The following is a 135,122-nucleotide window of genomic DNA, read 5'->3' on the forward strand; positions in this document are numbered from 1 at the left end:
ATATAGACATGTTTGGGATGTTCGCAAAGTTTTGAATTATCTGAAGACTTGTTCTCCAGTTGTAGATCTTTCGCTAAAGACTCTTACCTTAAAACTGGTAATGCTGTTAGCATTAGTAACAGCTGCTCGTAGTCAATCTTTACATCTATTAGACTTGTCCTGTATGACTACAGAAGAGAGTTCGTATACATTTATTTTCACCGGTTTACTTAAGCAGAGTCGACCAGGATATGTGAATCCTGTTGTAACTTTACGGCCTTACACGCCTGATAAACTCTTGTGTGTCTGTGATACTCTTAAAGAATATTTGTCTCGTACTGAGAATTTTCGTGACAATGAGACTAAACTTTTCATCAGTTATGTGAAACCACATAAGGCTGTTTCTAAAGCATCCATAAGTCGCTGGATTCGTGAGGTAATGACTAGATCTGGTATTGACACTGACAAGTTCAAGGCTCATAGTGTGAGAGCAGTTGCTACTTCAAGGGCAAAACAGAGTTTTGTTCCAATAGAACATATACTTGCCACTGCAGGCTGGTCTTCTCTTTGTACCTTTGCAAAATTTTATGATAAGCCCACCGCAACAGACAGTGATCTGTTTGCTCATAGTGTATTGAAGGCTTAGATATTTTTTTGGTGTTTTCGTTTCCAAGTATTTTGTGTTGTACGGACAATGTACTTGCCGTATTAAATACAGTTCGTATTTGAAACATTTATTCTGTTTCATTTCACACGTCTTTGCTTTAAAATCTCATGTGATTCCTAGAGTGTTGATGACGTAATAGAATCCCCCAATTAAACGAGACTTACCTGAAGTCGAAGTTTGATGGGTATTCTATGTAGTCATCTATAACACGAAAGGGATCACATGCCCGCCCTGGTTTTTTCTGGGACCCCTCCCATGGAATACATTTGGACGTGTTCATTCAACCTTTAAAATCTGAAGTTACGCATGCGCAGTGCATTATCATGTGATCCCTTTCGTGTTATAGATGACTACATAGAATACCCATCAAACTTCGACTTCAGGTAAGTCTCGTTTAATTGGGGGATTATTCACCATTCTGCAAAGTCATTCTCTTGTACACTTACTACATTGAGTACAGCGTACTTCAAATACCAGTTTGAAGGTTACTATTTCTTGAAAACGCCCGTGAGGAATGTTACAGGGAAGAACATTTTCTCACCATTGTGCAAGTAAAACAAATGGTGTCACATCTTCGTTATGGTTGCTAAGACTACATATGTCGGCAGCTGGGGCTGATAGGTAATGTGGAAATACTAGTTTGAAGGTTACTATTTCTTGAAAATGCCCGTGAGTAATGTTACAGGGAAGAACATTTTCTCACCATTGTGCCAAGTAAAACAAATGGTGTCAAATCTTCGTTATGGTTGCTAAGACTACATATGTTTCGGCAGCTGGGCTGATAGGTAATGTTGGAAATACTAGTTTGAAGGTTACTATTTCTTGAAAATGCCCGTGAGGAATGTTACAGGGAAGAACATTTTCTCACTATTGTGCCAAGTAAAACAAATGGTGTCACATCTGCTTTATGGTTGCTAAGACTACATATGTTTCGGCAGCTGGGGCTGATAGGTAATGTTGATGCTGCTATACAGCGGCTTGGTAATACAACTGTTGTAGTTTGCAAAAAGTCAACACATAAAGAATTTCAAATCTGACATTAGGAATAATTGCTGCCCTTTATCGAAAGGACGACATAAAACTAACGCTGAAGACTATAGAACTTTGCGAAAAATTACGAGCCCATAAATTTATGAGAAAAAGAGGTTTTATGTAATCACACTGTCACTACATCATTAAATAACAATTTAACTTGTAGCTAAAACAGAAACGCATGTGGATAAACAGATCGGATATTATATTATAATATTTGTCAATGTAATATTCACATCACTTCTAATCCTTTTCGTCTCATTATCTTAGAAACTTTCAGTCGGATTTTTCTTAATGGTTAATTATCCCTTTTCAATCATTTTAGCATTAAACGTCCCAGTTGTAATATAAAATATCTTCTTTATCTTCCAATTGAAGATTTCACAGTGACGACCTAATACTTGTAGTGTGCCTACATCATGCCACCTTTCGTATTACGGAGACGGAGAGGAGACGGGGAGACAATTACAGAGAGAGACATGGGGAAGGGGGTAGAGAAAGATAGATAAATTAAGCTCGGTCCACAACTCATTTAATTTCAGTCAAAGTTGACATCATATGCTTTGCTCTATAGCATTTTTGTGGCAATACGTGCGCCAGTTTCCCTTAGGCCATGGCCTACATATTGATTTGAACAAATGTGTGAAATAAATGATTTTTGTTCAAATTTTCAGCCAAAGTACAATTAACGTCGAAATTATCCATCAAAAATAGATACTGTAACTTCACTGTGCCACCTATGAATGACACGAGGTCGACTTATACCGTATACGCGTATGCTATATAGAATGAGACAAATCTATTTTTAGTATGCCAAAAAAGTCAGGACTATTGTTCTTATGTAAATTTACGAAAAAATTGTTACTTTTTTCTTTTGATTTGAACTCTTGACCCATTTTCTGTGTGATTGCAGCAGGTATTTTGACAAATATAGTCTTCGTGTTGCATGCGAAACGTAAAAACGTAAAACCGTTAGGCGAGTGGCAAAACCCGGACCGGGACGAGACGAGACGAGACCAAAATGACTCCTCAGGCCAGGCGTTGTATATACATCATAAATATACAACACAACAGAAAGCTTGCAGTTTGTTGAGAGTGTCAAAGATCGATGCACAAAGCAAGAGATAGCACAATCAACGATAGGAACAACTGAAAAAAGATTTGTTGAGGTTTTTCAACTAGAGTTCAAGGCAAGCTCGAAACATGCGAACTACGACGTCCGCAAATTGGCCAAAGCGATAAGCGCCAGATTCAGATTTTACGCTGATATCTACTGTGAATTCAAAATAGGTAACCTTGTATTAGAAACATACATACAGGAGATTTAAGTAATCATTTTTTAGAAATTAAATTCACCATTTATAAACACATTATAGGAAAGTAAACTGAGAGCTCATATGTTTACTTTTATTACAGTGGCTCTGCACCATTTTTCTACATTGCCGATAGTACATTCATGTTATGTGTGTGGAATCTGAGGCAGCCTCAGATTAAGATTCAGATTCGGAGAGCTATGTAACCACTGACTGAAACCAAAAGTTCGGACAATCGATTTAAATCCATAAAACAAACTAATCGTTGTCAGATTAGTACAACATTTACTGTTAACATAACGAGCACTGGCAACGCTCAAAATACGCCCTAAAACAAATATTCCTATAAGCGTCCAGAAACTCCGGTCGATGCTGGGTCATGTTAATTATAATATGACACCACACACCGGATCACTCACTATAGAGTCAGTCAATAGTGACTAACTCTCTCATTAACTAATCTTGCTTCTCCTCTTCGAGGACGAAGATGACATTATCCTACAACCAAGCAGAGGGGATACAAAACAAGAGAGCGACTGATGAAGGAACCCCATTTTTGGTTCCGAAACACCGTTAAGACGAATCACTTAATCAACAAACCGGTTTACCGGGGACCCAGATCACATGACTTGGGTCAAAGCACTATCGATTCACCACGCACCGGTCTCTCGCCATGTATTCCACACAAAATAAATGCAATGATCCTTTTATTCACCATATCGTAATATTAAGCAATCTTGGTAGAGCCGATGTGTGGAGTTGCCCTCATGTTCCTTTAAATTATGATAATGAAGAAAGTCAGCGTAGAACTTTGATGGTGAACATGAGCGTGGAAAGGTCAAAGTGTCCGCTTTACACATCCCTGCGCGCATTTATACCATCATTTTGAACAAAAAAGGTAACAAACAATATACGATGCGCACTGTACACTCACAAATATTTCTTTGACCTCAACTCTTTAGAATATTTAGAATTTCTGAAAATGAAAATGAGCGAGAACTTTATTTATTGAATAAAATGAAGGTTTATTTTTTTTCCCGTGGCATTGATACAGATGCTGCCTATGTGCAAAAAAAACCGTAACTTTTCTATCAGTAAGATAGGAGGTTTTTTGGTCTCATCTCGTCTCGTCTCGGTCCGGGTTTTGCGACTCGCCGAACCGTAATGCGTATTTTTTATCGTAGGATACTGTGTGCCTGTACGTCATCCAAACTTATAAAAATGCTCGGTCTCGGGCGCGGAATTTCCGACGTTCGATCTCTCAGACGTCCGTTTTCTGCATTTGGGGCTTAGAGTGATGAAAATACCCAAGTAAGACAACAAAGACACGCAAGTTGATATAATATAATAGCAATAACCCCCTTCGCAGTCGGGTATACACTCGATTTTGGTACAATTCGCTCCATATAGCACTCACCTATCGGCTCGTGCTATATGTCGCGCATTGTATCAAAATCTCGTGTATACCCTCCTGCGGCGGGGGTTATTGCTTAAATATTTCATCTCAATGGAATCCTATTCCGATTACAGACACAGAGCACCCTGTAATGAACTGTCCATTGGATCTTTCGACATCGACCTTCATGGATGTCCCTATTACGCCAGTGACGTGGCCTCTACCTGTTGCCACTGATAATTCTGGCACTGTACACATACGTGGAAGCCATGAGCCTGGGAGCTACTTTCCAATAGGCAGTACAGTTGTGTCTTGTGAGGCGTCGGACCCTTCTGACAATGTGGCACACTGTTCATTTACCGTAACTGTTGAAGGTAATTTGCATTACAAATATACGGAGACTTTTTCTTGCAATATTCTATCGTACCCTCGCCTTCCACTCAGTGGAAAATTAAGCGATTTCTACAACTACTGTTATAGAAATAAGTAAGAAGCATTAAACAATACAAACCATATATGTAAGTGTAACATTGTAGGGATTAGAAATATCATAAATATGTGATTGTGTTCAACATTTAATTAAGTAATTTGTTCATTGAAACATTCTGCTATAGGGCACACAACACTTTTGAGGAATTTGAAAAATATGAACATCTAATTATCCTTAATTAGTACTTATCGTATTTTCAATAAATGATACATCCATGACTAGAGAATTCAATTTGACCACTAACAATGGTGAATTATATACCCATGGTACTTTTTCAAAATCTTGGACAGAAATTGCGAGGTTTATGCCTTCTTGTTTCTAAATTTCTCCCAAATACATTTATATAGCAAAGATCAAGCCCTTTTTTGACACACTGAATGGGACAAACGAGACCTTGTCGACAAATGAGGTTAGTACACGTCCGTCACGACAATTCTTATTCACATTATCATGTAATGTTAGTACATCAACTGTACACACAGCTAAATAATGCTTTAGTAAACATATGTACTGAGAACAAAAGTCATTTGTTTGGGGCTAAAACTGCAGTGGATTTAAGTGTCGTTAGTTAAGAAAAATGTGTTACAGTTGGGATCATGTCACACATAACGACATTGGTATTTACTTTTCGCCTCGCCAACATTGGCGCTTTTTCCCACGATTTACCTTTGTTCTACTTTTGTTTTGCCTGTCTAACAAAGAACGAGTGATACATTGTAAAAACAGCATTTTCTAATATATTCAGACCCAAAGCAAGTACAAATAAAAAAATCACCACTAGTGAACTTCCCCCTTAATCAATCTGACGCACACTTTACAGAATGTCAAGTTAATGTTAAATATGTGACAATTAATTGCAGGAAGAGATCCAAAACCATGACATTGTTGTTCGTTGAACCGGACAAACTGCTTTTGAAAACTTTGTCCCAACAGATTATCAAACGTTTTGATGAATTGTCAAATTCTATACCTGGTCTTTATAATCTGAACATGTCACAGGAGCAGAGCGAAGACATAGCAAATGGTAAATAAATCAATAGACTCAGAGAATTTTAAGTTGAAAGCAATTCACCAGATGATTAGCGATAGGAAGTTCATGCAGTTTCATACAGGGCGTTTGAAATATATTACTCTAGACAGAACATAATTATACTAATTTAATACAGGTATGTTTATTAAATTGTTTTACAGGAATAACTATCACGGCAGTTGCACAGATGTTCGTCATGTTGAATGTTATAACACGGTTTACGAGTCTGTGCTTCATATGATATCAACCGAGTTGAATTAGTTGACCATAGTCGACAAGCAGCCTACTTTTCATGACACACAAAACTTAAATTTCATAGAAAAAGTAATTTTCATTCGAAGTCCGCGCCAACTTTTAACATGTTCCTCTTTTTAGATGTGTTAAATGCTATAGACGTCGTCGCTACAGCCATTTTCTGTTCATTCCCCGAAGTCGAGAGTAGCAGTGATGAGACTGTTACCTTCGTACAAGCCTTGCTGAATACTGTAGACAAACTTGCGACGTTGGTACTTCTGAACAAAGAACCAAGTTCTGGCCCCGTGCTACTTGAAACATCATCACTGCTGTTAAATTTGGATAGTGGCTCGGCAAGCAAGTTTGTTAACTCATCTGTAGAAGTAGGCCCCGGGTACGGGTTTATTCTAACAGGAGATGACAAGCTTGTTTTTGATCTTACAAAGGAAGCTGGGTCAGTGAACAGGATAGTGAGTACATTTTGTAAAGTCACAAACTGTAATACAAAATGTTATATTACATGCCTCGAGGTGAATGCAATCAGTGCATTAATTTGAATAGGAACATCCGGGATATTAGCGGGCCGGTGAACGATGTACTGACCGGTTTCCATGGTTACCCGGGCCAGTGAAGCCTTTCGATGTTTTCGACGTCAAAGTACGCGCACCGCTATTTTGACTTTCGTTAAAATCTGTTTGATGCTGGTCGAATATGGTAAAATTGTTTGAAAATGCCCTGCTTGTAACTAAATGTCATATAGCATAACTGTGAAGAGGCATGTAATAAAAAATATTATATCCTGAATACAAGGGTTTATGTACCCTCGCAGCAGGAGACAATTTGCCCTCCTTGCGTTGGGCAAATTGTCACCCTTCTGGCGTCGGGCAAATTGTCACCTGCTCTTGGGCACATACACCCATGTATTCAGGCAATAATCTTTCGAGCATCGCGGGCAACAGTGTTTATTCCTAAATGGTCATATCTCTCTGATGTCTTTTAAAGTTTAATGGCTGCAAAGTCAGTTTTTGATATACGATAAGTAATAGAAAAATTAAATAAAAAGCTTTTTATGATGAATTCCATCGGTATCAGTTTTTATTATGTCAACTGCAGTAGCAGCAATCTGTACGGAAGCTGATTAACATCATGATTTAAAGCTATCGCGGTGTTTAGTGTGATGATATCAATAGAGGTTGATAGAATATTACCACTTTGTGGTGTTGTTATTGACCTAGGGCATTACAATACAAACAGAAGCTAAGTTCGAACACACAATAATTATCTCACACAGGTGAAACGACTCAAAAGGAGATCTTTGCAGAGAGATAATGGTGGAAATGTATCTTTGGAAAATGACGTGCTGGCATTGTCGTTCACGGACAGAGAAGGCAATGAAATAGAAGGTATAAATAACAAATGAAATGCAACATTTTGTATTCTGTCACCCAGAAATGAGACATGAAGATCTTCTGTAGTTAAGTGCGGAACAACAGAAGTATATCACCCATATATACTGGCAAGTAATGCAAGAAACTGCAGACAAAAGTGTTGTCTTAGTTGCTGTGTATACAAGCAATAGGCAAAAATGTGTATGACAAATACATTACACAGCTACCGAGGTGGAACATCCTTGTTATCGGTATTTATTGCAAAAATAATGTTTAGTTTAATGAACTTTCCATATGCATGCATTCAAGTTAACTAAAAGAATTGATCCATAATATTGATAATTTCACGCTGCGAATTACAGCCAACACATTCAGCATTTTGTGATATTTATTATCGCATTATATTTTGTTACTTTTTCTATTTGTGGTATTTTCTCCTACATTTTATGCATATTTTTTTTTCTGTGTTCAAAGTGAATAACACAACGGAACAAATTCAAATTGTATTTGTGAGTGACTTCCCCGCCTATGAAAAACATGGAATAGTTGAAGGCCTCTATCTCGAAAAGAACGATGTCACATACTTTGGAATAATTATCAAGGTTGGTCTACCTTATGCATTGTATTGTATTGTATTGTATTGTATTGTACATGCTATGCCTGTATCGCCATTCTCCTATTGTTTAGATGATACTGATATGAACCCGTATTTTAACTAGTTAAAATACGAATTATATTTTCACCGTAACCGAACTACTTACAGCTTTGCTTATGCTCGACCTTCGCTGGTATGTTCATATACATGAAAAATTGCTAAGCGAATAATACTTGTGACACTCCGAAACGGCATTGTGATTATGGTCAAAATTTTCTTGTCTGCAGTCTGTTTACAGGCATTGCACTTGGGTACAAGTACAGTTGTACCAAAAGCATACAAACGAACGCATTGAAAATGTGTATGTTTTGCCGACACCTGTCATTATCGTCCACGGCTGGTCCCAGGTCGTCTACGCTGCTGAAGATTACGGTCCCGCTTACACAGTGCATTGACGATTTTAAGTATCTAGGTGGTGAATTACATCGTTTACAGCAATAAATGAGCCACAAATCTAACCGCACTGAAAATACTCGCGACAGACAAGGTGCGCATATTATATTTCAGATGTGTACCTGTCAGTGAGATTCACTGGTCATGATCGTGTCCGGTGCGGGTTTCGGATACAATGTGAGATACTAGGGAAAGCAAACGTTCGTTTACGTTGTTACAAGAAGTTTAGTTCTTTTTAGGCAAGCCAGTAACGAAAATATATAAGCAGACGATGTAAATACCTTTGAAATGTTTCATTCGTACAGCAACAAAATCACGAACGAGTTACGACGCTACAGCTTATAAAATATTCAGTGTACTCATTTCACGTTTTGCCTAATCCGCTCACAATTCCTTTCTAAGATGGTAAATTCGGCATATTTGACGCCTGACGATATGTAAAAATTTTCGAGATAAACTGACTGGTATGGGTATAATATCCAAGATGTCGCAAAGCTCCTTGCTCTCATCTGTTCATACTCGATCTAGTTCGAAATCGAACGCTGGCGCGGCGCGAGTATTTTGACCCGATTTTGGCGGGCCTCATATATTTCGCGAAAGGATGAGGTTTTGTTTCAAAACGCAAAAACACACTCAATTTACACACACCGTCCTACACTTTACGTCCACCGCCATTTCAAACTCAAAATAAACCTTCTTCAAATTGTAAAAACCTGCGTCGACATCTTAATATTCAAATTGTTCGCTTTAAAAGTGCGCAATAACCCCTCCATTGAAGTGGAATGGCCCAACAGCAGAATAATATCAAGAAGTGATACGGTTGTCATCACTTCTTAGCAACCAACTTTTATGAGTACAGCGATGAGCAAGCAAGGTCGATTTCAGTTGATTTCGTAGCTAATTTCGGAACACCCTCAGGAAAAAAGTCAAAACCAAAGCATGCATGTATGATAAAGGGGTTAGTTTACAAAGTTTTGACGATACTGCGTCGTATTCTCGTGATGTGTCCGTATTTTGACTCGTTGCTGCGCAACTCGTAAATACGGACACATCACTCGAATACGACGCGGTATCGCGCAAACTTTGTGTAATAACCCCTAGGTATTGTATTGTATTGTATTGCAGTATACCATACTGCACACTGGTATGCATGCATTAATGCATGTTTCTGTATGTGTGCATGTATGAATGAATGAATTTATGTATGTATGTATGTATGTATGTATGTATGTATGTATGTATGTATGTATGTATGTATGTATGTATGTATGTATGTATGTATGTATGTATGTATGTATGTATGTATGTATGTATGTATGTATGTATGTATGTATGTATGTATGTATGTATGTATGTATGTATGTATGCATCCGTGCGTGCATATCCATGTATCTATCTATGTATCTATGTATGGTTGGAAAGCTGTAGAGTAGTATGGTTTTATGGTTGTAGAGTTGTATAGTTGTATGTCTGTGTGTATGGGTAAATACATTCGACTTTCTGTCTGTGTGTCCGTCTGATGTTAGATAGATGGGTAGGTATGAATATATTGCTAAGTAGGAAGATACGTTGATAAACTGGTAGGTAGATATAATTAGCTGTCCTCAAGTTTTATTTTTTTATGCATTGCCTAAATCCGAAAGACATGAGCTCACTAACTTGATATAATTTTATGTTTACAGGGCATCAGCTAGACCCCCTGCTTGGCATTTTTAAACAAAAATCAGCTCCTTGTGTGTTGCACGTAGTAAAGGAAAAAGATATCTACAATATATAATTTTATATTTTCTATAAGAGTCATTCCTCCCATCCTTGCTGTGCATTTCGCTTTCCAGGTGTCGAAGTTGGATCATGCAGTTGTCATTATGTTTGAAAACTCTGAACCGCTGTATGGAAATGCCATGTCATATATATTCAATGACGTGGTCAAGTATTCGAATCAGTACCGTGGATACCAGTTCTCTGTTGTTGTCCAGTTCAGGGGAAACCATTCGAAAATTGTCATTCCCGAAGACTACTTTATGACAACTGGAGATTACTATTTGACCTTCACTATTCCAGGGAGTAAGTAACATACACGTTCAAATTATATTCCTGCCATCTTCATCACGATTTCGATTAAACTGGATATTTGAGACTTTATTAAATAATACAATCAAGTAGTCATGTAATGTTGTCTTTTGTTCATTCTTTTCATAATACTCTCGCTAAAATGTGTTTTTGTGAATTCAATTTGCAGGACAGGAAGTGAGGTTCTCGATGGCTGTTAAAGAGATCATTTGCACGTACATGGACAAACAAACTAGTACATGGGATAAACGTTGTTGCCAGGTAAACTTTGAAGAACATTCATTTTGAACATGGTGGGAACTAAATTGGGACAATTGGATTAGAGTAATTATAAGGCAGGTGTAACGAAATCGAAATTTTTAAAGCTGAAATTTTACAAAATGATAGTTTAGTGTAAAACTGAAATATTGCTTTCATCGAACAAAACAACAAAACCACAAAGGTTAAGACATACCTCTTTCATCGGATTCATATTTATTAAAAAAGCTTATTTTTGTGTAGATGTTATTAAGATACGAGGCAAAATGTATACATTTCTCTACTTCACGACTTTTGAGTTAAGGCACTTTTGAAATCACCCTTACTTTATCGTGAATTTGGGGCTTTATAAATGCTAAATTGAGTCAGGGCACATTTGAAAAGACCCTTACTGACTAATAGTAAATCGATCAAAAAACTTCATTTTGGTTGAGGCAAAGTAACAAACTGAGATTAGTAACAGTATTAGAAACGAAGAAATTACGGACAGGCTCACACATTTCCATTCAAATATAAATATTTTTAATATGTTTTGAACAATATTGTACTGGATACTGTCGTGCACTGATTCTTACTCATAATATTTCAAGAGCATCGTAAATTTTGAATAAAATTTTACAGATGGTAAGCTATGTTAAAGGTTTAAGATTAGGCTCTCGGTTTTAGCGCCCTTTGCAACAAGCGCTCTTTGCAACATAAAAAAATGTTACAATAAGTATCCCTTATGCACAATAAATCGTACACATTCTTTGCGGTTCCAGGTTTCTTCAATGTCTAACCTGACATCAACTGTGTGCCTGTGCAATCATCTGACCACATTCACGACTGCAAATGTGTAAAAACGGAGTTTCTATAAAAGGTGAGAGAGAGAGAGAGAGAGAGAGAGAGAGAGAGAGAGAGAGAGAGAGAGAGAGAGAGTTCAAAGAATACTTATACGCCAGTATGTCAGATACAAGTTATGTGCATGCAGTCAGTCAGTCAGTCAGTCAGTCAGTCAGTCGTCAGTCAGTCAGTCAGTCGATCAGTCAGTCAGTCAGTCAGTCAGTCAGTCAGTCAGTCAGTCAGTCAGTCAGTCAGTCAGTCAGTCTGTCAGTCAGTCGGTCAGTCAGTCATTTGGAAACCAGAACGAAGTGTCAAAGAAGGAGGGGAACAGAAAAGCACATGGGAGAACCGGGCACGGACGAACCGTAAATTAAACGGAGAGAACGCTCAGACATATATACATAAGAGGGACATTATTGACTTGTTTCAGGATAGTCCGTCTATTGCTTCGTCAATATAAAGATATGATGCAGAATTTCTGCATGAGGAGAAATCACAATACTCAGCACTCGCTGATATACGTCATAATTACAACCAAGTTATAAATTTTGAAGGAGTCAAAGTAACTTGTGTTTTAATTTGAGTCATTTTTACACTGTTTATAGCTTGTAATGTGGTCAAGACGACTTACGCTGTGGCAACTGGATACTGAGGAACAACATTTTCAAAGAGACTCCCAAAGACAGTTCATAGAACTGGTACTGCATGTACATGAGCTTCAATTCGAGACTTGATGGTCCGTCAATTTAGAGTGCTTTGGGTAGCCTGAAGTCATGTCATGTCAAATTAATTGTTAAGAAATGCTCTATTGTCAAGTCTTTTCTAACAAGTTTTGGCGAATGAATTAAACATTATATTTGAATCCACCGTTCGATCGAAGGCAGTTTTGCCTCGACTTCTTAATCATTGATAACATGTTTGTCAAGATACAGTTTTGAATTTTTTATCTTTAAATCCATTGATAACTTTGAAATTGTATTGCACATTTGAATGTATTATTAATCACAAACTACACCTTTTTCGTCCATTGTATATCGCATATTTACTAAGATTTGAGTGTTATATTTAAGCAATGGAAGCATTTTTTGCCAACCGTAATATTTAGAAAAAAAGTTATCGTTCTGATTATTTAATATCAGGCACTGAATGTTTTCTACGACAAAAGTTTCAAAACAATCAGCTTTCAAATGAGACTGAAACAGATATATGTATTCGAGATTAATAGATGTACGCCCATTTGAATTTACGGATTGCACACATGCTTGCCCAAACACATGTACACACAATAACATTTTTGTATTTTTATTGTATAATATCAGCCTAGATGTTTTAAATGTCTTGAGCCAGTGTGCTATAGTACATTCGTTTGTTTGTAGATTCAACTCAATGACATGATTTCTGATCGTTTAATTTCTTCTGTTATGTTTCTCTTTTAGATAATTATCTCCATTATAATTTTAATGAGATACGTTTTATTGAGATGCAATCTTAGGATAGGCTCAAAAAACTAATATAGTATATGTGTTATTAATGTCATTAAAATATATAGAATAATTCATCCAATTATGTAGCTATTTACGATTTATTTGCGCAATTAATGTCACATTTATACAATCGATCATTTTCGAATTCAACGAATGTTATAAAATATACTACTTTTAATGTCTCAAGGTAGTAGGTGCCTCGGAAGTGGCCTAAACTTTTGCTCAGACATTCCTTAATGAATTGTTTAGTTATTCTCTATCAAAATCAAGAATCAAATCCAGTCACAAGAGAAACAAATTACCAACTAACATTTAGCGAAATTGACATTCAAAATGGCAACCATTCCTGTGTTAGCTCAATGGAAAAAATGAAATGTTCGAATTTCGAAAAACTGAGTCTCCAGAATGTAGATCAGGACAGAATTGATAAAAATTTGAGCGTCCAAATATCTGTCCCCGAGGCGCTTTCTACCTAAGTACAGTAATTTACACATATGTTTTTTTCAGTGTTCACAATTAATGAGTTGTGTTTTTCTTGTTAAAGTCACCCATTTTGTGTTCCATAAATAAGAATTCATGGAAGTTATAGTCCTTACAAAATAAATACCTTGTGTTGAAAATCCATATTCATTTTCTCTTGATTCGACCAGACAAACGTGAACGAAAGAGGACGTCATCCATAACAGCAGCTTCGGCGTGCTGGAAGTCAACCTCGACAGCTATGCATCGGTGACCTAGCCAGACGGTAAAATACAAGCTCTGGAGTTCTTCTTTAATAGTCCTATCGTTCTTCCCAGCTTTAGTGTAAAAAAAAATCATACCTGAAATGTTTATCCATGTAAAGAGTAATGATATCTGTTACTTAAGTTTCATGCATCCTGCAATCTTCGGACTGAAGAAGTGAAATGATTCTTAGCTCGACAATCTCATTTATATGTTCGAAATATACGATTCTATTGCAGGTGATGTTGAAATTTGATAAATAATAGTCCAAAAGAGAAGGATACAAAGTCATACGGAGGTCTCTCTTGGATGTTCTCAGGTACTAAAATGTGATTAAAAATAATCGAATTTTATTTTAAAATACTTAAAAAAAAACAACAATCCTGGCTCAAGTTAGCTCTAGGAACATTATAAACCGTCTCTTCCCACATGTATACAATCATGGTGACGTGCGCCTTGAGAAGTGAAGAGTTCAGTGGCGAGTCTCGAAGCAGTCACTGTGTCGCTTTGCTCCTAGTCATGTATATACTTTCTGCTAGCATTTCACTTTCATCTTGGTTATTAAACTGTGTCGGAGAAGCGAAAAGATATTGAAAGCGAGACTAGTAACGATTCGGAAAACATCAAGGCCATAAAATGAACAGTTTTGAGGCATAATCGATAATGTAGATAGTAACCACAACTTTACTCTAAACCATTCAATAAAATTGAAAAACAAAAGTCCGGAGATATTTGAAAGTTACTAACTCATCAAGTTTAAGTAACTGTTATTCAACAGTTTCCATGATATGTAGAAGTTATGTAAGCCAGTAAATTAACCAATGACCGCATTATCAAGCCCTATTCATTAGTTGCACAAATAGGATTTTCAGAATTCGAGATAACCGTACGGCATATACCACATGCATAGGACATTGGAGTCCATCCAGAAGACAAGTCTCTCCCTACAATCGATTTCCTTTTGCAATATAGCTGGACGTTCCAGAGCGATTCGAAAAAGTGTGATGTTGCTAAATCTCATGAGCAAACTTGCATATGAAGTGTTCTTTCGGATGATATCATATGATAATGAGTATATATCACTGTCACATTAAAGGTATACAGTCACCTGTAATCTAAATATGCCCATATATAGTCAAAAGGGCGTTCGTTGGTATTCAAAATGCCCATGTGAGGGCGCTGTTTTAAAAAGCGGCCACCCGCTTAAAATCTGTGATTGGTTAGATTTTCTCTTCCATGGTAAGTGTGGCAAATGGGAACAGGTGACAGTACACCTTTGAGTCACCCAGATCACTAAGTACACAACTTAAAATCTTGCATATGGGCCAGAGGCCTTTAAAAGCAGTAAAGTTATTATTATTATTATTACACAACTTAAAAATCACCGTAAACCAAAGTTAAAATTATATTTCCCTTGTTTACATCTGACAATTGCATAATAATCTCCCCTATTAAACTGATTGAAACATAACATACTCAAAATGACGACAAATACTGGTTAAACGCACAATCGTTCGTACAATCTATTCATAAACAGATCTCTGGACACAAATGCACTTGATCGTCTTTTGTAGTATTGACCAAGGTTGCACTCGAAACGTCTGTATGTTTTAGTCTCTGCGATTTGCAAGTGTTTTATTTCCCGCTGGTCGGTCAGTATTTTACTGTATTTATTTTAACTATTGCAGTTTTTATCCTCTGCCTTTTAACAAGTATTGTATCTCCCGCTGGTCGGCCTATTTCTCTAGATAGTCTTGGTTTTCCGCAAAGTTGAACAGACACTTCGAAAGTGCACATATTGTGGTGTCGTGACCTTAAAAAGGTAAAAGGACCAACGTGATTCCTGATCCATTTGACCTCCGTCTTCATCATGAAGAAAGGGAAACCTTACAGGAGAAGAGGCATAGTCACACTGATCTTTTCTAATCGTTTGATGGAGGAAGTGTGTAGGGTCAATCACGACCTCAAGGTTCTCGACATCAAAAGTAGCAGTAGAAAGCCTGGTTACGTTTCAGCTATGGGCTATTGTAAGTATGGCTACCATTGGTCAATAGAACGAGCGCAGTGATTGCAGTGAATGTATTTCTAGCTTGGAGCTACCTTCAAATTAAGATTTTGTTTGTTCTTGGAGTAATTTTTACTTTTATGTTTCCCCGAGCCAGGCATCCCATGTCGACATTGAACGAAAAACGAAAATTCACCTATTTGTCAGTCACTAGCAGTATATGCGAAAGGAGGGACAGTTTTTCACGCCCGATAAAAAAGACATATACGATAATGGTAATTCCACCACAAAATGCGACCATAGAAATGCAAAGTCGGAGACTTAAAAGCAAAGCAATGCAAATAACTTCAACGCTTTATGTTTCGTTGTCAAATTTCCAAGCTTGCCACTATACAGATATGCTGATCAGAGGAGACTGTGCTCAATAATGTGCAGTCAAAGTTCTCACTAAAATAGTGGCCCACTCTTAGCCCTTACCTGACCCTATTATAGTGAGCAACGCAGCCAGCGGTAGAAATGGGTCAGGGAACTAGACTACATAAAAGTGTCACTGGGCATCATCTACCCAAACTCGTGACCGTGAGTTACGAAAAAACAACAACAAAAGAGTGAACGGAAAAGAAAAAAAAAACCATAAACAGATACGCCATGGGAAAAACCCAACATGCTAAGTGAATAATTAAAAACGTAATGGTTCGCTTTCGCGTACGTGATGTTCTTCAATTGAAGATTACCTTACAGCATGATACTCTGGTTTTGGACAAGATACATGTACTTGAAGTACTTCAGTAATAACTTTCATCTTGTATTCTTCATTATTATACATCTACCATCGAGAACAATAGAATCTTGCGTGCGCTAAAAAGCCGTACGGAACGCCCGTTCCGTAACACGTACGGTTTCAAGCGCCCCATTCCCTGCGGCTGTATCTGCGCGTTCACTGTAGAACGGTTTCAGGGACCCTTTGGACGAGTGCCAGAACAAGTCTCGCGCGTGCTCTGTACGTCTGTGTGTAGCATAGTCTGGTTCCCTGACCCATTTCCCCGGTAGAGGGCGTGGGGAAATATAGGGTCAGGAATCGGCTAATGTAAACATGGACGCTATCGGGTTAAAATAAAACAAGCTGTGATTGGATGAAAGTAACACTTGTAACTTTTTCTCATCTTTCTTGGGTTTCGCACTTTCAGGCTCACTTGACACCAACTTCTTGTTTGTACCACAAAACCGTGGAGGTAGAAAGAAAGACTTTCTACCTCCGTGATTTAGCCACGGTGATTTAGCACACCTCTTAATACTTTTAGAACGTCGACATGATGCCTGGCATTTTTCACGAAATTCGGACACCATTCTATCCATCGAAATCAATCTTCGTTCACAGTTCCAACAAAGTTTGCTTTCAATTAGCTGTGATATCACAGCAGTACTTGTGGCGTGTATCGAACGTGCTCGGGTCATTGGGGTCACGCCACAATCGGCGATGACCTCAATGACCCTAGCGCGTTCGATACACACCACAAGTACTGCTGCGATATCACAGCCAGCCTTCAATCACTTCTATTTCCCATACTTCTGGATTAATCCTTTCAGTTTATGTTTCCCGTCTCTTGTGCCAATGTTTTTGGTTCGGATACCAGTGTTCGAACATAATTCTGATCCAGTCGAATTTTGACCGGCATTTTCATGGTAGCAGCCATATTTGTTGTAGCATGTTCTGTCAGGATCCTAACCTCTGCCATCTTGAACAAAATTCTGTTCAAGATGGCTACCCGGTACCTGACCCTATATTCCCCACGCCCTCTACCGGGGAATGGGTCACGGAACCAGACTATGCGTAGCAGTCCGATCGATCAACCATATTAGGAGTTGTTCATTTGCATAAATAATCTACATAAATTAGTATTCAGAACGTACTCCAGCCAATCACGCAGCTGGATTTACGCGTCAATCGACGAATTTCCCGCCCTTTGTTGTGAAAATCATGACCTTTTCTTTTCAAATGTAGATTTCGGGGTCAAAATGTCTGTTTGGGGATACCCACACATATGAAAACATGAGATCACGGTACAAACTTACTTCCACGGCGAGAAGAAAAAATTTCACCAGTGCTTTTTTGAAATATTAAATTTCGATTTTCGCGCCTGCATCGCATATTGACGATATACGTACGACCAGGCGCGAATGGCACGAAGATACACGACAAGATTTGTCGAGTTAGTCTACATCGTTTATACAAAAAACATGTCGCGGGTGAATGAAAGATGGTCCGCGATGCTGGTGTCCTTATCACGATGAATGGACAGTTTTGTAGCCCGTTCTTCCAGTATGCGAAACTGCCGGCCTGCGTAAAAAATATCCCGTCCGGCTGCGGAGATATCTGGTTTGTGAAATCACCTCAAACAAAATGTAACCCTCTCCTTCGTCGTGATTGCATGGATGTTTTGTACACCGACGGCGATTGTATGTAGACACATTGTAAGCGACATGACCTCGTCACCATCACGGTATGTTTTGAAACGTTGCTCAATTACCCTGTATCTATATGACAGTGCCTGGTACTTACAGTTCGCTATGGGCCATGTACAAGTATGTTTTCTCTAATTTTGCCATGATCTCAATTTTTATGACAATCGTGTTTGAATACAGCTTTTTATAAACGTTTTCGCAGTGTTCGTAAAGTACATCCATGGTGTATAGTTAGCTGTGCACAGCGTGTCAAGGCTGGTCCTGCCATGCAGAGCTATGATATAGTATACTGCAGTACAGCTTCAAATTTTACAACTTCAAATACAGTCTGTGTACGTACTGCAGTCGCTTGTGATCTTTGACCTTTTACAACGGAGGCTGTGATTGTATCTATTTTGTTCAACAGGAAAAACAAGTAAAATAATTTCATGTCTCATGTTTAGTTGAAACCAAAAGGAAAAAAGTACCTTTCACATTATTTGAAAACTAGTGTTTGGTTCCCGACCGAGAATTCCAAGATTTGTGAGGTCAAATTGAAATGAAGTTTCATCAATGTGTGTAATAAATATACACTTCTCACTAGACTATCATTGATTATGAGACAGCCTTTCCAGAATTTCTTTGAAATATACATTCCATATACATGCCATTAACTGCATTAGAAATCCCTATGAAACTTTCGGTTTGACCTCTTTAAAATATAAATTAACTTACCAACAATCTCCAAACAGTTGAGTGTGTGTGTCTTTCGTTGATTAAAGGACATTTATTCAGTTGTTTCCTTTTATTCAATAAAACAAACTTCTTTTGAAAGTTTTGCATTTAAAATGTCTGTTTTATTTAATGTGAACCAAACTTGCTTTGCTACTGTATTCATTTGTGTTTGATGTTTGTAACCATCTTCTGCAGGTTCATAAATAATCATATTCAGTTTCACATATGTGGATGATAAAAAAATAATAGGCTAATTATGTTTATGATTGACAAGACTGTGTATTATTTGGGAGCCTCAGGTCAATAATTACCTCTGATGCAATTCTACTTTAAAATAACATATCATACAAGATAATCGCAACCATACTCTTCCATAATCCAATAACACATAATCACCTATTATAAACATAGACAAAGAACAACACAGAACAAACAGCAAAGCACCATTACACATAACAAAGTCCAATTCGCGAAAGAAAGATATATGGACCTCTTGCAAAAACCAAGAAGTCATGTCAGGTGTTTCAAAAATAAGTGCATCCTGCCCCACGTTTCACCCACTAATTCATAAGTAAAATAGGTAGTGATCACTGCATTAAAGGCCAATGCCACTGATGCCAAAACCACTTTCATACTACATTATAACATATATCTGCTTGTAATTATATATATATATATATATATATATATATATATATATATATATATATATTATAATGTAGTATGAAAGTGGTTTTGGCATCAGTGGTATATATATATATATATATATATATATATATACACACATATATATATATATATATATATATATATATATATATATATATATATATATATATATATACATATATACACACACACATATGTGTGTATACCAAGACACAGATTATTGCTATCACATGTAACGAACAAGTTTCACAATAAAATGCAGCAGGTTTTTGATTCTTTTTGTGAATCATATAACATCATGATAGTAAGTGATGAATTACTATCAATTATCAATAAAATTGTTTTTGAAGTGTGTGTGTGTGTGTGTGTTTAAGAGAGAGAGAGACAGACAGAGAGACAGACAGAGAGAGTCACTTTGTGTGAATGTATGCTTATTTTGTAGCCTTTCTCGACAATGATTACTTAAAGCTTGTATATTTTGATTGTGTTATGTGAAGTGTAAGTTTCAAATTAATATTGGTTGATATCACAATTTCTTTGATATGCATAATGAAAAATGATAGAAGTAAAATCATTCAATCTGTAAAGTTAGCTTTGTTTATTCAATCTAGTTGAATAAAATATTGAGGCATATAAGAATGCTGCTATTGCTAATAATTGTCACAGAATTTCATAACTCACAACTTCCATTTCTGAGTGCAACTGTTTTAAATCCATTTCCCTTATATCCCAAATCCCTGTGCCCTGCCTACATATAAATACAGCCATACATACCTTACCTTTATCCTTGGCCCTGCAATATTGCAAACATGATTCTGGTAGTTGAGCAGAGAGTACAAAGTTCAAAAGTTCATTTAAACTTGCTGTTTGCAAGCCTTAGAAATTTCGAGCTACTGACCCAGTGAACTCGATTGTACATTGTAATCCAACAAAGATCAAAAATAATTCTTCAAGCATTTTAAAAATCAGCGACTTCATGCAAAGTTCAAGATTCACATATCATGTTGGATTGATATTGCGTGGGACCAAGGGTATGAGTGTTGTTGCATGGGACCAAGGGTATGAGTGTTGTTTGTGAATTAAATAGTCACTTCAATTAACATGTCGTCATTTCATTTTGATATCACGACTGAACTAGACCGTATCCAAATACGTTGCCGACGAAATGAGAAGTAAGCAAAACATGAAATAAATCATGCAATAGATAAACAAATAGTGGAACGCATATTGTTGTTAATATAAAATTGTAAACGTAAAACAACGGCGTATCTCTTTTTGGAGGATGTGTAGCCATGAAAAGGTAGCTTGATCACACACATGTGAGCAGGGGATATAAAGCATGTACGTGACACGAAATTCTTGATGGAGAGACGTCGACTGTGGTGTCAAATATTGTCACGGGCTCAGGTCAACTTCGGCCTCCTTTACGTGATAGCGGGTCCGTGTTCAAGGGAAGCCATACATAGCACAACTGAACGCCGCTGTAGAAATACAGGGCGCTCTCAAGCTTTCACACAAACAAAGCGATCAGTGTGTCGATCACCCTTGCCTTGCAAACAATCCGTTCAGCACCTCTTTTAGTAGCTGCAGTACAGTAGCTCGAGGTTTTGCCTGGGTATTTGGGTCGGACGGCAATACCCAGGCAAAACCTCGAGCTACTGTACTGCAGCTACTCTCTTAGGCGCATGTATTCGTTAACAAGGGCGTCCCTTCCATTCTCAACGATAGCAACGGCATTCGGAGTGTTTATTTCTATCTGCGGAGGCGATACGTCCTGCCAACATTTACTAAGCGTTCTTCTACTGTCGAACTGCCTACTGCATGCTCGCATCTTTCCGCGATCTCAGGACGAAGACTCGAAGGGATCGATTCAAAGACACTGTCTTTCTTTGACTTCGTGCCATTCGCGCCTGGTCGTACGTATATCGTCAATATGCGATGCAGGCGCGAAAATCGAAATTTAAGGGACTGGACATAAATTACAGGGGCGTGGGGTGGGCCGGTGTTTTTCGAAAAACCGCTGCGTAAAAAATAGTGACCCTTCAAAAGTTCATGCACAAAATTAGTAACCCTCCCCCTTATCCGTGCATGAAAATAAGTGACCCTCCCCTGTTACTCAATACCCCCCCAAAAAAACCCCGCAATGTTCTGACTTGCTATACTTTTTAAGTCGCCCTCCCGAAAGGAAGGCAAAATGTGGCCGATATAACGGGTTGTCCAAGAAATATCAAATCATATGTGTGTGATAATTCATGTAATGTACTTTGCTTGAAGTGGCAGGTAAAAAGTGCATGCCTGTACAAAAATGTAATTTTTAGATTTTATCGATAATGTTGATTCACTATACATGTAGTCGACTATAAGAAAACTACGAACGTGTATTTTCCAGTATAAAACTAGCTATATCTGTTCATATACAGATGTTTAATAACTGATATAGATATACTTGATTAGCATGGGTTGTTTACAAGTGCACATGTGAACAAGATATTTGATTTTGGAATTTCTGTCAAAATGTTGATCCACTATACATGGGAGTCTATGACAAAACTATACATGGGAGTCTATGACAACACTGTCAAAAAATTTTCAGAATTAAAAATTTGCACTATTTGTGCATATATGGACCCTCAATAATTGACATAATTGTGCTTGATTAGAAGAGGGTGGTAACACGTGCATCTGTGTACAATAACTTTGTTTTTGGAATTTTCGCATGAAATGTGGATCCATTATACATTGTAGCGTATGAAGAAACTATGAATATTTTTAAATACAAAACTTGGCAAATCTGTGTATTTATGTATGCTTGATTATTGATATTTATGTTCTTGATTAGACTAGAGTGGTTACAAGTCCATGTGTGTGTAAGAAATTTGATTTTGGAATTTCACCGAAATGTTGATTCACTATACATGGCAGTCTATGGTGAAACCCTATGAATAATTTTTTTCCAATACAAAACTTGGTAAACCTGTGCATTTATGTACACCTAATTATTAGTATTAATATTCATGATTAGACTAGAGTGGTTTCAAGTCAATGGTTGTGCAAGAAATTTGATTTTGGAATTTCACCAAAATGTTGATTCACTATACATTGTAGGCTATGAGGAAACTACAAATAACTCATAGGTTATCTGATCCTAAATTGTTATTCAAAAGTTGTTCGACCTGAAGCTTCCAGTTGTTATTGATGACACTATGCTCTATTCTGAACAGTTTGTATTCTGTCAATGTCCTCAAAAAATAAAAAATGTATATACAGCGACATGGACGTTTGACACCGACCTATACCCAATGTATTGTCAATGGGAGAATGATGTCAAATAAGTAATCTCCCAAATTGTTATTGAAAGAGTTATTATAGGGGACAGTTATGCACAATAGTGTTGAATAAGTAGAAATCATGACAACTTAATCAATGTGGCTGCTTGGATCATCAATACATTGTTTATTATACCTGAAATTTGCGCCCGAAGGGCGCGCCGAAAATGGTAATGGCAGAAAATGAAAGTGCCAGGAGGTATTTTATCTTTTTTCAGTATTCTATAACGTGCACATGCAATTTCAGCTTTGCTGCATGAAAAAAGGTGACCCTCCCCCATAGGCTTGCACAAAATTTTATGACCCTTCAAAAATGCTTGCACGAAAAATGGCGACCCACCCTAAAAACACCGGCCCACCCCCCCCCCCTGTAATTTGTGTCCAGTCCCTAATATTTCAAAAAAGCACTGGTGAAATTTTTTTCTTCTCGCCGTGAAAGTAAGTTTGTACCGTGATCTCATGTTTTCATATGTGTGGGTATCCCCAAACAGACATTTTGATTTTGAAATCTGCATTTGAAAAGAAAAGGTCATGATTTTCACAACAAATGGCGGGAAATTCGTCGATTGACGCGTAAATCCAGCTGCGTGATTGGCTGGAGTACGTTCTGAATACTAATTTATGTAGATTTTTTATGCAAATGAACAACTCCTAATATGGTTGATCGATCGGACTGTGTAGTGCACACACTCCGAAACTTGCAGAAGCGCGTACGCGTCCGAGATAGCGTTCCACACTGGTGCGATAAAATCGGCAGAAAAATTGTTGACATTGCTCGAAAACTGTCACTAACTCTGACATTTTGATGCCCCACTCACAAATGTAAGATGTATAATAATAAGGTTATCACGAAAATACCGCAAAGGATGCACTCGGACATTGGCGCCGTGCATCGCCCTCCGCTTCGCGTCGGGCAATACGCTGCGCCAATGTCCTCGTGCATCCTTCGCGGTATTTTCGTAATAACCTCATATTATTTAGGGGTTATTACACGAAGTTTGGGCATATACCGCGTCGTATTCGAGTGATGTGTCCGTATTTTGACGAGTTGCGCAGCAACGAGTCAAGATGACGGTGACGTAAACCATAGGCTGGAGTTTGTAAAATGAGTTTGTTTTCGTGTTTTGATACATAACCTCATCCCTGCGTGAAAGTTATGAGGCCGCCAAAATCGGGTCAAAATATTCGCGCAATGCCGGTGTTCGATTTCAAAGTCGGTCGAGTACTACAGCTGAGGGCGTATAGCAAGCAGCTTTGCGACATCTATGAATGCACAGTGGATATAATACTCGTTACAGTTAGTTTATCTCGAAGAAAAATAAATGTACCCAGACGTCAAATATGCCGAATATACCATCTTAGAAAGGAATTTGTATGAGGATTAGGGAAAATATGAAGTGAGTATACTGTAAGCGGTAGCGTCGTAATTTGTTCGTGATTTTGTTGCTACACGAATAAAACATTTCAAAGGTATTTACGTCGTCTGCTTGTATATTTTCATTCCTTGCTTGCCTATAGAAATAGAACTAAACTTCCTTAAACAACCTAAACTAAAGTTTGACTTTCCCTAGTATCTTACACAGTTTCTGAAACCCGCACCGGTGCCACCGGACACGATCATGACCTATGAATCGGAAATATAACATGTGTACCTTGTCTGTCGCGAGTATGTTCAGTGCGGTTTGATTTCTGTGGCTCATTTATGGCTTTAAACGATGTAATTCATCACCTAGATATTTAGCTCACCAACAGGAAACTTGTCGTAAAGCGGTTCTATCATGATGCACTGTCAACCGGTATCTCAATCTTCAGCAGCGTAGACGACATGAAAATACTGCACCGTATGGGTCGACCGGCCGTGAACGGTGACAGGTGTCGGCAAATGATACAAATTTTCAATGCGTTCGTTTGTATGTTTTTGGTACAACTGTACTTGTGCCTAAGTGCAATGCCCATGAACTGACTGAAAACAACAAATCCGAATTGTCATTTGTCTTATTCGCTCAGCTGTTTTATATGTATTATACATGATATCTGTAAAACGGGGTCTCAGATTTTCGGTAAAATTTATGGAACAAGAGAAATTCTTGCCGAAGTGAACGAAACTCGGTAATTTATTCAAAAACCCAGAGTTGTTACTTTCACACCTTATTGTGCTGAAACAAAAGGGAATAGAAAAAATCTGGTACACCGTTTTTTCCCCGGAGTACTCGATTGCTGATGTCTGTTAAAAGATCTCAAATCGCCATAGTCCTTGAACACCTAAATTTTTTTAGGTAAAAAATCTCAATAACGCATATTTTTGAGAGAAATGGACACAGACACAATGATTTTGGAAAATAAACATATTTTTCATAATGTTGAGATGTAGGGCTAACAGAAAATATATAATGTGTAGTGTCCAAAAGTGAAATTTATTGAGAAAAAGTGAGTTTAAAATGAGTATCATCTAACGTGTGTCTCTACCTTAAATTCTTAAAGGAAAGTTTTATTTTTCAAGAGTAAAATTAATTTCTTTGTGGAAAAAAATTTCCTCAGAGCAGCAAATTGAAATACAGTGAATAAAACTTTTTTCTCAATGGAGAGAAATTATTTTCTGAAGTCAACAAAACTAATTCCTTCAAGATATATTTCTACACATGAGTGTGGTTTAAGAATTTGATAAAACTGAACTGAGAAAGAACGAAAAAGGAAGGATGAAAAAGTCAAACTTACTTTTCTTCAGAGCGAAATTTATTTCTGAGAGGAGAAATATTTCATGTGAGGGCGCAATTACCTATAATGCATAGCAAACTCTTTCTAGCGAGAGTAAACATATTTTGGGGAAGAGTAAAATATTTTTCCGACGAGCAAAACTTTATTTTAACGGCGGCGGAAGTTAAAGTATCCCACCATGCAACACCCAAGTTTGATGACCCAGAGTCTCCGAGTTGGTAGCCGGTATCAGACAGTTCGTGTTCGTGTCGGCTACATGGACGATCTGCCCTCCGAGACAACCATGACTGACTTCATCGGCGATACGGGCACGCTAGCCCGGCCCTACCCTGCCTGCGTACGATGCTGTGTGTTGGGGCCGTATAACGCCGGGAACTCACAACATCGTACGCAGGGCTACGGGCACGCAAACGGGTCAGTTGCCACTTGTCTGAGTCCCCGAAGAACGGTTTTATGTTTGAGTGATTCGTCCTGACGGCAGACGGTGTGCGACGGGACCGCATTGGGGTTCTTCATTAGCTCTGCATGGCAGGGCTGTGTGTTACCGGCGTTATACGGTCTCCCACCACATAACGCCGGTAACACACAGCCAATGTGTGTGATAGTCATCTTTTCTAAGAGGAGAAGCCAGATTCGTAATTTATAGAAACTGAAACTGAACCGAGCCAACATTCAACCATTAACTCAGAAACCCTACAGGGAAAGTAAACATTGTTTTCTTCCATGGCCAGGTGGTAGTAAGTGTGTATTTACAACCTTGATACTCTTCAACATTGAAAAAATGGCAGTGGTATTAGTGACGTCGCAGCAAGTCCGTTTAATAAAACCGACCAATTGATGTGCTCTTTTGATTGTGCAATTGATGTGATGTACAAAGCTTAGATTTTTGGAGAAATAAACACCAAGATCCTTGATGACATCAACACGTGTGTGATTGATTGCTTATGCAGCTTATAATTGGAATGAACCGGAATACGCTTGTTGGAGAATGAAATAACAACACATTTTTTAAGATTTAGTTTAACTTTCCATGCTTTGCACCAATTACCAACAAGAGACGACATCTGATTATTCATAACTTAAGTCTTTCAACAGCCATCTCTGCCACCCTCTTGCGCGAGATTTTCTCTCTCTCAGTAGTAGGAAAGCTATCAAAGAAAAGAATATGCTTTGGAACGCGAAGTTCATCTAGCTTTTCCTTCAAGATGCCCATTATTTCTTCTTCTGTACACACCATGTCTGGTCTCAGTACCACGCACAGACAAACCTCATTCACAAATTTCTCGTCTGGGACAGCTACTGCTTGGCACAGTTGCACCTTAGAGTGACCAACTAGATGCCTCTCTATTTCCATAGGATAGATTTTCAATATTTTTTTCTTAATACAATCATCTTTTCTCCCAAGATGCCTAATTCTGCCGTCATCGAGCATAACTCCAACATCTCCAGTCATAAACCATCCTGTTTGAGTTTTCACTCTCGAAGTCTTGTCTTCGTCACCATGGTAGTACTTGAATACGTTAGGGCCGCGGACGCAGATTTCTCCTTCCGTGTTGACTGCTACAGTTCTGAAGTTCTCGTTCACCAGTTTGATTTCTGAATGTGGAATTGGCCGTCCAACATTTTGGACTCTTCCATCGATGGGGTCGGTAGGAACGTGAGATGTCACAAGTAACGCTTCTGTCATCCCATATGAGTTTTGTATATTTGGAGTCAGAACTTTCTTTAATTTTTCTAGAACGGGCAAGAGTAGAATAATTCCTCCGATGAGTGCTAATTTCAAAGAGTAAAAGTCGTGCTTTTCAGTGAGGTTGATAATTTCAAGTGCATAAGTTGGATAAATAACTGTAGATGTACAACGTTCTTTCTGCAAAGTATAAAGAAATGTCTGCACATTAACTGATTCAGGCAAAACAAGCCTATCTCCAGCCGTTAACACTGGTGCAAACAAGGCTTCAGCTGAAACTGGATACATGTGCACAACACAAAGGTGGCAGCCAGGATGCCCCTCATTTATGTCTGCATGAATTTCGGATATAGAAATTGAACATTCGACGATGGCGCTGTGACTGTGAACTGCAGCTTTCCAAATTCCAGTACTGCCGGAAGTAAAAAAGATAACAGCAGGGTTATCTGGCTGAATTTCGTTTTCCAAACTTTGCAGTTCCGAGCCTCCGATTTCTCTTAAGGGATAGCAAGCCCCCTTCTTTTCCATGGAATCGATGTTGATGAAACAGCGAACACTTGGAAGAGGCTGAAGACAACATGGAACAAGGCCTTCTTCAACTCCTGGAACCGCATTACGGATAACGGCCAGAGCATCACCGTCGATGACCAAGGCCGCCGAGCCAACTTTGCTTATTTGCGCTACCAGTAGATCGGCCTTTAGTGAAGGAAAATGTCTGACAGCGACAAGACCTGCCTTTACGGCTCCCATGTAAGCCGCGATGTACTCATATCTTCTGCCAACCACTATTCCTAACTTTTCACCTTTCTGTAGACCAAGTTTTATCAGCCCCTTGGCGAACCCATCTACTTGTTGTCTCAGTTCCTTGAAGCTTATGCGTATGACGTCACCATTCTTTGGATAGTAAGTTATTGCTTCTCTTTCTGGATATTTGTCGCTGGTCATATCGAATACTTGACCAATGGTCTTGCCACAAAATCGTCGTTGACATGGTGTGTGACAATAACTGTACGTCAGTTTTGTGGTCGATGCTAGAACTTGAGCTGCCATTGTCTGTCTAAAATTGGTCCCTCAAGTGTTGATTGCTAAAAACGAGTCAAGAGGACATCGATCAACAAGGTATATTCTTATTAATGGTAAATATACATGGTAAAATATTGCAGACATTAATATTTTCTCTCTTAAAAAAAGTTAAATTCACTGTAATTTACTTTACATTTGATCTCAAGTATTGTGTATGCACATTTTAATATCGAGGAGCAGTTTTCATGATGAGATCAGATTATAAATGTTTGCACACGTATTCGCATTGTCGCAGGATTTCAAATCCATGTCATTCAACTGGAGCAAAGCCATATGGCTACCATAACAGTTAGAATCTGTCTATGAATGAACAAGAAAGCACAAAGACCAAGCTTCCTCATCAAGGTTTCAAAAACAAAAACAAAGGAACAATCCTAAATGAAACTATTTTCAACCGATAATTATTGTTGCAACGACGCTAAGTTTGAGGTAATAGTAAATAGTCCCTAAGACGACACTGTCAACTTGTTTTTAACTCGGAGATGGCATCCAGGGTTATTTTCATCAAAATGTGAGTGTGCTAAGCAAACAGTTATCGATGAGGGCGCTGTAAGATTCAACAGCAGCTGTGCATATTCTTGTGCTGCTGTCTGGCTATACTAGTATTTGGTATTCGAAACTTTTAAATGATTCTACTCCTGGTGTGAGGATGGCATCGCCCTGGGCAAAGCAAACGACTTTCTTCACCATGGCACCGATGATATGGAAACAATGAACTCAATATGAACTCTAGCTTCTTCAATGACGCAGCTTGTAACTAATAATTAAACCTTTGCTGTCCATTACCAATACATCAAAATCAATTTGTCTAAAATTCGTCGAATGTTACAGGCAAAGTTGGAATTAGGTCATTTTTGAGTTTGCCATGTACGTAGACTTCTCCTCGCGATTGCGTGCTGTTCCTGTTGCTACTACCATAGGAAACATAGACACGTAATGTCATGCGTTTTTAAGGGTTTCTTCCCATTAACCTTATATAGACTTTGGCCAAAATAGTCTTTTGACCTCAGATCTACGACCCGCTTTTACAACCTTGGTTGTGACGTGTTCTTCCAACCATATTAAGCGATACGTGGTACACGTGCACGCGTTTAGTTTGACTTGTAAAGTTGTCAAATGCTATGTACGCTGATAAGGGCAAACGTTCACATTCAACACAGCCTGAAACGTCGGCGGCTCATGGAAGTAAGATTGAAGACACATCTACTTATAGGCTAGTAGTAAGCTGTAATAGAAGAGTTGTAGATAGTCAGTTAAACGTTACTTGTTTCACTTTTGCGAGCTAAATCAGCGACACCGATCGGCGTCGTACTAAAACTGCGCGGAAAGTCTATGGCTTGATTAGAAGCGGCCTTGTATCGGCACAGCACCACTTGCGCATTCACAGCTATAGTCGACACTGATCCACTCAATATTTGAAGTTTGTACAAATCCTTAAGTGGGTGTAGGGACATTCAAGTACGATGTCATGAAAAGATACGCCAACACACAAGTAATAAATGTGGCCTATTATAGACATTTAAGATTTATATTTAGCTGTCGTGTACCCTGACAAAATGTCGACATGAAATACACCTCTGAGAACATTCACACCTGTTCGTACACTTACTGAAATCTTACAAAAATGGTAGCTCCAACGTGTAACAAGATGTAAATAAAGAGACGCCGAGGATAACACTGTCAATGTTTTTACTATATTTGGTCGATCTTTTTCACGAAAGTTTGTCGAAAGGACCTGGTTGCATGAGCAGGTGAACGTCACAGTTCACTCACTGAAGTGCTGGTGTGTGAAAAAAGCTAGTTGTTTCACAAGGTTAAATCATTTGAATAAAGCGCCACCAAGCTTTGAAATAGATGAACAGATAAACTTTTCACCTTAATTGCGATGTTTTTATTTAATTGTTTGTTGTTGTTTGTTGTTTGTTGTTTGCAGTTTTCTGAAAGCAGCTAATCCATAATCTCGCTTTCCAGACTGCCTTTCTTCGCTGACATAATTTACTATCATGACAGAGTGTGCCGTTGGAGGTAAACCTAAACAGGTCGCTTCGCTCCTCCCTCTCGTCGGTTCGTGTCCCTATTCAACGTCCTTCAATCCCAAACACTCGAATGAACTTGGATTATTTTGCATAAACCACCGACCACGTCTGGAGAGCAAGACATCAATTAATTTCAGTACCTTGATATTAAAACTCAACTCTCCATACTGTATCGGGGTGATTCTGCAATAAAAGCGTGCGATCAGTCCTAGGGATCAGTATGACCTGATATTTTAATAAAAGTCATTGTTTATGTTTCCTCTGAAGGTTTAAATGTGTCAATCAATGTTTCGGTTTCGCAGCTCTCTACTGACCCCTTTTCACTGCAGAGTCTGTATACGTAAGATTTTCCTGACAAGAATTCAAGGTCCATTCAAAACCAATACTCAATACAAAATTACACTTTGTTGGGGTACGCTGAGTCAGCTTGGCCACCTGCACACCCGGTTAGTGAGTTACGAACACTCTCAACATTGTGTGCATGTTAGAAATCAAATCTTTGAGCAAAAACAGTGAACCGTTCAGTTTCCATTGATGAGTAGACAGACCTGTTATATTAGATACCAAAGTCGTCTATCTAGGAAACCAATTTAGTCAAAACATTTTGTGAAGATTTCAAGTTCTTGTATTCGTTCGATTTATGCTTAGGCATACGTTAACCACAAATACCAAGGCCCTTTATCAAATAAGCAAATGTAGGCCAGAATCAAACATGTAAGTTGCTACCGCCTTGTAGGACACAGAGGTGTCCCATTACACTTTATTATTATTATTATTATTATTATTATTATTATTATTATTATTATTATTATTATTATTATTATTATTATTATACTTTATTTAACGAGGGTAGTCCGATTTACAAAATGAATTGTAATTTCCATCAGAGCCCTCTAAAATAAGTCCATTGTCATACAAAGAGAAAGCATACATGGAAAAATTATTGAATTGGGGACATTTCGATAAATAAACAGATTATAAATAAATTTGCGAGACTAAAATGTAACAAAGGTCCAACAAGACACAATCAATCCAAATCAGAGCCCTCGTCCATGAACTTAGCATACAGATAATTACGTAATGTGGATTTAAAGGATAACAAAGTTTCACAGCTACGAACGGACGGGGGAATAGCGTTCCAAATTTTAACTGCTCGATAAGCGAATGATCTTTGACCCATAGCCGTTCTAAATGACGGCGTGTATAAATTACCATGACTAGTGTTGCGCGTATTTAAATGATGCATTTCTGTGAGAGGACGGAATAGATTACATAAATAGGAAGGTGCAAGATTGTGCAGAGTACAGCAGTAAAATAAGTAATACGAAAGTCTATGGGTAACCAATGGAGACAAGTGAGAACAATTCGAGAGGAAACAGATGTATCGACACCTAAAATAACCCTGCCAGCTCTTTTCTGGAGTTTATACAATTTCTGGAGATTTGTTTTGGAAGTGCTACCCCAGACAGTGCAACAATAATCGACTACAGAAAGAAATATCGCATTGTAAACCAAGAGTAGTACATTTCTCTGAGTGAAAGGGCGCAGTTTTCGCAAAATTCCAATTCTCATAGACAAATTCTTACATAGCTTATTAATGTGATCATCCCAACTTAAGATGTTGTCAATTTGCACACCTAGAAGTGTGTGAGTAAAAACATTTACAATTGGAGTGTTGTTGATTTGAATAGTGAAAGGGGCATCAGAATCAGTAAAAAGCTTGATTTTAGGACGTGATGCAACAACCATACATTTTGTTTTAGTGGTATTAATTGACATAGCATTGTTGGAAACCCAGTTTGAAACCGGTATAAGATCCTCATTCAAACTGAAGTTGACATTTTCTATGGTAGCCCCGGAAACACACATGGTCTGGTCATCTGCAAACATTTCCAAATTGCTCCCATTGAGACACAGTGGAAGATCATTTATAAAAATTAAAAACAGAAGTGGACCCAGTATAGAGCCCTGTGGGACTCCACAAGTAACTGGTAACACGTCAGAGTTTTCAGACATATAACTGACAAGCTGGTTTCTACCGGTCATGTAGGAGCGGAACCAATTTAAAGATGACCCAGTTACACCATAAGTAAGAAGTTTCTTAAGCAACATGTCATGATCAACAAGATCGAAAGCTTTACACAAGTCTAAAAACATTAAGCCACTGTACAAACCCTGATCCATATTGCTTAGAAGTTGATCGGTTAACTTAAGCAGAGCAGTATGACATGAGTGTAACTTTCTAAAACCAGATTGAGAGTCAACAATTAAGTTATTACTATGCAGAAAATTGTACAAACTATTGTAAACATGTTTCTCTAAAATTTTTGATAGAATAGTAAAAAGAGAAATAGGCCTATAGTTGTTAATGTCACTTTTTGAACCACACTTATGTATAGGAACAATCTTGGCACTTTTGAAGCAATCAGGAAAGATGCCATTGAAAATAGACATGTTGAAAATACTTGTGACAGAATCTGCTATACAATTTGCACCAAGTTTCAAAAGTCTTGGAGATATATTGTCCCTTCCAGCAGATTTACTATCATCCAATAGAGAAAGCTGCTCTTTTACAAAATTAACTGAGACAGGGGGGATTTGAAAAGTAACAGGGGTTGAGCCAACTTTTGAATTAACCCATGCTGCAGTAATACTCAAATCATTTGAAACATTGATACAGTTACGATACTTATCAGTAATTCCAGTAAAATGAACATTAAATGCCTGGGCAATGTCCTTATGGTTTCTTAGTAATCTACCATCACTATGAATGCAAGGGTTTTGTGTACGAATATCACCCTGGGACAAAATTTCATTCACAGAGCGCCAAATAACGGACGGGTTGCTGGAATTGCTACTGAAAATATCTTTATAGTACCTGCGCTTTGCGAAGGTAATGGTGTGAACAACCCTGTTTCTGAGGGATCTATACAATGACCAATCGTTGGGAGAATTTGACCTTGTAGCTTTAACGAGATGATAGTCTCTTACATGAATGAGGTCAAGAATCTCAGGGCAAAACCATGGCGGCTGTCTGTACCAATTCACACGCCTATCGAAATAAGGAGCGTGTGCATCACAAACATTATTGAAAATACTAGTCCAACCATTAAAGACTGAGTTGACATCGTTTGACAGAGAAACTTGTGGCCATGAAGTCGCCATTAAATCACTAGTAAAATTAACAACACTGAAGTTACGAAACTGTCTTGATTTAACACAAATATGGGAGTCAGTATTGTTCTTGTTGCCATGGTTACGTCTCACTATACAAACGGGGTAGTGATCAGACAGACCAACTTTAGGAATACACACAGAGGAAATGTTCATCGGGCAATTTACATAAACATGGTCGAGGAGTGTACCAGAGACAGGCCGAGTCGGGGCAGTGACAAGTTGTTCTAAATTGCGAGAGACCATACATTTGTAGATGTAATGATTCATACCATTCGGAACAAGAAGATTAAAATTGAAGTCACCCAAGACAATCATTTCCTTGTTTTCGAGATAAACAGACTCAAAGACTGATTCAAGTTCCTTGTCAACAGATATTGTGGAACTTGGTGGTCTATAAACACCGATAACAATGAGTGGGCGACTTTTTTCAATGTGAATTTCAAGAATCATCATTTCAATTGCAGTTGGTTCTAAATCAAACCTACGACTCCATGAAATATCGGAACAAATGTACGTTAGAAGACCCCCACCAATACCAGCTTGTCTGTCTTTCCGACATAAATCAAAACCAGAAATGAAAAACTCAGAATCAGAGTGCGTGTCCCCAAGAAAAGTTTCACTAAGAATTAAAATGTCACATGGCTTAATATCATGATTTAAAATCAAACGTAACTCATCAATCTTGTTAGTGACGTGTTGAATGTTCCAGTGACCTATACGGAGTCCTTTGGCTTTGGAGAGTTCATGAAACGGATTCAGGACAGAGTTCGGAGCAAAGAGCGAAGCTGGATTGAGAGCAATGTTATCGTGTGTTGATGGATGAACGGCACTCTCTTCGTGGCCGGATACCTAGTCACGGGAACAGTTCTTGGCTTTGTGGCCGGAATTTCCGCAAGACCAGCAAGAAATAGCTTCCCCATGTCGACAAACTCTGAATGTGTGCCCTTGTTCTCCACAGTTGAAACATCTAATCGGGTTGGCGTTTGACTGCGCATTACGACGATCAATGGCCTGGCGTTGCGGACATCTTGTTCTCACATGCCCGACGACACCACAATTAAAGCATGTCGGATACGGCCGTCGATTCGACTGAGAGCGAACATCATATCTGGTAGGACGATTGCGTTGGTCACGGTTGCCGGGTTGGATTGCACCAGGAGCACCAAAGTTTGCATTGAAGGTAGATCGCATTCTTTCGGACACTGGTCGATTCGACAAGCTGTTGCTTCTTGGCTGCATACTACCACGGTTGTCAAATTTCCCAGCAGTGAACATCTGGTCGAGCCTTGCATACATCAACATTTTCCTCAAGCCTTTGACACTAAGATGAAGGCCATCACGATACAATGCTGATGTGTCAATGGTGTTATCGCGGAATTTAAATGCATTGTCATTGTCAATGAACGTAGCATGTTCACGTTGGCAGAGCATTGCAAGAGCCGTATTGACTTCATCAATATGTGCTTGTAAATCGGCATTATCAGTTCGAGGAGGAATACTGAGAACGGTGACGTGGTCATTTGATTTTGAGTTCGCGAGATTGATTAAATCATGATAGTCTGATATGACGTCATTAGTTGATTTACCACTGCTGATGTTATTTGTGCCGACCTGGAGGACAATTTCTCTATAGTCCCTGTTTTGGGTTGATAATTGCTGGCACCAGGTATAGATCTTACAGTAGCTTCACGACTTGATGCTGATATGAAACGGAGTAGCGAATCCCCAATCAGTAAAGTCTGGTTTTGCGAAGACTGCTGCTGCACTCCGATGTCATTAGTTTGTGTTGACGATGTTGTAGTTGTTGGAATCGTAGTTTCCGGCATATGTGTAGCAGCGTTTTCGTGACGGTTCGAAGAGTTAGTTTCAGCACGCAGCCGGAGTGTTAATTCTACATTCTGTTCCCGTACCATAGCTAGTTCGTCCTTAAGGACAGAGTTTTCTTGCATAGATGATGAGTATAACTTCATGAGATCTGCGTTCGCGTTTTCGAGTTCAGAAAGTTCACTTCTGAGGATAGCAATATTTTTTGTGATGAGTCTGCACTCTTTGCAAGGCCAGAAATAGCGATTCGTCTCCTCACTGCTCGCATCCACACATGGCAAATGATACCATTTGAGACAAAGACTGCATCTAATCATGTCACCATCGCCTGATCTATTGAACTTACAACTTTCAGTGCAGTGCGGTTCAAGGTCTGAGTGTTTACTTTGATCGGACAGTTTCTTCAAAGCGGCACGTTTCTTCTTAGATTTGCGTTGCTTTTTAACAGGATGAAGGACTTGAGTGTCGGAATCTGGTGAGCAAGAGTGTGTGGTTTCAGCTTCGTCACCAGAAACTTCAGGTTCTGAGTTACTAAAGCTCTTCATCAAAGATTGGATGGGAGAAGTGAACAAACCAATGATAGAGCTTGATGAGCTGTGTGATGACTTTCCCATACCATTTAAACGTGCTTGTACTCGGTTGTTCAAGGCATTACCAATGTAGTGACAAGCAGATTTGATTGCGTCAGCAGAAACATCTGGTAGAAGACTTCTCATTTCCTTGTTCATTTCATCGACGAAAGGCCATTTATTAAAGTCTCTGAGTTGGTTCAGAGACATCTTGTTGATCTTAGCTATGTACTTGCCTTTAATTTTCTTCTCCATGTCCGCCGGTACGGTGGATTCATCCGATTTTTTCGACTTTGACGAAAATAATCTTCCTGATCCGCCAGCCAGACAAACAGACAGACAGACTGACCAACATCGGGCAAATCAATAAGCGAGCGAGAACGCACGCTACATACATACATACATACATACATACATACATACATACATACATACATACATACATACATACATACATACATACATACATACATACATACATACATACATACATACATACATACATACATACATACATACAACATACATACATACATACATACATACATACATACATACATACATACATACATACATACATACATACATACATACATACATACATACATACATACATACATACATACATACATACATACATACATACATACATACATACATACATACATACATACATACATACATACATACATACATACATACATACATAAAGGTATACAAGCCAATTAATTCTGTGGCCAGAAAAAAAGATTGACACAATAACAACTACAGAAAAAGTTTGACACTAAGTTCGAATTCTTTTTCATTCGTGAAGGTCGGAAAAATGATTGGAATTTTGAAAATATCATGTTTTCCGTTATGTTGATACGTATAGGAGATGCTAATGACGACGACGGACATTAACCCCATCTGATACAAACCCTTCTCTTTTCCTCAATTCTCACGCGAAAGCAGGAGGAAAGGCATCTCCATATCCATCTGAACACTTTCTCGATGATCCATTTGAGGCACGAAGCTGAAAATGAAAAATGAAAATCTTTAACTACTAAATGTATGAATAGAATGAGCAGTTAAATGACCACGATGATTGCCAAGAAATGGGCAAGGGATAGAGAGGTGAACAGACCGAGAATCTGCCAAGCATTACCTGGAACAAGATCAACAATTCATCACGAAGATAGTCAGGGTGAAAAATGGTGCGGACCGTTAAGTTTTATACCTTCGTGGATGATTGCTTGATTTGTACTTTAATGTGACGTATTTTTATTAAGATGTTTGCATGCTTGAATCAAAATGCGGACTGTTGTGAATGATGGCTATAGCATTCTGTGGTAATATGAGGCGTTATAAGGCCCATCGCAATCATAGCAATGAGCCCGGATTTGGCAAAAAGCGCCACTGAGGGCGCTATTTTCATAACTGTCTCAAACTTTCCGTGGACTTGCCCACCCGGGAAAATTCATCAGTAGTCAAGATGGTATTGACCTAACACCTGTCAAGAGGATTCGTGCCGGTGAATGTTTAAAATAGGAAAATTGAGCTATACGCTAGTGTGGTGGCCCATGGGAAATTAATATTAACACGATTGGAACTGATTTGGTTTAACTAAGCTGGATAGTGAAGTTTGATAGTTAAATGCAAGTTTATCTGTTAAGTTATACAGTTGTTTTTATGAGTAACTGTAATATTGCAATATTCTGCTATTAGGCAACTAAAACCTGAACAATATGAAGATCCAATTCTCCCAAATTAGTTGTTCTATTTATCATATTTGCGTTTCCTTTCGTTTTAGTATGATCACGTTCAATCTACCCATCTTTGGTTTAGCAGCTATGGTCTGATGTGACACCTAAGTTAGAGCACTCAGCACGATTGCACAAACATTTAAGAACTGTTGTCGAACAAGACTTTGATTACTCACCATCATGCAAAAAGACAAACTCTATCCATTGTCTTCATTTCTTGTCAACATTTTCAACTAGAGACATTCAATAATTCTTTAACGTTCTCCTAAAAGTGCATTTAGTTCACTTGCAAGACAGCAGCTATATCTGTTATGCAAACGATTGAATGAGTGCTATTTCAGTTTACAAAAAGTAAGCCAACTTTATTTGTAGTCTGTCTACGTGATGAATAAATTCGTGCCATGATAAGCTGATATTGCCTCACAATCTCACGATCCAAAACAGCCGAAGTAGATTTATGAAACATAGCAGTTATCGGACATTAATTAATAATGTTGGCTATATTCATTATCACGGTGATAATGTAAAGTAATGTAAAGTAAACGTGATATTCCAACTAACCCTGGGCTTGAGTTTCTCCTAATTCGCACTGAGTGCCATCACAGGTCGTTTTCTCCTTTGTGACCACGGTCAAATAAGCTGTCTTGTCAGCACAGTGTGAACCAATCACAGACGAGACTGACAAAATGTCTTCGATTGGCTCTTCAATGATCTCAACTTCCTGCGTATTTACTATCTTGTCGTCATCAACTTTCTGACCCTGCCATTGAAGTTAAACATCAGAAAGGGAGTATGATGCCAAATATTTGCTATAGAGGCACTAAGGTTAAAATATGAAGCAAAGGTAAATTTTCACATTTCTTGCAATCCTTGCATGATTCTGGACACATGACTATTCCATATTGATAAAGAGTCATCAGCATAAAATTTCAATACCGAAATAATGCTCATTAATGTAGGCCTAATTTTCATAAAATCCACACTTTACATGCACTTTACGAAAGCGGTATGTTATGACACGAGCTTTGACTGGATAATAAACGGCCGTCCGCTCGGAGTGCAAAATTCTATTGCAATGTGGGCAGGTCACAGCTTGGTGACAGACGACTATTTAGGATAATGTTGTTTGTCGTTGCTGACAGACTCACAAAAGACGGTCGAATTTTCCAAATAACAAGTGAACATAGGTCACTTGGAACATATCACCTAACTTTCCTGACAGATATCTCGTCCGGAACAGAAGTTAAAATATCGGCAGTACAACTCACCATGGATCTCGTATTAGTGATGCGGAATAATAACATGGCCACAAAGTAGGATAGTCATTGATACACGTAAAATAATCATTCAATGTTTCCGGTATGAATTTAACGCATTTTATGGTCATGTGAGTAAAAGAATCTCACACCTTCAAGGACCAGGAATCAGATTTCTCACACTCGTTGGGGATATTTTGTCTCACGCTTGTCGCAGAGAAAATTCCCCTACTCGTGTGAGAAATCTAATCCCAGGTCCGTGTGGGATGTGAGATTCTAATGTTATAAGTCAAGCCCCTATGAGAACAATGAATATTAAATATTTAGTCTCTACTACTGAGTAGCATGCATAGGACTAGTAACTATAGTCGTAGATATTCCCCTTATTGGTGATAGTGAATCAATAGTTAAGAATTCGTAAGCCGTTATGGCGATATGTTTGACTTGTTTAACCATCATCAGGTGAATATCATCACAGATATTGATCATGATACAAGATGACAGGTAATTTAATCACGTAGAATTAATTTAGATCTCAATTGCTGCCGATACAGTGGTACAAAGTCTCGCTACAGAACATGAGAAGGGCGAGTCAGAGCTGTGGTCGCCATCCCCGCATGGTTATTAGTCCCCACGGACACCGTCCGGGGGGACTTATAGGTTTGGTCATGTCCGTGCGTGTGTGCGTGCGTGCGTGCGTGCGTGCGTGCGTGCGTGCGTGCGTGCGTGCGTCCGTCCGTTCACGCAGATATCTCAGAGATGCCTGGAGCGATTTCATTCAAACTTGGTACAAGGATTACGTCATATGTCATACAGATGCACGTCGATTTGTTTTGTGATACGATCCAATATGGCTGCCAGGCGGCCATTTTATTATGATTTTTTCATGTACAGAGCCATAACTCAGGCATATCTCAACCGATTTTATTCAAAGTTGGTACAAGGACATTGACCTATGTCATACATATGCATGTCAATTTGTTTTGTGATACGATCCAATATGGCCGCCAGGCGGCCATTTTATTACGATTTTTTCATGTACAGAGCCATTACTCAGGCATGTTTCAACCGATTTTATTCAAAGTTGGTACAAGGACATTGACCAATGTCATAGATATGCACGTCAATTTGTTTTGTGATACAATCCAATATAGCCGCCGTGCGGCCATTTTGTTACGATTTTTTTCATGTACAGAGCCATAACTCAGGCATATCTCAACTGATTTTATTCAAAGTTGGTACAAGGACATTGACCTATGTCATACATATGCACATCAATTTGTTTTGTGATATGATCCAATATGGCCGCCAGGCGGCCATTTCATTACGATTTTTTCATGTACAGAGCCATTACTCAGGCATGTTTCAACCGATTTTATTCAAATTTGGTACAAGGACATTGACCAATATCATAGCTATGCACATCAATTTGTTTTATGATACGATCCAATATGTCCGCCGTGCGTCCATTTTGTCATGATTTTTTCATGTACAGGGCCATAACTCTGGCATATCTCAACCGACTTTATTCAAAGTTGGTACAAGGACATTGACCTATGTCATACACATGCACATTGATTTGTTTTGTGATACGATCCAATATGGCTGCGGTGTGGCCATTTTGATATGTTTTTTTCATGTCGGGAACCATAACTCAGACATGTATCAAGCAAATTTATTAAAAGTTGGTACAAGCTAGGAGATTGATTAATGTCATACATATGCACGTTAATTTGTTTTGTGATACAATCCAATATGGTCGCCGTGTGGCCATTTTATTACGATTTTTTTATGTCCTGAACGATAACTCAGACATGTATCCAGCGAATTTTTTTCAAAAGTATTTTTATCACAGATTTAATGAAGAGGACTCTATCCTCTCTGAGGACCTGTAATCAAAGTACCCATTAACAAGTGGGGACTGTGTCATCAACGATGACTTGTTATACATATATACGTCAATTTGTTATGTGATACGATCCAATATGGCCACTAGGCAGCCATTTTATTACGATGTTTTCATGTACAGAGCCATAACTCAGATATGTTTCGACCGATTTTATTCAAAGTTGGTACAAGGAGATTGACTAATGTCATACATATGCATGTCAATTTGTTATGTGATACGATCCAATATGGCTGCCTTGCGGCCATTTTGTTACGACTTTTTCATGTACAGAGCCATAATACTCTCAGGCATATCTCAACCGATTTTATTCAAAGTTGGTACAAGGACTTAACCTATGTCATACATATGTATGTCAATTTGTTTCATGATATGATCCAATATGGCTGCATGGCAGCCATTTTGTTACAATTTTTTCGTGTCCTTAGCCAAAACTTGGGCATGTCTCCACTTATTTTATTCACCAATTTAATCATTGTACAAGGACAGTGACCTATGTCATACATATGCACATTGATTTGTTTTGTGGCCATTTTTTTCCGATTTTTCATGTCTGGAACCATAACTCAGACATGTATCAAGCGAATTTATTCAAAGTTGGTACAAGGACATTGACTTATTTATGTATGTCGATTGGTTTCACGAGATGGTCCAATATGGCCACATGGTAGCAATTTTGTTATGGTTGTTTCATGTCGAGAGCCATAACTCTGGCAAGTCTCAACTGATCTTATTCAAAGTTGGTACATGTACATTGACTTACGTCATACATATACGTGTTGAGTTTTGAAACAGTAAGATCAAATATTGCTGCATGGCGGTGATTTTGTTACAATTTTCAAATGTACAGAGCCATAATCAGACATATTTCCACCAGTATCATTCAAAGTTGGTACAAGGACATTGACCTACGAGTATTTCATACATATGCTCGTCAATTTGTTTCACGTCATGTAGCAGTAACATGTCAATTATTGAAGTTTTGTAAGTAGGCTGATATGTCAAGAAATATGTACTGCATCAATTCATGAAACTTTATACAGATGATAACTGATGTTAAGCTCACATTGCTTTAACATTGAAAAGACATTTATCAGTGTCATTTTAATTAATTTGTCATTGCATAAGTAATGAACTTTCCTAATTAGGGTGATATAGCCATAAATTAATACAACGTCAAATGTGATGAAACTTGATACAGATGTTGATCTCATAGTGTTGTAAATACTGCATCAAACTTTATGAAATATGGTACCAGTGATAATCTGTCAAGTGTTAGAATTGTGTGCACAAATGTTTTGCACATCCTGTTGATTAATTCCTTGTTGACTCATTTTCTGAACTTTAGGATGGTGGCCTACATTGGTTTTATGTTTTCATCACCATGGAACTCATTCTTGGCCATTGAGCGTCATCTGTATCAAAGTATTTTATCACAGACCTAATTATTGAAGAGGACTCTAACCTCTCTGAGGACATGTAATCAAAGTACCCATTAACAAGTGGGGACTGTGTCATCAACGATGACTTGTTCTCAAAATTATACCTACTGGAATGAAGTGTTGCGATCAAAGTATTTGGCTCGAATCAGGCTTCGAAAAATAAAAATTAGGACTTACGTCTGACATTTCTAGATCATTCTGAAGATTCTCGGGGCTGATTTCTTCGGTTGCATCGTATGCAGACAGATAACAGACTCCTTTGTCTTCATCAACAGTGGCGTCAATTTTCTACAGGAAATACAAAATGACAGTGTTATTACTATTAAGTTCTCATCTTCACTCGACTGACTGCAAGTATTCCAAATTCACCAAAAGAGAACGGTCCGAATCAAAAACACCGACCAACATTAATGCGAAGAGGAAATGACAAGTTTTCGAAAATGGTGGATTGTGCTCTCTCTATTGCAACTTCACGACATTTACACTGTAGAGCGAATGAGCGAGCGAGCGGGCGAGAGAGCGAGCGAGACAGAAAGACAGACAGAAAGACAGACAAGACAGACAGACAGACAAAGACAAAGAAGAAGTACGAGTGTCGCATATGTATAAGTAAACCTGTTCATGATCCCACAAGAGAACGATGTGCTCCAGTGCCAAAGTATAAGAAGCTTCTGCCCGGTGACAGCAGAGAAATATTGACTATACGTGGTGGGATAGTCGCCGCCGTCGTCTCAGTGTAGGACTTATAGAATCCCAGATTCCAATTGACTGAGATGGAATGTCTCACACGAGTTGGGGAATTTCTATCTAACACGAGCCTGGGTTATTTTTCTCGCATCCCTTCAATAACTGAAAATTGAATTTATCGTATTTTACTATACCATCGTCATCGAGAACCTTTATTCTATATCATTCCCACTCGAATATCATTGTCAACCTCCACTCACAGATAATGCTATATTAAAAATGTTTTACTGACAAAGGTTTATACTCACTGCTGTAACAACATTCAGTATTGATATTGTGGCGGTGTATTAGTCAGAATAACCAGGTGGCATCTTATTTCGGTCGATTTTTAAACATATTTGTCATCAAAAGGTATTGCAGAAACCCTTTTGCTTTGAAGTTCGTCTGCCGCGCTAAAATTCCGCTTTTATATTACGCGACCGTGCAGTACACTTCTTGGGGCGCTGGGACAACAAGGACCAATGAGCATTCGTCAAACGAAAAAAACTTTGCCCGCGCGAACAAATCGATTCCACACTGGCGTTCCTGCACTCCCGTGTGCGCGTACTGGGGACGTGACAATATGCGTCTTTTCTAAAGAAACTTAAGGAAAGAACGTTGTTCAAAAAATAACGAAAGACTTATATCCAGAAAATCCGACTATTCGATTTGACATTGGCAAATTCATGCGGCTGGCATACGGTGACCGTTCGTGTATGCATTCGGAAAGTTTGTACAACATGTATACATAATTTAAGTACCTCATAGACGTCGCGCACTATGTACGGCGCATCTAGACCGGTCTTTGGCTCGGAACCATCTTCAGGCACAGTGTAGCCTGTCTTGTAGATCTCCTCGCCCTTGTCGACGTTGACTTCAACCAAACCTTCGTAGGTCGTGTCGCCTTGTGCAATGGTAACCGGGTATTTCTGAAAGGCGTTGAATTATTCAAGGATGCAACTTACTAATGTACAGAGAAATTATTGAAACACTCTTTTAATCGTGTTTCCATATATGCACAGGTGGTGTTTAATATTGCCTAGAAGGTAGTTTTTGTGTTTTTATGAAATTTTCGAATAAAATTCAAGTTGGAATACACTAAAATCAGAAAGAATGATTTAAGAAAAATGTTTCGTCACGAATGTAACAAATCTGAGTAACGTGCAAATTTAATACATTAGGCCTACCTCAGCATTACATATTGAGACGACCAGAAGTAGAACCATCAGAGTGCCTTGAAACTTCATTATGACGCCTATGTTCGAACTACGAGCTCGGATCTCGCTTTTCGTCCTGAAAAAGAGCTGTGCAGTTTGCGCTTATTTTAGCCTCAAGAGAAAACAAAACACAAACAAACTGACAACATTGTGAATTGGTGACGTTTCACTGAATCATTTCGTACTTTGGTTCTGTGGAAGACCATTTCTTTGCCATGAGAATCAAATGCCTTCATTGAGAGTGTCTATGACATGGCAGCTCGACCGCAACCTCAGAACCGTTTTGTTTGTAACGTCGCACTTATCACAGCGACCGCTTCTCATGGACACAAGAAATGTACTAGTCCTGCTTGTCAAAATCTCCACATCATCTAGAATCTCTTAAAGTTGATCCCACAGCATTAAAGAACCCTTTTCCACAAAAGCGAGGGATCCGAAAAATAAATCAACATATAAAAGCATGGGAAGTGCCAAACTTACCTGAACGGACAGACGGTACTAACCTGCAAGTTCCACGTTAGCCGGATAAGTATGCTCTCTCAGTACACGACGTTCACTGTTTTATAATGTTTTTGGAACGTCCCACCAGTACTAAAATTGCTGATCCTAAGATTTTCTGAAAAATTTATTGCACTATGTAAATTAGCTTCACGCAGAATTATCGCCAATTAATGTGTCGGCGACATGCTAGAAATACTGGTCTTGTCTTGTTTATGGATGTTTGCGCACGGTAAAATCCCCGTAACATGCTGTGCCGTGTCCTCATGTGAAATGTCTCCGCCTCTCCCTATATTGCACTATCATAACTTTTTTAATGTATATGAAAAGTTTTACCATGGTCTATGTAGCTGTAATTTCGCACGTAACCACTGTAAGTTCACGTGGTACAGTTTTGAATTCACCACGGTGGAGAAAAGAAATGCTTTACAAGGACAGACATACAAATATATACAACAATACTATATCATAACAATGTTTCAGATTAACTTTACTATACTATAATACGACACGGGAATACAATACACAACCAGACACGACACTACATTACACTTCACTATACTACATTACACAACACACTTCGCCGAACCACACCACAGCAAACCAATCTACCTACACTCCACTGTAATACTCTAACTACACTACACTACACAACACTACACTACACTACACTACACTACACTACACTACACTACACTACACTACACTACACTACACTACACTACACTACACTACACTACACTACACTACACTACATACATCCTGTGCATATACATCCATACATACACCCTGTTAACATACATACATACATACATACATACATACATACATACATACATACATACATACATACATACATACATACATACATACATACATACATACATACATACATACATACATACATACATACAAACATACATACATACATACATACATACATACAGACAGACAGACAGACAGACAGACAGACAGACAGACAGACAGACAGACAGACAGACAGACACAGACATACATACATACATACATACATACATACATACATACATCATACATACATACATACATACATCATACATACATACATACATACATACATACATACATACATACATACATACATACATACATACATACATACATACATACATACATACATACATACATACATACATACATACATACATACATACAAGCCAAAATATGTTAGCAACAACAGGGAACAAAGCTTTATGAAACCATTCCTGCAGTTGCAACTTAAATTCTCAATCACCCTTCCCCTCTGTCCTGTCACACTGTATATTCTCCATGTCAATCCACCATACAGCAGCCGACAAAACACTGTTAAACTGTCTTATATGTGACCGCGCACCAATGAAAATGGCACAATCAAGTTCCATCGCCCGCGTCTGATATCAAATTCCCCTTGTACTTCGTCGTTTTTTTTGTGCTGTAGATCACATATTCAACGGAATTTTTTCACCTCACTATTTACATTTTGAAACATTCCATTGCCCCTCCCCCCCCCCCCCTCCCCAGCTATCTTTCAATACATCTGGGTAAATCACCTTAGTGAAAATGTTGATGTGATCACCATATCTACGATTGTAGATGGCCATAATTATCACGCTAGTAACTGTTGAAAGCAGAGAAACAAATCGTTTATTATATTTGTGTTTTCTCACGATTTATCAAGCGTCACATTTGCGTGGGCAGTTCTATCCTCATAACGCCCCCGATTTATCCATTTGCCTGACTGTCCCCTCACCTTTTGTTGATGTTGTTGATAATGTTGCATCAATGTGGTCTTTCCATCATGTCTGTTTTTCTATGTGATTGGTAAGTTATATCTCAATCTATACAACCCTGCGAGCTAAGCTTTTCTTGATCTTTTATTTTTATAATACGCCTCTACCATATGCCATCGAACGAGTAATGACAGGATATATGTAGTACAACTCCACTGTGACAATACAATACAATACAATACAATACAATACAATACAATACAATACAATACAATACAATACAATACAATACAATACAATACAATACAATACAATACAATACAATACAATACAATACAATACAATACAATACACAATACAATACACAACACAACACCAAACACACACACACAACACAACACAACACAACACAACACAACACAACACAAAACAACACAACACAACACAACACAACACAACACAACACAACACAACACAACACAACACAACACAACACAACACAACACAACACCAAACAACACAACACACAACACAACACAACACAACACAACACAACACAACACAACACAACACACACAACACAACACGACATTGCACTCCAGAGAGGAACTGGAAGAATAAGGTACAACGGCACATTCAGACAAAGACACAACACGTGGACAGAAGGGAACAGGCAGAGAGAGAGAGAGAGAGAGAGAGAGAGAGAGAGAGAGAGAGAGAGAGAGAGAGAGAGAGAGAGAGAGGAGAGGAGAGAGAGAGAGAGAGAGAGAGAGAGAGAGAGAGAGAGAGAGAGAGAGAGAGAGAGAGAGAGAGAGAGAGAGAGAGAGAGAGAGATTTCACTAACGTACATAATGAAATCTCAATATCCTTTTGACAGAATATAATGGGTTACCTTAAAGACGGGGAGAAATCAATGGTTTACGGTGTAAGACTTTGCACATCTGAACACCTGGGAACTGTGCACATATTTTGTATTGTATTCAGCCCTTCCGGACTTCTTGGCTCAGGCTGCAGCACATTACGTGATGACTTAAAAAGTACATAGCAACCTAATTAACGAAATTAAACAACACGTAATGCAGATTCACACTTCGTTAGGTTTTGCAAGTGTTATAAAGTGATAAAAGCTGTGTAATGTGTCACTTTTATTACGAACAAACACTAGACGTATTTGGGCTGACTAATTGAAAAACGAGAAAATAATATATTTGTTGCGCATGCGTACACCTCGGGTGGCCCTCACCCACGCAATAAACCATGCCATCATTTCGCTGTCCCGTCCCGAGTCAGAGCTCATCTGATCAACAGATTATCTTTGCAGAGGCAATAACGCCGAGATTAGTTTGTTTAAAGGGATTTCCGACCAGCCTATCAAAATGCACGATTTTGGGTTTTTTATTGTCATGCCTTGTTACTAATGATTGACAGTGAAAAGTTGCTAAGTTAGGCCTTGCTGTCACTGTCACATGTGCGCAGACTACTTCGGCTGTAGTCAGCACGCAGCGATTAAATCATTAGCGGCAAGCATTCTCATCGGCTGTTAGTCTGCCGCGGAACGTCACAGAGAGGCTAACATTTCGTTCAATGAGCTAATAAGTGTAGAATACAAAATCCCAAAACGTTATTTTTGTAGCGGCAGCCATTGTCATTTTTATCATCGTCTAGACCGTCGTTATCATCATCATCATCATAATTATCATCATCATCATGATCATCATTATCATCATAATTATCGTCATCATCATTATCATCATCATAATTATCATCATCATCATGATCATCATTATCATCATAATTAACATCATCATCATAATTATCATCATCATCATCATGATCATCATTATCATCATCATTATCATCATGATCATCGTGATCATCGTTATCATCATCATCATTATCATCATCATTATCATCACCATCATCATCATTATCATAATAATTATCATCATCATCATGATCATCATCATCATTATCATCACCATCATCATCATATATATTATCATCATCATCATTATCATCATCATTGTCATCATCATTATCATCATTATCATATCATCATTATCATGATCATCATCATCATTATCATCATCATAATGATCATGATCATCATCATGATCATGATCATCATAAACATCATCACCACCTTCGTTATCACCATCACCATCATAACCGAAAGCTGAAATGGTCCTTGTTACCCACAGCAGTAAGAAAACCAGTAAAAATTCAGGAATCGTACAACACTGATTATAGATAACACGCCATGAAAAATACTTATTATGCAACGAGCTGAAATCGGACACTTTTTGTGGATAACAGCTTTACACATGTGGAGAACTTGAAAGACAGATACAGGAGTAAATAAATCACTTTAAATTTCTTTGAATCAAACGTGACATTTCGTGACAGATAGTGGTTATTGCTTTCAAAAGTCATAGAAATATATTTTATAAAAGACTGGAAATGATCAGCTTCGTATCAAAGGAGACTAACATTTTGTAGGACTGTATAACGAGCAAAGTGAAGTTCAGTTAAATAGAGCCTTTCTTAAAATCACACCAAAGAAAAGAAGTTACACGACAGCACAGAGCGTCTTTTAAACAGCTTTACTTCTTTAAAAGGTGCCAACTTATTAGATTAAAAAATAAAAAATTTGCTTTAAAAATAAAGCGGGGATCTACATTGTCTGTGGCTTAAGGTGAAGTACTACAAATTACGTCAAAATTAAGTTGTGGTGTCATTTTCTTGAAACTTTGCACAAATATTCTTGGAAGTTGTCCAAATGCAAAAATGAAATAAAAAATGGGGGTCACCATGCTTGTTTCCATGGAAACGGACGTTAAAATGGCATCGTTAGAAATAAATAAAAATGATATAATTCACTTAAACTAAAGAAAGCAATTATAAAACGCTTAGCAAATGAGTTAATTTTAATAAATACCAAGACTTAAGATCCATATCTATCGAATGTATAGTTTTCATGATGTTTGTGAAGAAATTTTAACATAAGTATCGATTACAAAATGACGATATCAAAATTATATCACTACATAATTTTCCGAACTTTCTTCCTGTCGCTTTGAATGGTGTCATTTTGACCAAACTTGGCGAAAAAACTTCTGACATAATACCATTTAATTTACACTTTTAATAAAAGGGTGTCACCACGCTACTTTTTACAATATCTCCAGGTGAATGGGTAATTTGCGCCATATAAATGGGAGAGAAATGTTAATTTTTCGCTCATATTGAATAAAAACCAGCTTCCTAGGGGGTCAAAATATGACAAGGTCATAGGTCACATGTATTTCTAAGACACTGGGTCAAAAAATTAGGTAAAAGCGCAATTTCAACAATGGCAGGTGATGTTAAATACATGCGCTACAAATAACCCCTTTGCGGCAGGCTGGAGTTAAATCTGCGCAGAAACGTTCTAAAGCGTGTGCGCGTCCGAATTCGTCGCCCTTTACCTTAAGATAGAATGCGCCTTGGGGACAGATATCCAGACTCTAAAGCGTTTATAATATCATTGTTTGTCTGTGTACCGTGTTGTCGTGGCTCACTTTGCTGAAGCTTATGGATGAAATTTTCACCAGCTTAGTTTTGCAAAAATCGGGAATTTTATTTTCCCTTAACAGTGTACACTGGCATTGCGGCCGTTTTGAGGTTGAAGTATCGCTAGACATTGGGTAATTTGTTTCTATACTACCAAAGTCTGCATGGTGACCCTCGATTTTAATTTTGTTTTGGAAAAGAATGGTTGAAAGTTTCCATGGAGAAAGTTCCAGCAAAAATTTACGCCCTTCCTTTTCGAGGGGCGGACTGGCTTAACGCAAACTGAATCATCTACGTTTGAGGACAACACCAATATACGAATGTGTGTCTCCTGCCCCGAGTGCAACATGAGAGCGTATCGTTTGGAAGCTTTCAAGTCTCGTGAAACCTTTCGTGATTCTCGAGATATCTCCCGAGAAACATTTCATAAGCGCTATTACTAGGGTGGCCAAGCCATTTTTTTCTCTTGTTTATACACACAGTTTAAATGGATTTTTAGCAAGAATGGGGTAAAAGAAGAAAAATAAAAAAAATTATGCAAATAGCTGTATCCAATCAAAAGTTATGAAGTTTTAAAGCAATAAAAATGCCATTTTTTCGCGGACAATTTTCGGCAAATTTTAAAAAATTATTTCAATGAATGCCGATTCCTTCAAGTTTGGCAACCCATAATTTTTTATTTACTTCACATGGAATCATTAAACTATGTGTCTTGTGCACAGCTTTACCCAATATTACGGAAAAATCAAGATTTGACTGATGCACAGTCTTGGATTTTGAAACTGTGAGTGTTGAAAATTGAAAATATTTTGTCTGACTTAGTCAAAATTGCGGCGGCACCGTACCATCGAAAAATGGATGGATTTTTTATGTTTTTATGAATTTTGAATTCACATAACTTAAAAACTAGAGCTCACAATACAATGAAATTTTGTCACAATGTTATCTAATAACACTCAATTCTAACAAATCAATTTAAACTGCCAATTGTCTTTTAATGCAGTTCATTTTCAGCCATGAAATTGTAGAAATAGCTGTCCCTAACTTCAGCCTCAGGCAGGCTGTCAACTTCCGCCGCCATCTTGAGTCACACTGTACTGAGGTCTATGAATGAACACGATTTTGTTTTATGATTCGTACTTGTGCTCGTGGACAGATTTTCGTCATATTTCACAGAAATGTTGGAATGATGTTTAAAAAGAGCATGCTACAAGTTTTATGGCAAAAATATGTATCTAAATGGGAAAAATCTACACCGAATTTACCGTACTCACTTTACCTCGTGTTTGCTGGCTAAAATTCCCAGAATATAACAAAAACTCACCACTACATGTAAATGGGATGGTCTGCCACTTCCTGGCCAAGTTTCACAGTTCTATGACAGCGTGCACAGGGCCCGAAAGCAGTTCCGTTGCGAAATAGGTATTGACTGGATTCAGAAGTGCGTGCCATGAGCGGCGACCGCTCGAGCGCTGTGGCCGGTCAGTACAAAGTGGCATTTTTGGAGAGGAAAAACACTATTTTTCTATCGTTTTTTCTTCAGTTTTTTAATGAAACCTGCCTCATACATCGATTTCAATTGGAAATATCCATTTTTTCAGTAACTGAGCTACTTATTTTCAGAAAAAATGGCGTTTAAAATTTCACGAAAATCAAATTTCACTTTCAGTGTGCGTGAGTTGCGTATAATGTCGCAACATTTTAGCTTAACTTTGGCCACCCTACTATTACACCGATTACACTGATTTCAAATCCATACGGCGATAAAATACCGTGCGCAGCGATATGATGCAATGGTGCCGCTTATTTTAGAAATGACATCAAAGCGGAACCAGTGTCCCAATAGTCCTGTTTCATAAGTCAGGTCCATGACATATGTACCAACATCAGTGATTGCTTCATCTGATAATTTAAGGTCCATTTGCGTTACGCTGATTGGTGGGACCTCATGCGTTAGGTCTCATTACTATGTATTATTCACTTTACAGCTCCCTGATTGGACAATGTGTAGGTCCGGTCCTCCAGTGTTTACTTCCTCATTATGCAATGTCCCTCGTGCTTCCTGTCTACCGCTGAAGTAATACTTTATTCGTGATGTTCACGGATCGGCCGAAAGTTTCAACGAAAAATGCCGACAAACCTTCATGCGTCAAATTTCCATGTTTTTACTTATCCCTGTCCCTTTATGCATTACAGGCAGGTTGGCTCGTTGTTTCCCAATTGTTGGTTACGTACAAAGTTCACGTTTTCATTTTCATTTTGATTTGACGGGGGCATTGGCCGCATCGACAACAGTGAGGCCTGTGAATGACAAGAGGAAACAATAGAGCTTCAAGGCATTACGTAACAAAAATTACGTAATGGTTTCAGGCGTCAGTAGCTCATTTCAACCAACTGCCGCAGGGAAAAGGACAAAATTTCTCCTGGCAATATTTAATTCATGTATAATTCACAGTATCACATAAAATGCCATGAATAGTGAAGGAACTCTCGAACAAGGTCAATCTAACTAGATATTTTGACAAATACTCGGCATGAGTACCTTTCTTCATATACTGGGATCGAGCTGCGACCACGTGCAGGCATCATCCAAAAGTACATGGGACATTGCATAATGAGGCAGTGAACACTGGAGGACCGGACCTACACATTAACCAATCAGGAAGCTGTAAATTGAATAATACATAATAATGAGACCTAACACATGAGGTCCCTCCAATGACTGCTCCGAAAGTGGACCTTAGAAAAGCGGATTAACCAATCACAGCATGCAGTACATGTGTGTAGGACGTGTAATGTAGGTCATTTTGAAACAGGACTAATGCGTCATGTAACTGACGTAGCGCCCTCACCTGTGCAATATTCGAATATCGTTTGAGCAGTGAATAGGTGTAGGAAGCAACTGAATACCTTAGTGAACGTGTTTCTCCTAGGTCTAGACTTTCGCTGTGGAAATAATGGTAGGCATATTGTGTACATGTGTACACTGATGTACACAAATCGTACGATTACATTAAGTTGACGTTTCTGTGTGTCCGAAGCAGTCGGCGGTCCATTTAAAGCTTACGGACTCTTGTAGCTGTACTCGTTATTTCTCTGTCACGTTTAAGTCAAGCCATCTGCTCAAATAACGTAATTTCTCTTTCCTGTTTTCTAGTCGAAGGGCGAAGAACGGGCTAACTGGGCTAACTCTACCTGCAGAGCAAAAGTCGTGTGGGTCAGCCAAGATCTAGTCGCCGACGCCACGGACTCAGGTAGGTCAAAGATGGCGAGGTTGTCGAAGCGGAAATGGACTCTAACCTATGGTTCACGTCCACGCTATCGCATCGTCATCGAGGATTTCGAGCTAATGGCAGATGCTTGTACACTGCGGAAACACTTCCTCTATTTTGAGACCATGTTTTCGTGCAGCTTCGTCGAAAAGAATAGCGCAGAAATAACCATGAGTGAATTCCCGACTGCCAGTGGTCTGCGCATTCTTCTCGGATACATTTACAACGCACGCGTGGACGCGACACCCGAAAACATAATCGACGTCATGGAGGCGGCTGACTTCCTGCTGATGAAAGAGGAGAGCCTTGAATCTTTCCTGACGTCATTCAGTCGTTCAGCGATCTCCACCTCGAATTACAAGGGGTACTACACATTGCTGCAAAGATATGATTTTAGTCTGAAGAGCAGGATTAAGTCCGCTGTCTACGACTGGATGGCCAAGATAGCTGATCTAATACCCAACGACAATGTTAGAAAGGAGATACGCTCACAACCAGAAACCAAACTCAGAGATGACTTAAGCTTAATCCCAACGACAACTTTGTGCAGCATTTGTGGCGATTATCATCCATGTTTTGATTCATATATAATGAATGCAATCTGGGATTTAGAAATGTCCCTGCCCTATTACACAGACGTATTCGATGACTGGGCGTTGCGTTCCGTTCAGAATCGACGGCCTAATCAGGCTTCAAACATCGAGAAACAAAAGCAGGAAATAAGGTTCAAACGACGGAGAGATATCTCCTGTAATACTCAAAAAGCACCAGTTCCTAGAAAACCGAAGGCAAATCGAAAGCAACAAAGGCTGAAGTTCAATCGCTTTTGAGCATTTCCCTTTATCGTTTCAAATACTACGTTTACAGACCAGTGATCTAAAAAGCATTTCGAGGTGGACCCCTCGCGTCTGGAAAGATGAACGCGCGGAAATTAAACATTGATTTAATCAAAAGCTTCACGATTGAAAAATCATTGCTGGCCAACATTTGCCTGTTCTATGGCGGGGAAATCCCGGATGACGATTGAAAGTGAAAGTACTTGAGGAAATTTCTCACGGTGACATTTACACGAAAGTAAACATCGGAAACGTTTAAAATGTGAAGTTTTTTTTTGTCAAAATGACCAGAGAAATTTGCCATAACAGTTTGACATTAGTGACATTGACATTGATCGTGCTTTTACCACCGTAAAGTTATTCGACCGACTGCACCAGCCAGCAGCACAGTTCATCCAATAACGCGATTGATAGACGTATAGAACACACAGCAACAATGACTCAAAACACGACCTCCTATGAAAATACCTCGCGATGCACCGTTCATGACAGTGAGAGTGACTCCGAGAGGTGCAGTTGTTCTGAAGCTGGGTGGCAGTGCCTACTTCGTTGTGTAAATGATGTACCAATGAACTGTGGCGGGCTATCATTTGGAAGTGAACAAATAAACTGACAGGGTGCTTGGTAACAACTCGAACAAGTTACAACAGTTACATTTGATAATATGTCCCCTTGATATTAAAAAAATATATATTATACCACGTTCGGTTTAATAAAACGTTATAAAGATCCAACTTATAATAATAATTTCGTCATTTTATTCTAAAATACAAAAACATCTTCGCACATACCCCTAAAATAGAGTAAGTTTGAAGCAAAAAATATATTGCAATGCATTTTGTATGTAGAATTTGACATTTTTGGCGAGTGAATTGTACTCTGATTAAAATTTCCCTATCACTAATAAGTAAAATTGGACATACCGCGTATTGAATTATGCTGACGAGTTAAAGACTAGGAATGTGATATGATTTGGGCAGTAGAACAAGAAAATCTGTCTTTCAAAACATAGGGCCAAAGTCCCTGAAGCTACTATAGACATGGATACAAAATTAAGTATTTCCTGACTGTATGAAATTATCTTACTAGGGTCATCCTAGGGACATGTAACCAAACATTAAAGCTGTCTGACCAGCGGCTTTGAAAAAGCAAGCGACTCAACAGTTGACAGAGCTCTGCTGTGTTATGTAGAGAATAACCTTTTGTGACACATGTATTGATGAAGAAGGTGGATATCTTTGATAGCTCATTTCAGGATGGCCTGACCAAAAATGGAAAAAAAAAATCCATAAAAATACAGATTTGCATATTTCATCAGACTACATTAGTCTATAATAGCAAATAAATTACATTCTAATTAAAGTAAACAAGACTTGCTTAAATCAAGATTTACGTCATAATAAAACAGCAATTCTGTCAGGTTATAAAGAATCTTCAGCTGGGTTATCTTTTAATATCAGTATTTTCATCCTATTAACCAAGCACATTTTAACTTTCAAATTAACATTGTAAGTTCTGTTGAATAAGTTGAGACTGTACATACTCAGAGAAAGCACACTGAAGAGACAAATGTTTGAAACTTAAGAAGTTCAAGGTCATCAAAAGCATTATAAGGAATCATGTTACACTTTCATTGCACTGTTTACACAGATTGCATGATTGCTATAAATAGCACATGAGGAATCTTACAGCCCAGCTTTACCATAAAAACCCTATCACTTTGACCACTCTTTTAATTGACCACTCTATTTTTTTCCTCAAAAAGTAATTTTATTTTATCCTTACCAAGTCAACCAAAACTTTCTCTATCTCTATTTATTTGACCACCCTATCATGACAAACTATTTTGAGCAATTTCTTTTAGATAACATAAATGGTGGTTCAGAATATATCAAAGTTGGGATTCAGGAAAGTTGCCTTTACATGTTTTAATCCTCCAAGATGGTAAGCATTTCACTATGAACTGTCAAAACAAGTTGAACTTTCTGATAATTCTACACTAAAATTATTTTGGCTTTGATGATTTCCTAATTAATTCAATTATTTAAAATCATATTAATTATTTTTTTCTGGGTGAATTGACAGGGTTTATACAGTACAAGAATTACATACAATGTAAGTCAAATTTTGACCAAAAATGACAAAAAAATTCCTTAAAAATACACATTTGCATATTTCATCACAATTTGAACAAATCTAAGTTGGGTTATCCCTAGGGACCTGTATACCAAATAACAAAGCTGTCTGACCAGCGGTTATGAAGAAGAAGATTTTTTACCAAAAACACCTTTTTTGGCATTAATTTGCCTATTTTCAGCAATATCAAAAAATTAAAAAAAATAGTTTCTCAAAATCATATTTTTCATCTACACAACAAATATCAAATCAGTAAGTACTGCGGTTCTCAAGATATTTGAGTGGACGGACGCCTCACAAACGGACATACATACATACATACATACATACATACATACATACATACATACATACATACATACATACATACATACATACATACATACATACATACATACATACATACATACATACATACATACATACATACATACATACATACATACATACATACATACATACATACATACATACATACATACATACATACATACATACATACATACAGACTGACATACAGACTGACATACATACAGACTGACGGACGCCGGACGGATACCCATCCCAATAGCTTCTATAGACTATAGTCTATAGTAGCTAACAAAATGAAATTCAAGAAAAGTACAGCAAATTCTTACTGATAGAATACAAATGTAACCATTTTCGATATCATATTATTTTTATACACTGCCTTTGTTCACGACAAGGTGATGCCCATCTCTTTCATGTTGTCGGAATCATTCTAATGTTTAATTGCTTGGTTCTAAGGAAATATTTGAAAGTAGACTACTCAGAAATTACCACATCTTCAAGTTTTCAGTCTTATAAACGAGATATAATGGTCATTTGGTAATCATAAAGCACTTTTCCAATGAATAGGTCTATGTTTCATAGAATTACACTATTTGTGTGATTTAGGAACCATTGGCCTTTTTTACGTAAGCGCTGTGTTCATACATATCATTCAACTTGTTCAGTATAATTCATTGCGCATGCGCGCCCTCAGTGACGTGGCAAACTGTTGACGTGGCAAATCTATCGAGATTATCCTCTCAAGAAGATCGTATAGAAACCAACAATATGGTGACATTTCTATGGTTAATAATAGAACCGCCCAATTGGATCAATGAAGTTTGAAGAGGCCACGACTGAAATCACTCTATATCCGGTAATATTTACACGGTACCGGCAGGTAACCGCAGTATGCAAAGGTAAGCTTAAATATGGCACAATTTCCACACACCGGCGCTTTGCAATAATGAAAACGTGTATGAGTGGTGGAATTAGAAGAGTTGACCTGCGTCTGTCGTCCGGATCTGTCTAGGATATCGTCATATGCGCAAATCATCAGTGGTGATTTGATAAAATACCGCAAGTAACAACATAATTAAGATGCATATGTAATTGGAAACCATGCAAGAATGTGGGTCATTTAAGGTCAATGCACTTACGGGACAATCGGTGCTTGTTACGCATTGTTACCTTTATGGGTGTGGTGGTCTATTGTTCAAAGACGCGTGCTTTGTCATGGATACCATAAACTCGCGCTTTTTAAGTGATTCACGATGCTTTTCAGCTGTATATGGGTCTTCTTACAGACTAATGTTAAAGACACTGAGCAATAAGGGTGATTTGAATCTGCTATCCTGAGATTCTGTTGGGGAATACAAAACTTTCTATTTTCGAAAAACTCAGACGGCTTTAAATCTTCTTACTCCATGAGCTTTAAAATGAGCCCCCTTCAATGGTATATCACAACAAAAATTGTCAAAATTTGAGAGTCCCAATACCTGTCACCGAGGCGCATTCTACCTTTAGTTTCGGGAAATAAAAATAGGCTTTTCTCTTTGAAGACGGGAAAAGAGAAGGTTAGAAAATGCACCAGGACGTTGATCATACCTGCAGTGTCAAGATAGCATGATGCCATAAAATGATAAAACATACACAGCTCATTCTTTATGGTATTGGCTGGTGTTTAGATTCTTCTATAATACTTACGTTTAGGCGTACATTATTTTATGAGGAGCCATACGGATCAAATAAATTTCACAGTGCACAGATCTGTGAACGTAGAATATGGGTATTAATATTGTGAGTGTGTGACACCATATAGCATCAAACTCACAAATTAAAAATGTGCAGAATAGAATAAAGCGAGCCGATTGCACACAACTTTCATAAATGTTTACGAAAATCGAATACAGTGCTTTGTACGCATGCGCATGTCTTTTTTCTTGTTTTTTCTTCCGTGCCACCAAAAAGACGCACATCAAAATCAGCGTCAACACATTTCAGTCATTTTTTCTTCCTAATCCTGTCTGTTGCAGATAAAAGTGAAATGATCGAGAATATTAAGGAATACTCACGATCTTTACATCATTCGTGTCAGCCTTGACATCTCTTTGAGGTACAATTGATGAACTATGACGCATCCACATGGGCGAAAACGCCGTCGATACAGCAGGAGGTCAAAGGTAAAGCACCCACCAGATGATGGCGTCAGACAAAAGGTAACACGCTACGGGAAGGTGCACGACTTCAAAATCTGCACAGATGATCACACTTTTAAAGTTTCGAGTGAGACGTTGAAGGCAAATTTCGACTTCTTTGACACAATGCTATCCAACGGCAACTTCGTGGAGACACAGAGTCGCGAGGTGTGCCTGGAAGACCACGTGACTTCGGCCGCTGTTTCTGTGATTCTCAAGCTCACCCACGAAGGATTTCTCCGAATCCAACCAAATGACGTCATCGAGTTACTTCGGGCCGCGGATTACTTACAGTTGAAAGTACGCCCCCTAGTATTGGGCCTGCACATGTTCTACATGAACATTTCCGTACATAATTGGCGCGGGTTTTATCGCGTGCTCCGGTCGTCTGCTTTCGATTTGGCGGGAAACTTCAAATATGTTCTCGATTGTTGGATGAACGACAACATAAAGTTGATAAAGCCTTATGTACGGGCCATCGGAGAGAGGGTCACTCTGTCCGAACGAAATTCTCCCGGAGAACTTACCTCCTACCAAGGACCTGAACTCATGTACCTACTGCAATTTTATTCATATAGTTATTTACACAAGCCAGATATCGTGGAAAACATCTTCGTTCCGACTGTCGTGAAATTGCCGTCTAAACCACTCTATGGGGGCGTGGATGTCACTGTTCCAACAAAGCGAGTGCCAAGCGTCGTGAAAAGAATTCACTCATTCCAAGGAGCACGGAACAGATAGCATGTCCGTTCGTTAGCAAAATTGTAAATAACGGACAAATACGGAGTATGCAAAAGGCTTGGGACTGTTCGTGATTTTCCGGAATTGTTTCTGAATTCAACTCCAGTGATGTTACAATTAGACATTATTGAATTGGCATCGTCTTTTTGTTGTTCTTTTTTTTAAACTCACTTTATTTTCGAAGTCTGCCATGTTTATATCCAGAAATATATAAAAACGAAGGGAAAAAGTTAAGCAAACCTATAGTCTTCTATCCTCTAACAGACCTGAAGCAGATCAGGCAACTGACGATATAGTCTCTGGCTAGTAACGTAGAGGGCGATATTCGCTCACTCATGATATGGCACCGGTTTTTAGATTTTTAATTTCAGAGGTAGGCCATTTGATTGTTAGAATTCGTCCATGTAATGTTTTTGTTATCAACAGTATAACATAAACCAATTTTTGAAAGCCATGATCACAGACACCCCAATCCTACTCCGTTTTTTTTCAGGGTCAAATGTCTTGATTATCTTTTCCCGGATGAAAATGGGCTTTAGCAATTTTTGAACATTTTTTTCGATTTTTTCATCACTAGCTCCAAAATGATGGGGACCCCTATTACAAGGAGAAAAAAGGACAGGAGAAATTTCATCGACCTAAGGGACGTCTCTCATATGCACTTAACATTTAATTCATTGAAGACTGCAGATTGCCTTCCATTGAAAACGCTGTGCTATATTACACGTGTGCTACGCAAAACTAAGAAAATGATAATTACACAAGATTGATTTTTGAGGTGCAAGATGCTATGAATTATTTTTCTATATTTTATTAATGGAGTTATAATGGATAATTTCCGTATTTTATTTATTTTATTACATTGTTTTGTTACAGATAATTTCCATGCATTAAAACTATTAGTAATAACGTGTCAAATAATACCTTGTTGACTGTTCGGATTTCAGCACGAATGCGCATCGAGGGCAGATGTTAGGACTCTCACTCAATTTTTTACAATTCTTTTCTAATCTTCCACTTGTGGAGGCTCATTGTAACTTAGCTGTTGGAGTAAGAGAAATTTTCACTTAGTATTTTGACAATCGAAATTTCATTTTTCCCCTGAAATTTTATTTCCCCTCCCACAAAGTTAACACAGGAATGACAGTCATTTTGAATTTCAAATATCGGAAAATATTAAGGTAATTTGTTTCTCCAGTAGCAAACTTTGCGCGGCGACCCTCCCAATTTTTATTCTTGATTTCACAAGAGAACGGTTGAAGTTCCATTCGGGAAAGTATGAGGCAAGTACTACCTTAAGTAAAACATCAAAACGCATAGTAAACCATATGCAGATAGAGTCGGTGACACTATTGACGTGCTTAAAAATCAGTCATTGTCTCCATTGCTCGAGGGAATGTCATTCAAAGCAGCAGCACGTGGCTCGAGATTGCGATTCAAACTTTTGCTGAAACTTCCTTTTAGGAAACTTTAAATCATTCCCTTGCGAAATCATGTATCAAAATCAGGGTCCACCGTGCACACTTTAGTACTAGATCATAGATCAAAGAAAAAATATTTACTAACCCTTGAAATTTAAAATGGCCGCTTTTTTGTAGTAATTCTGTAGCGAAAATTAAGTTTTAGATTCAAACGAAAACCTAATTTGCTCCGTGGGGTTCAAAATGGACCCCAAAAGTGATAGACAATAAAAGTAAAGAAGTAAACGTGATGCGGTCCTAATATCTGCCCCGAAGGGCATTCTACGTTAAGCAGGAAGCAAGCAAACTTACGAATTCTAATGAACAGAAACTGAAGATTTTTCCTTCAGTTCATTAGAATTTATATGAAGTCTGTTCACAGGTCAACAATGAATCCAGATACAAAATTGTTGTTATTTATGCTGTCACACTATTACCGTCATTATCTGTAAGAATTCTCTCTCTCTCTCTCTCTCTCTCTCTCTCTCTCTCTCTCTCTCTCTCTCTCTCTCTCTCTCTCTCTCTCTCTCTCTCTTTCTCTCCCTCTCTCATATTCTGGGTCTTTAAGTTGTCCGATGACACAAAATTACGTTCACCGAATAGAAGAGTGAAAATTGCACGTCCATCCGCCAGTGAACGGTTTTCCAATACATCTTTACAACCCTTATAGCTATCAGTACATTTTTAACTTTGTCTAGCCTCCATGAGTTAGACAGAAAACCAAGTGATTCACAACATTGATATCTATTTGAAACAAACCAGACTGAAATGAATTTACAATACAGTGATATCACCCGCTTTAGCTATGCCATTTATCACAAGACAAGTTAAGCATTGATACTGTCTGCTGTAAGACAATTTGCAATTTATTCTAACAGTGATACATTGAAGTCATTTCTTGACGATGCGACTATCGACGTCATCAATGAACACATCATCCCATGATCATAACACGAGTGAGATGATGAGCTTGCTTCCTTTCTTGCAACTCCATCATCGTCTTCTCTCTCTCAACCTGCAGCTTTATCTGGTGTCGCCACAGGAGATCTCGGTCTCGATCTCGGGGTGGGAAGTGCTCCTGTAGTGGCGGCGAAGTCCAGCTAGGCCGACACCATCACTCGGCTGATTCTGAGGAGAAAAGAGAAATCGAACAAACGACCGACTCGGCCCGTCGCGTAGGAATCTTGTCTCAGGCTTTCATTCTAAAGCTCCTGGTGTAAGAAAAGTTTTCACCGTCTAAGGTTTTTGAAAATCGAAAAGCTTATTTTTCACCATAGAGTTAACACAGGGATGGCGGCCATTTTGAATTTCAAATATCAGTAAATGTCAGGTGATTTGTTTCTCTACTACCAAAATTTGCACCGTGACCCCTTATTTTCATTCTTGCTTTGGTGAGAGAATGGTTGAAAGTTTCATTGAGGAAAGTTTGAGAACAGGTGAAGTCTTTCTCTTTTCGTGGCGCATACTACCTTAACACAGTTCTTCTGTATAAAGTCAAGCATACATGTACACGATGTGAGATCTGTACTGTAAATGGGATAGTGGAATCCATGTAGAACATCTATCAACTATGCGCAGTCGCTTTTTGCGCATTAGTGTCTTTTCAAAACCACCAAAAGATTAATCAGCTAGAACCTGTCGATGTCATTTTCTCTTTCAAAACTACCGAATCTATCAAACCTCTGATTATAGACGCGGCACGTGAGATCACTTATTCCACTGCCCTTGTTGATACACTTCCACCGGAAAATAATTCATCACTTTACCTTTTTGCTTTGAACTTTTTACGGGCAAGGTATCCACGAAAAAAATCCCTGGATGGTAACAGTTGCCTTGTTGTGAACACACAATAACTGCCGTAGCGAAACAAAACGGAACAAAAGAAATTGCATAGTACGTGTGAATTCACCTTGGCGGACTGACACATTTCGCTGTGAATCGTTTTTAAGGATTGATATAGTGAAAGGGAAAGAGTGCATCGTTCTTTCTCCGATTTGAATTCATTGTTCCTGATTGAGTTCACAAGCGTCTCTGTTCCAGAATTAAACGAGTCTCACAGCACATTGTCAGGTTAAAAAAACACACACGCGCACACACATACACGCAGTATATTGAGACACGATTTCTGGGGTGAATACGAACTTGTGACTCACAAATATAACAGAATGCAAAATGATAACAAAACACGTCAAACTTTACAGCCAATTACTTAGTACTTAGTAAGATTCAGCTGTTTAGTGGACCCTAGCTGTGGACTTTGTATTTACTTCGTCTGGTACTATAAGTTGGTATGCTGTTACAGATATCACATCAATATATCATGCTTGATAAATCACAATGACGTCACGGTGACGAGGGGGAAAACAATCTGAACAGAGTCCAACCTGGTGGTTCGTGTCACCATTGTCTGCAGTTTTTACAATCTCCTCATTTTCTTCGTCATCTGTACCGGGTTGTTTTCCATAACTTACTGTAAATAAAAGACAGATAGAACTTGATATCTTTGTTTGTATCCTCAGCTTTGTCGGTGCCAATGTGAAGCTGTAACATTTTGGTATCTGTTTTTACGAGAATTGAGAAATATATGTGTTCATTATCAATTGTGACTGCATTGTGAAAAAGCTACAACGCGTATTTATATACGCACAATATTGTCTGAAAGCGGTAATGTATTGAATGTTTTTGATACCATATCCCATGTATGAATACCCTAATCATATACAAAGGGTAATAAAAGCTGAATAAGGGACTGGACACAAATTACAGGGGGGTGGGCCGGTGTTTTTTGGGGTGGGTCGCCTTTTTTCGCGCAAGCATTTTTGAAGGGTCATAAAATTTTGTGCAAGCCTATGGGGGAGGGTCACCTTTTTTCATGCATCAAAGCTGAAATTGCATGTGCACGTTATGGAATACTGAAAAAAGAAAAAATACCTCCTGGCACTTTCATTTTCTGCCATTACCATTTTCGGCGCGCCCTTCGGGCGCAAATTTCAGGTGTAATAAACAATGTATTGATGATCCAAGCAGCCACATTGATTTAAGTTGTCATGATTTTTACTTATTCAACACTATTGTGCATAACTGTCCCCTATAATGACTCTTTCAATAACAATTTGGGAGATTACTTATTTGACATTATTCTCCCATTGACAATACATTGGGTATAGGTCGGTGTCAAACGTTCATGTCGCTGTATGTACATTTTTTATTTTTTGAGGACATTGACAGAATACAAACTGTTCAGAATAGTGCATAGTGTCATCAATAACAACTGGAAGCTTCAGGTCGAACAACTTTTGAATAACAATTTAGGATCAGATAACCTATGAGTTATTTGTAGTTTCCTCATAGCCTACAATGTATAGTGAATCAACATTTTGGTGAAATTCCAAAATCAAATTTCTTGCACAACCATGGACTTGAAACCACTCTAGTCTAATCATGAATATTAATACTAATAATTAGGTGTACATAAATGCACAGATTTACCAAGTTTTGTATTGGAAAAAAATTATTCATAGTTTCATCATAGACTGCCATGTATAGTGAATGGACATTTCAGTGAAATTCCAAAATCAAATTTCTTGCACACCCATTGACTTGAAACTACTCCAGTCTAATCATGAACATTAATACCAATAATCAAGTGTACATAAATGCACAGATTTTCCTATTTTTGTATTGGAAAAAAATTATTCATAGTTTCATCATAGACTGCCATGTATAGTGAATGGACATTTCAGTGAAATTCCAAAATCAAATTTCTTGCAAACCCATTGACTTGAAACCACTCTAGTCTAATCATGAACATTAGTACCAATAATTGAGTGTACATAAATGCACAGATTTACCTATTTTTGTATTGGAAAAAAATTATTCATAGGGTTTCACCATAGACTGCCATGTATAGTGAATCAACATTTCGGTGAAATTCCAAAATCAAATTTCTTGCACACACATGGACTTGTAACCACTCTAGTCTAATCAAGAACATAAATATCAATAATCAAGCATACATAAATACACAGATTTGCCAAGTTTTGTATTTAAAAAAAATTATTCATAGTTTCTTCATAGACTACAATGTATAATGGAGCCACATTTCATGTGAAATTCCAAAAACAAAGTTATTGTACACAGATGCACGTGTTACCACCCTCTTCTAATCAAACACAATTATGTCAATTATTCAGGGTCAAATATACACAAATAGTGCATATTTTTAATTCTGAAAATTTTTTTTACAGTTTTGTCATAGACTCCCATGTATAGTGGATCAACATTTTATGCGAAATTCCAAAAACAAAGTTATTGTACACAGATGCACATTTTACTACCCTCTTCTAATCAAGCACAATTATGTCAATTATTGAGGGTCCATATATGCACAAATAGTGCAAATTTTTAATTCTGAAAATTTTTGACAGTCTTGTCATAGACTCCCATGTATAGTTTTGTCATAGACTCCCATGTATAGTGGATCAACATTTTGACAGAAATTCCAAATCAAATATCTTGTTCACATGTGCACTTGTAAACAACCCATGCTAATCAAGTATATCTATATCAGTTATTAAACATCTGTATATGAACAGATATAGCTAGTTTTATACTGGAAAATACACGTTCGTAGTTTTCTTATAGTCGACTACATGTATAGTGAATCAACATTATCGATAAAATCTAAAAATTACACTTTTTGTACAGGCATGCACTTTTTACCTGCCACTTCAAGCAAAGTACATTTACATGAATAACACACATATGATTTGATATTTTTTGGACAACGCGTTATATCGGCCACATTTTGCCTTCCTTTCGGGAGGGCGACTTAAAAAGTATAGCAAGTCAGAAGGGGGTCTTTAACACATTGTGGGTTTTTTTGGGGGGTATTGAGTAACAGGGGAGGGTCACTTATTTTCATGCACGGATAAGGGGGAGGGTCAATAATTTTTGTGCATGAACTTTTGAAGGGTCACTATTTTTTACGCAGCGGTTTTTCGAAAACACCGGCCCACCCCCCCCTGTAATTTATGTCCAGTCCCTAAAAGAGTAAAACCTGCTTGAACCAAGGCCAGGCGACCTTATTTCGACCTCCGGATCACTTCTGCGCACGTGTCCCACTTATTATTAGCATCGGCGTAACAGCGCGAAGGGGAAGCCCCGTCCACTGTTTAAGACCATCCCTCCATTGTGTTTTCAGGAATCAAAGAGCCATTGGTTGAAAACGCCAGTCTCAAGACAAACTGTATCGCCAGGGTCTAGAAAATAATAATCTGCGATTGCACAGGTAAGAGTTCATAATGCCCAGTTCTCAAAGTAGGAAGTAACTCAGTTTGAAAATGAAAATGGACAATTGTGTTGATCGTGTCGATTGGAATTGATGTCCGTTTCCGGCGTCTGTCTGGAACAAACTAGCATTGTTACATTCATCCAGATGACTGACACACGTGTACCTGAAATTCATGGTCACGATGAACTGCGTTCCCGTCCGATTTGTACATTTTTGGCTCAAGCACATTCCAATCAAAGAACCCAGAGTTCTAGGCCCTATGTATGGCTCTACTAACCTTAGCAACGAAAGAATGGTAAAAATGACGGGTGCGTCATATCGAAACCACTATAATTAGCCCACTATGCAATCAATGTGTAAGAGTCAAAGGTCAGAAACTGAGATAGGGAGCAAAATGACGGCACGAGTTGGCTATAAGCTTATGTACGCGTCGTATTGAGAAAGCAGTACAGTTTTTGGTAAGCAGATTTTTGATTTTTTAGCGTTTTATAGGTTATCGACAATAAATGCTTCAGTTCCGATATTTGCACCACAGCCGCTTATGATAAGGGTTACAGACAGCACGTGTGACACAAAAAGGGGAAGTTGTAAAATAACTTCGCTGTGTTACACATGTATTGCCATATCGGGAGACTATTTTCAATCCAAAAGGACGGAATTATATGATTTTAGTAAATCAGCTTTGATAACTCCAATGCCATGTGAAATTCATACCTTTTATCTTTTTGCATTAAAAATCAATCTTTTGTGCGTCATGCTATCTCGGTGCGATTTCGCTCCCTCAACGAAAAGTTAACTTTCGATTTCGTTTACGTTTTCTCTCATTTCTACTGAACCATATAATGGAAAACAATGATGTTGGCTCTCTACCAAGAGCGTGCGCGCTTGTATTTAAAATATTTAAATTAGGATAGATGTATATTTTATCATTACCAAAATACTGTTAAGTGTCGCTAATACAAAACTTAAGTTTTAGTCCATGGGCCACCATAGCCCCCAATCCCCCGATAGTCACTTTCTGTCACTATGTTTTGTAGTTAGCTAGGACATCCGGCTATCATAATCTGCTTGTTTGCCATTAATCTAGTGGTGGGTATGAGCGTCAGCCCTGTTGCCATGGCAGTGCAGTAGCAAAAAAAGTAAAATTTCAGAAAACGCCATATATTTGTAACTAAAAACAAAATGTAAATGTCAAGGTATATTTTGACGTTGGTCAGTTGGCTGCGATCCCTGTGTAGGTCATGGTTATGACTAATTAGGGTCGTTGCTATGGCGATGCCCTGTTGAAAAAATTCCCTTTTCGGGGGGAATCTCAGTATCAAGGTATATACATTTGAAGCTGTTAGGCCATCGCACGCCAACTGTAGTGACTGAGTTTCGTGTCTCAGGCTCTCGTAGTCCGTGTGGGCTACGGTACCATTTCATGGATTTTGGTAGCCTAAAGGAACGGTTAGTAGTCTGTAGACGTGGGGCTACCGCTAACTTAGAACACTGCAAGCTGAGAACCTTTCTGTCTAAAAACTGGCAGTTTGTATCTATATTTTTGATATTTTTCTTATCGTTTTCTTGATTCTACCAATCGCGTTTCTTCTGGTTATTATTTTACAACAAAATTGTTCTTCATGCCAGTGAACGAAATCCTCACCACGTACAGTTTGTGATTTGTTTAGCTCTGTTGTAGAAGAAATGCAATGTGCCGTGGTTACTAGAAACTAACACCATCATGAAAGAAAACAATTCCCTTTTGGAACTCAATACATGTACTACCTTCTTGGTTCTAAATTATTTATTCCTCGCCATGGGTACTCTACACGATCAGTAGAGCATAGCAATTATTGTATTCCTAAAACAAGGCTTACAGTCACACAACACAACATTAAGTATGCAGCAATTAAACATTGGAATTCTCTACCTTCTTCATTTAAGCAAATAACGTGTAGACAAAGGTTCAAAGTAGAATTAAGAAACTACTTAATGAACATATAACAATGTATCTTTTTTCTTGAGTTGTTTATGTATCTAATGTATTTTATTTCCTCTTTATCTCCGATATGTGTTTTTGTCTTACTTGAGCCCTTTATGGCATCATCGTTTGCAGTTATTAGCTGAGTAGTGGGCCATGGACTCGACTAGTCCTTATGGACTATTTCTATGGTCCAAACCAGATAAAGTCATACTTTCACAGTGACTGTAATATTTTTCTTGTAATTGTCCGTTTATCTGGTTGAATAAACAATTCATTCATTCATTCATTTACGAGACGTCTTCTATGTACAAATAAGTAAAATTCATGCTCGCAACTTCCTTTGTAAGTAGTTGTAACGCCTTTTCAGACTTGTCATGTGCTATTAGCGGCTAAACACGACTAATAGCTAGAATAGCTCAATAGCCAGCCCCTCTCAGAAGTTACTGTGATTAGCTGGTTGCCAGCTAAAAGCTCCTTCAGCTATAATTACGCCTGAAAACGTCCTGTGGAAAGTCAGAATAGCTTAAATACCACAGGAGAGCTAAAAGCAAGCTATTCATATTAGGGCAAGTCTATCTCTGTTTTAAGTTTGGAGAACATGTTTCATGAAGGGTTATGGAGGTAACAGGCGTGTCCACGAAAAGCACAAACGGTTAACATTACAATTTGCCAGCATTCCTCTCACCGCTGCCGTCATGTCACAAGTACATGCAATCTGCTTTCTGTACAAACTTTATATTCACAACTTATTCTTACAAAGTTCATTGAGAAAGTATAATCCATGAACATTAACTCCTCTTCATCCTCTCTTCTGTTGTAAGGCAATGACTAGCGCAGAAGAAGTCTCCTGGATATCGTGGTATTGTGATCTGAGGGGAAATGAATTTTTTGTGAGGTTTGTAAATTTCAATGGTATAATCCTATGCTTGAAGCAACACAAATAAATAGTTTCAGTTTCTTCAATTAGTAATTCTTAGTGTTACTTCAAGATCAAACTTTAGTGATAGTGACTAAATATCAATTGTGACATGAATTTTCTATAATGATGAAGGATATGCTTTGTATTCACACAAAGACAAATCTCCTGCATGTCATTGGAGTAGATATAGTGAAAGTAAATATAAAATATGTCTGTGATAAAGACAACGTTTATTAACTGTTAGTCCTTAAAGATAGTAAGAATTCCTGTTTAAAGTCATGGGTGGTGTACTTTGTTTCGAAATGTAGTGTAAAACACATTTTCATAATCTTCTACATCTGTAGGTCGATGAACACTATATTCTAGACAAATTTAATTTAACAGGGTTAAATGAACAAGTCCCACACTACAGACAAGCGTTAGATATGATATTAGATTTGGAACCAGGTAAGTATAAATGAAAGATGTCATCATCCCTTGCGGTTTTTCAAGATATGAATTGGTGATATCTCTGCTGTCATTATCATTAACAATTTAAGAATTCCGGTACCGAAAACATTGAATAGAAAACATAAGGAATCACATTGAATGTCTTAATATTTACATCACAAGTGCCATGTTATGTTACAGGGACACAAAAAAACGATTGTTCTGTTTTCACAGTGTTGTGCAAATGTAATTCAAAAATTATAGTAGCATGCATATTGAAAAAAAAGGCTCGTGCCACTCTCGGTATTTTCAAAAAGTACACGATGTGTGACTGCAAAAGTTTTTCGGTCCCACATAATCCACGATGAAGTTCAGACATGATGTAGACAGCCATATTTCTTCAGTTACGAGGTGTAGAGCTCTCTCTCCGAGTAAATTTGCTTCTTGTTCCACAGATGATGATCTAGAAGAAGATTCAAATCAGAATGATCTTATTGAACAGGCAGCAGAAATGCTGTATGGATTAATTCATGCAAGGTTCATCATGACAAACAAAGGAATTGCGCTCATGGTAAGTAAATCTTTGGGTGGAAAGACCAACTGCGTAAACCTTTCTCACTTCAACAATGCTCTTTTCCATGACAAATTAGACACCATAATCAGTGATCTCAAATACACAGAATTCTTGACAAGCAAGACAATATATACAATTCATGGCATTGTCGCCCAGTAGAAAACATGGTACAAAGTACCATTTAAGGGACAGGTGGCTCCATTTTTAATCAGTTTCACAAGTTTCAGTACAAACGATGCACAAGGGATGCTTGTGCAATTATGCTACAGTAAAACAAGCTCTTACATTATTCCCTTCTATTCTTGGCAGCTTGAAAAATATCTACAGGGTGATTTTGGACATTGTCCACGAGTATCTTGTCAAAACCAGCATTGTCTACCAATAGGTAAGATTTTTTTCTCAAAGAAAAGGGGACCATTGTGTTTGCCATCATATCCACTATGCACTGACAGTAAATCCTACCTGTAGAGAGAACAATACAAATGTAAAATAAATAACCAAAAATATATATATATATATATATATATATATATATATATATATATATATATATATATATATAATATATAAAAATATATATAGGGCTGGTCTTTCTCGAGTTCATGGTGCATTCCTTGTAGATGAAACGCCAAGATTGTACAACCTTATCATTTTCATCACTGATTGTCAAAGTCTGAAACTTTCAGGAATAAGACGCTTTATTAAAGGTGTACTGTTGCAGATTTTAAAGTGTCCAAGGATGACCAACATGTTGCAAACTCACAGGACCGGAAGTAGCTATTGTTGTGATATACTTTTGAAATGACAAGAAATGTACACATCGCTATCTGATATCTTTGAAGGTGTGTTGTGATATGATGCACAGGGTATGTTAGGGTCACAACAATTTCAGCTCACCCGAATAATGTCCGTTGTAGGGTTGTCAGATGTTCCGGGTGAAGCAATGGTCAAACTATACTGTCCCAAATGTCAAGACGTGTACACTCCAAAGTCATCAAGACACCACCACATGGATGGAGCTTACTTTGGAACAGGATTTCCTCATATGCTGTTTATGGTCCATCCGGAAAACAGACCCAAGCGTCCACAAAATCAGTTTGTTCCAAGGTACTTTCATTTCACCATTTCATGTTTTGTCTGCTGATTGATATGTCATGTACATACATCACCCGTAAGTCATATCATCTAAGTATGGCTGTGATACTAGAAGTTTTGCTAAATGCTTTGTTTAATCTTAACACCCCTACGGTATTGTTGCAAAATACTATATGACGGTGATGCTCCTAAGTTAAAAAAAGCTGCAAAAATATCTTTGCTCTGTAGTGTAGGGGTGCTGATGCTAGCAGAAAATCGCAAACTCCACATATATATTTTCTTTCTTTCTGATATTGACCTCTAAGTTTAGTCGACTGAGTAGTCAACAAGGTTTAATACAATTTGTGCCTTGTCTTCTACTGCATCTTCCATGTATACAGATTGTGTGGTTTCAAGATTCATCCCTTGGCCAACGATTTGCAATACCAAGCAGCATCACGCCTCAGCTCTGCTTTAATACGCGCCAGCGGTAACACAACCCATAGGCATAGTAAAAGACAGCAAAATAGAGAGAGTTCCATCCTTTAATCAGTTTCCTCTGATGTTCTTTCCTTCTTGCAGATTGTATGGGTTCAAGATTCACCCGACAGCATACCAGATTCAAGCCCAGGCTGCGTCATCTCGTAATCACACTGCCGCCTCCCCCCGGCCTCGCTCCACAAAACCCCACTATAAGCAAGTTTGTCACTAAGTCATGTTTGCTACAGACAACTCTAGTCTCGTTGAAGAGCTCGGCTTTTTAAATTTTGACTGTTTCACCAAGATTCATTATATTGTCCTCAAAACAGCTTAATCTATCCACAATATTTTCACTTCAACTCCCAAATTTGACAAGTACATATGAAGAAAAAAGTACTTAAAACTTGTGATTCAGCATGATCTTGGTGTTAATTGTTTTCATTTTTAATAAAATGAAGAAAATACTGAAAAATTTCCTGAAAAGTGAAAATACACTGTATAGTTTGTGTTTCCTAGATGTCCTGATAATACAAAAATTCAGCTGAAAATACAGTCCATAAGTCGATGAGTGGATTTTTTTAACTCGATAGCCTACGATTCATTTATGTTCACTTTGTTAAAAATGTACTCATAATGCCATTGAAATGAAAGTGTCAGTAAAGTGTTGTCTTTCAACTGTACATGTCTCGGACCATTTTTGAATACAAAACATGCAGCATCATCCACGTCATCCTTCGAAGGCTTTTAGGCAGCGTCGGATTCAAATTATCGATCGGAAACATGCCTCTATTAACAGGTGTGGCTTTCGCAAAATCTAAATAATAGTCACTATGAGCGTGGGTGCTAGTAGACTGGCCCGCCAAGCCTGCGCGTTCAGCCCACTATCTGCGCAACCGCCTACCACCATAATGCGATAATCTGCTGGAGTTATTCAATTCAATTTATTAGGCTTATATTTTGGGATTTATACCACCTTTGAATCATTATTTGTATATCAAACTTGAGGCTGGTTGAAACATGGAGCAGGTGTATTTCTTGGCAAAAGGAACAATTCAACTGTTTGACACACTTTTACCACTCTATACAACAGAAAGCACCTTTTACAATCACGTAGTAATACTTTTGCCACCATCCTTGCCCCTTCCTAATAAAAGGACCAAGATGCGTATAATTGACCTCATCGTCTTAAACCAAGGGTCTCTTTACGGCAACAGCTTAGCGCTACCCGAGCGTAGGTCAGCGGTGCGGAAATTATGGTCTGGCTAGCGAGAATTAATTGACCTGTATTTCCATATCTATAATAGTGACCACTCTCTGTGTTCACTCCATTGAGAGAATAGGATCGTCGCTTTTTACCAGAACGCGAAATTTTCCCTTTTCAGTTTTGGAAAAGAAACTGCAAAATTGTAATGCACTAAAAGGTGTATACGTACGACTTCAACACCATAAAGATTCTGGAGCCCTGAAAAAGGAGTAATTGCGACCAGAGTCGAAATATATTAATCCATCGACAATGGTACATATTTTGCCACTTTAATTTCTTCGATGGAAAATTCGCACAGGATTGTAACTTAAACAGCAGGATAATGAAGAACAGAATATTGGAAATGATCTATACATGTACAACATGCAAGACAATATTTGTGATGATGAGGAGGGGATGTGCCTGCTATGAAAAAGGCCTAAAAATAATGTTTCCTGTAACATGTCTCCGGGAAATAGGGTAGGTCGATCCAAATTGGTTGAATTTTTTTATTTCATGAAATTTACGGTTTTTTTATTTTTTTTTGTGCAAAATTTCAGCAAAAACACAAGCAATTGGACAAAAAATTAAAAAAAATAAGATAAGGGTCGGCGGCAAAATTTAGGGTAGATCGAGTTACCTGAAACACATTTTACCGTAAGTTTTATAAGACAAACAGAAGTGACGGCAATGAATCTAGCATGACCTCAACAAATTTCAATTACTTGCATCATTCTGTTGTCATGTCAACGTTCCTAGGCATAACCATGACCTTCATTACACTATATCTTGATTGCAGTCGACCGGACAGCTCGACATTTATACACCTACACACTAAGATTATGTTTTTGTGTAGTTTTTTTCTGTAAAATTTTTTTTTCTGAAATACTAGTTATACCATCATCCATTGCCATAGCAATAACTTGCCATGACCATGACCTTAGATGACCTAAGTCTTGATTGAAACCGACTGGGTAGCTTCAAACATATATAGAATATTATATTCAGAGCAGGAGATTGACCTGACTGCCAAGTGGGAAGACCCTCTCCTGAGATTTCCCATGTTTCATTGACAATTTGCAAATGAAATATTATTTGCATATCGTTAACATCTATTTAGCCTAAAATTTCTCACCTAAAAGGCCAAAGCTGAGAAAGTTTACACTCAGCCCCTGATATTGTGTTTTTAAGTTGGTAATTACAAAAATATATGACATTTTTTCTGAAAGAAATTTTTTCAATAGGGCGTTGCCCTAGCAACAACCCTGAATAGGCATAACTTTGATACATATCTTGATTGCAAGTGACTACGCAACTTGAAACATAAAGCTAGGCATTTATATCGTGTTTTTATGTTATTGAGTGACAAATATAATAGACCTATAGCATCCCAATATTTTTCCTATCAAAAGTCTATTTCACATTTTGACATGTCCCTGTAGCAAATAAACAGATGTCATACAAAGCATTGCCTTTTGTGTTATGCCAAGGTAAAAAATTGGTAGAATTTCAGATTCTTTGGGTATAAGGGTAACTTTTGATCCCATTTCATAAAAAATCTATTGAAGATATTGCATATTACATATGTCATTTTAAAGAGGAATAAATTTCCATTCTAATGATATCCGACAAGTCAGGTTATGTTTAAAAAAACTTAGCAGATGACTTACAAGTACTACAAGAAAAATGCACGTGGGTAGCAAAATGGTTATTTTGCGGTATCGTTCAAAAGTCGACCATAACAGTTATTGCATTCCTATATTTTTTCTGTCAGTATTCTAGGGATCCCAACGTTTAATTTCTAAAAAGACAGGTTTGTTATCCCGGGGGTACAAGTAGACCCCTCTAGCCCGCGACCTAACATTTCTTGACTGCTGACATAGCGTCATTCTTTTATAGGATCTAATACCGTGCATTTTATGCATAAGAATTGTGTTTTTTGTCTGTATTTACCCGTTTAACAAGTCAGGTGGTAAAGAAACTTTAAAATAATTTTCAAATAACACTTTGCACAATTTCTTATTGAAAATATCCAACCTAAAGTTAACCAACAACTTCTGCAGTTGACATTTAGTAGGTGAGAAATATCTGTCTGGCAGCCATTTTGAAAAAAATGGTTGTCATGGCAACGCTTCGGTAGATTTTCAGTGGCTCGGTATCTGAATTTGTTCTGCACATATTAAGACACATCTGAGCCAAGTTTGGTGCATTTATCACAAAATGCACAATGGGTTTGCCATGCCGCAACACTATAGTAATTCTGTAGCGAAAATTAAGTTTTAGATTCACACGAAAATAAAACTTTGAAAACTTAATTTTGTTCCGTTGAGTTCAAAATGGACCCCAAAAGTGATAGATAATAAAAGTAAAGCAGTAAACGTGATGCGGTCCTAATATCTGCCCCGAAGGGCATTCTACGTTAAGCAGGAAGCAAGCAAACTTACGAATTCTAATGAACAGAAACTGAAGAGTTATCCTTCAGTTCATTAGAATTTTACTGTGAAGTCAGTTCACAGGTCAACAATGAGTCCAGATACAAAATTGTTGTCATTTATGTTGTCACACTATTACCGTCATTATCCGTAAAGGATTTTATCTATACAGAATTCTCTCTCTCTCTCTCTCTCTCTCTCTCTCTCTCTCTCTCTCTCTCTCTCTCTCTCTCTCTCTCTCTCTCTCTCTCTCTCTCTCTCTCTCTCTCTCTCTCTCTCTCTCTCTCTCTCAAGTTGTCCTACGATGACACGGGTTTACGTTCGCCGAATAGAAGAATGAAAATTGCGCATCCATCCGCCAGTGAACGGTTTTCCAATACATCTTTACAACCCTTATAGCTATCAGTACATTTTTAACTTTGTCTAGCCTCCATGAGTTAGACAGAAAACCAAGTGATTCACAACATTGATATCTATTTGAAACAAACCCACGTAAAAATGTCTGGATGGTAACAGCTGCCTTGTTGTGAACACCCAATAACTGCCGTAGCGAAACAAAACGGAACAAAAGATATGGTATCATACGTGTGAATTCCCCTTGGTGGACTGACACATTTCGCTGTGAATCTTTTTTAAGGATAGATATGGTGAATGGGAAAGAGTGCATCATTCTTTCTCCGTTTGAATTCATTGCTCCTGATTGAGTTCACAAGCGTTCCTGTTCCAGAAATAAAAGACTGTCGTAGCACATTGTCAGGTTGAAATAATACACATACACGCAGTATATTAAGACGCGATTTCTGGGTTGATATACGAATTTGTAACTCACAAATATTACCGAATTCAAAATGATAACAAAACACGTCACACTTTACAGCCAATTACTTAGTACTTAGCAAGATTCAGCTGTTTAGTGGACCCTAGCTGTGGACTTTGTATTTATTTCGTCTGGTACTACAAGTTGGTATGCTGTTACAAATATCACATAAATATATCATGCTTGATAAATCACCATGACGTCACGGTGACGGGGGAGGGGCAATCTGGATAGAGTCCAACCTGGTGGTTCGTGTCACCATTGTCTGCAGTTTTTACAATCTTCTCATTTTCTTCGTCATCTGTACCGGGTTGTTTTCCATATCTTACTGTAAATAAAAGACAGATAGAACTTGATATCTTTGTTTGTATCCTCAGCTTTGTCGGTGCCAATGTGAAGCTGTAACATTTTGGTATCTGTTTTTACGAGAATTGAGAAATACATGTGTTCATTATCAATTGTGACTGCATTGTGAAAAAGCTACAACGCGTATTTATAAAATGATCACACTATATTGTCTGAAAGCGGTAACGTATTGAATGTTTCTAATACCATATCCCTGCCACAGAGTATGTATCAATACCCAAATCACATACAAAGTTTAATAAGCTGAATAAGAGAGTAAGACCTGCTTGAACCAAGGCCACACGACCTTATTTCGACCTCCGGATCATTCTGCGCATGTGTCCCAGTTATTATTATCATCGGTGTAACAGCGCGCCGGGGAAGCCCCGTCCACGGTTTATGCCCATCCCCTCCATTGTGTTGTCAGGAATCAAACAGCCATTGTTAAAAACGCCAGTCTCAAGACAAACTGTATCGCCAGGCTCCATAAAATAATAATTTCCGATTGTACAGGTAAGAGTGCATATTTATATCAAAAAGATCTGCATAATACTCAGTTCTCAAAGTAGGAAGTGACTCAGTTGGAAAATGAAAATGGACTACTGTGTTGATCGTATCAATTGGAATTGATGTCAGTTTCCGGTGTCTGTCTGGAACAAACTAGCATTTTTATATTCAGACAGATCACTGACACACGTGTACCTGAAAATCATGGTCACGATGAACTGCGTTCCCGACCGATTTGTACATTGATGGCTCAGCACATTCCAATCAAAGAACCCAGAGTTCTAGGCTCTATGTATGGCTCTACTAAACCTTAGCAACGAAAGAATGGTAAAAATGACGGGTGCGTCATATCGAAACCACTATAATTAGCCCACTATGCAATGTGTAAGAGTCAAAAGTCAGAAACTAAGTTAGGGAGCAAAATGGCGGCACGAGTTGGCTATATGTACGCGTCTTATTTAGAAAGCAGTACATTTTTGGGTAAACCGATTTTTTATTTCGTTTTATAGGTTATCAACAATAACTGCTTCAGTTCCGATATTTGCACCACATCCGCTTATGATAAGGGTTACTCCAGACAGCACGTCACGGTGTGACACAAAATGGTTGGGAAAGTTGTAAAATAACTTCGCTGTGTTACACAGGTATCGCCATATTGGGAGACTATTTTCAATCCAAAAGGATGGAATTTATATGCAGTAAATCAGCTTTGGTAACTCCAATGCCATATTATATTCATACCTTTTTCTTTTTGCATCAAAAATCAATCTTTTGTGCGTCATGCTATCTTGGTGCGATTTCGCTTTCTCGACGAAAAGCTAACTTTTGATTTCATTTACGTTTTCTCTCATTTCTACTGAACCATATGATGGAAAACAATGATGTTTTCTCTCTTCCTCGAGCATGCGCGCTTGCATTTAAAATATTTAAATTAGGATAAATGTATATATTATCATAACAAAAATACTTTAAGTGTAGCTAATACAAAAGTTAAGTTTTAGTCCATGGGCCACAACAGCTCCCCATCCCCGATAGTCACTTTCCGTCACTGTGTTTTGGAGTTAGCTAGGACATCCAGCTATCATAATCTGCTTGTTTGCCATTAATCTAGTGGTGAGTGTGAGCGTCAGCCCGTTGCCATGCCAGTGCAGTAGCGAAAAACTGAAATTTCGAGAAAACGCCACATATTTGTAACTAAACAACATAAAGACAAAATGAAAATGTCAAGGTATATGTATGTGACGTTGCTCAGTTGGCTGCGATCCCAATGTAGGTTATCTAATGTCATGGTTATGACTAATTAGGGTCATTGCTATGGCGACGCCCTCTTGAAAAAAAAAACCTTTTCGGGGGAAAAAGGAAGAAAAAGTCATGTCTTGGGAACAAAAGTGCACAAAAACACAATCTAAGTATCAAGGTTTATACATTTGAAGCTGTTAGGCCATCGCACGCCAACTACAGTGACTGAGTTTCATGTCTCAGGCTCTCGTAGTCCGTGTGGGCTACGGTACCATTTCATGGATTTTGGTAGCCTAAAGGAACGGTTAGTAGTCTGTAGACGTGGGACTACCGCTAATTTAGAGCCCTGCAAGCCTGGATCTGCAAGCCGGGAACCTTTCTGTGTAAAAACTGGCAATTTGTATCTATATTTTTTGATATTTTTTTTATCGTTTTCTTGATTCTACCAATCGCGTTTCTTCTGATTATTATTTTACAACAAAATTTTTCTTCATGCCAGTGAACGAAATCCTCACCACGTACAGTTTGTGATTTGTTTAGCTCTGTTGTAGAAGAAATGCAATGTGCCGTGGTAGAAACTAACACCTGCATAAATGAAAACAATTCAATACATGTACTACCTTCTTGGTTCTAAATTATTTATTCAGTATATTTACGAGACGTCTTCTATGTACAAATAAGTAAAATTCATGCTCGCAACTTCCTTTGTAAGTAGTTGTAACGCATTCTCAGACTTGTCATATGCTATTAGCAGCTAAACACGACTAATAGCTAGAATAACTGAATAGCCAGCCCTTCTCAGAAGTTACTCTGATTAGCTGGTTGCCAGCTGATAGCTCCTTCAGCTAATTACGGCTGAAAACGTCCTGTGGAAAGTCAGAATAGCTTGAATACCACAGGAGAGCTAAAAGCAAGCTATTCATATTAGGGCAAGTCTATCTCTGTTTTAAGTTTGGAGAACATGTTTCAGAAGGATTATGGAGGTAACAGGCGTGTCCACGAAAAGCACAAACGGTTAACTTTATAATTTGCCAGCATTCCTCTCACCGCTGTCGTCATGTCACAAGTACATGCAATCTGCTTTCTGCACAAACTTGATATTCACAGCTTATTCTTACAAAGTTCATTGAGAAAGTATAATCCATGAGCATTAACTGTCCCTATCTTTATCCTCTCTTCTGTGTAGACAATGAGTAGCTCAGAAGACGTCTCCTGGATATTCTGGTTTTTGTGGTCTGAGGGGAAATGAATTTCTTTGTGAGGTTTGTAATTTTCCTTGGTTTAATCCTATGCTTGAAGTAACACATATAAATAGTTAGTTTCTTCAACTAGTTATTGTAAGTGTAAATTGAAGATGAAACTTAAGTGATAGTGACTAAATATCAACTGTGGCATGAATTTTCTATAATGATTAAGGATATACTTGTATTCTCACAAAGACAAATCCTCTGCATGTCATTGGAGTAGATATAGTGAAAATAGATGTAAAGTATGTCTATGATAAACACAACGGTTATTATATGTTAGTGTTGAAAGATAGTAAGAATAGTAAGAATTCCTGTTTAAAGAAATGAGTGGTGTACTTCGTTTCGAAATGTAGCGTAAAAAGCATTTTCATAATTTCTACATCTGTAGGTCGACGAAGACTATATTGAAGACAAATTTAATTTAACAGGGTTAAATGAACAAGTCCCACACTACAGGCAAGCATTAAATATGATATTAGATTTGGAACCAGGTAAGTATAAATGAAAGATGTCATCATCCCTTGTGGTTTTTTAAGATATGAAGTGATGATATTTCCTCGTCATTAACAAATTTAAGAATTTCGGAACCTAAACCATTGAATAGAAAACATGAGGAATCACTTTGAATGTTTATGAATATTTACATCACAAGTGCCATGTTATGTTACAGGGACACAAAAAAACTATTGTTCTGTTGTCACAGTGTTGTGCAAATATAATTCAAAAATTATAGTAGCATGCATATTGAAAAATGCTCCTGCCACTCTTGGCATTTTCAAAACGTACACGATGTGTGACTGAATATTTAAATCCATGATGAAGTTCAGAGATGATGTAGACAGCCATATTTCTTCAGTTACAAGCTGTAGAGCTTTTTGTCCGAGTAAATTTGCTTCTTGTTCCACAGATGATGATCTAGAAGAAAATCCAAATCAGAGTGATTTTACAGAACAGGCAGCAGAAATGCTATATGGATTAATTCATGCAAGGTTCATCATGACAAACAGAGGAATTGCTCTCATGGTAAGTAAATCTCTTGCTGGAATCACCAACTGCAGAAACCTTTCTCACTTCAACAATGCTCTTATTTAAATCTTTTCCATTACAAATTAGACACCATGATCATTGACCTCAAATACAGAGAAATCTTGACAATCAAGTGCAAAATATATACAATTCATGGCATTGTCTTTCAGTAGAAAACACATAATAAAGTGCCATTTACGGGACACGTGGCTCCATCAGTTTCACAAGTTTCAATACAAACGTTACAAAAGCGATGCTTGTGCAATTGTGCTACAGTAAAGCATGTTCTTACATTATTCCTTTCTATTCTTGTCAGCTTGAAAAATACATACAGGGTGGTTTTGGATGTTGTCCGCGCGTATGGTGTGAAAACCAGCATTGTCTACCGATAGGTAAGATTTTTCTCACAGAAAAGGGGACCATTGTGTTTGCCATCATATCCACTATGCACTGACAGTAACTCCTACCTGTAGAGAGAACAATACAAATGTACAAGAAATAACCAAAAAATATATATATAGGGCTGGTCTTTCACAAGTTCTTGGTGCATGTCTTGTAGATGAAACGCCACGATTGTACTCATTTTCATCACCGATTGTCAAAGTGTGACACTTTCAGGAATAGGACACTTTATGAAAGGTATACAGGTTTTAAAGCGCCCAACGATGCCATCATGTTGCAAACTCACTGTAACTGAAGTAGCTGTTGTTGTGGTATACTTTTGAAATTACTAGAAATGCACACATTGCTATATGATATCTTTGAAGGTGTATTGTAATGTGATGCACAGGGTTTGTTAGGGTCACAACAATTTCAGCTCACCCGAATAATGTCCGTTGTAGGGTTGTCAGATGTTCCGGGTGAAGCAATGGTCAAACTATACTGTCCCAAATGTCAAGACGTGTACACTCCAAAGTCATCAAGACACCACCACATGGATGGAGCTTACTTTGGAACAGGATTTCCTCATATGCTGTTTATGGTCCATCCGGAAAGAAGACCAAAGCGTCGATCAGATCAGTTTGTTCCAACGTACATTTATTTCACCATTTTATGTTTGGTTTATTTGCTGATTGATATGTCATGCACATATATCACCCGTAAGTCATATCATCAAGTGTGGCTGTGATACTAGAAGTTTTGCTAAATGCTTTGTTTAATCTTAACACCCCTACGGTATTGTTGCAAAATAATAAATGGTGATGTTCATAAGCTGAAAAAGCTGCAAAAAAATCTCTGTGCTCTGTAGTGTACGGGTGATGATGCTGGCAAAAAAAATCGCAAACTCAATATTTTTTTTCTTTCTCATATTGACCTCTAAGTTTAGTCGACTGAGTAGTCAACAAGGTTTAATACAATTTGTGCCTTGTCTTCTACTGTATCTTCCATGTATACAGATTGTGTGGTTTCAAGATTCATCCCATGGCCTACGATTTGCAATACCAAGCAGCATCACACCACAGCTCTGCTTCAATACGCGCCAGCGGTAACACAACAAGTGACCCTGGCCCCGCATGTTATAATTTAACCAACCCATAGGCATAGTAAAAGACAGCAAAATAGAGAGAGTTCCATCCTTTAATCAGTTTCCTCTGATGTTCTTTCCTTCTTGCAGATTGTATGGGTTCAAAATTCACCCCACAGCATACCAGATTCAAGCCCAGGCTGCGTCATCTCGTAATCACACTGCCGCTTCCCCCCGGCCTCGCTCCACAAAACCCCACTATAAGCAAGTTCGTCATTAAATCATGTTCGCTATACAGATAACTCTAGTCTCGTTGAAGAGCTCGGCTTTTTAGCTATTATAGACTATAGTCTATAGAAGCTACTGGGATGGGTATCCGTCGGCATCCGTCGTCAGTCAGTCAGTATGTATGTATGTCCGTTTGTGAGGATGTCTGTCCAATCAAATATCTTGACAACCGCAGTACTTACAGATTTGATATTTGTTATGTAGATGCAAAATATGAGAAACTGTTTTTTTTAATTTTTTCATATTGTTGAAAATATGCAAATTAGTGCAAAAAGGACGTTATTGGTACAAATCTTCTTCTCCATAACCGATGGTCAGACAGCTTTGATATTTAGTATACAGATCCCTAGGGATGACAAAACTTAGATTTGTTCAAATTGTGATGAAATATGCAAATTTGTATTTTAAGGGTTTTTTGTCATTTTTGGTCAAACATTTATTTCATCAAAACTGCTTGTCTGACAGCTTTGATATTTAGTACACAGGTTCTTAGGAATTATCAAAATATGATATATTCAAATTATGATGAAATCTACAATTCGTATTTTAGGGCAATTTTTGCCATTTATGGTCAAACATTTATTTCTCAAAAACTACTTATCTGATATCTTTGATATTTGGTATACAGGTTCCTGGGGGTTATCTAAGTGTGATATATTGGAATTTGATGAAATCTTCAATGTTTGTATTTTTGGGTCAATTTTTGCCAATTTACTCATTTTGGTCAGGCTCTCCTGCAATGAGCTATCAAAGATACCCACCTTTGTCATCAACACATGTGTCACAAAAAGTCATTCTCAACATAACACAGGGGAGCTCTGTCGACTGTTAGGCCACTTGTTTTTTTTTCAAAACTGCTGGTCAGACAGCTTTAATATTTGGTTTACAGGTCCCTAGGATGACCTTAGTGAGATAATTTCATACAGTCAGGAAATACTTAATTTTGTATCCATGTCTATAGTAGCTTCAGGGACTTTGGCCCTATGTTTTTATTTTTTCCTGTTTCACCAACTATCATGTCAGTGTCCTCAAAAACAGCTTTATCTATCTACAGTTTCAGTTCAACTCCCAAATTTGACAAGTACATATGAAGAAAAGTACTTAAAACTTGTGATTCAGCATGATCTTGGTGTTAATTGTTTTCAATTTTAATAAAATGTAGAAAATACTAAAAATTGGCTTTGGCAAAGAAACATTTATTTGCAAGATTAGAATTTACAAAAGTGTGTGAGAATACACTGGCCCACTGATCTGACGAATTGGAGAGCTGCCGCTTTGTGTGGGCATGTGTAACATTACTTGATATCCTGCATGTTGACATGACAACGTACCTTCAGAATTTCTGTTTGTGTTTTGTTTGTGCTTGTTGAATACTGGACTCCCAGTTAACAGAGGAAGTTTCCAGATGTGTCATTCATTACAAGTGGAATTGTGCATATCTTTGACCTTTGCATGGAGCTGTGGTGTATCTCTTTTATATGCCTATGGTGATGAGCATTGTAGAGAAGTGTCAAGGATTCTTGGCAGTTGTTCCCTTTGAAGAGTGTCAGAAAGCAAACATTCAAGAATAAAACGAAGGAAGAACCGATATTTTGCTACTGACGCTAGCTTTAGGGATGTAAACGTAATTGCAGAAATGGCCCTGCTGATATCCACACCCATTTCACTTTGGTACATTGTTTGGCTTCATTGTTAACAAAAATGTAGGTTAAAGAGACAAAGTCGGCCATTTTGTACAAATTTTTCGATGACAAAAATCCCCAGTCAAATCAATAGGCGACCCAAATAGTGACCATAGATGGCATCAAGGATATGTAAAACCCTTTCTTTACGCCAGTGTTCAATATTCGTCTCCCCACGATTTGAATTAACCGCCACGGCTGAACCCCATCACATAACGAATTACTGCGCACAATACTTCACGTTATCGTGTGGAGAGTGCGTGAGTGGCCTGTGACCTTCATATAAACTTCAAGACAATGGATAACGAGGAACACACGCGTAAACAAAATGCCGTAAAACAGTGAAACTGAAAAGGGCATTTGCTTGTACGTCTATCTGTTGAATCACACAGACTGTGAAATAGAAATAAAACCATTGACTCAACGGTTCTATGACAAAGGAGCCGTCATTATTTACTGCCTTGGGGTGTAGGAGGAATTTCGTCGAAAACACCGAAATATCTCAATCTTCTCCATGGAACACTTTATCATCACGAATAGGAAGCTTAATCAAACGATTTCGAGTTATCTCGTAGGGAAATCCACCTGATCAAGGAATTATGTAATTCCCTTCTGGCAGAAACTGACAAAACAATGGGATGCAAAAGCTGATCTGCCGAGGAAGTTAGAGAAAACTGCAAAGAATTCCAAACCCTTAGACAACTGGTCATCGGGAATATTTAAACCTGGTGAAACTGCAATATGAACAAAAGCGGTCGCCAACAAGAAATGCGCAATTCATCTGAGAGCTTTATCTACCATGAGATGTCGAAAAACAGCCTTTGTGACTGATCGGATTTCAGCACGAATGCGCATCGAAGGCAGATGTTAGGACTCTCACTCAAATTTGTACAATTCTTTTCTAATCTCCCACTTGTGGAGCCTCATTGTAACTTAGCAGTTGGAATAAGAGAAATTTTCAAGTAGTATTTTGAAAATCGAAATTTTATTTTTCCCATGAAGTTAATACAGGAATAGTGGCCATTTTGAATTTCGAATATCGGTTAATATTATGACATCATTACAAGGTACTTAAGTATTATTAAGTATAATCAGTATTTATATCTTAATTCAATGGTGGCGCTGAAAGGAATGTAATTTATGGTACTACACGACCCGAGATTGAGACAGAAATACTTGCTGAAACTCCCTTTAGGAAACTTTTAATCATTCCCTTTCGAAATTTAGAATAAAAATCAGTAATGCTTAAAATGATGAAAGTTCTGTGTTGTACAAAAACATAACTCAGTCCATGAGATGCCGCATTGGCGTGTAATGTTCACAGTTCAGTGATTTTAGGTCTCCCCGAGTTGCATAAAAATGAAAAAGTCGTTTGTACAAAATTAGACTTTATAGGGAAACTCAGACAGTGGAAGTGAGCTATTGACCCTCAAACTACGATTTGAAAAAAAATACTTCTGCCCTCGAGACTTTTAGGGAAAGTCCCCTCATAACCAATGTTTCCCTCCGACAAAAGCCTTCGCGGTGCCCTCTCCCGTTCACATGAAGCGCACTCAACGACATGAATCTACCTGCTCTCTCAAAGGGCTTGTAAGTTGTCCCGATGTCATGGGTTTACATATGCCAACCCAAACCCTTAATTTCCGCCAATAGAAATCGGACATTATGATTGCACGTCCACCCGACAGGAAACGGTTTTCCAAAACATATCTACCGTACGCGTACAAGCGTTTCATAGCCACCAATGTATGTTTTAAAAATTGTACATTCTACATATTAGTTTGTCATCTGGGCGGACCAACTTTGATATTCATTTGAAACAAAACCAACTAAAATGAATTTACGGTACAGTGGTATCACCCGCTTTAGCTATGCCATTTATCACAAGACAAGTATTGACACAGTCTGTAGTAAGATAATTTGCTAATTTATTCTAATAGTGATACATTGAAGTCATTTCTTGACGATGCGACTATTGACGTCATCAATGAGCACATCATCCCATGATCATAACACGAGTGAGATGATGAGCTTGCTTCCTTTCTTGGAACTCCATCATCGTCTTCTCTCTCTCAACCTGCAGCTTTATCTGGTGTCGCCACAGGAGGTCTCGCTTTCTCTCGCTCTGTTGCCGATGTTGGTGGATCTCGGGGTGGGAAGTGCTCCTGTAGTGGCGGCAGGCGTCGAAGTCCAGCTGGGCCGACACCATCGCTCTGCTGATTCTGAGGAGAAAAGAGAAATCGAACAAACGACCGAATCGGCCCGTCACCTAGGAATCTTGTCTTACCATAAAACAACTCCTCTTCTGTACAAAGCTAAGCATATGTGTACACAAAGTGAAGTCTGTGTTGTAAATAGGATAGTGAAATCCACACAGAACATCCATCAAATATGCGCAGTAGCTTATTGCAATCAGGACATTTTCGTAACCGCCTGTGTCATTTTCTCTTACTGAACTATTGTTTCAATCAAACCGCTGATAATGGACGCAACACGTGAGGTCATTTGTTCCATTGACTCTCGAATAATAACTCCGTTCCACCAAAAATTAATTTATGATCACTTTACCTTTTTGCTTTGAACTTTTTACGGGCAAGGAATCCACGAAATATTCTCTGGATGGTAACAGCTGCCTTGTTGTGAACACCCAATGACTGTCATAGCAAAGCAGAATGGATCAAAATAAATATGTTTTGCTATATGAGGCGCTTTCGGGGCAAACATAACAATCTAGGTAGATTGGGGAAAGAATACTTTGTTCCTTCTTCGATTCGAATTCACTGTTTCCAATTGAGTTCAGAGGCGTCTTAAAGGAATTAACGACTGTCAGAGCAAATTGTCAAGTTGAACAAACTAGGTATATAATTATATTTGGGCGTGATTTCGGGAGTGGTATATGAAAGTGCATTTCACAAACACAGTTTAAGATCATGGAAAAAATACATCAGACTTTACAGTTAATTCAGCTGCAGCTGTTTGATGGCCCCTAGCTGAGTAATCCTTATTTATATCGTCTTGTATTAGGCCTATAGGTGAGTATGCTGTTACCGATGTCACATCAATATATCTTGCTTGATAAGTCACCGTGACGTCATGGTGACGAGCAGGAAATAATTACAAAGAATCCAACCTGGTCGTTCGTGTCACCATCGTCTGCAGCCTTCACGGTCTCCTCGTTCTCTTCGTCATCTGTACCGGGTTGTTTTTCATAACTGTAAATAAAAGACAGATAGAACTTGATATCTTTGTTTGTATCCACTACTTTGTCGGTGCCAATGTGAAGTTGTACAATTTTGGAACGTGTTTTTGAACTACAGGGATTGTGAGAAACTTATGTTCACTGTCATTTGTGACTGCTTTGTGGAAAATGGTACAATGCGTGTTTATTTAATGATCACACTATACTGTCAGAAAGCGCTAGCGTAAGTGTTTTTAATACCATATCCCTTTCACAGAGTAGGTATTAATACCCAATTACATGCATTGTTAAATGAGTGAGTGAAACATGCCTGGTTGAACTAAGCATCTCGACCGCTGAAATATTCTGCGCATGCGTATCAGCTATTCGCAGGGACGGGGAAACCCCTTCCACTCACTGCCAATGATAGATGTCATCAGCTCACTCCACTGTTTTGTCAGGAATCAAACGGCCATTGCTAAAAAGGCAGTCTCAAGACAAACTATATTCCGAGGCGTCGAGAAAATAATAATCTCCGATAGTGCAGGTAAGATTGCGTTTTTAAACGGGAGAAGTTATTGAGATCTGCATAGGACTTCTCGAAGTAGTAAGCGAGTTGCAAAATCAAAATGGACTGTGTTGTTCGAACAAATGGGGTGTGGTGTCAGTTTCCGGCGTCTGTGTGGAGCAAAATAAGCATTGGACTCGAACAGACGGCTGATCCAACATGGTAATCTGAAAATCACGGTCACGAGAAATGCGTTCCCCACTTTTTTGTACTTTCAAGTTGATGACTCGACAAATTCCAATAAACTGGCCCACAGCTCTAGGCTCAGTCAGTGTTTGGCTCCAGATGCATGCCACGACTAACCTCGGCAACGAAGGAATGGACAAAATAACGGGCGCTGAGTCATATCGAAACTATTTCAGTCAGACCATAATAAAATCAGTATGTGTAAAGGTCAAACTCGGGAAATAGAAAGAGCGGCAGACTCGGAGGTGAACTACTTATTTGTAAGCATGCTATTCACAGAGCGATGCAATTCTTGATAAATCGATTTTGATTTATTGAGCGTTTATTGTTTATCAACCATATAACTGCTTGAGTTCCGATGTTTGTATCACAGTCGCTTGTGATTAGATTTACTCCAGACATAACATGTGGCACTAAAAAAGGGCAAGTTGTATTGATGTATCTTGATTTATTGAAAAAAAATACGTGTTTGATAATGAACATAGTCTCCAAACTTAGGAATAGCCTAGATTGCTTTACCGTCCGCTTGCCTCCGTACCTCCGGTACGGAGGCAAGCGGACGGTAAAGCAATCTAGGCTCCAAACTTAGGAATACACCGGGTGATCCCCTAGTATCGCACGGTTTCATGATGTTTCCCGCCTTCAAGTTCCCATACCATTACGCATGCCCAAAATAAATTACACGAGATGGGCAGGCAGTACAATTATCTACCGGCTCCAAAAAAGGCAGTGACTTGTCGCGTTATCTTGTTTTCCTTAATTTTAAATGACATCACGTTTTTCTCAATTCTGCTTATTGACTTATATTTACGACACAGCGTGTACATGTCCCAGATTTATCAATCCCGTGTTACAATTGTGTTCATTCTATCAGCGGCTGGTCCTACCTGTCTCTCAGTGCCCCGGGGGAGGGAGTTTACTCTCAATATTTCCTTATGGGGATTGGCCGCGAAAGTTTAAAACATCCGCTTGCGCATACTCGAAAGATTGATGAGGGGATGTCTAATCAAACTTAGATGCATGGTTTGGGACATCAACCTCAAACCTAGTATAAAACCTAAACTCAAACAACGTGACGTGGGTCATCCCGGGTCATCGACTTCAACAGAGTGAGTTGAATGGCCTCATCGTGCACGTCACCGCCGGTTGGGGGTGTTGACATATTTTGCCGATATATCTCCATGTCATTTATCGTTATTCTGTTGCATGTGAAGGTTCCCACAAGCTTGGAGGCATTTGATATGCTATTGGCCCATGTTTTGTTTGTTTTTCCCCATGGAAAGTTGACCAATGTTTATTTTCATGAAATGTCACACGGTAACTTATTTGGGAGGGACATACTTGCGCGTACCTGCAATAATTGTAGCCTTGGTTGGCCGTTGGACTTGGGCTTCTGTCGTGCGACTCGCGCCTTGCCTTGTTGGGGCAAGGTGCGAGCCGCACGACCGAAGCCCAAGCCCCACGGCCAACCAAGGCTACAATTATTGCAGCTAACTTGCACGCCGTTCTATGGGAGTACACCGTGGGCTGGCTGTCTCTTGCGTGTTCCGCAAAATCGCTTCAACACAAAAACAAATTATATATAACATTTGGTAGTACCCTTTATCACTTTCAGTTTCGCTACATCAAGCGAGCAATTGCAGGACAACCAAACATGATGTCGAGGGCCCTCGGCGATCTCTCACGACCTGAGGAACCGTTGAACTGGCGGTATATTGCTTTCGGTGCCCGTGAAGGGCGCGATCTCCGGATTCGTATCGACTCTTTAGTATTCATCGTAGATCTGAAGACGATGAAAAATGCCTTCGAGTATTTCGACGCCTTCTCGTCATTTGGTGGAGCAGAAACAAGAGATCGAGAAATCGTTATGAACGGAACTCCATCGGCCCAGATATTGCATATTTTATTGGACTTCGTATACTTGGGAAAATTGAAGGTGACACCGAGGAACATCGTGGAAGTACTACAGGCAGCCGACTTTCTCCTGGTAAAAGTGCCTGCCATGGTTTTGTTTCTGCATGCATTCTCTCTGCGTGTATCTCTTCAAAACTGGACCAGGTACTTTAAATTGGTACAAAATGAAGATTTCAACTATAAAGCCAATGTGCGATTCGTCCTATACCGATGGATGAATGATAATATGGATCTGATAAGAAAGAGAGCTGCAGAGGAGGACATCGACGTATCTGTAGTCAAGCCGATTGAATTCGATGAAAAGCCGGCAAGGCAGGTAAAACGAGTCGCAGCGGAAGACTCTAATCTGTGCCAGCTTTGTCACCTTCCAAACTGCGGTATGGTGGATACAGATTGGATAGATGACGAATTCGTTAGCATGCGCCCACTCTATTGGAACATCATAGGCTCTCCAGATTTCTCGACTTTCTATGATTTTGCAAACGTTTCTTTGTCCAGGAGACGACCTCTGACCGTGACTGCGGCTACCGGACAGTCAACATCAACAAGTGTACAGCAGAACCAACGTAGAGGGCGCAGCGCTCAACCTGCGCGCAGCCACCACGGTGCTCAGGCAAACGCGACATGGCGCAGGGTGCAGCCGAAAATAGACAACTTAAAACGCGGAAAGAACAAATTCGCGTTCAGATAGATATAGGATAGATCGATGTCGTCAGCGAGCGTTTTGAAAAATGATTTACAAATATGCTATTTCTCAGGATGTGGCTTTGATATATGTCGCAGCTAACGTGGGAAAATAACAACAAAGTTGCACTTGTGCATTACCCCGTTGTGCATTAAAAGCAAATGAGTTGAGCAACGTTCAGGGAAGAAGAAGAAGAATTTTAAGATATTGAAAATTCAAAACACGTATTGTCAACAGCATTTGAAGTGGCAATGGTTCGAAATAGTAATAAATTTGTGTCGGATTTACATAAAATTCAAGAAAACACATCAGATCTATATTTTAAAGCGCACAAAATTACTCCGTCAACTTAAGACATTTTAGATGGCATTGCTAAGACAAGTCATGAGAAAACAAGCAGCAAAAAAAAAAAAAGTTATGACAAATCGATTGAATGAGTATTTAAGATCGTAATCATAATTTTAAATGTTCAATAAAATGTGATCTCTGCCGAATTATGTCACACAATGATAACTTTCTCACCACATAAATTATGGTTTAAATATTATTTTCTGAGGTTACGTTGATAACGTTGTATCACTCTGAAATGAGTTTATGTAATGAATTAAATTCGGAAAATTTATCAAGTGAGTGTTGTCTACATAAATAATCAGGCCCACTTAATTACTTGTTCGTCGAAATTTAGAATAATGAGGCAGAACAAACCTGTAAGGTTATAATACCCTTATAGTCAGCTGTGATATGAATGCATTCCCCAAGAAGACCGCACGCAAGTGGTTCTTTTCTGTGTACTGTGGTTAAACAGACACAATGGAAGGAAATTGCAATCGGTGTCTTACCTTCCTCGTACTTCACAAAAGAACGATCCCTTTCTGAGCATGTAATTGTAGAACACACCGGGTATGCCTGGTATCACCACAGTTTCTGACGGACTCTGAGATAGCTCCTGTCAGAGAGAGAGAGAGAGAGAGAGAGAGAGAGAGAGAGAGAGAGAGAGAGAGAGAGAGAGAGAGAGAGAGAGAGAGAGAGAGAGAGAGAGAGAGAGAGAGAGAGAGAGAGAGACGATTATTGAACACGTGGTGATTCCTGCTATGTTTAAATGACGCAGTTTTTAGAACTGGAAGCAAAATCGCTGACTTTACTGGTTTAAAGTTCATACCCTGCTGTAGTTTGACACCGTTTCATCGCTGTATTCACTCTCAGAATAGATATCATACGTCATTTCCGTCATCTGTGAATCCACCAGTCGCCTCGGAGACGAGTCGACGATCGCAGTTGAAACTTCTGTGAGCGGCGTGTCGGTGGGAACCTGTGACAAAAAATTGAGAAATGGCTAGGCTCAGATTAGTCGTTACTGCGGAATCCCCAGGTTGAATTCGCAACGTTTTCTAAATTACGTCATCACAAGGTATACATACAGTGCACATTCCTCCAACAGCAATACCCTTGGTGCGATTTCTATGGCGGGGGGTAATTTTGTCCAACACCTACGCAGGCACTGTACATCTTAACTAGGACTTGAATTTTCAATAACTTTCCCTCGAAAAAGCGATCGCTTTGACGCATGACAAAAAAATTCACACTGAACGGCCAAAAACTGATTTCGTGAAATCATACCCTATGAAAGGAACACAGTCAAAGACGGCAAATCGTTGATTGTTGTGACATGAACGAACTCTGAAACGTCACGATCCCAACTTGAAGCTTGTGGGGAACGCACAAAGACTGTCTTAAATAATCTGCGTGCCTTGTCTTTTGTTGACGAACATTAAAAAATAGCTAGGATTACAAAATTGCTGAGTCAGATGAAAGTAAAATTAGTACTATTAAAAACCAGAGACAGGCCTGGACAGAAATCCCAGACGACTTTTTTATATCGCTGTAAAGCTTCATTAAACATTCACACATTTCAACGCCCTGTACAAGACATTTCCCGCATTCTATCTTGAAATCGCTGCCCATGCTACTCTCCGCGCCACTTACTTGGGTTTGACGCACATTGGATGAAATAGACGACACCGCGCGTTCGGCGTCTTCGGGCATGCTTGTAAGAAACTCAAGTGGATTCTTTCCAGTCGCTGTTGAGAGAAAATAAAGTACCGTCGGCCAACATCAATCGATATTTGCACGTGGGCCAACTAACGGTACTTTGACTTGCACAATAACCATTATACGTCATCATATTTAAAACACAACACGATTGGAACTAATTTAGGATAATAGGATCTCTTAATTGTTCAAATTTTCAAGTGTTAGGTGCCCATAGCTGACAGCTGCAATATTCATAAAACAAGTGAATTGCAAAAAACTGAGCTTAAATTTGCCAATTAAACCAATATTACAACAATATCCAATTATCCTAAATTAAAATCAATCGTGTTACATTTAAAACTTTGAACACGAACCTCAACTGTGTCAGCTACGTATGTTCCCATAGCTACCCTAACTCTGCATATTATTTTGAGGACAATAGTCAACGTCAACTATACCACGCTAAACCACTCCATTCAGTTACTTGTACCGATCACCAACACGGAGAATTATTGCCCTGACTAAACAATTCGTTCATAGCTAATAAAAAGAGACGAGCACGTAATTAAGGGGATGATTTGCAATATTTATATGGCATGTCATATTCATATGAAGGTAGCTAATATTACAATATAAAGTAGGGCATAGGAAGTTAAACAGGTGCTTGGTTTTACAAATTTTTAGATCATATCTTCATATCTTATTTGTTGCTGACTCGATTTCTGAACCCGAGGTAAACCAATAACTATTGTAATAATCACATGGTATACTCGCCGTATCTTTTTATTGCCTTAGTTACAGTGAATTGCTCTCGTTTTGTAAACCGCTGTGACGGTGACAGTCGAGTCATCCGATGTTTTGTCTTCTTCCGACTTTTTGTCAGGTTGCACAATTTTTTGACAATTACGAAAGATGTATATTACACATAATCTGCGTTGTTGAAAGCTGATCGTCGAAATGGAATTTGAAGCTCTGACCAATTTTCAATGTCTTGTCATTAACGGCAAAGTCAGCCATAGTTGTTTGGATGCAAGATGGCTGCCTATTGGTTGTCGTTTTGACGGGAGAAGTTTTAAACTAATCAGATCTAAATCTGATTTGAAATTGTGCGAACATAGAAATTTGTCTCTGGTCTAAAACGAAGGAAGCGGTCTACAAAACTGGTGATTTTGAATTTTCACATAATAATTCCTGCCCGTACTATTACACTATAAATTCAGAATAACCTGAACGTGTAACTACAAAAACTGACCTTTTCTTATTTCTTGCAAGGCCCCGGTATACTCGGCACAAAACTTGTAGATGTCGTCTGGCTGTTGAAAGAGTATTTCTGTCGTCAGACAATCTAGGAGGGTCACAAAGTATTCCGGCAGTCCATGATGACCTTGTTCCTCTGCGCTGGACATTGTCTCCGCTTGGCGTTGAGATGATCCACACTTGTCCGCGACGCTCCGTGAAATGCTAAAGGCTGTAGGAAAATGTTCCACATCTGTGTGCTGCGAACGTTATTTGGTGCACAGGCATGCACTAGCTATGACCCTGATTACAACATACCTACGGGACAAACATATCGACCCGTCCGCTCGACCCGATCAAACCGACTGACCAATGCGACTACCTTGAAAAATGTGTCCCGTGTGCCAGTGAGAAAGAAAGCGATTATGTATCTCTCTTTCTGGAACAATACATATTGTCACATGCCACTTTTACGGGCTCATGAGACAGTCTAAGAGATCTAATTTACGAAGCTGCTGGGTACTGTTTTACGCGGCGATAAATGTTTATGGACGCCCGTTAATTTTAGTGGGTATACCCACAATGCTTTACCCGCAGCATAACGGAGATTTATGAAGTTTCTGCCCAGTTCAATCGAAGATATGATGGAGAAAATCTTTTTGGTCCTTTGCAGTTAGTCCCATAAACAAAGGCTTATAATGCCGTGAAGCGAGGCACAGAGTGCGCGAAGTGAGACAACCCTGTAATAAAACATGATAACGCTACCATTGACCGTGACACGAGGATCTATAACACAATAGTATGGCGTGAACCACTTGTCCCCTCAGCATAATTGTAAATGAGTATTTCAGTTTCATTTCGCAAAGTCATTTCTTCCTGTGTGGTGATTCGCACAATTGACGTTGAATAAGTTCATGTTTACGAAAAAATAATTTCATGTGACCTATAAAGACCCATTTGAAGATACATTGCAAAATACAGCATTGTGCATTCGACGTTATGACAGAAATTTCTAGATTTACTATCCACATTAGCGTCCGTCGATTGAAGTACCAGTGATCACAGCCTCTCACGTAGGGTTGTTTTGTGGTTTTAATCACAAAGTTGGTTTTTCTGTTTTTCTCCCACACTGAAGTTTGTCGGACATCTCAAACCCGGGCAATTAATAGGTTGGCGAGGCCGACAATCAATTGTGATCTATTATCGAAACTTAAGGTATTTCTTTCTAGGTCCATAGTCTACTACATTAGAAAATTATAATTTGAACATGCTACAATGATTGATTTATGTACTCATGCAGTCATTTCATTCTTATTTCGCTATGCAGAGACCCAAGTGTGCCGCACAGTAAATGCTGGGTTTGTGCCAAAGTGAATCTAGGTAAAGTGACTACATGGAGAGTCAGCCATCAAGGTGAACTGCGCCTTGGAGACCGATATTCGGGTTCTCAATTGTCTTCGGTACTTTCAAGATCTACCACTCGTGAGGGCCCATTTGAAAGCTCTTGATGGAAGAAAGAGATTCACCGTCTTCGTTTTTTCGAAAATCGAAAATTTTATCATTTTTCACCATGAGTTACACAAGAAGGCCGACTATTTTGAATTTAAAATATCATTTGATTTTAGTTAATATGTTCCTCTATACCAAGCTTTGCCCGATGACCCCTGAATTTTATTCATGATTTGGTAAGAGAATGGTTGAAGGTTTTAATCGAAGAAAATTGGAGCAAAAGTAAGTCTTGTGCTTTCAGGGTGTATACTAACTTAAAGCGCACAACGTACATTTCATTTGTGGTTGTAGCTCACATTTAGAGCACCGTCAGGGGTTTTCGTGTATGGCAATCTGCATGCTGCCTTTATTGGGCATAATGACTGCCATCAACAACTCGTTCTCAATGGCAATGAAATTAAACATGACCAAAGAATACGTAAAATCAGAAAGTCAATCTTGTATGATAAAATCATGTTTATTCTTTGTGTTTTATTGTGTACAAAAGGTATTGCATTTCTGTATTATGCATATTGTAACTCAGTCTGTCTGTTTGTCTACCTGTCTGTCCCCTTCTCTTTCTCTCCCCTTATGTGGACATAGTATCTATCTATCTATCTATCTGTCTATCTATCTATCTATCTATCTATCTATCTATCTATCTATCTATCTATCTATCTATCTATCTATCTATCTATCTATCTATCTATCTATCTATCTATCTATCTATCTAATGATGTAGTAAAAAAACTGGAATATAATTGATATAATTGTGATGTAAAGACGATCTACAAAAAGGGAATTCCTGCGAATTTGCTGATTATGCAGATACCGTAAAAAGATGGATGACCTGATTATTGGTGACAATTTAACATTTTATAGTCTATGTCCTACGCTTATCTGGAACTATTGGATTTTGCGGGTTTTTTTCCTTTAAGTTTATATAAACATACAAGTCTACGTGTGAACACATCCTTACGATGTCTGTGACCCACTAATAGCGGCCAGTCACCTTCAAGTAGCAACAAACGAAGATCACAGTGGGGCTACTTTCGTCAAAATCCAGAATGAAATGGAAGAACAGGCTTTCTATCGAAATATGAGAGAATTACTATTGTCAGATGATTTGACATAAAAAGCCTTGCGAGGTATATACATTTACAGTAATTTTACTACAGTACATTAGCCACCTTTATCGAAGATGATTGACAGGTAAGTTTCCGAATAAAAAGAACGTGCTTCTGTAAAATTACGTTCCCACCATAGTAGTTGTATTTTTTTCAGCAACTCTTGACCCTTGCCATGACATAGTTGATGTTCTGAAGTACAAACGTCATGCTGTATGTCCTTCGACGTTCAAAGGTCACACATTAGCCACAGCATGAAGCAAATAATTTTATCTTTAACACGATTGGAACTAATTTGGGATATAATGGGATGGTGAAGTTATGTCTATTTAACCTGAAAATGTAGCTCATCCGCTTTCCTTTTTAAGGTACACACTTGTTTTTATGAGTAATTTGTAATATGGCAACAATCAACTTTAGAGCACCTAACATTTTTAAGAAATTTTAAAAATATGAAAATCCAATTATCTCAAATTAGTTCCAATCGCGTTCATTTTCGTAACAGTTATAGAAGTACTGCTTAAATTCTCAATTAATACGTCTATGAAAAGTGACACACAATATATAGATTGTCTATTCGTTACATCGATAGAAACATTCCCAAGAGAAAAAATATAATTTGTCGTCGTGTCTTTTTTTCTTCTCTCACAAAATCGAACATTCTTCGTTCCTAACGTCTTCCGGTAGTGTTTTGTTGATGAGCTGTAAGTTCATTTTAACGGCGGCTTGTTTGGCTTGCAATTCCTCCGGCGGTTCGCCGTTCCCGCCGAGCTAGAAAATAAAAAAAAAATACGATTATTTGGCACAGATTTGGCGCAAACGAAAATTTTAAACGAGTGTGTATGACAGCCAATAAACTTGGTTAATATACCGTAGAAGAGATTGACTCATACTCAAGTGTATAGTACGGAAGAAGCGTTGTTGGGTTTGAAGTCTGCATGTGACCAACAGCCTCAAGTTCTATGAAAACTGTAGGATTTATTCACAGCATGTTTAATTAAACTAGGCGTTTTATTTGTAAACACAACACTTTCTAATCTAACATAATTTAGGGATGGGAAGAATGAAATGTAGAGGTCGTCGTGTTCTGAACCGAAAATGACTACCATATCAATGCGTACGTTCGAAAGTATGAGGTGTACATGTCACATATTCCTCGGGGTGACCAAATCTGCCTCATGCTAGTTGTCATAAACGACGTTGACATAAGGCCACCATGCAATACTCACCCCTTCTAAGAGTTCTATCATGTCTAGCGTTCGTTCCTCGGGATCGGCGGCGTCGTCGTCGTGTTCGTATGCGTCACACACCTTCCGCAGCGCGTCGTACTGACGGGTGTACCTGTCGTAGTCGGAGACGGGCACTTTGCCCTTGTTCTCAGCAAGCCATCCGGGGTACTGCGAGAAATGAATTTAAACGAAAGAAATGGGTGACTGTGCAGAACAGCTTAATCTGCATACCCTAATTCCCTGTGAACAAGTCCACTATTGCCACGGATAACAATGGATTTGGGCCAAACCATGGCGGTGAAAGGGTTAAAGGTGGCCCCTTGTGCAATGGATTATCTCAAACAGAAATACTCGTCAAAAAGCTCTCGCCAGACGCATAATGCTACCGTATTGAAATGGGACAAACGAATGCCGCGCCTTTTTCATCACACCTCAATAAATAAATAAATAAATAAATAAATAAATAAATAAATAAATAAATAAATAAATGAATCTATAAATAAAACTATCACACCATCGACACTGTATCGTTTGTCTGACAATGAAACATTTTATCCATCGACTAAATTGCGTAATTCGAGTTCAACTTGTAAAAGATGTAAAGTTTCGCTCAACTTCCCTCAATAGAACTTTCGTAAGTCGTCACCATGTACATTAGGTACTAAATGTAGATAAACAAATCACCCTACATATACCGATATTCAAACCAGACTTGTACACGTCAAGGTGGGTAAAACTCAGTGTCTTACACCAAAATCTTTAAAATTAACCCCTACAAGTGGTAGACCAGAGAAGTACTGAAACACTTTGAGATTCCGAATATCTATCTGATCTAGCGCATTCTATGGGCGGACTTTATTCCTCTCGTCCTGTCGTTTCCTACCTACTGAACTATGAACACATATGCGCATGTCTCTAGACTGAGTAATACCAGGTAATACTAGGTTCCCGAAAAGACATAACACAAGTTTATACTTGCACTTCTAATGTAAGGCTACGTAAGTCAAGCATACTCCGACTACCAGGGAATACCATAGTTTTTCTTTCGTATCCATCTACTGAAACCTCTCTCTCTCTCTCTCTCTCTCTCTCTCTCTCTCTCTCTCTCTCTCTCTCTCTCTCTCTCTCTCTCTCTCTCTCTCTCTCTCTCTCTCTCTCTCTCTCTCTCTCTCTCTCTCTCTCTCTCTCTCTCTCTCTCTCCCTGACTTACCGCATCGTTCAGCACTTTCAACGGAGGATAGAGGAAGTCCTTGGATAAGAGCACGGTAAACATCCCCATAAAGCCGGTCGAAAACATATCCAGGTATTCGTCGTCGACGTCGCTCTCGTTGTCACTCTCGTCATCACGTTCATATGTGGTGCCTATCGTGTCAAACATGCCGCTGACAAAGTCCCGCCCAGATGCCTAAAGGATGCAAAAGATCAACATGTGATAATTTGACTTGCGAAATGATGCTCAAAGTTTCGCTTATTTCTTCAAAGTCAGAAGAACTAAGTCTAGCTAGCAACCTTAACTCGGGTATTGCAGCTATTTTCTAGTAATGAGAAGCAATTGTAAATAACGTTAACAAAAAAAAAAAAAAAAAAAGCTTGAGTTTAAAATGCATCACGGATGTGACAATTTTTTTATCAATAATCTCTTTTTCAGACCTCACCTCTTTTTCCATCAGTTCCTTCACCTTCTGTTTCCACATTCTTAGTTTCTCAACGAGGTGTTTGAAAGTCCGCCTTCGAAAACGAAAAACGAAAGAAAGTTCATAAAAGAAAGATATATACATGCGTAAATTTATGAACGAATTGCATGATGGATTTAGTCATAATGAGACTATGACCGAAATGTCACGTTAGAAAAAAAAACCTTGATAATTCGATTTTAAAGCATTCATTTTAGACAGATCACCCACCTTTGCTTTTGGTAGACTTCTTAGGCGTTTTGAAGGACTTGAACTTTGTCAGTACGTTGAGAATTTTGGCCGCCTTTTCATTGGTCATCTCAGACTAAAATTACAAAGATATCAAGGAACGAATAAAACACATACCAGTATACATATTATGAAATCGAAATACATAAACAAAACTACAGTGATGAAACAAATTCATTACATTTATAGAAATCCTTACACCTATGTGGCTCTAAGATTTTCTTTTTGTAAAATCTTCAGCGAATTTTTTCGAGGTCGAAGTAGCATTACTCATTACAGTAGGGGACTTGCATTCTTACCTCGAATATCCGTTTTCCGTACCACGTTAGAATATTAACAAAAATACACATATTTTGTAAATTTAGGAATTGGTGATCTTTTTATCGACTCAAGCCCTGTTCTCTCTGGAAATTTCGCTGCCATTTCACACACTGCAAACATTTCATTACAATGTAAAGGCTGTAGGTATACTCTCATAATACCTCTGCTGTTTCCGGATCTTCTGTCTTAGCGACTTCATCCTCTTTCTTTTCTTCTGTTTTCACATCTGTCATGTAAAACAGTGCGGTCACAATATTCGCATATTAATTTTAGGATTTCATTTAGCCTGGGAACGAAGCGTCGCCTTTGAGCTTGCATTGAGTACTTGTCAGGCTCGCTGCATTTTCGTAGCCCCGCAACTCCCCTTAAAAAAAAAACTTTAAGGGGAGTTGCGGGGCTACGAAACTGCAGCAATTGTCAGGCACGCTTTGCTTTGGGTGGTAAAGCAAATTATTTCTCTAGTGACAATCTTTTCACAGTAGTCCCTGATTTTTCTTGATTTTGAAAAAAAAGAATGGTTGAAAGTTTCCTGGGAGAAAGTTTAAGCGACAATTGAAGTCTTTCGCTTTCGAAGAAGATGTGTACCAAAGGGCTCCCCGCCAGTCTGCTGAATCACGCCAGTCAACTCAGATGATCGCGTGATTGGAACTGGCAGTAACTACGCATCTGGTATTTTGTCGAATGTTACTAAAGGCCTGGTTCACTTTTAATGAGTTGGAATAATTCCAGTGCACGGTGGCTAATTTGGAGGTAACCGATCTCTCATTAGGCCTCTAGAAGAAATTATAATACGCCACATGCTCATTTCGTGTTGCGATTCGCCAGAATACGTCACGTGACAAGAAGGTAGATATGCGTAGTCCCCACTAAATCGACAAAAGTGACGTCATACAATATTTTTGAAAGACCATTTCCCCCAGGGAAAAAGTTTGGAAAAATGCCAAATTTGGAAAAGTGCCTGGTCACGTGACCATACGCGTACTGTCGTCTGCAGCTTTGAAACGATGGCGCGGCGGGTGACTAGAACGTGATGAGTGCCCGGAATGAGCAACAAACCCCTCTCTAAAACAGCAAGATTTTCCATTCCAACAGCGTAGGAACTTGAACAGCTCATCGACGACAAAGATTCAAGTGCAACCGGGGATGTTGATAGGTATGTTTAGCATATTTTTATGAAGAAATTAGTACTACTGTTACCGCTGTTGAGAAATCGTAAAGTCAACTTGTCACAATGGATTGTTGCAGTGCAAAATTTTCAAACTATAAAATAAAACATGGGTGTGACAACGAGGATATCGCAAGACAGAGACGTGCTTTTTGTGTAAGAGCAAACATGTTACTCAGACAATTTAAAGTATGTAGTCCGAATGTAAAGAAAGCATTATTTATGGCATATTGTAGCAATATTTACTGTTGTAATCTTTGGGTGAACTTCAAAGTTAAACTGATGAACAACTTTAAAACTATGTATAACAACGTCTGGAGAAGACTTCTCGGTCTTCCTCCATTTTGTAGTGCATCAGCTATGTTCGCAACAAACCATGTCATGTCTCTAGGTGAACTTATTAGGCGTAATATGTACAGTTTTAAGTGTAGGCTTGAAAAGTCATCAAATGTATTACTTGGTGCGATCTGTTCATCAGATAGAGTGACAGATAGTACATTCTTTAAGCATTGGAGAAAGCAATTGTATCTTTTGTAATTTTTTTTCCTCTGGTGTGTATTTTTTTCAAATTGTAAACTTTTGAGCAAAAAGCATATATCCCAGGGACTGAGTGAATTTTTCAGGTGCTTCCTTTTGTATTTTCCTTATATGGACATTTCAGTCTGAAATAAAGAACTATGATAAAACAACATGAGCGTGTGGCATGTTGTGAAACACCTACAACCTGGTCTTTATTCGGGCTATAGCAACCGTTCATTACCCCTCGTGGCCATATCGCTATACCCTGCTTCTAATGCGCTGCCCCTCCAGTCGGGGCTATAAACAGGCGCTAAATAGCCCTCATGACCAGGTATTGGTAATAGGCGTAACAGTTTAGTATCATTCATCGTAGCCTATGGTTTCACGCACCAAGGATGGGCAGGGGAACATTCGAATGTAGACCTACTGTATATCCCTACCTTGTCTATGTCACAATTGATTTTATTAAAACGCCAGTTTCATCTTTTTATCTCCCTTCAACAATATTAGTAAACTTAGGATCACAAAATTTTAGGGCAAGATTATTTGTCCTCGCTCCAAAATTGCAAACCCCAATGTTCCAACAAACATGGTGAATTGGCGGGACTAGCTTTGTCATCGTTGTCATTGTAATGTGCCAAAATGCAACAAATACTATCATACTAATATTACATTCGGATTAAACTGAACTGTGAAGAAGCTTTTGAATTTTCATTTTTACGTTTTCTTCTACGAGATAACGATGAAATTACCTAAAAATTGCTGACTTGGCAAAATTCCGCATTCATGAGATGTACCGCTGTATCGCAGGGTAGCCTGCTGTCACCTCGACATGATCTTGAACTTTCATAAAAGTTGACGGAGGCAACTGAACTTCCCATTAGAATCTATTATTTGACTAACTAGACAATGAGATTCGTCATATAACGATACAGAAATATGTTGGCTGCTCAAAGATTGTTGATAATCAAGGCCATTTACCAAAGTGGATATGATCACATATAAGAAGAGTTCACACTTCTGTTGTGTAACTTCATTGGTAAGCTTATTCAGTAAGCCAGTATAATTCAACCTTTGCATGAAGGGTTTATGAAATTGATTTTGACTGCTGAGATTTGGTTAAAAATTTGACGCCGGAAGAATAATTTTGCTTTAAAACTTCATGATTGAGTAGTTTCCCAAACCTGGCAAAATGCCATTCTACAGGTTCAGTTAATGACAGAGACGGATTGCAACTGCCTGATTGGAAATTTCACTGATACAAAGAATGAGTTGATTAAATCTAATGTGCAACTTTCATATATTACTGCTACGCAAAATGTATTTTAATTTGAGCCATAGACTAACACTGTGGAGAGTATAAATCTTCAAAGCAGGAAGGGGGTGGGGGATAGGGGTGGCCTCATGATTTTAGTTAACAGCCATGCCTCTTATACACCATCATGAATAATGAAGAAATATATTGACTACAAGACATGAGTTTAAAGAATATCATTGATAGCTGATCATATTTTTTGATATTGCGGGATCCATGATATTGGATAAGAGGATGTATAAATAGAATGAACTCCCTAGCATGGCAACGGTGACTTTATGTAACTTGCAGATGCAAGAAAAATGGCTTGATAAGTAAATATCATGATCATAAGGGGATATCCTATTATCATATCTTGGCTTCAGCAAAAAAATTGTTAATATGCAAGCCACCATAACCAGTGAGAAAGCCACCAAGGAACAGAACTGCTTTGTTTATGAATATTTTATTATTATTTTTGTGAAAATGCAAGAAAAAAAATTACATGGTAATTAGTCATGTACATATGTTACTGAGAGTGAAAAAAACCTAAAAAGGTTACAACTTTAATTTCAAAAGTGTAACAAGATACATATCTTTTGAAAGGTCGCAGAAGTGAAATCCTTTCCCAAAGCGCACCAAGCTAGCTGTATTTACAATGATTACTATCAAGTGTTGCCTTACTCATAAGGGGTAAAGTGATTGTGCATTGTCGGTTGATCCTGCTGGTGAGGGGGATAGCAATTATGGGATATGCCTGCAAAAGAAACTATTCTTATAGTTTGATGGTCGCTCTCTGAAATGGGTAGCTACTCATTGCACTAATAACTGCTGTGTCTGTAAAAAGACAGCTATAACACTGGAACAAACTCTGTTTTTATGTAACTATGAAAACTCAAATAACTTTTGCTGCGTCAGTTGGACTCTTTTCGAAAGCAGGGACACATTAGCATAACAATTCTCTACACACGGACATCTTTTCCTAGTATCTATCCTGGGCCCTGTCTCACAATAACGGTTATTGCAATAACTATAATTTACTAATTCAAAAAATAATAATTTCCCTCTGTATTTATAGAAACCAATCTAAAAAAGCAGATTGCACAAGCACACTATGACAGAAAGGTCGTACGGTAGCTGTCAAAAAATGATCCCCCTTTTCAAGCAAAAGTAATCCCACGCTTTTTGAATTTTGCATAGACTGTGTGATTGTTGTATCCAGTATTGACAGTACATGAATAGGTTCTTAAAGACAATTTTTTTTTTCAGTAAACGAGACTTGAAAACTGGCTGAAATAGCAGAACAAAAAATGTAAATCTCTTCTTAATTACAAGTAAGTCCTTTTTCATTGCTCGCACACACTGCAACACAGCAGAACAAACAAAGGTAAGATGTGTATTGAAACAGTTCCTCATTAAAATCTACCCTTGCTCCATTGAGAAGAAGTAATTAAACCTACCAAGCTGAACGAGTGGCACCATTCCAGAAGATTAGGACTTGGACGGGTCAGAATGACTGCAGGTTGTGCGGCTTTTGTTTGGATAATATTTCAGATTCTAATGATTTATTTCTGATTGACACTAAAGCTTAGCTTGAAGTTGATTGACTGAACAGAGTGATGTGTCTCAGCTGAGAAATGAGAATTAATTTGATTGCCTTGATGATTTATTGCAAATGGCCTCGGCTATGGCTTCCACTTTTTCAGTTCATATACCAAGTGCATTTACAGTTTTTCTGGAAGAAGAAGGGACACTACAGAGTACTGCTAAAATAATTTTGATTTTTACAACTGATATAGTTTTTTTACAGATCTCAGGTTTGTATTGACGATAAATGTACACAATATAAATATACAGAAGGGAGACTTTTGACTTAAATTGTCCACTTAGAAACTAAAAGTCTTCCTCAGATTATTGGCAAACAAAGAAAGAATGACTATGATTGAGATTTGTAGACATTATAATACAAATGAAGAACAACAAGGCATAGGTTATGATTCTGCTTGCTCCGCTGGAGCAGCATCACTCTGTTCAGCAGGCGTTTCTTCCTCTTTAGGGGCAGCGGGGGCTTCACCTTCTTGTTCGGTCGCCGTTTCAGGTTCGGGTTGTTCTGCAGGGGCATCTGCTTGCTCTGTGGTTTCCTCTGCTGGCTTCTCCGTCTCTTCTGTTGTTGGTTGTGATTCGTCAGCAGCTGCAGCAGGCTCCGCGGCGGGCGGTTCTTCGGCGGCGGCTGCGGCAGGCTCCTCGGTGGCCGGTTCCTCAGCAGCAGCAGCAGCGGCAGGCTCCTCAGGAGCTGTTTCTTCTCCTTTGGGTTCCTCAGCTGTTGGTTCAGCTGCCGTAGTTTCTTCCGCTGCAGTTGCATCTGCTGCGGCTACAGGTTCTGCGGCGGCCGGTTCATCTGCGGCGGGTTCCTCTGCAGGCTTCTCAGCAGCTGGTTCCTCAGTAGGTGCTGCCTCTGCGGCTGGTTCCTCTGTTGCCACTTCCTCAGGAGCACCTCCTTCTGCTGCCGCTTCCTCTGGCTTCTCTTCTGTACCCTCCTTCATCTGCTTAACCTCCTTCCTTGCTTTGAGTCCCTTGAAACCTGCTTGGATTTTCACAGCTGCCTTTTCAACTTCTGGGTCATTAAGATCAATATCAAATTTCTTCTTCCTCTTCCTTCTTCTCCTCAGCGACGCCTTCTTCTGTTGCTGCTGCTGCTTCTGGCTGAGCCTCTGTTTTTCCTTCCTCCCCTGCTGGCTGTTCACTCTGTTCTGCTGGTGGCTGTTCAGGTGCTGCCTCCTCTGTCACCTCTGTTTGTTCTGCTGGTGCTTCTTCCTCTTTTGCTTGTGTTTGCTGTGAAACAGGTCAACAGATGGAAGTGTAATTATAACATCAAATAACATGAAATTAACACCAAACATCATGTGGAAACAAAAACTTAAGGTGTAAAACTGATGGGATCTCTAGGTCTTTAAGAACAAAGAAATTGAGTGTATTACTCTAGAACCCAATATACAAATATGAGGATAAAAACAAACAAACAAACAAACAAAAACACTGAAACAGAAAACCAAAAGCCTATACAAATTTACACAAAAGGTGACAACAAACATATTACCAGACACTATACACTTAAATTTTAAATGAGAAGTGATATTTGAAAACAAAAACTGAGTTTGATCCGACAAAATATGAAAATATGAACTGGTAAAACTGGAAATTAATTAATAGTGGTATAAAGCATGCATGGGAAGGATGGATTGATTGAATGGTTTAACACTAACAATAATGAGTTGTAGTTGCTGAAATATAATGACTTTAGCGCAATGAATTAATGATAGTCACTGGCATTCTGTGGTCATGGGTCATAGAAATGTCGCTGTTTCCACAATTTTATAGTGTGAAAAAAGGTGAAGTGTTCAGATGACTTACAATAGAGAGTGGAATGTGAATTTTTTGGGTTGTACCCTTCTGCCAGACGTAAGAAAGTTTCATTATTTAAAAAAACATTTTCAGGACACAGGTTATTTCTTGACACTACAGCTGATGATGCAGCTGGAAAGATTGTTAAATCCAGCCTAAATTTCCAACTAACATCACCATGAAGAATCTGCATGCGATGACCCTTGACCTCATTAACATACCGGTACATAATCAGGCTACGACTTCAGAAGAAAGATAATAAGAGTTACTTGAAAACAAAGGCCTTTAACCATTGTCATTAAAGTTACCGTTATTCTAAATTCACCATATACTTCATAAAATTTAACAATTGCTAATGTTATGATTGCTAAGGAGCTGTACCAAGTTCAGTTTTGTGCAGTGTGCGGTACAGCATTCTACTTGACCATAGACGTTTGTCCACTTTGGCAGAAAACACTTGAGTCAAGAGACAAGTGGATTACAATGGATCGATATTGAATCCTGTTTGTTTTACAAGTAATTTTGCAAGCTTCTGGTAAAGTTCACTGTTTTTAGAAAGCAGCCTGGCTGCATATAATCAATTTAAAAACCACTTTATGGTAGGATGCATTCAGACTCAAATATTCACAATAGTTTCCTGGTTGTGTGACTCATATTGAAATGTGTAGAGTAAATGGTTTCCATGGAGTGAGACAAAAAATTTGATTTTTTGCTTATATTGTTAACATCTCAAATAGTGGCCATTTTGAATTTCAATCATTGGTATTTCTTAGGTAATTTATTTCCGTAGTACCAAATTTGCACAGTGACCCCTGTTTTGTGTTCTTGAGATTGGCTTGTTGCTTCTTTGAGGAAATTTTGAGCAAGAGTATAAAACTCTTGGTCTGTAGACACACATTACCGTCTTCACAGTATGAAGAAAGCAGTGTACAACATCTATGTAGCACACTGCACGCAGTATTTGAAACAGCCAAAACTGAACTTGGTATTCCCTTAAGAATGATAACTATGGAAACTTTACTGAACAGAATATGGAAAAAGATGGGATGGAGGAATTTGAACTTGTGAAAGAGAAAACCATGAAGAGTGCGGAGGTTTAATAGGATACCATAGTGTCGATATCCACATACTTAGGGTGGCTTACTTAGCTCTAGGACTCCTTTGAAATGTTAGTATTGAAACAAGAAGGGTGTCTGATTAGAATGTACATGTATGAACATACAAAGTCAAAACCGACCAAAGGACATACAGACAAAAGTGTTACATTTTCAATTACGACAACTATTAAATGTCACGCTGTGGATGGTTACCAAAACTCAGACATGCTTGTGACTGAGTGCGCATGATATTGGGGTGCGTTTGTCCAGTCACATGCATTGCAGTGCTGTGGTGCTCTGCCAGTCCTGTATCAAAAACTTTTAGGGTGTGCATATGGTTGCAATATGAAATTTCGTCTGTCTATCAATTGTGATAGTGTCCTGTGTTTAGGTTCATTTTCACCAATTTGCTTTGGATAGGTTCACTGAGAGCCAATGTTGCATTTTCTAAAAAGCTCCAAACATGGGGGAAAATACAGATAACAAATCTACAGAATCTACAGCAATTTTACAAGATTAATTTCAATGTACCTGATGACAAAGAACATATTTAACAACACAAAAAACTACAAAAATAATACCATGCAAGATGCTAACATAAACTGCATAACTGATCAGAATGTCACCCTACATCGGTATGAAAAGTGATTTGTATCTAACATTTTCTGAAATATGTCTATTTGGATATCACTGGAATACTTAATTTTGACAAAATACATTACAGTTTCCTTTTGACAAAATACGTTATAGTTTCTTATTTAGAGAATGGGTATGACATGCAAAACCTTGTTCATTTGATGGTTTATATAAAAAGTACTTTTTTCTTCTGGCATCTATCATTGCAGTATTTCACTCAAAGTTAAGTTCTCTACGTGCCACACTTTACATATCTTTAAGCTTATATTGTGTTGTAACAATGCAGAACTTTTGTAACATTGTCAAATGTGTGTTTATAAGGTAGGACGTGCCTCGGGGAAAGATGTTTGAACTGTCAAATTTTCACAATTCTTTTCTGATCTACCACTTGTGGGGGCTCATGAAAGTCAGAGTGAGGAAAAATTTCAGAATCTTAGTATTTTGAAAACTTTTTAATTTTTCACTTTTCTCCAAAGAGTTTACACAGGGATGGTGGCCATTTTGAATTTCAAATATTGGTAAATGTTTGGCAATTTATTTCTTTAGAACCAAACTTTGCACGGTGATCCCTGATTTTTATTCTTGATTTGGTAAGAGAATTGTTGAATATTTCATTGAGGAATGTCTTTCACTTTCGAGGTGCATACTACCTTAAATGAATGAATGTCTTATTCACTATCATTACATCTTTCCATTTTCAATAGAAAGAAAACAAATCAAAATAACTTTTATAACATAAAAGGACATGAAAAACAAATGTATCAAAATGTCAAGCTAAGGCCATGCGAACTGTTATGCTGGATCTTGAAAACCTTTCTATTGCATTTTTCAAATTTAACTTTATTCATCTTTTGTCTTCCACATTTGTTTCCAAAGGGTGACAAATCTCTTTCCATGCTCTATTTCCATTCCTCCAACAAATCCTACCAGATGCAATAGCTTGGGCTTTCAAACATCAAGCACACTGGATAACTGCAGCTGGCATGCAATTTACCAATTCACCCAGCCAAGGAAACCCCCAACTTCAGCCCAATGAACCATTCCGCCAGGAATTCTGTGTCTCACTTCGGAATGTGGCATAGGAGAAGCAGGGGGTGTTGGTGGTGAAGAGGTAAAAAGGAGGTTAAAAGAAAAAGTGAGATACAAAAAAGACACAGATTTGGTTAACTAAGACAAACCATGGCGGTGAATAGCTTGAATGGGAACTAAACGAAGCCTCTACTACTTGTCCTGGGAAGAGAAAATAGGTCAGGAAAGCGAGAAAGACAGATGTTTCAATGCAAGGGCAGAAATGCAGAAAGTCTGCGGTTAAAGACAGTGAAAGGCACATGGCTGAACCCTTTCACACCCACCTTCCTATGTTTAGGTCCAACCACCCCTTTGAACACAATGGGGATGTACCACATGTGGTGGTGAAAGGGTTGAGCCAGAAGCAGTCAAATAGGCAGCATACAATTCTAGATCAACTATACAACCAAGCAAAGCTTGAAGTTGCTAACGCTTTCTATAATATACGAATGAGCTTTTTCATGCTTAGCTTCATGGAAACCTTTCTTTCACTTTTTGTTATATTTGGAAAACCACAACCCTTGTCAATCTGATGCTTTGAAAAAAACATAAGAGGTTCTGCATAACACCAAAAGAACTGTGCACTTAAGATCCAAATAGGAAACTCACTGATTGTTTGTTTGAACCTGTACCCTGTGAAAGAATGGATTACAGACAAAGTAAGACGATGACTAATGTTATATATTCAAAATTTTAATTTTTTTGCAGCAGCTGTTCATTATCTGAACACTGATCTACTAGTTATACCGTATGTTTGCAGAACTGGTGTTCATGATCAAATTTGACTTCTGAAGTTGTCAAGTATATAAAGAATACACATATCAGGACACTTCAAGCACTAACACGTTTCTTTATTTTCTGTTTCATTTCAAATAAGGCCAAAGTTATTAAATTCTTTGTTTTGCGTCCCCATCCACTTAGGTTTTTAAGGTCTTCATGAAAAACACACACAGTGAATTTGAATAGGAAATTTTTGGACGTAACCGCTTAGCTTTTCAGAACTAAAAATTTTGTTACAATTTTTTATTTGCTGCAATCAATTACACTGTGTTAATTTTCTTGTGTGTGTTTTTCAGCCGCTTAGATGCGTACCTTTTCCCATTTTGAGTGGATGTAAAACAAAGAATTTAATTACTTTGGCCTAATGGATATTCTAAGTGGCCAATCCTCCCTGCACTGGAGATGCAGTCAGTTTCTTTTCTGGTGACACAGAATGGGGCATTCCTTTGCAAAAAATATTCTCAAGGGAATCCTCTTGGATTGCAATGAGACCAACAGCTGTCTCATACGACTGCTATGTGATTTATAGGATAATGACATGTTCAAAATTTAATTTACTACCAAAATCCTGTGAAGTACAGGAGTCTCATTGGATTAATGTAGGACTTTGCTCCTGATCCCTGGAATTCTTATGGCATGATTTGGTAATTAGGATTGGCAGTGTAATGTTAGCAGAGGGAATGTCTGCTCTGTAAAACTAAGGGTTACTGGCATGGCAAGCACCTTCAGGGTGCCATACAGTAGTTTCCTCAGTGTGACATAATACAAAAACGGTTTGTGTATACCGGGGGAGTTGTCACAGCTATCTGCACAGACGTTTCTGATAACCACGTCTCACCCTCTCTGTCCTATATCCCCTTTGTGAAAACGATGGGAACGATAATAAGGTTCTGTAGTGAAGACCTTAAAAACTGTAGCAAAAGTCACTGTACAAGCTAGTCAACTCCGTGACAGTAATTTTGCATATGCAAGACCATTACATCTGTAATGCACATGGCTTGCCCAATCAGAGGAAGTACAATGTAATGCTCTTAATGATATTCAAACTTGTAAAACTCAATAAAGATGCAAGGATTCATACCTCTTTCATTTCTTTGACTTCTTTCCTTGCTTTGAGGCCCTTAAAGCCGGCCTGGATTTTCACAGCTGCCTTTTCCACCTCCGGATCATTCAGGTCAATGTCTACTTCTTCCTCCTGCTCCGCAGCCTTCCCTTCACCCTGTTTGAATCAACCCAAGCGAAGGAACAAAATTCAAAGCATGCACGGGAGTGGGTGTGCGGCTGCACAACAGATCTGACGTTCAGGCCAGTTGTGAAACTGCGTGCGAATAGTCTACGTGTGTGTAATAACATGACATGCAACAAGACTGTGTGTACAAGCAGCTCATATACACTTACAACTAAACCACATCACCGACTGGTACTGCCACCAACTACATGCACTATCCCAGTAAGACAGCTGTGCGCGTTTAACCTATCTACTGTTCTCATGCCACCCAAGGTCATTACTATCCACATATAACAAGGCAGCCAAGCTCATTCCCACTAAAATCACTAGAAAGTGGCTGGGTTTTCCTACATACTGGAAGATACTGACACGTCCACTTAGTCTTTCACAGAACAATGTTCACAACATAGTGAAAGTCACTGACTAGGGCCAACCGAACACTGATCATGAGATCCAGTTTACCTGTGCTTCCCCCTCATGTTGTTGATCGCCTATATATCACTGGTTTCAACTACAACGGATACTACAGGCCAGACTTACAGTATTTACAGGGGCAGGAGGGACATAAAAAGGAGCAAGGTGCCTCCAAACAATCGACATGGGGAAGGGGCTCCCGAAAATCTAACTTTTTGAGTTTGTTTTGATAAAAACGTTACAAAAAACAATGTTTTCATTATCGTACATCATTGTTTGACTATAGTGCTTAGTTTTGAAATCAGACACACTCTGCTTCTTTTTGTCAATTTTGTGCTCTAAGGAAATGATGAATTTTACATCTTTCAAGCTATGGACAAACACAATCTTTTTCATATGAAATTCGGAATTCCATGTAATTGATTCATATGCAACATTTTAAAATTTTCTTTTGAGTTTATCATAGTGACATGATATTACTTTTCATTAGGAAGTTATTTTCATGGTCTATACACTCAAACCCTACAATTCACAGTCAGACTTTGCAGGACGTTTTTTAGCAATTGTCTACGACTTTTTAGGTCCAAAATATCATTTTCCAGAAATAATTTTGACAATATATCTTTGACATATATCATTTTCCATATCACTTTTACGATGTCATTTTTGAAAATCATTGGCCAATGGTCAATTTTCCACAATTATCTAGGACTAAATTTCATTTTCAACGACTTTTACAGGAGTTTCCAGGAGGTTTACAATTAAGGGACATTAAAGGATTTTCCAAAGGCATATCAACCCTACATTTTCTCTTTCATTGCATTGCAGCTACCAAGCACTACATATATAACAGCTTGTTAACCATTTGGCATTAGCTGTAAACATTTTTAAACTTTTTTAGAAAATTGTGTACTGCTTTCATAGAACCGACAGTCCTAAATCAAAAGATTTTACTTGAGGATGGAATACAACTTGTTTCTGAATGTTAGCATAAATGCAGGGGTTAATTATGCTGTCTAAGTTGTCGAATGCAGGCGGTGATTATGTTGAATTGTCTGAATTGTCAAAGTTCAAAATTAGCAATAGTATCATCCATTATACATTGCCAATTTTGAATAAAACTTCAACAATTCACATACGTTAACTTAATGCTTTCTGAATGTTAATCACTCGTATCATCATGAAGTTAGTAGTGACTACATAATAACAGATTGGGGGTGCAAATGTCTGACAGCCATGAATTTGCATAAGTTATCATAAATTATTAGTATGAGTGACAATGGCAAACAGATGATAGAAAAGTAAATTTTTCATGCTTGGATATTTTAGTTGCAAGATTAATAAATTGATCTGGCGGCCCAAATAGTAACAACAGTTTGCTGTGTTTCCAACTGAGGTTTTTTCCGATTGCACTGCACTTAAATGTCCTGATCTTCTTTAAGTTACGGTTACGTAACCATACATGTTTCTTCAGTTTTATTTCCACTGGGGAAGTAATCCCCCAGTTGATCTCTGTCCCTCTGTTATCAATATTATTTTTTAAATTTGATCTGTGATACACCCCTCCAGATTTGGTTTATGTCCACCATATTCTACTGTGTCCTTGTATGTAGACACTGGTGGGGTGGTGGTTAACCTGTGTTACTTGCATCAAGGATACTTCTTTCTCGCATAATTAGAGAAAGCAACAAATGTTTCTTCATACATAGATTTAGAACGAAACCACATTAAAATCATTTGTAGTGGCATTACTTTTCAGTATCTCTCCCGTAACAAATGTTTTTATTTATCTTTCTACTGAAATGTGAGTTGTACATGTTGCCTTTAACCTCGGTGCTGAAGCAAAACTTGGATGAGACACATTACACTTTTTGGTGCATTTGAAGCAGATTAAAGAGATTTCATCACCCTGAGGACTGACAAATTTTGTGACAGTTGTATTTTTGAAAATCCAGAGTGAAGTTTCAGACAGTGAGGTTCCGTCTTCCAAAAAAAACTTTACATGAATATGATTGTTCCCGTTTCCACTCAAAATGCCTGACTCATTTTACATGTAAAAATTTTTTCCAAAAGGGAAAGAATGTGGTTCAGTAATCCATGCCATAAAAGGATCTACCTGAATCTCACATTCAGAACAGTATCCAGCATTGAGCCATGCATCGAGCCATGGACTCGCAGATGGTAAAAGATACAGATTTGTTTATACTAAGATAGAATAATTACCAGGCAGTACTACCGTATATAAAGTGTGTTGGCGATGTTCTTTATAAGTACTTCAAAGGGACAAATGTTTGATTGTAGACCATCAAATCAAAAGTAGTACCACTACAAATACTTTAATCCAGTTTCAAATTGAGTGAAAATGGATCTATGCATACATGTAAATTTGGGTTACAGGGTTTAATAGGAGAGTATAAGGCTTGGAATATCTCTCTACTGATTTAATTTTATTTGCTATATGTATATTACATGCAAATTACATGCATAAAGATGATTTGCATACACGAGCGTGCATTAACTTAAAGCAGTCTACCTACTTTATATTATCACTACTACAGTTGGGTTTAAATTTGGGTTGTGGAGGGGGTTTTTTTTCTTGGGAGGAAGATTTTTTGATGCAGTTTTTAAGAGAAGAGTGTGCAGACTAGCATCTACGACCGTGAGATTACCGTATAATTAGTCTGTTAGATTTAGTCGCCCTACCTCCGTTTTATCGGATTCGTCCTTCATTTCTTTAGCCTGCTTTCTGGCTTTCATTCCTTTAAAACCCGCTTGAATTTTGACGGCGGCTTTTTCAACCTCCGGATCGTCAAGGTCAATATCAACTTCCTCCTCTCCTCCTCAGCAGGTTTCACCTCCTGTTCCACACTCCCCTCGCCACCCACTTTCATTACAGAGGCCTCTTTTCTGGCCTTGAAACCCTTGAACCCAGCCTGAATTTTGACGGCTGCTTTTTCCACCTCAGGATCGTTCAGATCAATGTCAATTTCCTCCTCAGCCACCACCTCCTCCTGCTTTTGCCCCTCACCCTCTTTCATTCCACTGACTTCTTTTCTGGCTTTGAAACCTTTGAAGCCAGCCTGAATTTTGACAGCTGCCTTTTCCACCTCAGGATCGTTTAAGTCTATGTCAATTTCCTCCTCACCATCTGCTGACTGTGCATTCACTCCACCCTCACTCTCTCTCATTCCACCAACTTCTTTCCTTGCCTTAAACCCTTTAAAGCCAGCCTGAATTTTCACAGCCGCTTTTTCAACTTCGGGATCATTCAAGTCTATATCGATTTCTTCTTCCTCTGTTTTCCCCTCCCCCTCTTTCATTTCGTTAGCCTGTTTCCTTGCTTTAAAGCCTTTGAAACCGGCCTGAATTTTTACAGCTGCTTTCTCGACCTCAGGGTCATTCAGGTCAATGTCAACGTCCTCCTCACTGTCTGCCTTGTCAGTCGTTTTCCCCCCTCCCTCTTTCATCCCACTAGCCTCCTTTCTCGCTTTATACCCCTTAAAACCAGCCTGAATTTTAACGGCTGCTTTTTCCACATCAGGATCGTTCAAGTCAATGTCTACCTCTTCAGCTGGAGCCTCCTCGGCAGCAGCTTCTTCCCCTTCCGTCTTTCCCTCGCCATCCTTCATCTCCTTGACTTGCTGCCGGGCCTTGAGTCCCTTGAATCCTGCCTGGATCTTCACAGCTGCCTTCTCCACTTCCGGATCATTCAGGTCAATGTCGATTTCTTCTTCCTCCGCTTGTTGCTGTTCCTCCGCCTACGGAAGAGATCCAAATGAAATTTAAACTCTGCCCTTTAACCTTATGAGAAACAACATTTCCTTGCCACGATCTGATTTCAAGGTTTCACGTTGTGAACCGCTGACCAGCACTGTGTGGAGTCATCTTTTGTCAGATGACAGTTGTTTTCACGATTATAACATTTGAAACGATGGTTGGAATCATGGAAACAGAGTTTGCGATGACTAGAACCTGAAGGGTTAGAGCTGTAAGGTAGAGAATAAAATGTTTATTATCATTACAGAGAGAGGAGTAATATTAAGGTACATGATTTCTATATAATGATTATAGTTACAGATAATTTCTTTACATTGAAAGAAAGCAAGCAAGCGAGTGAAGGTTTTGTTAACTGTTGGGAGGCAAATTTAAAGCAATGGAATTTTACCAATGCACTGTTGTCACTATGAACATGTTATTGACATTGTACACGCCCAACTTGTCTTTCGCTAGTGTTGCATTCTCTATAGAGGGCGTCTCTGTTTTAACCTTGACAATGATATAACAAAGCAAAGAAATGCAAATACACAACGGAGACTGACAGGCTTACACCAGACAAAAGAAGATTGTTGCTGTATGTTTAGAGATTGTCATATTGACGAACATAAGCACTCATGAAGTCAATTGTCCTCAAAGGCAGGGTTACTGGAGGCAGTGGAGCAGTATACCAGTGTGGGGTCCTTTTGGTTACAGGCGAGGATAGTTGAGGAAAAGGGAGGGCAATGGATGGGTATAATGGTAAAGTTTTGGTGACAATGGTTTTGGGATAGAATAAATATGATGGAGACTTGGAAGAAAACACTACTGCACAGGTGACGGATGCCATGACGGACCAGACCTGTTGAAATTCTGAAATTTACAGAATTTTGAAGTTAAGTACAAGTTAATGAAGACAGGAGTGACAGAAAAGCAAATACATTTACATCATTCAATAAAGTTTGAGTAGGGTAAATTGAAAGGTTGAGAATTTGCGATTTTAATCACTAAGCTGAATTGACTAGGGGTGAAATTGAATACTACAGGTTGTTTTCCATTTTAATTAATTTAGATGATAAAAATTAAGAGGGAAGGTCATCCTGAATGTAAAGAAGATGGTTAGTTTGCTCTGTAAAAGAACAAGAATGATAATTAGTGACAAGTTATATCAGGGATAATGTCAGTGATGACTGGGAATTGAAGATCATGTTTTGAATTCAAGAATATTCATGTTAGTTGATACTATACCTGTGTTTCTGCTGCCTGTTCCTCGGCTGGTTTCTCTTCCCCTTCCTTAAAACATGAACACAGAGGCACACATGACATACAGCGCAACAGACAAAAGAAATGATCCACTGCCAAATGATTTCTGAGCAGTGACCTAGGGAGGCATTACTCGCCTGCCAATGCAGAGCTACAATTGGATTGGATAAGTACTGTTAGTAGTGTTCCCTAGATTGGTGTGGGAAAAGTTGATGGCAGTGGATCACTTCAAAGGTTTACAATAGACGGCACATGACAAGAGGACGATAGACACCAAGGAAACTGATGACACTGCCCTCAGCATAACATTAGTGCAATTCTTTTGTTTTTCTTGATAGCCACTTGTTGATTTTACAGGTATTAGTTATTTTTTTTGAAAGTAAATGTCAAATTTCAATAAAAAGTAAGATTTGCACTGTGTACTTTTTATTTTTGTCTACCATATTTTTCTCAGTTTCCATGGCAATAACAGACTGGACGAGATGATTGGCATAACACAAATAGGAATACTGACCTAAAAATGCAAATGCATATGTCCTCAGCATCCAGGAATAGTAGAATTCTGACAACCCATAGCTCTCATTTACTTTCAGTATTCAAAGTTTCAGAATCAAATCTGTTTCACTCAGATTAAAGTATGCCTCTCCTATTCATAGTGTTGGTATTCATTTCATCAGTTTGCAATGGGACATATGCATTTGGAACCATACAGAAAGACCAAGAGCTTGCAGAGATGGAATACAGACACAACTACCGGTACATGCACTGTATTACTGACAAATACACCGTCGCATCACAATGCCTACCTGTGCATCATCTGCTTGCGTCTCATCACTGGGCTTGTCCTCCTCCTCCTTACCAAACAAACAAACATACAGACACACAAGACATGGCATGTGATTGGTGTGAATACATATACTGCATGAATTGACATGATTGATACTGCATGTATCTAGGCATTGAGGGTGGAATTTGTATGGGTATATATGCCTGTACGATAAATTGATTTTGGGGAATTCATTTTAATTCCTTAACAACCACTGCCACCATTATACTGTATGCCCAAATTATTGTGATAAATTCCAGGATCTTGCCTAAAGTTTACGGCAATCAGATAATATACAGCAATACATTATGGCACAATAAATTTCTGCCATTCAAGGTAGTCATAGGATTACCATGATGTACTGTGATGGCATGCCCATGTATATCTGTGAACATACCGTACTTGAGGTCGTTTGGAACACATTATGAGTATGGTTATATGTGGCATGGATCACATGGTCATGTGGCATGGATCACATGGTTATGTGGCATGGATCACATGGTTATGTGGCATGGATCACATGGTTATGTGGCATGGATCACATGGATGAGTCAGCATGATTGACTGAGGATGAATGAGCTGAGCAGAATATGATGATATCAGAGAATCTTACAATGAGAATGGTACATGACATGAATCCACACACAGACACAAACTGTGACACAGTCACATATACTCAGAGTGACAGACACCCATGCAAACCTCTGAGTGGATCAAGTGCCTGTACCATGGAAAACAGCTAAGATCATGTCTGCAGACAGACTAGACAGACTATAGAACATAAAGTAGGACAGACAGTGTGACAACTGACCTTTGTCTCTGCCGGGGCATCCTCTGCAGAGGCTTCTTGTGTCTCCTTCAGGATTTGAAAACACAAACAGGCAAGAACACAAAACAAATGAAAACAATAAACAACAGACTCAAGATAAACACAAATTAAACTTAAATTTACAAAATCAACAGAGGGACGCATACAAAAGTCTTGTACTAAAGCAAGCAATACATAAAACTGATGACACAGAACACAACTGCCGCTATACTTTTTCACAAATAAAATTTACAGGCGGATCCACTGGTCAATTAATTTCACCCGTACGCTAGGCTACACGGAAACCTCTATGCTCTTGGAAATAGAACATCCTGTACTGTGCTGAACACAGGGTCATTCCATCCTGTAAGAGAATCACAGGGGTGGCAGATTTTCCCCAAACTTACTTGAGTCTCTGCAGTTTGCTCTTCCTCTGCTTTGACCTCTCCCTCCTTGAAAATTAAAAATTGTATTTAGTAATTATGCCACTGAGCAAAACCAAAATAGTACATGACACATGTATAAAATAAACTATGGCAATAATAAGTTGACTTTATACCGATATCTGCAAGGGAAAATTGCACAAAATGGATTAGCCAATCAAAAATGTTGAGGCTTTTGATTTCCTGAGAGATATACGGTAGAATGTGGGTTAATTTCTTGAGGATTTTCACTGCAGTACAAGTCTGCAACATACGGTACCAGGACGGTGTATCATATACTGTAGCATGACTGTGGGGGTTTACCAGAGAATCTCACACAAGGATGATTGAATGTGTCGCAGAACACCTGCCAGGTCAGAGAAAGGTGTCACATATATCCACATTGAAAACTACCTAACACAATCTCAGCCCTCACACACCTGTGTCTCCTCTGCCGCCTGTTCCTCTTGTTTCTCTTCCGTTTCCTTTTTTCACATACAAAAGCAAAATAACAAGACAGACAGGACTTACAAGATGATAGGGGAAGCAACCACAGACATGACATATAGCAGATGTAAAGATGCAAGCAAAATGTCTGGACTGTTAGGGGTACATAGCAGAACATACAATGACGTACATCATCAATAATTCAGCGGCTGTAACTCTTCAAAATAATAGCAACGCTGGTATAAAGAGACCACTTTGCAAATTAAAGGTATACAGTCACCTGTAATCTAAATATGCCCATATATGGTCAAAGGGGTGTTCCTTGGTATTTAAAATGCCATGTGAAGGCGCTGTTTTTAAAAAGCGGCCACCCGCTTAAAATCTGTTATTGGTTAGATTTTCTCTTTCCTTGGATAACTGTGGCAAAATTGGAACAGGTGACAGTATACCTTTAAGGTAGAATGTGCCTAACAATTTTATAATGCTGTGTTGGTCTACAACTTGTGGGGGTTCATAGAGAGATTTAAATTTCCACCAGTTTAAATTTCAAGTGTCCGGAATTATTGGATAATTTATTTCTCTGGTACAAAAATTTGTGGGGTGACCTCTGATTTTTCCTCTTTATTCAAAAGGGAATAAATTTGAACAAAAGTTAAAGACTTTCAATGTTGAGGCACATACTACCTTAATTTCATTGTGTGATTATTTACAGCCTTGACTTGAATTAAACACCTGCGCGGATTATTTGTTAATCACTGGATTAAATGTGAGTAACAACATTATTGTTAGATCAGAAACTTGGATATGACTCCTAAAACAGCTGAGACTTGGTGAACACAGAGTTTTGCATTGGTTGATCACAGTACTTAGCGGGACATTTCCCTACCTGTGGTTCTGTTGTCTGTTCTCCCTCAGCAGCCGGTTCAGGGGCCTTGACGAAGACGAACATAAAACACAAAATAACCACATAAACACAAATATAACAACAAACAAACAAACAAAATACACGGGAGAAGAAAGGTCTCTACTTTCTCTTTCACAGATTCTCTGTGAAATAGAGTAATGGAACTGTACTGTGCTGCAGTCTTCAGAGTCGCACTCTTGCTGCAATAATTGTGAACACAGCTATTGATTCAATAGGTCAGGGTCTACTGCTCATAGATGACTACAATACCAGGTATAAAGTTAAATTCAAGCCAAGCTTATTGGTCAACTTGGCAGGAGTGTTACAAATATTCTATTTATGGGTACATAATAAGTCAACTGTAATTTACTTCTTGTAAAATAAACATTTTAAATTCATCATTATTTAATTTTAGTTTTTCAGTCTATAGTAGGTTGGTTGGGCCCTAACTGAATTGGCAACTGATGTCGATAAAATTCATGGACATGATTGTACCGTTTGGTTGGTAGAGTATACTATACTGAATTGTGTAATGGATTAAGAGTTCAGGTGGATGAAATGAATGAAATTGAACGGCAAATCTTGGCTGTGAGTGACTGCTATACAAGAGACGATGACATGTCCTTAAAATGGGCAAATCCTAACATCCCTCTCATTAATCTGCACAGTGACTGTACCTCAGATAAGAGAATGACTATGCTGGTCTAAAAATACACACAGGTGCCTTTGAACCATCAATCATACAAGAAAGCCAAGTATAATCCTCCAAATGGAAACCCCATCAATATGTATTGACCTAGTTTGTGACGTGAGTGAATGTCTTCACTCGTCTTGTCCAACTCATGTCTGAATTCACCCTTGCATCACCTTTTGCTTTCACGTTTTCCCGATTTATGGAATTGGAGATGGCCTTATCTTTGTGCATCATCAGCTGTCACTTAGTGTTTGCAGCTGATCAATGGGGAATGGCACTCATATGGTTATCGGATCAGGATGATTTCCCCAGGGGGCGCTCTCTGCGATGTGACCTGATGTGAGCTGCCTGTCTGAGTGAATTGATACTGTGTGTCATGGGCCACTGCATGCTGACACTGCCAGCTGCATTCTCTGGGTTCTAATTTGACCCAAACTGACTTGCAAGAACATACATGTGTCCCTAAATCTACTTGTATCGAATGTTCATGTATACTACTCAGGGTTTTACATCACTTTTAACTTTTGAGAGTCCCTGGGACTCCTGGTGTTAGAAAATGGGAGTCCTACATCAAAATATGGGGGTCCCAATTTATTTCACAAAATGTTTTATAGTTATCAATGCCATGGTCTTCACTGTGTTCAATTAGTATTAAAACACACAGCAAATAGTTGCATATTTCTTAAATAATTCTACATGAAAATTCTAGTTCATACTGAGGGCCCTCATTGATCAATTCAAAGAACATTATTCATGATATTATCTCATAACTTTAATGACAAGTTCACAACGTGAAATTTGAACAAATATTCAAATTTGTCAAATTGACAAGAAGGTAAGTAATTTCATACTCTGAAATGGCATACACCTAGCAAGTCCAGTAGGTTTGAGTTCACACTCTGCCAGCAGCTCCTTCGGCAAATAACCTAGCAGTGTTCATGAAGTCAAAATCATCAATGATGGGGCCAACCAGTTTGTTGAACATTAGTCTATTAGGCCTTTGAGGATTGAGTCTATTTCGTGCCCTCTGTTTGATGGCATTTTGTACTGAAAGGCCCTTTCACATGGGGCAGAGGACACTGGTATGACAAGAGCAATTTTAGTAAGAATGGCAAAATCAGGATACTCCTCTGTAAAATCAGTTAGCAACAGCTTGATATACATATCAAAATTCAGTGCCTCCCTATGAGATCTTGTGAAGTGTTTGTAAACAAGGAAGTGTGCCCTAGCTCTATCAGCATCAATACCTGGTGTATTGTTATAATGAATCAACAGTTGATCAAGCTGGTTGACCCCATAGTCAGGTAGGTTGGCCACATTTTCAGGATATCTGTGTGGGTTGAGAATCACATCAAAACACTCCAGAATATTCATCTCATCATCTGGAAATCTGCTATCTAAATTCTGCAGCAGTTTGTTGATATAATTTTCTCTTGCATCACAGAACCTCTGTCTGAGTGGCTGATTGTCAGTATTTTGAATGTTTTTGTATGTGTTTTCTGACCATTGCCAGGAACATCACCCAAATCATTAAAGACGTCTCTGACTGTGTGTGAATCATTAGTCATTCTATTCAATGTGTCCCTAGTAGACTGAACACTTTTTTGATATAAGAGGTGACAGAATCTTTCTGAAATGTAAGGCTCAAAATTCCAATGACAGTAAGAACATCAATCAATAAGGCAGTGAATAGCAGACACAATGAATTAGAGATAAATTTCAACAGCTCATCAGCCTTTCCCCCTTTTTTGTCACTTGCAAGTGCCAAGGCAATTGGCTCAAAACTGATGAAAACCATCTTGACAGCTGATTCGACCGACAGCCAGCGAACAGATGTAGCCTCAGTAATTTGTTTTGTTTTCCCATTCAACAGAGTTTGAATTTCCCTAAGTTTGTCATATCTCACACTAGAGTCAATGAAGTATTTATACAATGAATGGATTATATTATGATATTCTTTGCAATATTCAATATCTCTGCCTGCTTGGGCAGCAGCAAGATTCAATCAATGTGCAACACAATGCACTTGAACAAGGTTGGGATTTCTGGCTTTTAATTTTGCACCCAACCCGTTCAAACGGCCGGTCATTACGGCCGCCCCGTCTGTTCCTAGTCCATATATTTTGTCCACGGCTGCGTCACAGATTTCTTTCCTAGTCAAAAATTCAATCAAGGCGTTTTCAATGTCTGCAGCAGTGGCATCTGTAATTTGCTGGTTACAGAGGAAAGAAAAATTCGCCTCGCCATTCTGAATATATCGAACATATATTGCAAGTTTCTTATGAATGAAATGTCACAACACAAGTCTCATCCAACATTATACCGATGACGTCACTTGCATGTATGCTATCAATCAGGGACTTCTCGATCGCACGTTGAATACACTCTTCAAACTCCATAACTATCTGAGGACGTTTGTAATATTCAATGTCTAAGCCGTTCAGATTCTGCAGATGAATGATGTCAGTGAATACATCGCATGGAAGGTCACGTTTAGCGATCAGGTAAACAGTACGTAATTGTGCAGCGTACGCCTCGAGTTCGTTACTCTTACCGCTACGTATCACTCCACTCGTAACTGTGCTCTTACCCTGCAACTGCCGGTCCTCATGCTTAGGATTTTAATGCTTGTGAGATGACTTTTCGAGTCCTGATGACGAGTGAGAGTTGAATGTTGAAAATTACAAAAACCTTCCATGAACGGGCATGTAACATTCGCTTTCAAACATACACCGCATTCCATGACGTTTCGCTCTTCAGAATATCGAAGCCATTTATAGTAAATCTATTGAGTCAACTTCTGTTGAATGTTCGTAATTTTGCTGACTTGGTCGGGGGACCTGATGTATCAGTATCGCATGGCGTAGCTGCCGTTTCGGCCTCGACCAAACCTGCATGGTGCTGGTTGCTGCGGCCGCCGAAAAACCTTCGCAGATCGGCCTGTTTGACACGACCCGCCATGATGCATAAAAATGTGTTAATCAACACAAACAAGAAATCGACCAATTAAGAATCAGTTTACATTTTGAAAGTAACTTTTTACAGCAATAGAATTTGTTTCCGCGGTTACCATTGGTTATGAAACAGTGGAGGCCAATGCACTATGGAGCATTCCATTAAAGTACGGGGTCGGTAAGGTTTACTGGGATGTGTTTTACGTGTTCAGCAGCTTCGCAAGGTGTACACCAGCAACAGATATTGCTGCGTCCCAAGGGACGCGTGGTTTAGTTTTTGAGGGGTCCTGCGTCCGGTTTTATGCGTAAAGGACGCAGAAATGCGCGTCATGTAAAACCCTGACTACTACAGTGTGAATGCAAGTACAGGATGTGTTTACACCCTAGATGTGTATGTGTGTGCCTATGAACAGGTATATACTGGTATGTGTAAACTTCTTTGTTCTGATATGTATGTACCGGTATGTATGTATGTATGTATGTATGCTTTATGTATGTTTGTATGTATGTACCAGTATGTAATGTATGTACCCCCATGTATGTATGTATGTATGTATGTATATATGTATGTACTGTATGTACCCCCATGTATGTATGTATGTATGTATGTATGTATATATGTATGTACTGTATGTATGTATGTATGTACTGGTATGTATGTATGTATGTATGTATGTATGTATGTATGTATGTATGTATGTATGTATGTACCGGTATGTATGTATGTATGTATGTATGTACGGTATGTATGTGATGTATGTATGTATGTATGTATGTATGTATGTATGTATGTATGTATGTATGTATGTATGTATGTATGTATGTATGTATGTATGTATGTATGTATGTATGTATGTATGTATCTATCTATCTATCTATCTCTCTGTTCACTGTGTATGTGTGTATCTATGTATGTATGCATCTACCACTTACTGTAATGGTGTATAATAGCTTAAAAGCAAATACCAGATAAACTATAGTAACTGTTATAGTATGTTACTTTTGATTTTGACAAATTCTTAATAGGAGCAAAGCACGACATACAGAAATACAATATGTGAATCGTATATTCCATCTTTCTGAGAAGATGTCACCATGGAAATGACCCCAGATTGACATTTACATGCACACACCTCATCATCTTTAGCATCCTTTTGTTCCTCACTGACGTCAGCTTCCACTTCGACCTCAACCTGCTCGGCGGAGACCTCAGCTGACCCGGTGTCCTTAGATCGGGGGGACAGGGACACATATAGTGAGACTGGATACTATGTTTTTGGTTGAACGTTGCGACGCATTTCAACCCCAATGTTTTGCAGCAATTCTAATTTGCCTTTGACAGGAAGCCATACTGCAAGCCAATGTAATTATTATGTGCTACTATCTGGGCAGACACCTCCTAGCATTTCAAGAAATGGTACTTTGGCGGCAGTGAGCTACATGTGCGTTGATGGGGAAAGACCCAATTTGAAGTAAGTTTTTGGGAAGCCATAAGATATCCACTTTCCAAACCAAAGAAGCACGGTTACAGTTACAGAAGACGGCTACAACTTACTTGCTGAATAAACTTGCAGATTTTGAATTATCATTTACCATAGAAACTGCCAAATGTGACAATTTCTGTAGCTGGTGTACCGATATATCATATATATCTGACAAAGACAGGAAACCAAAGACAACTGTGCAACTACTCAAATTTCATTGCATGTTAAAATATATTAAACATATATCATTTACACCATTTGTTTACATGTGTTACTTATATTACTTATTAGTTTTTTGCTTTCACTATTTTTGTCAAGGCCGGGTTTGCACAGCAGCTGTGTTCACAATTATTGCAAATGCAACGCCACCATTTGCACGGTGATCTCTTAGTGAAACGTGCTGAGAGCGACGAGCAACTTCCATATTTGCCAGAATGAAAAAATTGCCATTCTTCCTGTACCAGTACTGGTACTACCACCATATGGCATTCTGTTCACCCTGTCAAATCAATGGTTCAGTCTGCCCAAACTACAGTCTATTGGACTGGTACACTGTTTGAAAAGGGGGGATGCGACATATACTACACACAAACACTCACCTTTTCTTCCTCAGCCTTCACTTCCTGCCCCTCAGCAGGGGCTGCTTCTGCCTCAGCCTTTAAAATAAAAAAAATTGACATGCAAACATTTAAAAAAAAATAAAAGAAAGAAATAAAAGTAAGCCATTTGTGCCAAAATAAAATAAATATAAATTAAATTTAAAAAAAAAATTGAAAGAAATATAAATGCTAATAAACATCAAATTAAAAGAAAAACTTGATGAAAAAAATCAAATGATCAACAGCCTTGAGTCTCTATCTTGACATTGACACGGTGACAGGATATAACCAGGAAACACAGTATCAAATAAAACAGACATACTTTACATGAACAATTACAACATGACGCCCTACTGGGACGAAACATAATACCTTCTCATCAGCAGGAGCCTCCTCCTTAGCCTCCTCTGCAGGTGCAGGACCGTTTTCTTCAGCCCCCTTTGACAAATATCAACGCAAAACAAAACAAGTCACAAAACAAACAAACAAACAAACAAACATGACAGACCAACGCCATGACAGAACAAAAACAAAGACAGACTCAAGACAGTAGGTGTACATGGTTTATGTTAGATTTTGAGTTTGAAGTTAAAGAACCAGTAAATGATGGTTTTATGGGTTCTGAGGAAAGGTATACAGTATGCTGGGAGTACCACTACCAGGTCTCTAGATACATATACATGTCTTCGTAACATCTTTATCAGTAATATCTGCAATTTAAACCATTGACAACTCCTGGAGATCATACATCAACTGAATTCCTAAAATTTTTTGATGTCCATTTGAAATTGAAGTGAAACTGCAGTGAATATAGAGGGGGTTAAGCAGGTAGATTGTGAAACTGAAAGAAAGGCTTGGTAATTATTACTTAATAGGAAACAGTGTTACTGCTCACTGTCATACTGTAGCTATGATACAAATATACCGGTAGCTCAATATGCAGGACTATAGTGTGGCTATTAAACCATTTCTCTGTTTGACTTCTTTTACCTCAATCTGCCATTGGGATATCCAATTTTTGCTCCATGTGTAGAGCACAATGTGATATGATAGCAAGAGGGTTAGAGAAACACTGATGTGTATGCAGCACTGGAAATAGAAAGCCAGTGTCAGCAGTGGTCAACAGATACCGGTACAGAACACTGGAACAACATGTATAGCAGCTCTGTTTGCAAATAGTTGCTTTTAACCTTTTGAACCTTGACCTCAAGGTGACTTATGACATTCACATGGTGAGTAACCCCTGAGTTGGGGGTCAAAGGGTTGATACTGATGCTGTGAAGCTCAGTACAAGAGAAGATGAAGTATGCTGGGTGAGAGCTGGCTTGCACTGGTAGACATAAGTTAAGGCTGGCCCAAGCACTGGTAGATACTGGTTAAAGGACAGTGCCCTCTAGGGGATCCAACAAGGGTTCATGATATAAGCACTGGTAGGAGCTACAATTACAGAAATGAATACTGGTTCTATAACTTCCATGTAACCAGTGTGTGAACATCAAAACCAAAAATGTATTTTAATCAACTTACAACTTTATCGTCTGATTTCATCTGTTGAACTTCTTTCCTGGCCTTGAGACCCTTGAATCCTGCCTGTATCTTGACTGCCGCCTTTTCTACCTCTGGATCGTTCAGGTCAATGTCAATTTCCTCCTCTTCTTGTTTGGCTTCTTCTTCTTTCCTGTGGACATGCACCAGACAAGGAATCATAACATCAGATCCGATAAAAAACAGCTGATGACTTCCAATATATCAATCTGCACATATCTCTATGTAAGTGTATGTACATATGTGTAAGCATTGCCTACCATATTTACTGCATATTTTTCATAAAACGTTGCAATATACTAGAAGTTGCAAAATTATTATAATTCAACTGTGTTCCATTGCCATTACTGTTGAACATGAACTACCGGTATATATGTTAATTTCTTGAACTGAAAGTTTGAACTGATGAAATAAATGTATTACTCTACACCAAGCTTTTCAAGAGATGAACTTAACCTCTATCTTGGATTTTTTTAACAACGGTGAAAAAGTGAAGTCTTTCATGTCTTGTATTGAGTATTTTTATTGGTTGATTTCAAAATGAAAATAAAAACATCAATTACTGACGACATGATATTCTTATAGTACCAGTACAGTCCTATCAGACTGCATTCAGATTAACCCTTTGAGCACCATAGTCAATTGTTATCATATCTATGAAATGTAACACAGACACTTTTTTTCAGTTTCAGACAATTTTTTTCCAGGTTTTCCTAAAAATTTTATCACAAACTGTCACCAAAGGAAAGTTATATCCATTTGATCCAAAATTATCAAAAAATTACAGAAAAATTCATAACATCGGAAAACTGATGCACAAAAATTTTGGTGGGAAAAATTACAGATCTCAAAGGGATTTAACAATATATTATATGACCTTTGATGTCACCGTCACCTTTGATGGGAAACCATGCAATCTTCAGGTTTTACCTCAGAATATAATATTTTTCAAGAATTTCATGTGTTGACAAAAAAGTAACAATTTTCTACATGTATCAAGGTGCAAGTAGTGCTTACTTCATTTCTGCAACTTTTTCCCTTGCCTGCTGACCTCTGACCCCTGCCTGGATTTTTGTAGCTGCTTCCTGTTGTTGAGGGTCGCTGGTGTCGCCGATGTTCTCCTAGAAGAGGACAAACAACACAAAAGAGCGTGGCAAAATATAAAACAAAAAATAACAACAGAACAGGAAATGTAATGGGTGAGAAACATGAAATTGAGCAACCAAACGTCATGCATGTTGGAATTTTTATTTGTATGGCAAACTCCATGCTCACATTTATGTGGTGGGGGGAGTGGTGATGGTTCATGGAATGGCATTGAATGAATTTCAAAATGCAAACATAATGTACGGTACTGGTATGATATGAGTTTGAGTTGATGGATGTTATGGTTGCAATGGGGCTTTTGATGTCACATGTTCTTGACAGAACATACACAAATTGCTACGACAGCAATTTTGGCGATGAAACCACCAAAATTTCAAAACGTAGTGTTTGTAATGGAAGAGAGACTAAGATATGAGAGTGCATGTATGAATAAACAACAAATCCCCTGGAATGTGTGAACTATTAGGGATGAACAGAGTTTTGCAGGGAGGAAAGGGAATAGCAAGCAATGGAAGGAAGACTGATTCATGCAAATTGAGGATGGGTGGGGGGGGAGGGTAGGGGGTTGAGATGGAATCCAGGTTGTGGTAGTGGCACTGGCTGGATGGAGCTGTACAGAAATGAGGGAGTTGTCATTCTCACATGTTTGGAGCGTCGGGATAGCTTGGAGCCGCCCTTTCCCATGTTAAGTGTGGGTGGAGTTGTCTGCAAGGGAACAGAGTCGTGAGCTGTGTATAAGTCATGTGGAAAGAAAAAAAGAAGTATTAGACGACAGAAGTTGGTGCGCAGGATGTGTTAATTGGTGAGTTCTGGAAACTTTGTATAGGAGGGTCATTGTGTTTGGACTGACTGAGTAATAGCTGGAGACCAAGTGGTTCCTTGAGTACTGTGATTTTACACTGGGGCCCTCATACATACATACAGTTGGTGATAAACCTCTGACACTGAAAGTTACAATCTCTTTGCTCAAACTTAGTTTTCTTCCTTTTCGACAACTCTGAACAGTTCTCTCTCATAATCCTAAAAAAATTCAGGGGTCTCTGCGCAGTTTTGGATCCAAAAGACAAATTAACTAAAATTTAACAGAACACTACTGAGATGGTAAAAAAAGTTCAGATCTGTCCCATTGCTGCATTCTACCGTATAATCCTATATGTACAGTAACTGCTATCACTGATGTTACAGAAACAAGTCACGCAGCAACCGTCTATCTCTTGCCATATCATATATGGATTCATATGCAACTTTGTGGTGATAGACTGAAGATCTGGTTTCAGTGTATCTTTAAAACTTGAACCTCAAACGTAAACTTTTCAATTATAAAAAGCTGTGCTACATGTAGGTCAGTCATAACATTGTTTGGTTAGCATGAATGAGTGTTTAGTTACTTAACAGTGAGGCAGTAATAATTTACTGGTATATCAGTTTAAAGTACATGTAATTATATGTAAAACTTGAAATATTTTACATATACTGTAACATATATATGTGCACGTGAATGTTTAATCACCTAATATCAGTATAATTGCCTGGCAAATCGTACTGGCTGTTGCAGATGCATGTGGTCAGTAAAAGTACATTTACCAATAGTCAAGAGAATAGGATACATGTATCTATTATACCATTTAATGCATTAAACATAATTCAGAATAAAATTGGATACATGATGACAAATGTGATTAAAAGTGTACGTATTTCAGTTAGTCATGATCTAATTACAAAGCTCCCGTCACGGGATCTGAAACCGAATCTGGTTCTGAAACTGTATTTGACAACGGAAGCTTTCCTCAGCTTTGTCAGAAACACACATTCATTTTAGAATGATACCTTTGAGGGCATGTAAAGTAATTTTTGCTAAAGATGGGTGTGTATTTGAGTAATTTCCCCATACAGTTAAGTTTTACACTGTATATGTCAACAACGTAGATGCGTGCTTGTCGTGACTGTAATCAAGCGGCTGAAATTTTTTCATTGACTTGCTCATCAAGGGTCCTATTCCCTTGGCCCATGTACACCTGTAATTACGGTGTTTGTCATTCTACATGGCACTCTTACTAATGTTTAAAGGACTCAAGAGAATACTGATGACATCACATGTACAGTCTGAGCACAGAGTCGGCATGAAAACCCTCTTTTCACCCGCTTGTCATTTTTGTGTTTTTGCAAAAAAAAATTATAAACATTCAGTTCATGTTAGACCAGGAATTTGCAGAATTGATTTTTGAGGGATAACAGTCTATAACAGATTGAAACAATCATAAAAATTTGTAAGCGGGAAAAAATTGTGAATATTCTGGAACGCATACATGCTGTACTTGTATACATGTACACTAATAGAGCAGTTATCTAACTTTACCCTTTCACCCCCAGTTCCCTGTATACAGGTCCAACTTTACCATAGAAAACAATGGATTTGGGACAAACCATGGTGGTGAAAGGGTTTTAAACACTGCTTGAGCACAGACAGTCTCAGTAATATCCACCACCTGCCACTGAATACAGATGATCAAGAGATGACATGTCATACGGGATTTCTGAAAACCTCTTGAATTAGAAACCGCCACAGAAGATAAAATTCGATATTGTCTCCTTCATGGATAGACTGCAAGGTGAATATGAAACTGCCATGAAAAGCTTGTCACTGACAAGACAGAAGGGACCCGATATAACCACCACTTATGTATCGTAGGAGCAGTTTATGGTGAAATTCACGGAGATATGTCATCCCTGAAGCACTCTTTGGCGCAGTGTACGATGAAGATAAGCGGACAGAGAGGGTGGCGAAAACACCTGCTCACTTTCCATAAGATATCTGACATTTCATCAGAAGCCGTCACGTACTGTATTCTCTATCATCTTGTATTTTATTATTTTTGGTGTGTACAATTCAAGAGTCTTTTCTTTTGCTGGTATTAGCTTGCATACAAACCGGTAAAGATCTAACAATGTCTCTTTTCCCCTTTAACCCCACATCCTACCAGAGGGTGTAATCTGCTTCAGGTAAACTTTGCCCAAATCAAACAACAGAGTGGTCACTGTGGGTAAAATAAATTTGTCATTCAAATTGGAATAACACCTGTAAAGATCTGTGTCCCTTTAATAATGAAGTAATTTAATGCAAAACTCAAAACAGTAAATTTTAAACTTTTGCTCTTTGCTCTTTCTAACCAAACAGCAAAATTTTGGATTAAACTACAAGTCGGAAACAGAATCTAAACTAGAAATTGAAATGACGTATTTCAATGGAGAAACACTATAAAATTCATGAGGCTACCGTACAGCATGGTGTCTCAAAGGCAGGTTCTGCCTGAACACCCAACGTTCATAGTATACAGGGAATTTGAAGCTTTGTAGGTAAATGAAACTTTCAAAATGGCAAAACGAGGTTATCTCAGAGATTACGCTACAGTGAGTATGTAATCACACACGGTACTGATAGTTTTCTTTCAAAATGTCAAACAGAAGCTTTACTCAACACAGTGATAACATAATTTATTCCATTCAATGACGGGGAAACAACTTTTCCAGGCTGTGGGATTCCAGCCGAGATTTCCCTTTATCACTCTCACTAGGGTACCTGTGTATTAATTATGCAACAGGTACAGGGGCACTGTTTGGATTGGCTAGCCACAGTCATGTGACCATTTGCTCATTAACATACCGGTATGAGTTTAAAGACGTGTTCATAATTACTAGAGCCAATTTCACACTGATAATGAATTGATCTCCCTTGACTGCTGTCTCATCTAATTTCTCAAACAAACTCATCTCCTGAGTTTGCAGGGCAATGTTGAGTGGATTTGACCTAAGATTTTGTCTTGGGAGTTGCAAGTAATTACCTACGGATGCAAGGTTTTGTACCGTTATACTATACGGAAGTCAACAGCCATCATGATTGATACATTAAATGATTTGTGTTTTGTTAAATACGATGTGCGATATTAAGAGATTGTAGTGCTAGTAAAGAGTCTTACTTCCAAGTGAAATTATTCAATGTGCTGTCAATACCATCTTTAACCCCCCCCCCCCACCCCAGACTACATGTACCTCAAAATGTACGATACCGCCTCACCAAATGTACGTCATGACTTAATTGCTTGTAGATACCACTGCTAATGGAAAGACAGACATTCACTTACTAGTGGTACACTAACTGGTATGTTACATGCAAATACAAAACATACGCAGCTAAAGTTCTTGTAACACGGTCAACAAATGTCTAGAGTATTTCAAATTCACGTGGAAACAAGTTTTCTCAGAAACTGTATGAATTGGCCTGACTGAAATGTGCTTTGCGTTTTATGGTACCAGAAAGACCTGCCATGTGCATGGGAGTGAATACACTGGCAAATGGACTTGAAATACCGGTACATGTAGTAGTACTGTAGTGTTTTCTCTGCATGTTCACTGAATGGGGTAATTTCTGCCCTAATCATCAAAATTAGGGAGGCAGACTTGACATTTAAGGGGACAGACACAACAGCAAATACACAGGTCACTACACATATGCGTTTGGGTCACCAGATACATATGGGCGTATTTGCTTGCTCTGTTTTGTGCGCGATTTCACACTGTCAGTAACTTTTAAATTCAGAAAATGGCTTGAAATGCGCAATTTACGCAATTGCGCAGTCGAGAGAAAATCCTGTGTACATGTACATATATACATGATAATACAAGGCATTCACTGATGCTTATTTTCAGTGTATTGAAGCTTGGTATCATGTGATCCTCCACATCTATTAGCTTATCTATATACCAATGATACATTTTACACACTTTTGAAGCAATTTTCCAGGTTCAAAAAAGAATAACAGTTACTAAATTTAACATCATCCATCAAGCCTCCTGGTTAAGAATTTGAAAGACCATTCTGGACTGGCTTTTATACACATGTAATTCTTCTTAAATATCTTTTGAAACGAGAGGTCTTTTCTTGCAGTCATATTTCAAAATTTCCAATAGATGAGGGGATTCCGCGTATGCCATATTTGTCATCAATTATTCATTACTGAGATATCAGTCATGAATTCAATTACTGTCACACATAAATCACTCCTTTTTATCTTATCAGAAGCGGCTGACGAACGACATAGAAAAAACTCATAATTGCATAAAATTATGGATTGAGATCACTCTGTGTGACAGATACAATGTTCAAATGTCTGGGCAGTTTTGAAGTTGGCATGTGTCTTAAGCCTACACCAGTCTACCCTTTTAACCACCATGGTTTGGCCACAAGCCATTATGATGTATGCGGACCTGTTCATCGGCAATTGGCAAATGGGGGGGGGGGGGGGGGGGGGAATCAAAGTATTAAAATTGTCAGCACTGGAAAATTTCAGAAAATAATCATGTAATCCTGATTGAGGTACTCTAGGAGGGATTGGGTGCAGCATTTCCGACTCTTCTCTTCACCATGGATGGTATCCTGTTACTAAAGCCCTGTGATCGCGGTCACGTTGCCACAAGCCTTGCTTAATGCCCCGTCATATTTCACCGTCTTTACTTGTCAGTGCGACTTTGTGCCGATTCTTTGCGTTCCACATTTTCCTGGATTCAAAAGTTAGCTTTGTGTCCTATCAGCTCATATATCAGAGCTGATGTAAATGTCGGAAAACGAACGATCGATGAATAAAGATATTTATCTGCTAAAAAAAAAACAAATTTTCAATTTATTCATGGGCTATCAGATAATTGGTTAGGTCAAACACAGGAACTGAGCTGGCATTTATTGCTGTTAGTTCAATGGTAAATTACAGAATGCATCTATCAGTTGGTTGGATGTGTATCCCAGCATATCGCTGCTGTACGGTATCTTTTTTTAAACCCAGAAAATCACTCTTTATCGGAAAATAATGGTAGGATTTTCATCTGCATCAACAATATAAATATCACATGGGTGAATAACAATAAATGCAACACTTTCACCCCCCCCCCCCTTTGCTCATGAGTGGTATCAACCACGCCATGGACTTCAGTGGGGTTTGAGCACATTGTGGTTTCAGGAAAAAGGGGTTGAATTGTCACTTTATCTGCTCAAAAGAACATGTTACTGGTATGTAAGAAATGACCAATTTTCAAAAATTCAACATTCCAAGCGAGAATGTTTGCAAGGAGGGAATACAAAAGCCTATATGGCTATACAATCAATGTAACAACTGCCTGATGAATTTATAATTAGTTTGACAGGACATGACTAATGACAAGCAATTGTGCCCTAATTTGTAATGCCACTCACGTTTCCAGCAAGTTACCCGTAAAAAAATTCGAGAGGATATTATACGAGCCGCGTCTGTTTGTTTTCTCGGAAACTTCCATTAATTTCATTCAAATGTGAATTCACCGCAGCAAAGTGAAATATTACAAGGGGCAAGAAGAACTGAAAAAAATCAACCACAAAGCTGTTATCAAAAAGAAACGCATTCGTAAGATAATGTGACAGTATTCACACCGGTATTGGCGAATATTAACTTAACGTAATTGCGAAATGTAATTTGAGCTCGTCAATTTCACCTCAGGAAATAATAACACCTGTCGTTTCGTAAGCGAAGCGGGTTCAGAAATACCTGAACT

At 38.4% G+C, this 135,122-nt stretch overlaps 10 protein-coding genes and 1 pseudogene across 13 annotated transcripts in view; 5 read left to right on the top strand and 6 right to left on the bottom strand.

Annotated features, from left to right (window-relative positions):
- The window catches only part of LOC139129749 (uncharacterized), a 4,607-nt gene extending 3,650 nt beyond the window's left edge, over positions 1–957 (top strand). For all 3 annotated transcript variants that reach the window (XM_070695432.1, XM_070695433.1, XM_070695434.1), the window contains one exon: positions 1–957. This exon is cut by the window's left edge and continues 557 nt beyond it. In XM_070695432.1, the coding sequence (XP_070551533.1) occupies positions 1–625 (625 nt within the window). In that variant the 3' untranslated portion in view covers positions 626–957.
- A 25,941-nt stretch (positions 958–26,898) lies between these two features.
- LOC139128387 (medium-chain acyl-CoA ligase ACSF2, mitochondrial-like) lies at positions 26,899–28,458 on the bottom strand. Its single transcript, XM_070694168.1, has one exon. The coding sequence runs from the start codon at positions 28,456–28,458 to the stop codon at positions 26,899–26,901; it is 1,560 nt and encodes a 519-aa protein (XP_070550269.1).
- Positions 28,459–37,098: 8,640 nt separating this feature from the next.
- Positions 37,099–45,030, bottom strand: LOC139129751 (uncharacterized). The gene is made up of 6 exons (XM_070695436.1): positions 44,975–45,030; positions 44,465–44,570; positions 44,039–44,206; positions 42,729–42,839; positions 38,509–38,707; positions 37,099–37,217 (listed from the first exon to the last, which is right to left on the bottom strand). The coding sequence occupies exons 2-6, from the start codon at positions 44,522–44,524 to the stop codon at positions 37,102–37,104; spliced, it is 654 nt and encodes a 217-aa protein (XP_070551537.1). The 5' UTR covers positions 44,525–44,570; positions 44,975–45,030; the 3' UTR covers positions 37,099–37,101.
- A 7,062-nt stretch (positions 45,031–52,092) lies between these two features.
- On the top strand, positions 52,093–54,394 carry LOC139129750 (uncharacterized). The gene is made up of 3 exons (XM_070695435.1): positions 52,093–52,128; positions 53,109–53,252; positions 53,450–54,394. Exons 2-3 carry the CDS (start codon positions 53,250–53,252, stop codon positions 54,392–54,394), a joined length of 948 nt encoding a protein of 315 aa, XP_070551536.1. The 5' UTR covers positions 52,093–52,128; positions 53,109–53,249.
- An 11,928-nt stretch (positions 54,395–66,322) lies between these two features.
- Positions 66,323–91,277, top strand: LOC139129752 (uncharacterized). Of its 2 annotated transcripts, none has more exons than XM_070695437.1 (2): positions 66,323–66,516; positions 89,800–91,277. In XM_070695437.1, exon 2 carries the CDS (start codon positions 89,839–89,841, stop codon positions 90,787–90,789), a length of 951 nt encoding a protein of 316 aa, XP_070551538.1. In that variant the 5' UTR covers positions 66,323–66,516; positions 89,800–89,838; the 3' UTR covers positions 90,790–91,277. The 2 variants fall into 2 exon arrangements, with proteins under 2 accessions (XP_070551538.1, XP_070551539.1); XM_070695438.1 differs by lacking the exon at positions 66,323–66,516 and adding an exon at positions 87,812–87,977.
- LOC139129755 (casein kinase II subunit beta-like) lies at positions 69,718–72,641 on the top strand. Its single transcript, XM_070695439.1, has 5 exons — positions 69,718–69,851; positions 70,289–70,404; positions 70,717–70,792; positions 71,325–71,514; positions 72,064–72,641. Exons 1-5 carry the CDS (start codon positions 69,830–69,832, stop codon positions 72,191–72,193), a joined length of 534 nt encoding a protein of 177 aa, XP_070551540.1. The 5' UTR covers positions 69,718–69,829; the 3' UTR covers positions 72,194–72,641.
- LOC139129753 (casein kinase II subunit beta-like) lies at positions 79,734–83,876 on the top strand (annotated as a pseudogene).
- LOC139129756 (uncharacterized) lies at positions 86,164–91,724 on the bottom strand. The gene is made up of 4 exons (XM_070695440.1): positions 91,623–91,724; positions 87,383–87,464; positions 86,821–86,906; positions 86,164–86,474 (listed from the first exon to the last, which is right to left on the bottom strand). The coding sequence occupies exons 1-4, from the start codon at positions 91,661–91,663 to the stop codon at positions 86,249–86,251; spliced, it is 435 nt and encodes a 144-aa protein (XP_070551541.1). The 5' UTR covers positions 91,664–91,724; the 3' UTR covers positions 86,164–86,248.
- A 197-nt stretch (positions 91,725–91,921) lies between these two features.
- On the bottom strand, positions 91,922–94,479 carry LOC139129757 (sperm surface protein Sp17-like). Its single transcript, XM_070695441.1, has 3 exons — positions 94,067–94,479; positions 92,767–92,861; positions 91,922–92,092 (listed from the first exon to the last, which is right to left on the bottom strand). Exons 1-3 carry the CDS (start codon positions 94,218–94,220, stop codon positions 91,937–91,939), a joined length of 405 nt encoding a protein of 134 aa, XP_070551542.1. The 5' UTR covers positions 94,221–94,479; the 3' UTR covers positions 91,922–91,936.
- Positions 94,480–96,087: 1,608 nt separating this feature from the next.
- LOC139125533 (peroxisomal biogenesis factor 19-like) lies at positions 96,088–99,617 on the bottom strand. The gene is made up of 4 exons (XM_070691600.1): positions 99,550–99,617; positions 99,105–99,299; positions 97,895–98,062; positions 96,088–97,436 (listed from the first exon to the last, which is right to left on the bottom strand). Exons 1-4 carry the CDS (start codon positions 99,586–99,588, stop codon positions 97,311–97,313), a joined length of 528 nt encoding a protein of 175 aa, XP_070547701.1. The 5' UTR covers positions 99,589–99,617; the 3' UTR covers positions 96,088–97,310.
- A 5,489-nt stretch (positions 99,618–105,106) lies between these two features.
- Positions 105,107–105,658, bottom strand: LOC139128399 (cytochrome c1-like). The gene has a single exon (XM_070694176.1). The coding sequence runs from the start codon at positions 105,656–105,658 to the stop codon at positions 105,107–105,109; it is 552 nt and encodes a 183-aa protein (XP_070550277.1).
- Between the last annotated feature and the right edge of the window lie 29,464 nt (positions 105,659–135,122).

Source organism: Ptychodera flava, chromosome 3 (assembly GCF_041260155.1).
Source record: "Ptychodera flava strain L36383 chromosome 3, AS_Pfla_20210202, whole genome shotgun sequence".
Lineage (NCBI taxonomy): Eukaryota > Metazoa > Hemichordata > Enteropneusta > Ptychoderidae > Ptychodera > Ptychodera flava.

Excerpts from the sequence above, each read along its gene's own strand:
- LOC139129757 (XM_070695441.1), bottom strand. The coding sequence starts at position 94,220 with ATGTCCAGCGCAGAGGAACAAGGTCATCATGGACTGCCGGAATACTTT. Across the intron at positions 92,862-94,066 it reads CTTGCAAGAAATAAGAAAAG|CGACTGGAAAGAATCCACTT; the intron begins GTCAGTTTTTGT and ends TTCTCTCAACAG. Across the intron at positions 92,093-92,766 it reads CCAATGTGCGTCAAACCCAA|GTTCCCACCGACACGCCGCT; the intron begins GTAAGTGGCGCG and ends TTTTTGTCACAG.
- LOC139129756 (XM_070695440.1), bottom strand. The coding sequence starts at position 91,663 with ATGCTCAGAAAGGGATCGTTCTTTTGTGAAGTACGAGGAAG. Across the intron at positions 87,465-91,622 it reads TTTTGTGAAGTACGAGGAAG|TTATGAAAAACAACCCGGTA; the intron begins GTAAGACACCGA and ends TTTTATTTACAG. Across the intron at positions 86,475-86,820 it reads AAAAAGTTCAAAGCAAAAAG|AATCAGCAGAGCGATGGTGT; the intron begins GTAAAGTGATCA and ends TTTTCTCCTCAG.
- LOC139128399 (XM_070694176.1), bottom strand. The coding sequence starts at position 105,658 with ATGAAGGAGGGTACAGAAGAGAAGCCAGAGGAAGCGGCAGCAGAAGGA.
- LOC139125533 (XM_070691600.1), bottom strand. The coding sequence starts at position 99,588 with ATGTGGAAACAGAAGGTGAAGGAACTGATGGAAAAAGAG. Across the intron at positions 99,300-99,549 it reads AGGAACTGATGGAAAAAGAG|GCATCTGGGCGGGACTTTGT; the intron begins GTGAGGTCTGAA and ends TGCATCCTTTAG. Across the intron at positions 98,063-99,104 it reads TGAAAGTGCTGAACGATGCG|TACCCCGGATGGCTTGCTGA; the intron begins GTAAGTCAGGGA and ends CATTTCTCGCAG.
- LOC139128387 (XM_070694168.1), bottom strand. The coding sequence starts at position 28,458 with ATGACCAGCGACAAATATCCAGAAAGAGAAGCAATAACTTACTATCCA.
- LOC139129751 (XM_070695436.1), bottom strand. The coding sequence starts at position 44,524 with ATGAAGTTTCAAGGCACTCTGATGGTTCTACTTCTGGTCGTCTCAATA. Across the intron at positions 44,207-44,464 it reads TCTCAATATGTAATGCTGAG|AAATACCCGGTTACCATTGC; the intron begins GTAGGCCTAATG and ends AACGCCTTTCAG. Across the intron at positions 42,840-44,038 it reads TAGTGCGCGACGTCTATGAG|AAAATTGACGCCACTGTTGA; the intron begins GTACTTAAATTA and ends TATTTCCTGTAG.
- LOC139129752 (XM_070695437.1), top strand. The coding sequence starts at position 89,839 with ATGATGTCGAGGGCCCTCGGCGATCTCTCACGACCTGAGGAACCGTTG.
- LOC139129755 (XM_070695439.1), top strand. The coding sequence starts at position 69,830 with ATGATATTAGATTTGGAACCAG. Across the intron at positions 69,852-70,288 it reads GATATTAGATTTGGAACCAG|ATGATGATCTAGAAGAAGAT; the intron begins GTAAGTATAAAT and ends CTTGTTCCACAG. Across the intron at positions 70,405-70,716 it reads ACAAAGGAATTGCGCTCATG|CTTGAAAAATATCTACAGGG; the intron begins GTAAGTAAATCT and ends TATTCTTGGCAG.